Below are 144,179 nucleotides of genomic sequence, written 5' to 3' on the forward strand. Positions count from 1 at the left end.
TATATATATATATGGTAATATCAGGGCATGCGACAGAGCTATATCACCTAAGCCATGCTCTATCACTTTTTGCTCTATATCACGTGAGTGAGGCTAATACGTATAATACGTGAGGTGTAATAATAATGAATAACATTCTCTGCTGCCAAAATAAAATCAAAAGATATCTAGTATAACAATCGGCATTGTTGCATCTGAGAGTTATCATGATACGTAATAAGTAAGTTTGAATGACTTCCTTTCACTGGCTTGGGACTTACACCACAGCGTGTTCAGTGTAATCAGTTGATGTGTGGCTGGATTGAAGGGGCAGATTTAATTACACGCAGGGTTTACGTGTGGCCATGGCCAATTTTAATTAAGAAGCAATGTAGTTGTGACAAATGACACAATACAACACCCATGCAATCACACTAGTTGTCAATGTCGTCAAAATGGAGATAGGGGGCAAACTGAAGACAAGGCTGAGACCCATGGGTGCCAGACAAGCTTAAGTGGATTATGTTGCCTTGATATGTGTGTTCTTGCCGGACACGGGGTCTTAAACATTAATCTATAAAAAGTGTCTCCCATTTTGTCAACCACTACGTGGCGTCCAAGGCAAACAAGCAAAGAGGAACTGTAAAGACGTGTTTCTAGACTTGAAAGAGCTTATTAGTGGCGACAGTTCCAGAGCTCAGGAACGCTTCCACAAACAACGGACGAGAAAACTACGGTACACAAACATCTTATGTGTTCACACTCATACATCTCTGTCTCTGACACTGAGACGTATATTATATTTCTGTAAACAGGACAGCCAAGACTTTGTCAGTCTGTCATTAAATTCTGTTTAACAAATACTAAAAATAGAAGCTGATGTACACGATTTTTTTACTTTGAGCATTATTTCTATTACATTACAACAGTGATTGATTAATAATCTTCGCATCGTTGCTAGCATATACATTTTTACTTTAAAAACAGATGATGCCGCTTCGGACGTGGCCCCTGAGTGTCAGTACTGCATCCTCTTTATCAATGAAGTTTTAAAGAATACAGACAGTATTTAAAGCGGTTCAAAATAGATCCACTTATACCAGGATATCTCCCCATATTTGTTCATTTCTGTGTATGTATATCGTAAGTAATAATGGCTATATTATTGAAGTATGGCGTCACAATGTGTTAAATTGTATTAGATGAATATGATGATGCTGATGCATTGTACAAATTTAAAAAGATAATGCGAATGTGATTGCTATCCACAGTTGAAATTGAGAGGGCTGAAATCGTAAAGAAAATCAGCTGAAATCCTTGGTAGTATTTTCATCGTTTTGGTTCAATCAAAATAAATTGCATTGTCTTGTTCTTCTCCTCAAAGTATGCTAAAATAAAAAGTTGTGGCCTGACCAATGTGACGTAACGTGTACAATATGCGGTATTACTCTTGTTCAGTGAAATCAAGTCAGGGATGATAGAAATCAGTTGTCAGCAACATTACACTGTAACATCGGACATTGCACCATGACACACACGCTGTTGGCAATCTGAACACATAGCCAATTCAACACCATTTTGCGGGTAGGAAAATAAGCAGAATTGACATATACAGAGCAAAGTAAATACTTGAACATACATCGAAAGTTACAGATAATGAAACATATAAGAGGGATAATTTATACACATCACTTTAAGCTGGTTCTTCGGTTCAAACGTATTTCATTGAAAAGAGAACACAGTGTTTTCGGTCTAATTAAAGTTGGTAGCTTGAGTTTCCATGAACGTGAGTGAAATTGAAAAAGACACAAGAATGGAGACTGATTGAGGAGAAAATTTGTAAAATGTGAATTTTCCAGAGGATGCAATTTGTTTTCAAATTGAATAAAATATACAGCAGAGTGTTCATCTGTTCTGGCTCCAGTTTCTGCGATAGAAAGAAAAACATTGAGACTGAACTAACATTGAAATCGATGGATCAGTTAATTAAAAACATTACTACCGTCTGCAGAATTTATTACGTTGCCATAGCGTCTGATATAAGAAAGCCAAAACTCTTTACGATAATGTTTCTTTGAAAACTGAATGACTATCGTAAAATGTGATGCCCTGATGCCCTTTTCCACTTTATGACTGGTGCAAAAAAATGACATTTTTGCTTGCAAAGTTGTTATGTTGGATAGTTTTGATTAGCTTGGAGGCTGACCTTCAACGGCACCAGAAAAGTCAGAAAGATGCTTTCGACTGCGTGAACGACGCGTCAGAAATTGATCGATGTTTAACATCCCTTTACGATGGCTTAGGTCAAAATGATGTTACTTAGAAATTTCATAATACCAGGTAGAGGATTAAAATTTAAAAGTTACATAATTCACTTCGTTTTTTTTTCTCCGAGCCGAGACGACTTAATGTAGCTAGCCTAGAACCTTTCCAACTCTCGGCCGAAGATATCCCGGTGTATCGTACTTCGGAAAGGATCTAGACTAACTAAATGTGATTAATGCACATTGCTTGTCGCCTTGTAAAATTCATGACGCAATGATACAGTATTCATATTGCGAGCTAGGGTCAGCTAATCGTTGAACTACGTAACAATTTTTGAAGTAAGCTGGATTTTTGGTAATGGGTAAGTGGAATTTTAATTAAGATGACTCGTCGGTTTTGATGAAGCTTTTCCCGTCCGCTGCGTCCGAATACAAAATTTATACTCATGATCTAAAAACCTGGTCAAAACATGTGCGGATTGTTTTCGCAACAAAGGGCACTGCAATGACATTTGACACATCGGCACGTCAAACACTCTTTCTCCTGAAACGCAAAACGTGAACAAACTAAAACGAGGTGATGACCATTGACCTGTAATCTCCCATACCAGGCAGGTAAACTTCTCAACTGGTTAGCCATACACCTGATGCGAGTACAGGCGCCCTACTTCATGAATAACATCCGGGTGTCTCAGCCGGGGAGGAAATGGCAGTCGATGTGCTGTCAAAACACAATCTATCTGTCACCCCAAAAAAGGCACTCATGGCGCGAAATCTTGATACAATACCATCATAGTGCGCACACATTCAAATTTTGTGTCTTTGGTAAGTACTTCAACCGCGCAAAATATTGCGCGAGAGAAAATATAATTTCCCTCGTATTACGCATTTTTATCACCATCTTGCTAACGCTTGTCGCACACCGTTGTCACTGCAGTCTTAGTAATTTTACTTAAGGTAGCTCGCGCCTCGAAACAGAAAGACTCAAACTTTTGCCCAAACTTTCCTCAAAGAAACTTTAAACCAATTCATTTCGAAATCGAGAATGAAAATCCGGGGTCACCGTACAATATTTGTCACCAAAGAAATAAATTACCCAATATTTACCGACACCTGAAATTCAAAATGGCCGCCATCCCTGTGTGAACTCACAGAGACTGTAGCTAGCTCTATGGGGAAAATACAATTTTCGATTTTAGCGAAAATATGTGTATGTTGAAACTCTATTTCCAAGAGCTTCAAAATGAGCCCCCACAAGTGGTAGATCGAAAAGCCATCGTCAATGCATGAGAGAGTCCCAATATCTGTCCCCGAGGCGTATTCTGTCAGAGTTATTGCAGAAATCTAACACACGTCATTTCCCGATAGGCGCAATCTTCACAAATGTAATAATAAAAGAGCATTGCGATATGACAGATGGGCAAGCTAACCACGTTCCTATTACTTCATTTACGTGTTTCGTGCAGATTGCTGAATCGATAGTGTGCTCAGGTAAAGACAGTAATCGCGATAAACGTAATAAAAGGGATCAAAAATAAGCGCAATAATAAACTGGATACTGAGTTAATATATTTTCAATCAAACGTCTGAAACATACATACTCGTGAAGTTTTTTATCTCATTGCGTAATTAGATATACATGAAAATAAATTTCAACTTTTGAAACGCACATGAATTCAATTTATAAACAAATTAATTAAAAAACATATTCATTAATATTCTATTTAAAATCATCCAGACGGCATACAATGTCATTATACAGCTACACGTATCTATCCCGACTTGTTCTCACAATGTTTTAGCAGGATGGGATTTTTAGATAGGCAGTATGTAGTAGTGATTCTTGAGAGATGAAGGTGTTTCGCATGGTGAATCCACTAATTGTCTTTGCACAGAGATTGCATATCGACAGTTTGTTAACGCGTATTTTGAGACACCCCAGCTCATCAAGAATTACGGGTAAATCAAACGACTTTGTCATTACACTACGTTGTGTGTGTATATGAGAGAGAGAGAGAGAGAGAGAGAGAGAGAGAGAGAGAGAGAGAGAGAGAGAGAGAGAGAGAGAGAGCAGATACAACTGCAACTATATAATATATAGTATAGTTCACATACACTATGTAGTGCATGAGAACACTTGAAGGCTCACAGTAATGGCTTACAGCAAAGGCGTTGATCCACAGGTCAGCATGTCTTTACAAAATCGTGTCCCCAGATTTACAGACAAAATGAGAGACACGTCAGTAAAGCGTTTGAACAAAATTGACATAGTTACAAGCTGCCTCTACACAAAAACAGCGGTCAAGATTATTGAATAAAGGTTCCGTGTGTAGACCTGACTTCCCCAAACTGTTTGAAATTTCCTTCCTGGTGGTTAGATCCACTTTAAGTGCTCTCCGAATCAACGGGAGCTAGCGTCCATGACATCTCGCAGAGTCTTGCTTTACTATTAAGACTTGTGAGCAAGAAGAGTCGAGTAGATAATGGCATGTGTAACCTCCACAAATGTAATAATCTCCACAAATGTAATATCAACCACAATTGTAATAAAATCAACCACAAATGTAATAAAATAGTCAACCATAAATGTAACAACCCGCAACCACAAATGTAATAAACAAATTAACCATAAATGTAATAAAACTCAACCATAAATGTAATAAACTTGAACTTGCATATGTGATCATTTGTTTATCAATGCCCTGAGTAAATAATAACTTTAATAAGACTAGTGTAATGTTATTGCATACTTTCCTGAAACTAGGTTTCCTTTCCAAAACACAGAATAGAATACTTTGAGAACGCTATCAGAAAACGGCGAGGTACTGATCAAACGTTAGATAATGGAAGTGGAACAGCAGTTCTAGACACTGATAATTACATAATAAGGAAGCGTCAAAATAACTCGTCAACCAGTGATACCACACAAAGTTTATGACAGATGACTCAGAACAAATAGCAGAGAAATATAAAACCTTATAACAGAAACTTACGACACAAAACATGTTGACGAGAACATATATTTCAATCTAGTAAAAAACAATACGAACACTACCTTGAACACAGTAGAACAAAATTAGACATCCTGGCATCCCTAGTGAAGGAACAAACTTCAAGTGGGACAACATAGGAATACAGACAATCTATCGATTATTCCACATAATTTAGCCACTGAAGACGAATTTGAGGCAATTGATTAAGAAAGTACGGCAATTTTCGAAAAAAACGGCGTTAAAGGATCGTAGTGTTATACAGTCTTCCCCACTCTGGAGTAGAGACTGCACTGACATTCAGATTACAGCTGTGTCTCGCCATGACCAATCAGTTCTGTACACAAAACAGGGAAACGTAAAATACACTTTCAAATATGCAAAACACACTAAACGCAAACAATTAAGAAATGAATAATGTGTGGAGTTGCTTTCCTTATTACATAGATCAATATTTAAGGGCTAATTCCTCAATTGCAACGACAAAATAGATTTATTACATTTATGGTTGACAGTATTACATTTATGGGTGATTTTTTTATTACATTTATGGTTACCATTTATTACATTTGTGGTTGGTGTTTTTATTACATTTATGGTTGATTTTTGTTACATTTATGGGCGATATTACATTTATGGGTGCATTTTATTACAATTGTGGTTGATATTACATTTGTGGAGATTATTACATTTGTGGAGGTTACAGCGTGTGTAGTAGAACAGTTTTCGTGAACAAACGTTGCTGAATTTCGTTCTTAAAAAATTAATACGCGTATTAAAAGCATTGGAATTTTCGTGTGAACTATATTACTTTGCATTGCAGAAACGGCACGTACGAATTTGAAAATAAAAATCGGAAAGATATTTCGTCTGCATACCATTTAGTTTTACTATGCTTACAGGGTATATATATATATATATATATATATATATTATATATATATATATATATATATATAATATATATATATATATATATATATATATTATATATATATATATACTCCGAGTTCAGCCATTTTAGACCACCATCAGGCCATAATTAAATTCGATCACGGTAAAACTGTTTCTGTTCACGATAATATCGCGAGATTAAGGGAAGAAGTTCATACCGAGCGTGATTTTGAAGGTGCTGCGCATGCCCATAAAACGACAGTCACTTTATAGGCGTGTTGTTCGGACCACGTGACACCGACTTTCTGAACAATTATCATGAAAGTGGAGCACAAGCTCAAGTGTATTGCGAAAATGTGTTCTCTAAATAAAAAAACACAACCATATCACATACCACAGCTACTGAAAGACAGGTACGGTTACTGTGTGTGTTGACTTGCACTTTATAAAAGTCATTGATTAAAACTAGCATATGCTGTATGCCATATGTTTCTAACCTTGTAAGTTAATTGAAAACAAATATTTGACATTTAGCGATAGCCTGTACTATTTGGTGTCACTTCATTCGTATGAAATTCACCTTTGTTTAAAACGTAGGCAGTGGCAGAGGCAGAGAGAGACAGACAGACAGACAGCTAAAGACCAAGAGCGAAAGATAAGCAAAAGAAAATACAAACAAACAGAGACAGACAGACAGACAATTACGTAGAAAAGAGATCAACGTCACCGTGTTTGCTGGGCTGTAAAAATTAAACATCAAATTGTCAGTGAAGATACAGTGAAAATTGGTTCTTCGATTTACATGTCACATAGTATAGTTTTGCTTTTCAGTGAAGGGCGAACAGCGAGAAACCATGAACAAATCGACTGGTGTCGTTAAACTCTACAATGCGATGTGCGCGTTGTACTTGAGCCGTGGTCTAGGTTGTAGAAGATATGCTGCCGTCTAGACAGAATTTCGATTTTTCAACAATTACTGCGTCAGTGATATACTAATTAATAATCAGTTCAACATGTTATACCAGTGTAACACCCTCTAGGAGGAAGCATGACCTCACATTTCTGCACAAACGAAAATGAAAAAAGAGGAAAAATACTTCAGATCATTTGAAGGGCACCTTTGCTTGAGAAGGCTCACAACTCCCTCGAAGCGTCCTTGACATTTGGTGTATATAGGATATGCCATTGACACCACAAGTGTTTTGCATCCCACCAGCGCTATCCAATTAGAAAATAAAATTCTGACGCCGAGTCGAAGAATCGCGATAACCGAACGTGACATCTGAGGGGAAAAGTCAGCATAATTTGTCGAGCGATTTGTGACGAAATTGCCGACCGACTTCGTCGGCGGCATCTTTTGAGGAGAAATCTAACAAGCGTATTCTCAGAGCGGTTCACCTTGACAATGTTGAAAGGCCTGTATTAACTTTGAGCACAGCTATTGTTGCTCTGTACTTTTCAGATTGGCGAGTTGAATGCCGGATTATGATTTACGTTGACGTTTTAATGCGATAAAAAACCCCATGCTCTCGCATAAACCTGCCTGTTGTGAGTCTACATCCTTACTGGCATTGAACTGACAAATAAACCCCTCGTGAGAAATTCCATTGTCCTAGTTCCCTTCTAAAGAAGGTATTCAAGTCCTTTGGTCCCTTTGCATAAACCATTATTAGTCAGGGTAACGCCACTAATAGAAAGATTCACTTTAACGCTCAACAATGTCACGGCATCGCTTGGTGTATTAATCTTTCGTTTTGTCAACTAGCGTACATCTGAAAGGGACGGTGTTGCTCTGTTATCTATGCATTTCTGTAAGTCATTTTTGTTACATGAAGGATTAAATCTAATTATTTTTTAGAAGTATGATTAGCCCCTTGCTTTTCAGAGCTTGCACACGTTCTTGCAGTACTACCCCTACAGTTTGAAAGGCAGGCCCAAAGTGAATTTGGCCCGCCTCAGAAATCCAGCCAGCGGTATAATTCGAATATTTTATTCTCGCAAACTACACTCAATTTTCTATTGACGTGGCGTAGAATGCTCCCATTAAGGCAGGTTGATTTTAATTGGATCGATACTCCATACCACGGGCACATAGAAGACTACTACGACTGTAAACCTTATCACGCAACGTTCGGCTACGTCTACCGTAGTCACGTGACGTCGACTTCTGTCAAGTCTCAACGCGAACGAAGGGATCGCAAAAACACGGACAGTCAAGTGTGGTATAAGTGATGAACTTTTGACCAATATCAATTTGTAGCGTTGTACGCGTTAGGTGCCAAAACAAGAACATACACTTTTTGATTCTAGTCTTTTTAAATTGACACTTCATGGACTCAGACGAATCGACCTGGGAGGTACAATGACGCCTTACTCATGTCCGGTTGCTTGCTCGACGCTACGGGCGTGGGGGGCGCATGTATGCTCCCTTACAATGTATGTAACAAGACTGAGTTCATGAAAGATGATACAATTGACCAATTAAGGTACATGTAGCATGCTCCCCGAAACGGTTCCGAAGAATAAAAGTCTTGTAAAAAAAACTTTTCTCTTGACAAGGAAACGTTTTACAATTCTCGTTTAAAAGTCGAAATACAAAAAATGGGTCACCTTGTGAATTTAAGTACTGGGGAAATGACTTGAAATTTACCGATGTTCAAAATTCAAAATAGCCTCCATGACTATGTCATCAACTTTATGGAGAGAGAAAAATTGATTTCAAACGAATAAATTTCATTTAATCCACACGTTTCAGAACGGGTCACCACAGGCGGTACATGATCGAAGTGGTGTTAAAGTTTGAAAGTGTTAATGTAATGTTTCTGGGGCGTACTTTACCTTAACAACGAATTAACAATAAATTGGACACAAGGTCATGTTGATTGGAACTCATTTACCACGCTTCAGGGTCAAATAAAAACAGTGTGATACCATTAGCTGGTGTGTTGCATTTTATAATCAAAATACTTCATGGATACAATGCAGTGGCAGTTAATGTTTCTGCTCTTTGGCAGCAAGCCTGAGGTACCCTTAATTGACCAACTGGAAGCTCGCATATCGGGGACCCGAATCCAATTTTGGCAGTCATTTGATATCTGATGCTATCAGTGTAATAAATACGAGACGTCTTTCAGATGTAGCGTGCGTCCAGCAAGCTCAGTCCATGACTCCTCGTACAAAGCATTTTAACAACGTTGCAACTGCTAATAAATTTGTTCTGGGCGAGGTTCAGTTTATTCATCTAAATTTCAAAAATATTTGACAGTACCACAATGGCGTTTCCGGTTGGCTTATCTCCCATATCGTTCATTATAGAGATCACGTCGGCCACATGCCTGTCTGCGTCGAGATATTTTACCCCCTTTAGTTCCGCCATATGTGATCAGAAACGCACAGAAATTAATACCAAATCTTTGAAGATTTTTTTCCAGCGGCACATTGTTAAAAATAGCAACCCATATCGATCCACCCGGACAATCACGTTTTAAAAAGGGAGCGGAGTTAATCAAGTATGTAATTTCTTTTCAAAGTCGACGATTGGATATACTCCGACTGACGTAAAAGAAAATTGACTTCTTGGAAAAACCCAACAAATGTGTCCTTTCAGCGAGTTGAGCAATCACGTCACCGCCTTTGATTTAAAGCGTTGGCGAAAAACCAGACCTGTCGACATCGGTAATTCTTTGCTTTACGATAGCCCTGAAGCAACGGTAGTAGTGCACACAGTACCGTCAAGCGCGCTGTCGAATTCAGGTGTGACCTACAGGCGCCATTTGCGAAAACAAAAGGGTAATACCGAACAGCGTTCTAGTCTGATAGGCTGTTGACTTCCTTCGTCCCATTCTCGAAAAAGTCACAAAGGAACAAGACCACGGTAAAATCGATCTCCAATGTTCACATCCAGCTATTAAAAACAGTGCAAAGGGGAAATTAAAGTCTTTCTATCCGCGTTTTTTTTACTGATAATAATTCATCGTTGTTCTTACATATTGGAAAAGGACTAGATTATCGGCTGTATCGTATAATCACAGTCCCTCCTCACACGTAGAGGGACTGTGGTGTAATGCTAAAATAGACGACGCACTTAATTTGCTAAGAAATAAATGTGTCTTTCATATAACCCGACCGACCTTATTTTCATCCAGTCGGTTCTGTTCCCATTTCCTATCACTTTTTTTTCAAAAATAACACATAAATTTAACAAAGTTTACCGACCCGTATTCTTTGAATATGAGTTTTAAAATATTGCGACCAAAGCATATAACAGGCAATGCGCACAGAATACCCCCACATTTTTCACCCAGGTGTTTTGTATAAGATGAACGCACTCTCCTTCTTATACCTGTGGTTTTTCAATAAAGTCGTTAAGTCAAATTTTTACGTGTGTGTGAAACAGTCCCTTCCGCGATTACAAAGAAGTTTTTAAAAGTTTATCACCTGTTTTCAGTTTTAATTTCCCGGTGCTTTGAATAGTCAAGCTGTGAGTAAACACGATAAAGAAAGAAGGGAACACATTAAAAAGTTTTTTTTTCAGGATCTTTCAGAAGTGTCGTCAATTGTTCAACATATCCTGAAATGAATAGAAACCGACTGCCTGTCTGGTGAATTGTAACGATCGCCCCCACTCGATGATCATTCGAAATCGTTGCTGTTGTCACGATCGATTTTGCTGAAAATGTGTTGTGGCTTTTCACGGATTCCTCAAAGGGCGTTTTAATTGCAAATGACCAGTCAGGGATTCCAATCTCCAATCTAGTACTGTATTTTATATCCAGTTCGTGTGGACATGTCTGACTGGCCGCGAAAATTTATGTTTCTTGTTTGTTTGTATCGACTGGGATACATAGGTATTCGGAGGAAATTCAAAATTAAAAAAAGTGTCGCATTGGTGAGTTTAGCATATGCAATATGTGCGTGTTCGTTGAACATATTGCCGTATGCAAATTATCTTGATTCCACAGAAGACCCGCCTCGGATCCCGTGTAATCGCGAACGAGGTCAACGCCTTTATCACTCTAATTCACCAAAGCATGATATGAATGTCTGTGCGAAAATAAACCATGAGGATACGGCTGTAAGCGCACTGAGTCATGTCTCAGATATAGATTGGAGTTTCCTGTCTGCTCCACCAGACAGGAATGTTTTCATTGTTTTACGTTGATCTCAGTGACTGTTGATGAATGATTGAACCGCTTGCCGGAGCTTTTCCCCGAAACTCTACTGCTCGGAGTCAACGACTCCAAAAATCAGTCTGTCAAAAGGATGAAAATAATCACCTGGAGATGTACCGCTTGTTCATACGAGCATCCGTCGACCTTGTGTTTAATACAAGACATTCAAGACAAGTCAGACTTTATTAATGTCATAAATCAACGCTAAAAACAATTCTGGGGACATTTTCAATCTAAATGAAAGGTCTTAGGGTTAAAATCCCGATCGCTTTTTCTCCATCAAGAGCGCGCCTCTCGTGGGCGACAGATCTCAGAATTGCATCGGATGATACTGCAGAAGGTTGCTCCAATCTTCGTTGTAAATTTTCAGTGGACGGATTTGAATCACGGGGGATTTTTCCGAGTAAAGTCTCTCGTATCAAGTGGGAAAGTGCATAAAAATGAAAGCTGTATTTTATCTGTTTGTTTTATCCAGCTGTAGATCTACCCATATGACAGTATCAGTGTCGTCTGACTTGATCTGATTCGTCAGACGACAGTCCACAATATACCAACAAATAAGTAGAAGCAGTGCACTGTATAACACTGGGCCACATCGCCAAATAAATTGAATAGTTTATCATCTTGTTATTCGTTAGATTTCTATATAATCTTGCTCAGTGTTCGCTGAATGCCCCTTAGTGACCGAAATCGGTCGAAGATATCTTTCAAAATCGAAATATTAACTCCACATTTCAAAATAAGGTCATCGCAGCTACCATGCTATTATCCCAGAAAAAGATAGTTATAAAACGAGGACTTCTGCTGAAGAGATCTAGTGTATAAAAGGATGTGTCTTCGTGCTGTTTTCATGGTACGTGCATTGTCACGTTATATTCAAATTTCGAGAAAATCTGTTCATTGAAAGCAATAGTTACTGTTGCCCCCCCTATAAATTATGTTGTCACCTTGTCGTCCCTGCCTTCCCTGTGTTTGTGTTGTAGTGAGAAGATATACACATTTTAGTGAAAAGGGGTTTACTTTGAAAATAACTCCACAAATAATGTCACTGATTGAAAAACTGGAGAAACGTGGTCAACGAAGAGTTACTTTGTATACTTTAAGAATGATCAATTTCTTTAACAAGATTGAAACTAATTTGGGATAATTGGATAGTGAAGTAATGTCGGTTTAATCTGGAAATGTAAGCTCATCTGCTTTTCTTTTTAAGTTATACACTTGTTTATGGGTAATTTCAAATTGTAATATTGCACCATTCAGCTATAGGGCACCTAACTCTTTTGAGAAATTTGAAAGATATGATGATCTAATTATCCCAAATTAGTTCCAGTAGTGTTCTTTGTATCTGAAGATCAAAAATGGTCCATTTTAGTGTTTAGTCGTATTTTGCCACAAAATATCCTGGGGCGAGGAAGTAGGGGCGTACATTTGAACATGAAGGTTTAACAGAGAGAGAGAGAGAGAGAGAGAGAGAGAGAGAGAGAGAGAGAGAGAGAGAGAGAGAGAGAGAGAGAGAGAGAGAGATTGCATTGTGACATCTCCTAACACCATAAAGTGAAATACATTGCTTAATCCTTATAGGAGGTAAAATAACAAGCGCTAGGAAGAAATTGTTTAATTAGTATTTAACATGGATTTGCCTCGTCACAGCTCTAATCATTTTGCGCAGGATGTTGTGAAATGCCAAGATGATCAAAATTCACTTCCAGAGCTCCCTTACTGTGGAATTAAAAATAACCACACATGTAATCCTCAATGTGCAATAATACCATAGCTAAAAAGGAAATGAATGGAGCGCTGTGCCACAGACCGTGTAAATAATGAATTCCAGCATCGATTTATTACCCGGTCGACTTAATGTGCAATATTGGTCCGATAACATGGGATTTAGATAGAACATCTTCGGAGATTACTCGCTTAGATTCGGACTATCTAAGGTTTAGATGCGCACAAGAAAATGAGACACGGATAAAAATAGTCGGAAAGCGTGTCTGAAATTACGTTTCTATGTCAACTGTATAAGTGTGGTACGTATCAACTGCTGGCCTTTTAATATTGGACGAACTCTTGTATCTTCGGCTTGCTACGAAATCCGCGTTGACATATCACTCATACCTGTCAGCTTATGGTGACTCTACATAATATAATGAAGAACAACACAAGCTTACTTTTAAGATAGAATTCGCCTCGAGCACAGATATTTGGACTCCCAAACGTCTACAGTACAATTTTTGTCCGACACTTGTGAGGGCTAATTTTCATTATACCACTCTCGGCCACAAGACCCTTCTTTCTTGCCGTACATTCCATCGCAGTCCTATTGTTCCCATGCAAATTAGTAAACCGCCACGCTTTTATTCATATGTTAATAGTAAACCAAACACTTTTCTGAACAGGAATCATTAATATATCAAAAGAAGTGTTGGTTTTACTCATTTAAATGTGTACTAATCTGTATACGAATAAGAAATACATCAAAATTAGTTGCGTAGAAGCACACACAATAACATTTTAGTGCAAACACAAAAATCACATGTTTACAGTCATATTTTTTTAAAAAACACGCTCTCAACAAGTAAAAAATATCGCAGCATGTACATTAGTTATTATCTTCGAAACTACAGCTTCCACTTTGGACACACTACAATCGAACACGTGACTCACTTGCTCAATTATCTGTAGTAAGAGCAGAGTGTACATATTTTACTACTCTGCACTCCCGAGCAAATTGTAAGCTGAGTTCTGTTGCGATCCCAGGAATTCCATACTGCGACGCTCAGTATTTCTTGGTACAAGTGAATATCGTATCATTGCCAACTTTTCTACGCTGACTGGCTCGGCAAAACATGACAGTCCTTGTCCTTCTTAAGTTTTCAAATCTTCTTTCTGTATGGAGACAGTATCAGACTGACACTGTTAAATTGGGAAACATACCGGTCAACGTCACCGAGCAATGTTACATTCAGTTTCCGAAATGTCATGTCTGAGAAGTAAACCACGTCCCCCTTTAAGGCAGCTTCGACTCAGGTCACTGCGATAATTAACGCAACCAGGTGCGATCATCATATGCAGATATTTTCTTCTTAATATTTAAATAAGTATTGGTCGATGTTTTGCAATTTACTGTGATTAGTCAGTAGCATAAATTGACATTGCGATTGATAATTTTCATGTGCATAAGTTTACGATGGAGACATCGCACTTTTGGTCAGAAGCTTGAAATCATTAATTAGCGTACGGCCTCGTCAAGATTATGAGTTTCTGACCAAAAGTGTCAAAGGTCTCTATTGTAAAACCATTCCAACTCGTGCTATTTCCCATTCAAATTATGGAGAAAATAGAATTCAACTTTTCGGCTTATTTCTGTGAAAACCTGACAAATTTGATATTTTTTCAAAGAGTTAACGCAGGGATAGCGAGTATCGATATATAACTAATTTGTTTCTTGAGCGACAGATTTTGCATGGTGACCACTGACAAAGTTTCCTTTGGAAAAGTTTGGGCAAAAGTTTAAGTCTTTCAATGTCGAGGCACGGACTTCCTTAACGCGAGATGTCGCTAAAAGGACGTTATGCCGTCTGCCGATTTTAGATGCAGGTTTAACACATGTTCTCACTGGTACCGAAAGAAGGCCTCGGCTAAAATGTATGCAGGTCCCGTTCTTCATCAATATTTCAAAAGCATAGAAGCGAAAGGCAGGGTTCTTGAAAATTGCCCAGACAGGCGAAAGGAACAACACTTGAAGGAATGAGGTCTTCAGGCTTAAGAGTTACCTGTTAAGTAAGGGGCAATTCTATTTGGCAATGTCTAGATATTTCGAAAGATAAAGCAAGATGATGCATTTCCAAGTGACTTTTGTGAACTCTGCTGGTATAGCCTCCGTTACCAGACTCCGCAAGTATAATACGCTATGCTGAATTCCGTACTGTCAATTCATGCACTGCGGGTAAAGTTAGTGGTGTGTGCCACGGCATGACGGATTGCCTGGCCAGTGTGATCGCGCGTTGTGTAGTGGAAATATTTGCGAATATTATTTTTAAGTGAATCACGCCTGATCGGGTACGATTATGTTGCTCGTCTGACATCCAACCGCGTCTATAACTGATGTTGGCGATTCGACGATGACAATGGCGATAAAAATCTTGTTGTCATTTGATGATGATGATGATGATGATGATGATGATGATGATGATGATGATGATGATGATGATGATGGTGGTGGTGGTGGTGGTGGTGGTGATGATGATTGTAATAGTATAAAAATAATGTTCTTTTTCTCACGGAACGTATGTCATAGAGATGTTCTCTTGAATACAATTCAACTTTATTATTTTGCATTTATAGTAAACCAGTTTTGCTCTTGCCTCAATAGAAACGGTAAATTTAAGCCACTTACTGAAAGCGCTTCCGACCACTATCTGCTTCCTTTATTTCAATTGATCCTATCCACAAATACTGAAACATCTACCCGGTATGACTTAAATTTCAAATCCAAACACGGGACTTTGTCTGGCCGTGGTTCAAAAGCAACAAACCGATCCATTTGAATTACGACAAGGGCCACCGGGAAATCAGGCACGGCAATTGGGTTATCGTTCGGTGTATTTTCTGACAGCGGACACCAAGCATCCTTAACGATGTTCGCGCACGGTCGGTAAGACCTCATTGAAGAGTTTAACGCAAATAGATCGGAATGGACAACCTATAATCCTCAGTGAAAGCAGCTAGCTAGTATCTCTGTTCAAGGGGGGGGGGGGCGCTAGATTCGGCCTTCAGATGTCTCCAACAGAAGTCAACTGAGAGTAATCGTTCGCACGCCTTGCCAGCCGTTGAGTTGACTCGTGATGTGTGTTTCTGGGTCAAATTTGGCACTTTTATGCTCAGAACCTGCGTCTTGTGTCACATAAAAATGAAACGAGGGCGTTGAATGAGCTACTACTATGAATAGTTGCATACCTATACTATATTTAAATGCTGTAAATGATTTGTTTGCCTTGCTCATATTCTCATGGCGGCTCTGTTACTCACTTAGCGATCTGAGCATGTCACTTTTTAAACTCTGTGAGTCTTCCATTAAATCGCAGTCATTAGGCGTGTGATCTGTCAGCAATATATCGACCTTTCTTGACGTTTAGGGAATTAAGCGTTGATCAACACGAATCCTGCTCCGATTTTTCATCTTTCTGTGTTAGTCCTCGGCGACCTAGTTAAGCGTGACGTCATGGCGACACTCACTCTACATCGGACCTATACACATCAGAGAGTATTATCTTTTTACGGTTTGCATTTCACTATAAACCAGCGCCTTTTCATGTTAATAGTCGTCGACTGGTGTGACATATGGACAGACTGAATGAACCACTCGTTGTTACTTTGCCATTCTTAATGGGCATTAAATATTTTGATGCGTCCACTTTTGGCGCACCTGAAAGACACTGGTAGCCAATATTCACCTTGATAACAATCGAGCATTTTAAAGGGACCTTCCATGGCTTTGTGTGACAACTGGACCCTCTAGGATTATATCGATTCAAAAAAATAGTTTGGTATGCGCCCATTACTTTAATCTAATAACGGTAGGCTGAGGGTCCCTTGTTGTCACTTACTTTCTTGTTTCTCTTAATTGGCGCACTCATCAATATCTATTTTTTTATTTATTTGGTATGTATGTACGTGTCTGTGTGTTCATACGTATGTATGGCAAGGGTAGTACATGGAATGTTGCAATAGAAACGATTTCACACGCTAAACCTGAAGATGAAACGCGCATAGTCTACACTACACATTTTAGCATTGCCCCTCGATTCTTGATGTCTTCCTGCTTGACTAAAGAGGGTATTGTAGAGGATAAGCTAAGTAACTGACAAACATAGCATTTACCATTAAGAAGTTCTTATAGACTGTGTGGATGTGTTTCGTCAGTTAAAGCTGTGGTGAACGACCGGGTATTCTACCAACAACCCAACCTTCAGTTATCAATCGAACAAAAAAACAAACAAACAAACAAAGATGTATCGATCACCTTCACTTCTCAGTGCTTATGTATGTCATTTTCTGTATTAATTAAGAAACCCAAGCCGCCAAACTTTAATTGGGAATTCACAGCAAAGGGAGATAAGAATTGCATTTCCGAAGAATATAATTTTAATTGACTATACTCGTGTACCGTATTATATTTGAAATAGTACCCCTGCACAGGATATTTGACAAGTGTTTCCTCGCGGCAATTTGTCATTGCAGGTAGAGGACTGAGAAGTGAGAGTGATCGATACATCTTTGTACCATGACTATATGATATACATAACACTCCAGCAGCTGTCTGCTGGCACGTTTACATGTTATGCTTTCAATGTGTCGCCATAGTCAAATCACACTTACAGTTCCTTTTAAGCCAGTCCATAGTGTTGTTGTGGGTCCTTTTTCACTTTCTAACTTGTACAAGACCAAAGAAAAACGCGTAACTTGACCTCATAGTGCAAACTCGCATTTTTTTCAAAAAAGTTACCGTGCAATTTTAAGTACTCGCGAGGCCACATGCAAATTAGTCGTGACAGATGATAGAGGGGGCGCTTTTATCGTGTTTCCTGCTCTGTAGTCTCTAGACGTGTTTCATCCAGTAAAGCGTATTGCTCCCGGCAGAGGGATTGTGCATTGCGGTGGCCCTATGCAAATCTTCGCCCCAGGTTCGTTTACATCGCACAAAGCGAGATTATGGAAACTTACAACCAGAGCGCTTTCTCGTCATATTGATGTGTATTCATATTTCGATTGGCGGCAGCGCTCTGTGCGAGGCGATTGTGCTCGGGCGGAACTCGTCCGTGTGGTGATTTAGGGCGCGCGCTTGTGAAATAATATGAGTTATTGGTTATGTATTTATATCAGGTATATTATGATCTAGTGCAAATATCTTCCATCGATCGACCGCAATATGAAATCAGTTTTGAACAACTTCTCTCGTACTGCATTAACGGAAATGGGAATCTCAATCATACGGAACTGATAGTCACTTATTTTAGTAGCGTTATTGGTCATGACATTAATAACGGTCTGTCGGTCAAGCTATCAAGAAAAGAACGCTTTGCAATTACGTCAACCCTGCATCTTCGTCCCTGTGTTTGCGAGCAAGGCGCCCCGCATCAAACCATGATATGGTATCGATTTGACGCAAGGTGAAGTGTCACTCGTGATACGGAGATAGATTTCTGCCTCGGCGCGAGTTTCTATATATTTGTTTTAAATTAAAAGCCATCCAACCGTCATTGCTGTTCCATATGACGAAAAAACAAAGTAAGATTTTGTTGTTTGGGGTTATCTAGCGGACGGTTGAAATGATCAGGTCTTATTGAAACTCGTCGTAGCGTGAAACAATTCCTGTATTCTCAGCTGCCGTGATAGTCTGGTGCACTTGTTTGCGCGCCAAAAGAGAGGCCACTCAGAATAGTGCGTACCAAGATGGAATCACCGACGTGTCGATTGTTTAACATGTTTCGATACTAAATCAAACTAGTGTAAAAGGAACACGTCATCGGTTTGAGGTAGCAATTTCAAAAGTGCATTGTATCGACACACGGAAGACATAAGCCGAGTGCCTGGTCATTATTATGAACTATATTCAAACGTTTGACTAAAACACGTTACGGTGTAAAAGCACATGTTTTTATAGAAATTACATTAAAAGCTTTCTCCATCGCTACGTTGGTGTGTCCATATGTCTGTGGAACTTTCAGAGGGAGCCCAATGCAGTCACTTAGCTAATTCCAGTCGGTAGAAATCATCATGACATATATTGCTTTGGTTGCCATGGCGATAAATAGTCCGCGATACTGTCATTATATTAATAAATTGGGGTTTTATTAGACTCGGGTCCCAGAAAGACAAAACTCGAGCAAACCGGATCTTTCGTAAATCTCAGAATAGAGCGTGTTGACGTACTACAATTGAAGTCGGGGGAAAAGTTAAGCGAGTCCGAGAGAGAGAAATTATGATTTCTTATAGAATTCCTCAGAGTAAGAATTTTCCTGTGTTGTAATTTTTTTATATTTCTGTTTTTCTAAAACATTCAGTAACGTAAACCTTTTGTCCAAAGATTTATTCTATTAAATAAGTAATATTTGTCCGAAAATGAAAACATTTTGAGCATGAAAAATTTTGGAAAAGGTAATCGGCAGGGAAAGCGATTGCAAATTTACAAAGTCTATTTCAGATTTGTCGAAGCTTTTATCAAAAATAGAAGCCGACACCCGACAATTATCGGAACAAAAACACAATACGTCATACTTCGACTCTCGTTCATCCAACGGCATTAGTCATAAATAATGATGTCTTTACGTTTGGTATTTCGACCCGAAAGAAGGTGTAATGCTCATATCGCAATGTCAGATTAGCAAATTAGCATAATTGAAAAGGTTCAATGAGTAAAGGTCATTACTCATGATGTGATCATTTGATTTGTTTTGAACTTTGACCTGCCATGTAGCTGGCTATTACAACCTATTGTTACCGCCGCGCGCGTTGGCCCAACAGCCATTCGTACCATGACCGCGGTGGAGAGTCGCGCTGTTGAAGCTAGTGTATCGAGGCAGTTGTCCTGAAATTGGAATTTTCCATCGCCCTATAGCTTTTGATAAAATTAGCTTCAGATACGAACGAGATCATTTCTGTTTGAATGAAGTACCTTGGCCGAGTCTCACTTTAGGGTCATTGACCCGCGTAACCGTTGTGGCAGGATTGTTAAAGTTGCTCTGTGTTTTGAAATAAAACTACCGTTTTTGTAAACAAACTAAGAGAGGAGTAGCGTAACGGTTTTGACATGCGATCTTACATGCTACTATCATTCTTACATATTTGCTGCTGTCCTACTGTACTCTAATTCGTCTTCTTACAGGCGGTACATGATGTAATAGTACGTTCTAACTCTCGTGGAATGTGATACAATAACGCGGCTCTTGTTTTGATAACATTTCCATTTTCTGACACATTTACCCATCGTCAACAAATCAGCCGAGAATTTGGTAACACGAGCCACCTGAGCAGACGCCACCACCGCATGATAAAATGTTATGATGAGCGCGAAACAGAGACGATAATAACTAGAACATACGGGCAGGTAGACGGGTAGGCAGGTAGACAGGCAGACAGACCGACCAATTGATCGACCGACCGACCGACCGACAGTCAAACGGACGGACGGACTGACAGACAGATAGACAGAAATATATATATATATATATATATATATATATATATATATATATATATATATATATATATATATATATATATATATATATATATATGCAGACAAACTAGATAATAGATAGATAATAGATAGATAGATAGATAGTAGATAGATAGATAGGTAGATGGACAGATAGATGGATAGACAGATAGATGGATAGATGTGCCAGTCACTATATTCCTTAATTTAAAATAGCTTCCAAACGAATACAGGGAAACTAAATACGCATGCATTGACACGGCTAGAGGTAGTATGTCTAAAAATCTCTCTGTCAATATTTGAAAACATTACAACGTGACGTACTTAACCTTTCACAGCAGGTATCCGTGCTGTACTATATATCATATGTTCAAATCTGTTTATATCTATTTAAATTTGCACGGCCGCTGAAAATCTGCTCACAAACACCTTTTTGCACGAAGAGTTTTGTTGGCTGTTGTTTAACTGTCAGTCATCTTGTCTGTCTGTCTGTCTGTCTGTCTGTTTGTCTCTATATGTATCAATTTCCATGTGTCTGTCTGCCTTTCTTCAACCCAGTCTCTCTTAATGCACTTCTAATAAAATACAAACGCGAAAGCAATCTTGAAGGTGAGATGTCAAACACTCTAATTATCAAATGTTGTATTTGAAACGATTAAGAAATAGCACATGGCTGTCATTTACGATGTCTAACCGTATCCATCTGAAGAAAAAAACATGTCACGTGGCTCGATCGCCGATTCTAATAAGCTCCAGACATCTGCAACCGGGTTGCGATAAACTTAACATTACTATCAGAAATAGTGAGAAACAATATTATATTGTCTGTATTTAACAATTCCAAAAGTATGGTACAAATTTTGACGATTAATCAAGCACATACTTTGACACCTCAAGCGCCCATAAGCGCGAATATTGTTGTTAATTTTATATGTTATATTAAACTTGTTACATCCGCCTTTGACATAAGTAGTCCAATATCGTAAGACATCCATTGCCAATCTCATTATTCATTCTTACTTTGACAACGCTGTTTACACAGCTCTTCAAATTACATTTATTTTCTCAGGTCGCCGCTCGCATAAAAATTCCCTATCCCGCTTAAATTTACAGAAAATGCGCAACGAGTGAATACATTTGATGACATTATTAAATTGAAATCAGTTGTTGTCGGACTGTCCATAATGATTCTGTACCAGAGCGCTGTCCCTGTATATGTGCGTATGGGCCCTCTGACACACTAGCTTGGCTTTTTGTTTTGCGCAATATGTTTTACCAAACGTAGATAGGTAAATCCTATTTGTTGTTTCTCGTTCAGTGATACCTCAGTCTCTGACTAAATGCCCGACCTTAAACCCATCATTAATAGAGCTCGCAACGGATTTTTTTTCTGTCCGCACATGTGGCTCTGTCAGAAACTTACAGCCATGATGGTGGGATCTCGATAACACCGCAGAAATCCGCACACAATAACATGTCACAATCAAATCCTCATTTCCACCGAAAGTATAACGAGATAAAATATCTTGTGAAAGTTAATGAAGTGTCCACAACTTTAATGATTGCTTCCTTGTTGATCTGACTCACCAATATCCAATCCATAACAGCAATAGCCGGAGAACATATGTGTACCTAAAGGGTATGATATATAGACCCCTCAACTTACTGATCTTTTCTCTTTCTTTCAACTGCCGCAAAGCTGCTTCTTTCGGACACTCTCCTAAAGATAATGCAATTAGTTTATCCCGTATTATTTTTATCAAAGTTGACAAAGTATTATTCTTATACATTGGAAAAACAAATCCCGTTTTATTAGGCTACAGTAAAATCTCGATAATCGTAAGCGCCACTTCCACTGACTCGCATAATAGTAACCCAAGGGCTAATAGGCTATGTAAATGTAAATGGTTAGATTTCGTATATTGATTTATTTCTCAAAGGAGCTAAACTTCAATGGTCGTTTCCGACACGGGTTGAAGAATCAGTCACATTTCAAGTTCGTTTTAACAAAACATAAAATCTCTTTCCACTCCCTCCATCTGTCTCTCTTACTCTGTCTGTCTCTGTCTGTCTGTCTCTCTATCTCTGTCTCTCTGTATCTTTCTGTCTATGTCTCTGTTTCTGTCTCTGTGTCTCTGACTCTGTCTCAGTCTCGCTATCTCTGTCTGTCTGTCTGTCTGTCTCGGTCTGTCTGTGTGTCTCTGTCTGTGTGTGTCTGTCTTTGTCTCTCTCTGTGTCTCTCTGTCTGTCTCTGTCTTTCTGTCTGTCTGTTGTCTGTCTGTGTCTCTCTGTCTCTGTCTCTGTCTGTCTGTCTGTCTGTCTGTCTGTCTGTCTGTCTGTCTGTCTGTCTGTCTCTCTCTCTCTCTCTCTCTCTCTCTCTCTCTCTCTCTCTCTCTCTCTCTCTCTCTCTCTCTCTCTCTCTCTCTCTCTCTCTCTCTCTCTCTCCCTCTCTCTCTCTCTCTCTCGCTCTCTCTCTCTTATAGAATAACATCAACGCAGTCTTCATGCCTTCAATTGCCATTACACCTCCCAAGGCAGTATTTTATATGCTTTGCAATAACTTCGCCATAAATTTATTCCGCCCATTAGGTTATACATAGCAAACGAATTTAAGGTCGTACGAGATGCTAGCTTTAAGGCGGATGGATTGCCTTGGATTTCGAAGCAGCAAGATGGAAAGCCAACACTGGATCAAGTCCTAATAAAGAGCAAATAATTTGAAAGAAAATTCTGGAGCAATCTGATATGATCTCGTTACTTAATGGCTGTGCCACATGGCACTTGAAATAATTGTTTTGGCATATTATTAAATAAAGGCCTAGGACTCTCGCATATGATATATTGACCTTACACTGACAGCACTGAAATGCAAGTAAACAGTGCCTTCTTTAAGTTAATATCGCAACTCCAGCTCCACATTATAAACTGCTTAAAATTTCTGTACATTTATGAAATGTTAATCGTTTATGGCAAGATCATATCTATATGTATATCTTATTCTTTATCAGCTGTTTATGATTCAAATTTCAAATAATATACTTGCCATCGTTGTGTCGTATTCCCGCGTAACTTTCCTTGCATATATTACCAATATTTTTTCGGTGATTTTCATTTTGTGGTTTCGGCAGATCATACCTGGTATATATATCGTGGATCACTGCAACGGCCCGATATACACACTAGGAGCAATCAGTAAAATATCTTTTGATTTCAGTAACTTTGATTGCGTTTCGTATTATTTTCAGTTTTTGCGTCTGTTGTCAGTTTCTTATAGCAGAATTGAAAAAAACAACGATTGCTTCATTCAAAACGGCCGTTTATAAGAATGGCGCGTTTGGTAGTATATAACTCTCGGGTGTTATGTACCTATGCATAGTTGGCAACATGCCAACCGCGCGAGCATTTCGATGTCCGAAAAGTTGAATGGAATAAGTTGCCAACTGAAGAAAAACAAAACAGCCGCACAGAACACTCCCAGAGTTTCAACTGCACACGAATATATATTGGACATGTCTGTATTTTACAGCTGTTCTTCCAGTTATAACATTTTCGAAGTCAACGTTACGTGCCAAAGGTCAATCAGTGCTAATGTGGGCGACATGTTCGGTCAACATTGTACAGCCCTTGTAGTTCACACACCCGCTGCGTATAAATCAGTGGGAGCTATTCGACCGGGCGATTTGGTGGTCCTTAGTGCGCTTCAGGGAGACCCAGTTATGTTGTTTGTTCCGAAGAGGGAAATGCGAAAAATTTGTTTAAGCCACTGATACTCCCTGTAACTTAATCTAATAAAGATTAACAGTTAATGGATATTTAGTAACAGTTATTTGAATACATATACTTCTGTTACGAAAGCTTCAGTCCTACAACTGTTTGATTTCAAAGGAGAGTAATACGCCTCAAGGAAATATTGCGGAAATGTGACAGTTCCAGAACCCCATGATTTATCGGTAAATATATTACAGCGTCTGTTCCCAAGCAATGGAACTTTCGCCTGAAAGCAACGTGAACCAGATACGCTGCACGTCGGGCGTCGATGGTCACGTCCAACGGAGGCTGGGTGCATTATGGCTGGGCTTCGGGGCAAAAGATACCATTCGAGACTTTGTGGCTGTAGCATGGCGTCTGGGCCCATTTTGCGGTTAGGGTTAATACTTAAGTACAGATTTGAAAACATTTTAGTGAAATTTTAGTGGTTAATTTACGGAGTCATTTCGTCTTTATTATTTTCCTTCAATAGACACAATTTGTCTTGAGTCACAATTCGAGCGTCCGCTGACGTTTTTATGACATACCAATGCGAATCTATGCATTGCAGACGCCCGCATCCATTTTGAAAAGTTCGACTGAAGAAACATTTAAGCAACATAACGTAGAACATGGCAGATAGGTATTTTAAAACCAGACACTATTCCAGTTTTGTTACTACAATACACTCAATTACTGTGGAATATCTCGCCCTTATGAGAAAAAAGTATATCTTTAACGATCTCGGTTGTTACATGATACCAATACGTAGATGAATTATTTCCCATAAACCATAGTCCTTCAAAGCTTAGATACGAATTTAAGATGGTGCGCAGAAAGATTGACGACTTTTGCTCAAACTTTCCAATAATGAATTCAACTTTTAAAATCTCTTCTTTTTTCTCAGTCATGCATTCAAATCTGAGAATCATTATAAAAGTTTGGACTCGAGAAGCAAAGTCCCTGAAATTTACAGAATATTGAAAACCAAAATGGCCGCCATATGTGTGGGGAAGTAATAAATTTCCGATTTCCGCCAAATCGAAAGATGGCAAAAATGTCATTAACTTGGCAGTCTTCAAAGAATAACTCCGCACAAACAGCAAATCAGCATGATATTGTAAAATCGTCAGAGTCTGGAAACCTATCTATAGAACGCATGTTCCCGAGGAGCGTTCCACCTTTAATGGTCAACCTATAAACACACAACTCTTTAAAAAGCAAGCAAGTTAAATGTGAGAAACATATGTACCACGCATTCCGTTATATATGCCGCTTGACCGATTTTTACTGCAAAAAAAAGACTCGGACACATTGACCTCTGTGACAAAACGGCCATATATTACATCCCAGCTTCAGATCTTTCGAGTGGCACTGTTTGTAGCTACTCAGTGAGTCACGTGACCGTTGTAACTGCCTCGAGGAATTCTGCGAGACTTAACACGTTAGAGTACGGCGCATATCGGCGGGATTATTTTTAAGCCACCAGGGATGTTTCCTTCCTCGCCTGCCCTGGTCCTCGACAACTGGACCGGACACGTGGGCGCATTTTTATCGCTATTACCGTGAAAGAAAATAGAATTGACCTGCGGGGGCTCTAACCTCCTAAGTGCGGCGATACACAGAAGGAGAGTCGAAAGCTCACAAGCTAACGTTCGCGAAAAAAAATCTGGCAACATCATTAGAATAACGTTAGCACCTAAAGAATCTTTTTACTACGACGTGTTTCAGACGGCTTGCATTCTTAAGTAATATACGCACACTCCGGCGGACTGAATGTTATTCAACGCAGAAGGGTGGCATCGACCTTTGATGGACACCAGCGTCTGAGTACAAAATAAAACATTATTGTGGAATGCAGACGGGTTCCTTTGTCGGTCAGAGCAGGTTAGAAATCAACTGAAAAGTCACAGGCTGGCTAAATCATCGGCATTATTGAAGATATTTCTGGGCGTCGTATCGTTTAATATTATCAAGAAATGTCTAGACGTTCAACGTGATAGAATATGGAACAACATTTAGGCGCACACCAATATAAAAAAGAAACTTTTGTCACGACATTTTGTCTTACAATCTTAGAAAGTCGACATTTTTTCCGGCGTTTTGTAACGTTTTCAATCACAACTTGAACAAAATATAAACAGACATATTTCAGATAGACATGTATACGTCGATCGTGATCAGGAAAAAACAAATACATATATTATACAATTTATACACTCCGTGGGACTCTACCACAAAAAGCGTAAAATTGTTCATCATTTTGTTGTTTGTCAACTCTAAAATACAATATGGCGTAGAAAGCTTACCTAAGGATTAAAGTATGACGAGTTTGTGAAGTGTTTCAACAAGATGTGTGATCACGTGACGTATCGAGTACTGTTCAACAACAATGTGCAGAAGAAAAAAGTGCGTTGACTCATCGTAAAGATTCACACTAAAAAATGAGGCAACATAAAAGAAACGTGTAACTTATGCAAAGTAAAATCATGATTTAATATTCCGACTTTTAAGAAGTAGACGTTTAGAGATATCCAATTTCTGGAGATCCATTTAATACGTCGTTATCGGGTGATAAAGTTTTATAACGTTCTCTTCAATAAATGCAGTCCTGTAAACTTCTGAATTCATTTTGAATTTTCGACGCGTAACATTGCGCGCCCTGTGTCTTTCACTCGCAATACTAAAAATTGCACGCACTGGTAACAATGTGGAGAGCCAGGACGTGCGAGTGACTTTGCTATGGCTTTCCCTAAGATGGAACCGTAACTGCAGGCAGGATCCTGGGGCAGAATCCACGCCTTTGCTTCAAACACACAAAATGTAAAAACGAGCCATCACACGCCAATGTCACTACATGTATTACCATTAGACCAAATACCGTTGCAATAATGTCGAGACCTTCGAAAAAAATATGTTCGTCCACTCTGAAGCGACAGAGATGTACCCATACGACCCCCTGCACACGTTCTCTTCGCCCAGAATCAGAAATAAGGGCATATTTCAAGGGCGTCCCCTACGTGTAGGGGGTATCCAGCAGCGAGACACTCAAATACTTAACCAATATCAATCATAGTTTATCTTGGCCATTATGCACGCTATGAGGAACTGAAAACATGTGGTCCTACGATTATGCGAGGAAAATGATTAGATAATATTCGAATCATAGGAATGAAATGTTACAGTCGTTGATTGTTTGACCTCTGTGCGACTTGCACAGCTCCGGGTGCTGTGCTGAATTCGCTGTGACCGTCAAGAAGAGAGAGAGCATGCAGTAGAACAATCTTCCTTCTTGAAGAATCGTAAAAACTCGTGCCGGGGCATCGCTTTAGCAGAACCTCGGTTTCGCGTTTCACCAGCTCACGGATATCAACATCTGCAATCGCTTCATCGCTTCGCCTGGTCACTCTTTTGTTATTTTTCATACTGGGTGAGATCTATTTCCGATTCACATTTTCCGACTTTTATAATCTGTGGTTACAAGGCAATGTCGAACTGATGATGGGAATTGTAGGCCCCCTATCACCTTATTTTTATCATGAGAAACTTTTTGACATGCCTCAATGTCAATATACTGAAGGCAACACTTTTCAGGAACTTTGCGCAATAAATCCATACCCAGACGAAACCAGCATCCTCAGAAAATATATCATTCTATTCTAATCATTAGCATAACTTGGCCCACAACTCGTTGAAACAGAAGATGTCAATTGAAACTGGTCTTTAAGGTAGAACGCGCCTCAGGGATAGACGGATATTTAGACTCTAAACATTTTACAATTCTTTTCTGATATCACTTGTGGGGGTTCATTTTAAAGCTCTTGGAGTAAGAAAACTTTTCATCGACTTAGTTTTTCGAAATTCGAAAATTTTATGTTTTCTCCATACAGTTAACACTGGGATGGCGGCCATTTTGAATTTTAAATATCGGTAAATCTTGGGTTATTCTTTTCTCTAGTACCAAAATTTGCACGGTGACCCCCGATTTTTATTCTTTAATGTGAAAGACAATGGTTGAAAGATTTCTTCAGGAAAGTTTCAGCAAAAGTTTAACTCTTTCACTTTCGAGGCACATGCTAAATGCGAACGCATCTTCGGCATTTTGTGGGGTGCCGGGCGACGGAGATACTGCCAAATGGTTGAAGTCCTTGCCCGACCATACGTCACGATCGTAATGTAGGTCGGTGCCAAATGTTTCAAGAGCTACCCACGAGAGACTGATATCACCGCGATAATTCCACTACTTCAGTTCTATTTCACTGGTCGTAATGGAAAGCGAACTGAGAGGAAAACATATCGCAGCTACACCGCTTCGCATGAAATTCTACCCCAATTTCATTCAATAAAGTCTTGAACCAGCCAACGGAATAGCTATTAAAGCGCGATATCGCACTGCCCGCTGATTCGCGTGCCCTTTTCCCTTCCACTCAGCGTCAGAGAGCGGGCGATTGACAGAGTCATGCCAACTGCAGTCATATACACGATGCATATCTTCACGAGAGGCCGATAAAAAGTAAACATACGTCTCCCTTAAGTCAAGAAAGGAACTCTCTCTATGTCCATCTCCTTACGTAGTGTTGACTTTTTATTAAAGAGGTTTCCTCAAATCATAACAACAAAGTATCTTTGTCCAACGATAGCGTTATCAGCTTTCATAAACTTTCTCTCCTCGAGTGTTCCTGGCTGTGTTTTGATTTCCAATAAAAACAGAGGACATCCTCTCTTCGGCAAATTCTTAAATACCTCGGTATAAGTTTTTTGTAAACATCTAATATTATCTGTACATATGTATACAATTATACAGTATATCAATTACTGAATACAAGTAATTTATATTATATATCTACGTATATATATACGTATATATATCGTATCACAGCAATTTGTATTTTATGTATTGTATATCAATAACTACAAGTAATTTGTCCTATAACACAAAGTACGCATTTTTAAAGTATTATTTATAAGGCTATAACGCTCTGCTTTCAGCATCGAGCACTATAATTTCCCACAAGGACATCTCTTTACATACATACATATATATATATATATATATATATATATATATATATATATATATATATATATATATATATATATATATATATATATATATATATATATATATATATATATATATATATATATATGTATGTATGTTTGGGAGTGTTGCTAAGAATCCTTTCACTTCTGTCTGAAGATTGCAGGATACATGAAACTTAAGTAACAGATATTATTACTTTGTACTTGCAGTAATTTGTGTTATTATTTATAACGCTCTGCTTTCAGCATCGAGCACTGTAATTTCCCACAAGGACATCTGTATACTTCGATATCCATCCATCCATCCATCTATCTATCTATCTATCTATCTATCTATCTATCTATCTATCTATCTATCTATCTATCTATCTATCTATCTATCTATCTATCTATCTATCTATCTATCTATCTATCTATCTCTCTCTCTCTCTCTCTCTCTCTCTCTCTCTCTCTCTCTCTCTCTCTATATATATATATGAATCAAATCATTACAATATTTATTATCGGATTATACACTAATACACTGACACCGAGACAAATTGGAAATTTAACCACGGATTCCTGACATACTCTTCGTGTCGAGTAATTGTCCTCATATTGACTGCTAATGATAACAAACAACATCCTGCCGTGTTAACACCTGAGGGCCATTACTCCGTGTCAAATTTGTCACAATTAAGAGTAGATTGGGTGTCAGGAAAGACCATTATATCGTAAGCTAGGTACTCCCACTGATTTGTTGACGTTCGGAAAGAGAGGTGATTTTTATGGTCAGTTTTTCTTCGCCTTGTTCGAGGATGTCAAAGGTCAAGGCAGAGTCGTAAATTAAAATAGCTAATCAATAATTATCAATAAGTGGGTAGATGACAAACTGTGGTTCGTGAGGGAGAAGGTGACGTCATGTTTGAAGTAAATCCATGCTTTTCATTCTCTCTATATATTCAACAGATCTTCTCAGTTTGGTGATTAGCGAGGTTAAACGAAGACTCTAGATGTGGGTTGGCCGCCATGGCGGATTCTTCCGGAAAGGCGAGCTTCGGCAAGGTACGCAGAGACGCGACGTCGAACTGCAATCGCGGGTCGAGGAACCGGAGCGAATTCGGAAGCTCACGCTGCGCCAATAGGCAGGAAGAGCGAGTCAACATGGACCGGCCATTCCGGGACAGGGACCCGGACAGGCCAGCTAAGAGCCGGAGCATTTCCGACAAACTCGCGACGAGGGGGAGTTGCTCCCGGGGAATGGCCGAGAGGCCGCGCGTTGCCAAGGGCGACAGGGCCAACTCTCGCGGGATGATGATGGAAACCACGCACCTCACGACGGGAATAGGAGACCGAGTCAACTCCCGCGGAATTGTTGAGCCAGCATACGTGAGCAGGGCTATGGGCGATAGGACTAACTCAAAAAGTGCCATAGAAAAGAAGGGACTTGGAGAGAAGAACATGGTGAATGCCATGACCAAGCCAAACTCCATATCAGGAACTATTGTACAGATGAACGCCAACAGTTCATCGACAAAATCACTTGATTCGGAAACGGGTGAGTAACTTTTATTCAAGTTTTCTGAAGTGTAGTGTGATTTCATTTCCACGAGAAATATAGGCTGTTCATAGCGATGAAGGATTTAACATTTTCAGCTTTTGTTTTCGAAAGACGAAATACAAGGCTGTGCTGGTCACTGAATAGAGTCATAAGTAGATTACGAAAGTAAGCGAAATGGAAGCAAGGCAAGTTTATCGCCGGATGACTTTTGATAACCTCGAGTCTACCGAACTTTTGCTTCCAAATTGTTCGTTCTGTATTCACTTACTCGGCGTCCAGCGCTAGTCGTCATGGGGACTTGGTACGGAAACAAATTAAAACACGAACTTGTCAGGTTGTCAAGATCGCGCAGTATTGTACAAAATTTTTTGCCCACTGGCAAACCAGTGTGTCAGGCATAGCGTAAACATGCCCAAACGCTGGGAAAATTCCGAACCAAAGCTATGCGACCCACAGAAACCTGACGAGGTTAAGCCGAACGGATTACAATTCGAAGATTTCTATTTAAGTCAGTTTCTTGTCAATGTGTGAAGTGGTTAAACAACATTTTGTAGTGTCCACTTGCACAGATTTCATCGTCAAATCACCGCCGTGTGGGAGTGGGGGCATGCAGAAATTTGAAATTATAGCATTAACGAGACGATAAAGTTTTTTTTATTTATTCCAGCTTGAAATACCAGGCTCATGTTAAATTTTCCGTTACAGACGTCGCGTCCTTATAGTCTGAAGCTTATCTTTGAAAATTTGCCGTGTCCAGAGAAAATACCAAAAAATCTTAGCACAAAAGTGATAGATCCCTGACATTGAGTTGATAAGACGTCAAAATGTCCATCAATCAGAAGGCGAGCAGATATTGCGTCACAGGTCACATACTTGAAATCCACTTCACATGCTCTGCTCACGTCCTCAGAGAGGTTGCGATAAGAACTGCTTAAAACATTCTGGTATTTGAAATCCGTTTCATGGCTGCATTCTCGTCGCTTCCGAATCCTCGTTTCACTAATTCTTATCGCCAAATTTCAAACGAAAGATCCAGAGCATGAAGTTATAATTTTAGAACACGATAAATCTTCAAAGTCGTTACCTAAAACCTTCTTTAACTGCGCTCAGCGTGAAACGCTATCATTCTCAAGCGGATATAGTTTTTATTGACACTTTCCCGTCCATGATCGTCGATTCACTTCGTAAACGCGCGTCACTGATCCCACGACCCCTTTCTGCGCAGCGCTCAAATGAAATGACTGACAGCGCAGAGAAAGTCATGATGCGTACGGCAGTAGGTGTATAAATTCTGCCAGCGGTGTAGAATGTCATTGTCGCCTGTTTGCTGGGAAACACGAGAACAGTAACATCTTGCCCAGTCACAGTTAAAAAAGTAGAAGGATAGAACTGTAACTACCGTATTAATTTGACCATCTCCATGTTGCTGCGTCCTTTTGCATCGCTCTACTGAAAAGGGTTGCATCAGAACTTTGAGAATTGACTACAAACGACAGGGAAGCAAAACCACAGGCGCTTGGCACATTGCTGGGATAATAATCGTATTTAATATGTAGAATGTCTATATAGGACTTGATTATTCAATAAAAGAATCACCGTACGTGATATTAGTGTAGGCCTACAGGCCTACATGTTGACTGGGGCGAATGGCTATGGCTGCCTGGCTCGGGCCAGGCGAACGCACTGCATAATTATCAATGTGTAGAATGTCTACATGACTTGATTATTTAATAAAGAATAACGGTACGTGATATTACTGTACATGTCGGCTAGCTTAACCGAGCGGCTGTAGAGTTCTGCAGGGCTTGGGCCCGCCTTGGGTCCGTTGTCCACTGCTGCACAGACAGGATGGAAAGGTAAGAAAGCTTTTCTCCGCCCGATTTCATAAATCAGCGAAATTCACGAACTCTGAGCGTTTCCGGTGATAAAAAACTAGTCAATGGTCAGATGGTTGCATAAACAATCGATCGACTGGTCTCTTTTGCCTAAAATAATACCTTACCCTATGCTACTGGCGAGAAATCGTCCTGAAATCGGCTGGGCACACCAACCCAGCGCCGGCCATTTTGAATCAGCTGCATGCAATGACGTACTGCATACAACCCTTGGCAGATGACGTATTGTCTTTCAATATTGCTCTTCTCTCATTGGACGCGTACATTGCATGCAGCTGATTCAAAATGGCCGGCGCTGGGTTGGTGTGCCCAGCCGATTTCAGGACGATTTCTCGCCAGTAGCATAGGGTAAGGTATGATTTTAGGCAAAAGAGGCTAGTCGATCGATTGTTTATGCAACCATCTGACCGTTGACCAGTTTTTATCACCGGAAACGCTCAGAGTTCGTGAATTTCGCTGATTTATGAAATCGGGCGGTGAAAAGCTTTCTTACCTTTCCATCCTGTCTGTGCAGCGGTGGACAACGGGCCCAAGCCGGGCCCAAGCCCTGCAGAGCTCTACAGCCGCTCGGTTAAGCTAGCTCACATGTACAGTAATATCACGTACCGTTATTCTTTATTAAATAATCAAGTCATGTAGACATTCTACACATTGATGATTATGCAGTGCGTTCGCCGGGCCCGAGCCAGGCAGCCATAGCCATTCGCCCCAGTCAACATGTAGGCCTGTAGGCCTACACTAATATCACATCATTTTCTTTTATTGAATAATCAAGTCGTATATAGACATTCTATATATTAAATACGAGTATTATCCCAGCAATGTGCCAAGCGCCTGTGAGCAAAAATGGCGGGCTGTCGCATGAGCGAGAAATACCAAATATGGCGTCGTTGTGAAATGTGATTAGCCATTTGCGCTAAAACGTGACCCTTTTATCACACTTTGATAAAATTCGAAAAATAAGGCAATTCGTTGCTCATTTTCTTTAGTTAGCCGATCTCTCTGGGCAGGAAATATTGATGTTACGCTGTTTTCGTCCATACACAGTTGAGAAACTACTGCCTATAGTTCGTCTTACATCGTGATCACGAAAAGCTAAAATCATGTGCGGCCGATTTTCATTCCATCTTTCAACATAGTAGCGACATGCTTTATTTCCAGCGTGTATATGGCAGACATTTCTTATTCCAGATACAGTGGAAGTGCTACCACGTCTGTTCAACTCGCGATGACAGTTGTCTAACTCACATGTGTCCCAATTGTCTGGCGAGAAATGAACTATTATGACGTATATAAAACTCAAAATATCTTACGTATATATAGCAGCTTAATATCATCGTTACGGCGTTATTTATATTTTCCTGGTCGGTGATGTTGTTTAGCGGAACACATTTACAATTTACGATAGGCTTAACTTTTTATCGGAAATGTGGAGGCGTCATGTGTCAACCACCGTAGTTTCTTACGAATGAAATTATCTTTGCGGAACCGGGCGGGGGAGTGACTGACCAACTAACATAACGATCTAACTAAGTTACCAAGTAATTAAGTAATTCATAAGTAAGTAAGTAAGTAAGTAAGAAAGTAAGTAAGTAACTAACCAACTAACTATCTTACTAACTAGACAACTTACTAAGTAACTATAACCAAAAAACTGACTAACAAACTATTTAACTAACCAACTAACTAACTAACTAACTCTAACTAACTATCTAACTAGCTAACCAACCAACCAACCAACAAACCAACCAACCAACATACCAACCAACCAACAAACCAACCAACAACCAACCAACTAACCAACTAACTAACTAACTAACTAACTAACTAACTAACTAACTAACTAACTAACTAACTAACTAACTAACTAACTAACTAACTAACTAACTAACTAACTAACTAACTAACTAACTAACTAACTAACTAACTAACTAACTAACTAACTAACTAACTAACTAACTAACTAACTAACTAACTAACTACTAGATAGTTTGTAACCTGTGATACTAAAGTAAGGAGAAGAATAATTGCGAATATATCATCCCTACGGACGATGATGGAACTTGAATATCCCCAGCCCCTCTCAATCCTTGACAATGGTAAACATCAAAAGCAACTTTCAAACGACTGATTAGAGTTCCCCCGCTCTTTCGTATATATTGAAAAGTATTTAGAAACTTCTGCAAAGTATGAGGCAAAATTATTCGACAGCGGCAATGACCAATTATTTTTCGGTGGCAACTTTTAATTGTAAAAACAAAATAATAAGTATGGTGTTCTGGAAAAACAACAACAACAATTTTGCATCACAATTAGGGTAGCGTGCAATTTCAATACATAGAATGGGCCAGTAAACAACAAGACGAAAGGGATAGACAGATGAATAAGAGGGCAGTAATGAGGACCTGTAATGGTTAGAACTAAGGGATGGACCATTAGATCTTGGGAGGGGGGGTGGTCAAAAAAAGAAAAAAAAATTTTCAGAGCAGAAAGTTAGGAAAAAAAAATTTTCAAACTAGTTTGCAAAATAAAAAACAAATAAATAAGAAGACAAAGGTGTAAAAAAAAATCTGCAAAATTCTTTAAAATTTTGAATTTTTTTTTAGATTTTACCGACAGAAAGCAACTTTCTGTATTTTTAGTATATCCTCCCGGCACATTTTTAATTTTAATTTATACATTTAGAGTGACTGTATCACTTATACTGGAAGTTGTGATTATCTTATCTTTTCAGGACTTTTGTATTCTGATCACTTGAAAATTATGAAATTATAGAGCCTGTTTTCTACTTGTTTCTTGTGTACAAACCAAGCAGGTACACTAGGTAAAACATTGAAACTATGGTATGGTTGTCAAGACAGAAAGTTGTATTTGCCTTTTAAGATCAAGGTAAACAGATGCAGGCCACATCAGTTTCATTTTTTTCACAGCATTTTATTGCAATGATGAATGCAAGAATGGGTGAACAAGTAGAAACACGTCAATAATAATAAAACAACATATCAAGTCATTATGTATTATTTTGCTTTTAAAAAGGCATTTTCAATTCTTTTTCTCAAAAAACAGCCTCAAAAAACAACAGCTAAACGTTTTAACATTCAACAATACACTAGGTAGAATGCCATCTATCCAACAAATCCCAACACAAAAACACACAAAAGGGTTGAACTTTGAAAGTTTCTCGATAGCAAATACTGAATAAATCTGCATGAATAATCGTTTTTGTGTAGCAAATTTCAAAGAAATTGGACAAGCCCTTTCAGAGAATACAGATTTTTTGACCATGAATGGCATAAATTGCCCTAAAAAGACAAATATTGAAATTTCAACACATCTATACACATCCAATCAATTTGGACATGCTGCTACAGAGAAATAGATGTTTTGATAAAAAAAGGGCAACAATTGCTCTAAAAACACAAATATGCAAATTTAACTATATTATTTAGCTTATTTTAGCTTCTCAGCTTGTCAAAATCAATTGTAAATCATGAGATGCATGATGTTTGGTAGGGTGAATGTAGGCATTTCACCACGCAGTAGAAAGGGAAGCCAGGAAACCAAAATAGTCAATTTTCAAAACCATAGGAAGCTACTGAGGAGCAAGAAGACCATGTTTCAGAGGAAGATGTGTAATCCGAAAAAAATGCTCCCAAAGTGCCACCAAATAACACCATTTTTATCTCTATTTTTCTAAAGCTCCAACAGCAGGAGGGGGACACCCCCCCTCCTGACCTCCCCCCGTAAAAATACTCCCCAAGTGCCACCAAATAACATCATTTTAATCTCTATTTTTCAAAAGCTCCAACGGCAGGAGGGGGACTCCCCATCCTGACCACCCCCCGCAAAAATACTCCCCAAGTGCCACCAAATAACACCATTTTAATCTCTATTTTTCAAAAGCTCCAACGGCAGGAGGGGGACTCCCCCTCCTGACCACCCCCTGCAAAAATACTCCCCAAGTGCCACCAAATAACACCATTTTAATCTCTATTTTTCAAAAGCTCCAACAGCAGGAGGGGGACACCCCCTCCTGACCTCCCCCCCGCAAAAATACTCCCCAAGTGCCACCAAATAACACCTATTTTTCAAAAGCTCCAACAGCAGCAGGGGACACACCTCTCCTGACCTTTCCCCCCCCCCCGTGACCGCTTGCGTGGCGCTTGTGGTGCTTGGCACCACATCTTTGCCCTCTATATCTTCAGACAGCGACGAACTAAAAAAAAATTATAAATCTGAAAATTTGCTCTGAAAAAAAAAATTTGCACAGCTAATCTCAATTGGAAAAAAAAAATTTCAGAAATTTACAATAGTAAAAAAAAAATTTTCACAATTTCATTGTGACCACCCCCCCTCCCAAGGTCTAATGGTCCATCCCTAACAGACAAATGGTTAATATATAGCTATATGTGTCAACTACTGACGAGTACCGGACAGACAGTTTGACCACAAAGCCTGCAGATCAACTGGCGGGAAGAGACAGTTTTGACATTTCAAAGAATTATCACGTCTGTTGAACCAACACAATAATAATACACCATTTATGCCTGTTGAAGCAGATTATTGACCTCGCGTCTTGTAAGTTTCTGTAATAGAATGTGTTTAATACAGTGAAAAACGATACTCGCTGACTGTTTATTGGTTTATAAGTATTAACATGGAGATACCTCCATGGTATTATCAATGGATGCTTTCGAAGGTTTACACTGATTCAGTCTAAAACCCTATATAATAGGGTAGTTCAGGTGATCTACCAGAAAGTCAGGCCATAAAAGATTAATTGAGACTTGGAATATTTCTTCAATATAAGTCTGGGGGCGTATTGCAGTCGTTAAATCGTTTGTGTACATTATTTAGGGGAATATTTATTATATTCGTATACATTAAGAAGTGTGATCATCAATATATTTTGACCGGAGGTCTTGGAAGGTAGATTGATACGGACATTTTCAGTACCAATTTCAACATTAGTTTAATGTTTTTCCGGTCTGTGGGCAGGGAATTCCCGCCAATTGCCTTCATTTAGTTCAGTTCATTGCTTTGTGGACAGCTCGGGTCGTTGGCACGGGTTATACAGTGTCAAGTACTTTAAGCGTGCATTGCACTGCGTCATCAAGACTGACACGCACTGTTCAATAAACCATCCAGATTTGTAACAGCCCTCCTCATTCGCTGTCAAACTGTCGCGCAGGAATTAGTCGGCACATTTCAAGTCCTTTTCCTCATTTCAGCCTTGCGTCACTTGAGAGAAAACATTTTTAAAACAGATCTAAAAAGACAAATTTGCAATAACTATGCGTTGTTTGAGCATGCGCCATTTGTTGCATGCAATTTGCTCGATCGCGTGATGTGTTGTTTAATGGTAGAATGCACCTCGGGGACAGACATTCGGACTGAGAAATTTTTACAATACTTTTCTTGTCCACGCGCTTGTGGGAGTTAATGTTGAAGCTCATATAGTAGTTAATGTTTTCACTGGCGTATTTTTGTGAAAATCGAAAGAGTAGAGTTAACATAGAGATGGCGGCCATTTTGAATTTCAGGTGTCGGGCAATTCCGTCAGATATCGGAAAGTTATATAAAATCCTTTCAAAGGAGGACTTCATAGACTAATATTACTTCGCAGCTTGTAACTATAAGGACATGGAAAGTATCACTGCCACCATAAAATTTGCATACTACTTAAAAGTGAATATGTACGCGTTCACACGTATGCGAAGAGCATACTTGTTGGCGCTATTCCGTCTCGCTATGTATCTTGCTTTGACGATGAGCACTAGCAAATACTCATTTTATTGAAAGTGCTTCTATAATACACGCTTTTTGCATTCAATTAAATCAGTAGAAATTTATGTTTCACTATGTAAAATCATTCTGTAAATTGTGTGACCGAAAACATTTGTTCACTTCGGGCGGAGATTTCAGGTCAAAGTTCAGCTAACTTCCTAATTTGCATATGGATGATGGGTACGGGTCTCCATGACCTTATTTGAATGCGTATTGCACACAGTAGTATACGTTCACAATATTGTGCGATTAAAAACTCGATTGGTTACGGTAATAGGTGTATAACAATGCTGTGTGCAAATTTACAAATAAGGAGCCTTGCTCGCTGTCCAAAGATTACAGTTTCAACGCTTCAATGAAAACTCCCGAACGAAAGCTGAACTAGGCAAAAATACGCTTTTCGATCCCTCGCAACATCGGGTGATTGTCATTGTTTTCTTAACTGCCTAGTAACTTTATTTAACGATACACATGTTGACCTGAGCGGGCACGCCATGGCTACCCGGTGCTCGATTTTGTTCCGAAATTTGCCCCGTCACGCGTGCGAGTTGAGGTCGATTTCTCATGGCATTTGACAGCGGTGTTCATTCAGTCATTGCACGATTGGTCATTCGATGACTCATTAAAGGGCATGTCAATTGATTCATTCCACTCCAACCAATCCCCGTGCACAATCTCCCAGACTCTGATATTAATTGCAACAATCGTTCCAACACTCATTTTCACGCAAACCTGCAATCGCGTGATGCCCTCATCAGTCAACCATCACCAACGACCCAGCACCTCTTCAAATGTCGCGCACTGAATATTGCAGTCGTCTGCAAATTTTCTTGATTTTACACTATGCAACTATTCGATTTAATAAGGAGAATAACCTAACATAGGCAGTTCTGACTCAGATACATTTGTCCAATATCTTTTTCGTTCCATCGTGAATACTATAAGTGATCGTGAACTTCACACGTAATTGTCTTGATATTTTCACATCATCTTTGATTCGCCATATTATACTATTTGCCGCTTCTATTCTATTAACGCGCTGACTTCTCTTTTCAAAACGACATCGTCAGTGCTCGACATCCACACGTCCCAAGACAATGCGTAACTCACCTCTCCAGAATTTGAACCAGAGAAGTTAAAGTATCCATTGCGCATGCCCGGCACGGGAAACGCGCGGGCGAAGAACGACACGTCGATTTATTTATGAAATGACGGAAATGAAAGCGACAAGACGTAGTAGGAGTTCTCCAGTAATCTAATTAAATTTTCGCTCCTTTAAGATCCGCTCGGTTTTATGAGTTTCCAAATTAGGACACCATATCAGACTTGAAATTTTTGAAAGCTGTCTTAAAAGATGTTCGGTGGCACATATTAACAAAATGATTTTATTAATAAAAAACAGGTATTGTCTTCCATGATGCAAGCGTATTGCCGGTAAAATGTCAGTATGATTAGATGGAGATTGCGATCTGTTCGTGAGAAGCAGTTATAGTTCCGACGACACAAAGAGGTTTTAATAGATACATCGAGACGGCGATTGCAGTTCAAGTTCTGAATGTATTTTGCCGAGCGGCGCCGTGCGGCACCGTCGCGGCATGATATGAATATCATGATTCATTACAAGCCCTGTTATAACAAGAACAAAACAGACTTGTAATCAATTTGTATAGACAGGCAATTTGAGATGTTTGCGAACGCACACACACTCAATTTTACTTCCCTATTGCGATGTGCAAATAAAATCGGAGTGAACCGATCGTGACGTGTGATTGGCCACGCAATATTATGTACTGCCCTGAAAGTGTTTTCTGCTTGGTTCGTGTCGAAGTGAAACACAAAAAAATCGATGATAAGATGATAAAAGGATAAAAACATTAAAATGTCTGTGTTGTCAAACTGAAAAATTGCATTCGGAAATTCCAATTCAAAGTCCATGCGTGTTGAAATTAAAGTGAACGTAAATTGATGTAATCCTTTTCTATGTCAGAATTAGTCGTTTGCAACAAAGCGCTCTGTTTTTTACTCTCGATCAGTCATGAAATTTTATGAATACATAAAAATGAGTTGCGTAAATTGTCGGGAGACTGTGCACATTGCAAGCAAATCTAAAGAGCACTGCGCAGATTCACTTGTTGAGAGGAAGAGAGAGATGGGAGTCGTGGATAAGATCACGTGACCACTCTTGACAGCACAAGGCATTCACCGTGAAACTGGGTTTTTTTTTGGTCTCGCGGTTTGCCATAGTCAGTGCGTTATTTTACCGGGAGTCTGCTGGAGCGCGCGCGCGTTGGGGGATGAGGCCCACTGCCCAGCCACAATCTTGACTGACACCGAGTTTCTCTGGATATGTTGAGGGTTGCAGGTGTCACCTGGCGGTTCGCTGAGACGTCTGCGGAGAAACTGTACCTGGCGGCCACCGACAAAGGGGACAAGAAGGCCGTCCTGCACAGCCTGGAGAACGCCAACCCGGCTCGGTTCAACATCAACTGTATCGATGGAGAGGGGAGAACCGCTCTCGTTATCGCTATACAGAACGGCAACATAGGTAAGTAGCAACGCCGTTTTCCTCAAACTTTTGTAAAAAGATATACAAAGATGTAAAAAGATGTGTCCCGTCCTCTAATTTTGTTGAACAGACGGACCCCAATAACGGGTAACGTTAATAGTACCTGCATATATAAGGACAAGACGGTTGATCAGTGTGAATAACCTGATAAATGATTACTAGAGCATAAACACGAGCCAACATAATCGTAAAATTTTATGTTTCGTTTTATCTACCTCTGATATTACCACTTTCAATGGAAGGGAAATTTATTTTTAATAGCAGTAGAAATGCCAAAGCCCCAAATTCTAAAACATTTGGCCCGTAAAGGAAAATATAAGATGGACTGAGTGTTTTTAAGTGATTGTGTAAATAATGTGATGTTACAGATAGAGCAAACAGGAGCATTGATCGCCGCGATTAACTTTTCCCTATCAACTATGATCAGTGTAACGCATTGAGAATGATACTTAATCCGCCGTACGTTACTTAGTTAACACGTCAGCTCTATGACCTTGATGCTGCCTATACGCTCTATTTTCTTCGAAAAAAATCTCGTCTTTGCAAGCGTCCCCTCCATCCTACTCGCTTTTCCTATCTTGATAAACTGGCATAGCTCTTTTCTATCTTACATGGAGCAAGATGGGGAGCGTCGAAACTCGACATTAATCTGCACTCCTCAGTGCGTTGCTATTCCCCGTGTCTCCACCAAGCGGCATACGTGAAACCAGTTCGCTCAGCGTTGCGGTAAATGCGGTCTGTTTAAACTGCAAATATACCGCACATTGGACACACGGCAAAAGTAGGAATTAGCAGAAAACCGCAATTTAGAACAAATCCCCAAACTGCCGATATTTATATCTTCTGCCCGCAGCGGAATAACAAGCACAATCTACGACACGTCAGTTTAACATTGATGAAAATTTATGACACAATCTACTGTGATTTGACATTTTGTTTCGCCCCAGGTTGATTTTGCTAAAAGGTCGCCTTTTATATAAAAACAACGGATACTTACACTTTCAAATTTTCATATCATTCTTTGACCAACCGAGCTTATCTACTTGATAATAACCATTGGAGTCTATTTATGAATTATGTCTCTCGGCTTACTGTCTATCAGCCCCTTCCCCAATCTCTTTCCGTTAATCTCATCGGCTTTCTCTCTATTCACACACACATACATACACACATACATACATAGATACATACATAGATACATACATACATACATACATACATACATACATACATACATACATACATACATACATACATACATACATACATACATACATACATACATACATACATACAAATAATGTTTAAATATTTGCTGTGTAGTCATTCTGTTGATATGAAATTCTCCGGGGGTAGAGCACTATCGAGTTATTATAGCCCCGGACACTTTCACGGGTCTCTCTATGACTCTGGTGTGCTTTATTTGACATGTGCTCTCCATCTCGTATCATGACAGAGTAATTCCAGCAGGCAACGTCAATCTCGCAATGTCCCGTGGGTATTAATTTCTCTCGGATCCTGACCCTCCCTGTTTTTGGATATGATAAGTCTGCAGCGTTTTCATGATTGTCTCACCATTTAAATAGCTAACACTTCTGAGGCCCTGCTGTCATTCCCTGCTGTTTGTACAAATGTTCTCCTTTTCCCCTTAAGTCGAGAATTACAGCTAATGCAGTTAAGCGTGAACGTCAAATGTATACAACTAATTGGCCTGTGGTTTTCTAACATATAGTGTATTTTCGTGACATGTGGATTCCGGGACTGGAAATCCTTGAGCCTTAAAGCACGAAGAGGCGTTGGTGTTGAAATCATAATTCAAATATATTCTGCAGTGGGTGTTACTCCTAAATTAAAACCGCTAACAGGGGATCTCATAGCAGATGCCTCCCTCGATGTAGCAAAACTGTCGGATTGGTTAATGCATAGAACACTGTAGAAAGAGCTCATGCGAAAGAAGCTTTGATTTTTTTTTTATTCGCTGCGCACAGCCGACAAGACATCGACATACAGTCAACCGTAAATTTAGTAGTTTCTGATTTCTCAACGAGATTACGACCATCGTGGTTTAAAATCCATCAAACCGGATCAAAGTCACGCTAGGCTTCTCATTATAGAAAAAAGGATTGAATCCTGCAGCTGACTGCCTATACCTAAGATATTCGCCAAGGTCATTGTCAGATTACGAATATATTGCTATATTACAAGCCCACTGACCAGGCAGTGATGTAGCGAGTCTGTGGGGTCTTTCTGTCTTTTATTTTTTTGTATATGTGGGTTGTTTTTTGTGTGCTGCTTTTAATAACAACGTTGCTTTTCAAAACACCTTATATACAATTGCAAAGTGTGTTATTTTTGTAGTCGACAATTGGATTTTAATCCAGGCTCAATATATTCTGACGCGGTGCTTGTACCAATCAACAACAAGCATGTTAATAAACTCATGTTAAGAAGAGTGATAAAGCCCAATGGCCCGTCTGCCGTGCTTTCAAATATGAAGTGCATATATCTTTTGTTTCATTGGGTCATGTATGAAATCTTCACACCGCGAACTTTTGAATCAAAGAGACTGTAGTTTTCTTAACATCCAATATTGTTCATCTTTCGAGACTTTGTAATATAATCGCTAAAACAACTGCCACGAAAGTCAAGGCCATTGAACCAGTTTGAAGACACTGTACGCACGACGTATCGACTCTATTTGGAGAAATTTTTCTTTTGTGCGGACCAAATTTCACATCTGTCACTTACATTGTCACATGAAATTCACAACAAAATAATGTATTTTTCTTTGAAAAATAATTCATTTTCAATATTTTAATCTACTACCATATAATTGATAGGAAAAAGGGAATGATAGTAAATATTTGCGTTCTTGCGTATGCGTGTCATCAATTTAAATGAAATCAATGGGGAGAGAGACATTATTAAAACTGTAATATATTAGTTTTTGTCTTGTGTAACCAATTATCTCTTTTATATTGTGTAACTAAGCAATATGTTTTAGAATTTTTATGTATCTGCTGTTCATGTCATATGATATATATTTTAGCAGCGATGAATTATTGGCAACTGTCCTATCTTGATGTATTAGGAGTGGGATTTTCATCGAGGTAGAATTATTACGTCGCCAGGATGGTCTCTTATGACAGCATAAACAAATGTTGCTCCCTCAGTTTGTCGATACGCAGATGATCACACACTCCGAGTAAGGGATGCGTGTAGCTGTCACGTGACGTGACGTCACCAGCTTTGTTCGGATCATGAAAAAAAAAAGTGCAGCCGCCTTGGCGTCGTTATCTGACAAACCAACTCAGGTATCTGATTCGTTTGGGTTCCGGGCAGTGTGTAAATGTCACGCGCGGGTCCTGATAGAAAACTCGCCGACAATTGTACAGTGTCTAGGAGGCTGTTGAGGGTTGCCCCGTGCAACAAACGGATCAATTGCCGTAACCTGCCTCACCGGCTTTTCACGTACTTATCGGTTGCTCGAATTCCATCGGCAATAAAGGCGAGAGAAAAAACAAATCAAAGCTCAGAAAACCGTTCATTAACGTTTGACCTTCGCTCGCCTGGAAGCGGCGGCCACTTTGATCATTTAAAAAAAAGAAATCTATTCAAAATATGGTCAGTTTTGAAAAAAAAAGTCTTGACCCAAAAGCAAAGCTCTAAATAAATCCTGTAGTTCTTCGTTTTAATATTAAGATTGTTGAGAACTGCTTCAGTGTGTCTTGCAGATCTCTATATGCTGCTTGAAATTTGCCAACGGTGCTGGGATCGATGAAAGCGCGACATCTGTCCTGTAATGCGACCCCAATGTGTTTCCTTGTCTATATTTTGCATTTTTTTTATTGCGAGGATCACGCCGCGGGTTGCAGTGTACGCTGATGAGTTGCAATCGGGCAAAAACCGTACTCTCCAAAATGCCATTAACTGAAACCTGATGGGAGTCGACTTTTTAAAACAAAAATGCAATTCCATGAAATATATATTTCACCTTGCCTTATTTACGCAGCATGTAGTGGAATTCATACCTACAAAAGTACTCTCTACTCAAAAACAGAATAATGACAACTTGACGGTTGTTTTGTGGTGAATTTTGCTCTTGATTGCCTCTAAACCTCTCCCTCATTGATGAAAATTCCTGTGAAAGACCGCTGACATCTGCGCGACCGATTCGCAGAGGCGGATTGATCTATCGACACTCACCGCGGGTCGAATGCTAAAACGGAAAACTGACACTTTGAAATCAAAACACACACGTGATCCATTTTATTCGTTTGCACGGCTACGTTTCGAGTAGTAAACCGTTACCTTTGATGTACTTCAGGATGATTAATCGAAGGCCGTGTCAAGCATAGCTCCGCCATACCAAAAGCATCACAAATCTTGCCCTCTTTTCAGAGCCAGCCAGGGATACGAATGACAACGGAGAAATCCTCACTGTGCAAACATTATTAAAAGAAGGAAATGGCTTTAAACTCGATGGAGGAGAAGCGTCTCCATTTAATTCCGTTGTTTGGAGTCTTCGTTTAGTTGTGGTTATCGAAAACTACTGAGCTTACTTGTAATTCGGTTGCGATGGAAATTGTAACTTGATAATGACACATGTGATTTACTCACTTAGTGAGGACTAAAGCTAGACTTAGAATACAGTAGTATCGATACCCTCACTCTACGCATGTGCAGCTTGGGAAAACCCCTCTCTTCAATGAAATGTAGAGATTTTAATTCTTATAAGCTTTGCAATTTATTCCATATAATGCACAATGCGGGGCAGATGAATATTTCACATTGATGAAAAATCATTAGCATAAAAGTCCAATACCAAAACAATGCTCATTAATATGATTTGCATAATTAATACTAATCTGCCCCGTCTCTTGCACTAATAGATTTATTCAACACAAAGAAAACCGCAATTGTTATTCCTCTCCAGGAATTGATCAAGTTAGACACGCAGTGCTAGCATTTGTTATTTATGATAAGGTCTCTCTCCTTCCGTCTTGTTAGGTGGCGATTGATTCTCACGATTGTATCAGCGCTCTTAACTGTCACCTTGAAGTTGTTGATAACTCAGTAATGTCATGAATGCCTGCGCAACCGATTAGCTTGACTTTGTGTGGAGGAAAAATCGCTTTGTAAGGGTTGTGTGATACATGTACAACTCCCTCCAAAGTCATCTCAGACTCGATTCCGAGATCTGTGAAGACACAATCAAGAGATTGACAATGCATTGTGGGAATGCAAGTCAAAAGCTAAGGACCAAATGCCCGTTTTTTTTTGTGAAACTGAAGGTCTTTTCATAGTGAAAGGAACCTGGTAAATTTAGTTAAATGCTACTTCGCTTCAAGAACTGCTGTAAGTGAACTCGGCAACTAATGACGGCTTTCAACCGTACTTTGTAAAGCGGCAACAGAAGATTTTGTCGGGGACCCAATCAAGAGTCAAGCGCGGGGATAAATCGACGGGCGTGTCTGTGCGTCATGAACGGCTCATCAGGCCCAGATAACGCCGTAAAGGAGTTTTTTGTCTTCATTAGAAGCCATTCAACGTTGTCGTTGCTTCCGAAGAGAAAGCGCAACGGTTTTTAACAAACGAACACCGAAATACGAATCACGAACCAATTGGGGCGAGTGTTGACCCTCCTAAAAAGGCTTTTAACATCTTGCTATACGGACTTGACTTGTATATCGTCTCAGAAACACCAATCTTATTTCTTTCTAATAGAGTCGGCAGCTTGCAATCTCTAACTTCGTACGCTTTTAACTTTGGCAGGAATTGGTGTTTGAATGGATTGCGAATATATCATTATCCACAGCCGAGTAAATCTGTACCTGAAACATAACTCAATGTTAAAGCGCTTGTGTGCAATATGGACTTTTGTAAAACTGATAAAGTCCTCTATTTTATCGACGTGTTCCAATTCCTACACTCTGTAAAGACGTCATGAATTTCAGAACATGTGTTCAACGGTTTTATTTGACGCACTCAATACATGAAGTGCAGTCAGTCGACAAGTTCCTTCGATACCGTGAAAAAAGACAACCGAAAGAAAGGTCAATATAAAATGGGCCATTGAATTCGAAATTCACTGTTTATCTTTCAATTCGTAACGCTCTCTCGTCCGACTCATTTCTGTGACGTTTAACAACATGTTGAAAAGGCGATTTTAGCCGAGCCGATTAGCAGCTTTATATATTGCCACCGTGGAGATGATAACCCGTTACCACGGTAACGGTTAATATTATAAGTCGAAGGAATCAAAATCACAAAGAACGCGGTCTATTAACCCAACGTGTCCGACGGCTTTTTAAATGTTGAAAACTACTCTACGAAATAGAGTCATCGAACATCAACCGTATATCTGGGCGATTTAGCCCTTGAAGTCGGTAGCGGCGTTAGCGTACTACGTGACACACCAAATGTATGGAGCGTGAATTGTTACTTTAATTGAAGACAGCTTAAACCGAGCGACCCCTCGGGATTGGGCACCTAGGAGGATAATACAGGCAAAGAAAGCACGAGATTTCCCGTTACTTGGCGGCCCTTTTAACTCCGAAACTACTAATAAAAATAGACACACGGCAACGCTTTAAGACGTGCTCCAACAACATGCATTAACCACAATCCTCTATTGGATAACACAATCCCTGCAGACCCCGCAATGTAAAACTTACCCCCTTTTTATCAACTTTACGACTTTCATTTCAACTTCTTTTTTTCCATCGGATATTTTCAGTGATTTAAGGCGTTGCGGGGGAGTTTGTTTCTCTGCCATTCCCAGGTGATCACGGACTCTTTTGATGGGTTAATTTCAAATGTTCCATTGAAAGACTCTGCCAGTTGATTTCTGACGCACTCGCGGTATTGAGTTCGCAGCCCTTTTCATAGCCAACGTAACGAGCTCGAAGTAATGCAAGGTGCCCGTGTGCGTTTATCTTTGTATAGTTGGTTCAAAAGTGGAAGCTACAATACCTTTGAAATTGTGTAGTAATGAGCATAGTTAATTCACTTCTTGACCTTTGACATGGATGATTTGTCGTTATATAGCTTGTGCCCGGGGTGAGAGTTCACAAGATGTCAACCGTTCAGATACACGTCCTCAGTATCGAAGTATTTGTAGCGGTTTATTGGTAAGACAAGAAAGTTGCGGATGTTGCTGCTGACAATGGCTAGTTGCCAAGACAACGGCAGATTAGCTAAGATGATCCTGTTGATGAAAGTCTTGGTAACTTCATCGGTAGCAAGTGAGATATGGGTGATTAACTTGTGCCAATGGGATGCCTACTTCAGTCTGCGGATGTTAATAACGACCGTTTGCATTGTGTTCCATGACAGCGTTGAGTGTACTTTCCATGTATAATGATGATGATGATGATGATGATGATGATGATGATGATGATGCATTCCAGAGAATTTGCTTTATCCTTCTCCTCCTCCTCCTCCTCCTCCTCCTCATCATCATCATCATCATCAGCAGCATCATCATCATCATCATCATCATCATCATCATCATCATCATCTTCATGCATCACATCATGCATATATGACGGTAGTTAAAATGAAGGTGTCGACGAATATCAGTGTTCATGATTTTTACCAGACCATTGTTCATTAGGCAAGCTCTCTGTCCTCCGCAATCTATCGTGCTACCCGGGCATGATACTAACCAGTATGCCGGGTACCTCCTTGATTGGCATGTAGCTCAACATCCGTAGATCATTTGCGCTCATTGTAAGTTTAGAAAGTTAGGCAAATGTGACAATTACTTGGCAGAACAAACGCAGGACGATGCAAGACGTTTACAAGCAAGATTACTTTCTTGCCGTGTTTGCCTTGCAGTCTTACTCCCGTCATTCCGATGACGATATTAACCGTCAGGAGAAAATCAAACTAGGATCTTTCAGGAACGGTTATCCGAAGGGTAAGCTCTCATCTAAACTGTTACAATTACGATCCAAACTACGGAAGATCCTCGGAGAAATAATCAGTGGAGTACGGATAGTAAACTTTCTACTTACCTATCTACTAACATACAAACGTACATACACACAGATTGCGCATACATGCATACGATGTTACATACATTTTACATACATTTTACATACTACCTACCTACCTACCTACCTACCTACCTACCTACCTACATACATACATACATACATACATACATACGTACATACATGCACACTACATACTACATACATACATACATACATACATACATACATACATACATACTACATACATACATACATACATACATACATACATACATACATACATACATACATACATACATACATACATACATACATACATACATACATACATACATACATACATACATACATACATACACTACGCTACAACATTGATCTCATTATAGATGCATAACAATCGGCTTGTTGCATGGATCAATTGCAGAGGTATGTACATGCACGCCCATTCCAAGTCGGTAGGTGACACGGGATAATTGGTTTTAGATATCAGTCACGGCAAGTTATCGCTTCCAGAGGCGAGAAAAATGACAAATTCGTTTCGGGAAGGAATTAATGGCTACTGACTAACTCGATGATGCCAAGTGAACTGATTGAACACAGAGTAATTCAATCTCTGAGATGAACTGAGAACGAAATGCGAACTTCATCTCATCCTATCGTTTCCAGCGTCGCACGTGTGTGTACATCGATTCCATGTGAAGGCACCGGAATTTCCCGCCATCTAATCTCGCGACAAGAAACGTCTTTATTGCCTCAACTGAAATACGTCACCCCCGAGGTTGTAATCTCGCTCAGTCCCCAGGCGCGCTCGTGTATGCACGCGAAGGCATTTCCATCACTTTTACTCCGCTTTCACAGATATTAATGCCGGGTAAAATCTTTCGTTCGCCGACAGGGTAGGCAAATTTGCCCGACCTGGTTGTAAGGCATTCAATCTTCCCAACAAGACACAGAAAGCTGAGTTTGCCTACAGAATCCGTTGACTGCAAAAATAACCCAGCTGCAAGGTAGCACAATATCACAAGTTAATTCTGTTCGGGAGTCTCTCCTCCTCGTGTTTGGCTAGGCCATCGATTACTTCTCATCTCCGTAAGCTTTTCTTCAGTCGTATTGATCGTATTTTTCTTATATCTCGTGAATATCACTGGCGCGACACTGTTGGCGCAGTTCACAGAGGTCGTGGACTGGGAACTTTGTATTTGTATCTTTTAAACCGTTGGTCGATGCCTGAACCCTGAGGACGCAATTATTTTTTCGCCAATTCGACGACCGTTGATCGAGGGTTTATTAAACTTTACACTCGCCAGACTTCACGGTTTGTTACGTTGAAATTAGACATGAAAATATGGTAAAGGGCAAGGAAGTGATCCAATCTCGCTATGTCTCGACATTGTCTCAAGTTTATTCTATTTACCTTCAAGCCCTTTTCCTGAGAGTTTGATTTTTCCACTCGCTGTATGTATGTATGTATGTATGTATGTATGTATGTATGTATGTATGTATGTATGTATGTATGTATGTATGTATGTATGTATGTATGTATGTATGTATGTATGTATGTATGTATGTATGTATGTATGTATGTATGTATGTATGTATGTATGTATGTATGTATGTATGTATGTATGTATGTATGTATGTATGTATGTATGTAAAATGTATATTTTACATACATACATATATATATACACACTAGTAAACATCTTTATGTTTGTTTGACCTGAATGGTGAGTTGCTTTTCAAATTTCTTCAAAGAATCCAATTTATTTGTATGTGTGTATCAATAAAAGATCAATAAAAAATGGCGACGGCATGATTGACATTCATCACCCCGCTGAGGGTTATCGATTTTTAGTGTTTACCTTCTCCCGAATATAAGCAAAGTAAAGGAGTACGAAATAACTTTCCATTCACTTCTCGGTCGGTTGACATATGCCCTTTCGTCATGACAATCTAACCGTCAATTTTCGTCCAGACAATACACAGATCAAGGTTCTCTGCTAAAAGATTGTTTTATGCATTCATCTCGCGTTTCCTCTTTAACAGCGTGCTGACTTTTCAATCGTCATTGCGGGCACTTAAGTGTCGCAATGTACGCTTGTGACGGCCTTTCGTGTTGCAGTGAAATTCTCTAGCACCTTCGACAAAGAAAACACAAACAAGCAGAATCTCAGAAACGATTGATAAGGCAGCTTCACGATTTAAAACAATAATCGTTACAATGGTCATATGCACTATTTGTGTTCCAGGTTCTCTTATATCGAAGATCTCGCACATCTGGTTATAAGCAAATCACGCAGCTTTGAATCGAATAATCGATTAGTATTCTTGGCGTCGTGTCTACAATACTCGTATAATGAATTTTTGAAAGGCACTTCACTAAGTTATGAACTGGGTGTTTCTCATCAAATACAAATGTGGAATATAAAGCTTAGTTTCCTGGTCTGTCGACAAGATTTTTGTCGGACAGTTTTTTTTTGTACTGTAATCAAGATGATAAATTCTGAGGTGATTCATTTGACAACATTTCATGATGTCCAACGTATAAAAATACCAACCGTGTGTTTTCATACTATCTTTTCTAACCCATTAACTAGCGAAAAAATATAACCGATCGAACATGTGCATATTGCGAAAGTTTCAATAGTCTTGACATCACCGTAAGAGCGTACACTCTCTTGTGAACTAGTTGTATGCGCACAGCTTGGAAGAATGTGTCGGAAAATGCAAACGTAGTACTGTTTATTTACACATCTTAAATTGAATACCTGACTTTGACTGCCCTGGTTGCTATGTGGTTAAGTAAGAAGGTCAGCAATTATGAAGCCGGAAGGAAAGGTGTACTTGAACTTTGAAAGTCAACAACACACTCTCTGTATCAACTTTGCGCATAGAATGGTTTGCTTAACGCTTTTGCCCTAACATCTGCGCACTCACTACATCTCACCCTTCTGTGTCGCCAAGGAAACTTGGGGACCCTTCCGTAAATTCAATTTTTTTTTCTATGAGAAAATAACCCCTTCGTTGGAGGAGATAGAACACATTAATCTTGTCTCAAATAGACTTTTTTATGTATCACACTTATTTCAGCCGTCGTCTGTTTGCTTCATCGGTTGTAAATTTGGATTAATCATATACAGAGCGAAGATGTTCCCATTATTCAACCAAACATCCATTATCTTTCCACTGAGAGCCTTTTTGCGTATCTGATTGCCTTGTAGTTCAATGCCATCGTTATCTGTCAATTTTTATTTATGAATTCGAAAACGAAAATTAAATTTTGATTCGGGGGCGGAAATTACGCTGTTAGGATACGCGTCAGCGGAGGAGCCGCTCTCCGGAAGGCTGGCAGACAAAGCGACTGCAGATCCGATAGCGCTGGGTTTTTGTGCGATATATATCTTTATGAATGCAAACTTTAACCCAAGTCGCAGTGGCCTTCACTGACATTGTGATAATACCATTGTTCGTTTCAGTTATGTTTACAGTGTTTTTGTAGCACGCGGAATAGATTTGCTCGAATAGACGCGATAGCACACGGTGCATGCAGCATGGCCATTATGGATTCTCGGGCGATTGACTTTGTATAGGCATGCGTGTGTCCCCGGCTACCGATTCAGATTGTCATATCGGAGGGTATGTTAACGCGTAAAAGATACGTTTCATTCCTGCATGCGTCAATCGTGCGGACCACCATCGCAGTGTTCGTTGAGGCGATGAAAGAATAATGTTGGTCATTGTATTGGTTGGTATTAGAAGAAGTGATGTGCATTCTTCTTCGCTGAGGCATCTATTATAATCGTTGTTTGCTTCATATCTCATGATGTTTTCTTTAGGTAGAACGCGCCTTGGGGACAGATATTCGGACTCTCAAACTTTTACAATTCTTTTCTGATTTACCACTTGTGAGGGTTCATTTTAAAGCTCTTGGTATAAGAAATGTTTTCACCGTATTAGTTTTTTTCGAAAATTTCATTTTTCCATATAGATTCAATAAGGGATGGCGGCCATTTTGAATTTCAAATACATGTATCAGTAAATCTTAGGAACCTTGTCTCTCTAGTATCATATTTGCACGGCGATCCCTGATTTTTTCTTCTTGATTTGATAAGAGTATGGCTAAAACTCTGAGGAAAAGATTAAGTCTTTCACTTTCGAGGCGCATACTACAGTACCTTAAATATTATCCAGTGCATATTTAACACAGGTCACGGGGAGACAGTGTTCTCTCGTCATCTAATATCATGATATCATGTAATATCAGTTTTATGTGAATAAACAACGTACCCTGTGTCATCTTTCTGCGACTACAAAGAGTTTGGTGAAATAACAGCATCCATCAAAATAGAATTGAAATTACTGCCAGCATTTCGGCCCAACTAGACTGCCTGTCAAACCATTGCGCCTGAAGCGATAAGGTGGTATAGGGGAGTCTTACTGTTCCGGGCTTCGAAAAATCCCAAGAAACGCATCTCACATAAGTCCGAATTTATTTTCTACTTTCATTGAGTGATCACATATGACTCACGATAGGGGCTATATTCCCAAGCCAGCGTATCACCCTAATGCTCGCAAGCTGACACACGTCAACTCGCATGGAAAGTACAGAAGTGCATGAATACATCATGGTTACGAATGTGACTTTCCTTCTGTGGTCCCAGGCTGCCAAAGTCTGATCGAAACTCATTGTTCTCCGCAAAGCAGGTTATTAAGCAGAATATTTACTCTGTTTTGTTACATCATTTGAGACCTTGTTTCGGTGTAAAGGGGACAAAGGTCAATGATGGAGAAGAAGGGAGTAGGGAAATGGTAAAGGACAGAACAGTGATTGCGTGATGCAGTTTTCTGGTGTTTTCTTTGACTGACTGCTATGTATCATATCATGAGCTGCAGAGCTATTTCAGAACCGTAAATTATGTAAATTGAACAGTTTTTGTTCTTGTATTTCTCAAGGTATTTAAGATGCATATTTGGTACTAGCATATAGGCCTATACGATAAGAGCAAGCTTGACCTGTCACCGACATAACTGGAATGGAAAATTGATGTGTTTTTCGCCTCCCAGAAGCCTTTATCGCGCATCCATACAGTTGTTGCTCGTCTATCTCTGCTAAACGCTGTCAGACATTAATATCGATATGTAAACTCGTTACTGTGTAGTTTGATGAGAGCCTGGGAGTTGTGGCGTGTTAATCTGTTGATTCTGAAAAAAAAACTTTAAATAGTAAAAGTGCATTTGAAAACTCAGGGGTTGTACAATCACACGTCACACTGTATGGTGACGTTGAACGAAGATTTCCCCGACACTAACGAAATGAAAGTGTGTCAAAAAAGTGATCCACGTGAGAATGAATTAACACTTTTCGTTTCAAATATAAAAATATATATATATCTAAAATAGAGTAAGCACATAATTTTGCCTGGCCCTTTCGCAGTCACGAGGTTAATATTACTTGTTTTACGTAATTTCTTATTTGCTTGTGCGGTCACCGACATGAATTCATATTAATACAGTAAATCCAAATTTCGTACTCTCAAATTTATCTAGCTTGTCTTTTTCTCAGTGGCAATTAGATTAAAAATGAAAGCTTATATCTCAGGATAAGTGTCAATATTTTGTCACTTGATAGTTTCCACACAGATATTCATGAGAAATACATCGCGTATATTTGGAGGTAACAACAATAACATCACAAGTATTTCGGGGGATTATCTAAGAAGGCAAGACAGCTGATTGGAGAAGATGCTACTGAAAGATTCGCAAAAAATATATGCTAATGAACCTTTGACTACAAAAATTTTTTGTGTCAGACCGGATAAAATCTACCGACTATGCTTGGCATGTATACGAGCGAAAAGTCTTCATCAAATCCCTTTTCTCCGTGAATGAAATCGAGGTCAAGAAATATGCGAATGGCCTTCCGAATATCAAACTCCTAAGATCACATCGCCGAAAGTTGGTCCTGTGTGCAAGCCAGTTTTTGAATGAGTAGCTTAGTAAGTCGATATAATTGCAAAGTAGGATTGACTTACACATGGATCACGCTCAAATGGCAATTAGATATATCGACCAGGGCGGCGGTCTTCAAACGGTTCTCAGTAGTCCCGTGATTGATCGTCAACGGATGGAAATCAGAACATTTATTTCTCGGATTCTTGATTTCATTACGCTGTAATACCCTTCAATGTCTTCTTGTGGTAATGAACCTGGCGAAGACGATGACGTTTCAAGGCCCCCGCGAGGAAATGCGCTTTTCGATCGAGTTACATTACACCCTTGAACAGTTCCATAGCCTTAGGCTTTCAGCTATCCCAGGCTGACGGTCCCGGGAGAATACTTCGTCTTCGTTCTCAAACACCGATCAGCTTCTTACTCCCGTGATGTCTGCGTCTTACACGTTATTGAGACGTTGTCGGCGACCAGTAAAACCCCAAGCGGTTTTTTTTTCAGTGGACAGCATGTAAAAAGGTGGAGCCTATGTTAACTCGTTTTCATGCTCACATTATATACCAAACGCAACTCGCAACAAATGGATGAGTTCGGTTGAAGGCACAATAAATGTAACTCTTGGTGGCATTTTTATCGTCTTCACTCTAAAATCAAGTGATGTTACCTCTGTTTTTCTCAAATATATTAAAATATACAAGCTATTAGCATCTTAAACCATAAAGAAAGGCACAACATATCGCGTACATTGTCCATTGTTACTATTGGCATAGAGAAAGATAGACTGTCTATTTTACTCTGTGCTATTGGCAAATGGTCTAACAGGCATTCTAAACAGTCTAACAAACAGTGTTGAGTACAACTAAGTTTTCTTAATAACAACGACAAAGGACATTGCACTAATATGTATAACCTTGGTCAAAGGTCACCGAGGTCACGTGACATTTTGAAAAAAAAAATTGTATTGCTAATCAATCCTTATATGCCAAAAATCAGACCTCTAGCTCTTTTCGCTTGCCCAGAATTAGATATGTGCATAATTAATGAAGTAAAGCGTTAAATACTGACGTCGATTTGGTTACTGAGGGTAGAACAAGCAACTGTAGTTCATAGAACGAACACAAATAACGGAAAATAATTCATAATGTATGTCATGTTCATTTTTACCAATTGTACCAATAAATCAAGTTGGTGGATTGTTTTTAATCCCATGGACATTAACAATGCTGATGTGGTGTTTAAAGTAAGGCGGTACATCTATATTTTTCGCTCACAAGTTCAGTTTAGGCAGCACATGAGAAAAACACATTTGTATTATGTTTGAACACTTCTGGAGTGTGTCGCCAGGGATTAGTGCATCTTTGCTGAGTGTATGAGGGATTTACACGTCCATGTTTACAGCGGCTCTCTCACTTAGAAACTATCGAGAGCAATGTTTATCTCCATATATCATCTCTCGGTTCTAAATTTGTCGTCTGCTGCTTCAGATAGTGCTTTTTCTTTGCGTGCGTTTTCTTTAATTTAGCTGTTCTTATTTCTTATATGCGATGTAAAACACAACGACCAATTTACGCGGGGCGAATAAATCAAATTTACCGCCCCTTTAAAACGTCAATAAAATGAGTGAACGCAGCTCTAAACCAGGCATTGAAAGTCACTACTCGCTATTTTTGTGATTAAGATGAGGGTGCTGTTGTCGTTATTGTGTCCAACTCGTTGTCTTAACCATATATCAGACAGATCAGGCCAATAACGAAGGGTGCGTTTCTCGCGCTCGCGTGTGAGTGAACGAACGATTGTCGATTTACATTCGTCGTAAACCCGTTGTCATAGTGCATCTCTTTACAAATTCTTCATATTAACAGTATGGAAGGAAAGATATGAGTAAAAGTTAATTAAAACATCAGGGTCAATTTACAGAGCAAGTGTTGAAGTACAAAAAATGAAACTTCTTTGGGGTTGGTGTCCATTCTAGGGATGTCATTTGCATGTGTGTCTCTCGAAACTCGCGCATATCGCGTTGGAGTATATTTTAAACGCTAAATAAGCGTTCACCTGGTCGGTTAAAATGAGCATAAAGCCGTTGGAAAGGCTAAAAGTGGATTTTGAAATGCTAAACGCCGACGTTCAATTCAAGTAGTGACAGAGCTATCCGTTCAGTGAACAAGGTTTTGTATCGCCGGTGACACGCAGAGTTTCACTTCGAGAAGGTATTTATCAACAACGAGCTTGCCCGTTTGCCTGGCGTCTCGTCTTTTCATGGCATGGCCAATAAAACTTGTTAGGGCTGAGTCATTGAATTTCTACCCACACTCAGAAATACTCGTTTAATGGGGGAAGATTTGGGACAATAATCGATCGTGAGAAAAGGACGTTGTCTGCCCGTTGGACGCCTGCAAGTCTGCAGTCGCCACACACAGTTCAAATGCCACTTTTTTGTGCTAAGTAATGCCACTTAATAATCTTCAAGGTAATAATTCAATTACTCGTCTTACGAAACGAGCTCGTTTATACCGTGACGATTTGACGAACCGGGGCCCTTGTACAGAGCACGTGTGTACGTACATGGGAATTCAAATGTTACATTCATCAGCTGGGTCAAGGGTCATGCAAAATTGGGAAATCGATGATAACCGTCGACAATGTAGAAATCGACATACAGGAGACTTAGCGCACAGAGCTTATGCGCAATTACAGCTGTGTGTATCAAAGCAATTGATTTCTTATATCCACCGCGTGTAATAAACCAATTACTTAACGAGATCGTACCTTGCACATTTCAAATTCACTGAACATAAATCTTTCATTTAAGCCCGTTCATTTAAAAACGCTTCGAAATGTAAATTGAGGGTATTTCACAGTTGAAGTTTACACACTGTTAGTGGCATATTATTGCTACATTTTTGAAGTTTGTTGGCTCAGGTTAAAGAATCGAAAGTTGTCATCTATCGCCAAGGGGGAAGTATACACTGTACAGGTACTTGTGGAAATGTTGAAAAAAACTGACGTTTTCTGACGCAATCCTACGAACTATCGACATTTTTTAGAAGACGAATTTCACTTTGTTTTTTGGGGGTTTTTTTTGTCCACCGTGTGAAGATATCAGAACCACATACTTCCAATCATCATAGAGATGATATATTTATGTAAATAGACTTTCTGAGCTTCGAGCATCACAAAACAAGCGAGTCGTCGCTCGTGTATCGCTTTATCTCTATTAAAAGCGTTTATGAGAGGAGAAGACTTTCACAATTTGACAGCTTCCTAGATATATGTACATCTTGTGAATTTTCTGTTGATGTAGATCCGAGATTCTGTTGTTTTCTTCATTAAATGCTAATAGAATTTGTTATTTATCTAGATTGTGGTTGTGAACCGTCAAATTGTATGTCATTCTTTGTAATTATTTGTGCGATGGGTTTAGGCCCAGTATTGCATAAACCTAATTCAAAAATAGCGTCAATGATGACACTGTGCTCCTCCGTGCATTTAGCGGTAGGGATGCAAGGAGAGAGGTTTGGGGAATGTTGCTGAGAAAGATGCAAAGAAAGGGTTGAAATGTGAAACTGTAATAAAACCTATTGTTTTTTTAGCAGTGAGCGTCCAGCTTGGTAAACATGCCATCTTGTACATGAAGGCAAAAAACATAATTTTCACATGTCCACCAAACTTGGAATTCGCATAGATGTACATAGATCATCCAAATTGATTTATCTGCAAGATTTTGTATGTTCCTTGCTACAAAATTCTGACCCAATTGAATTATAACAGGAAAACATGCACGCATGATTGGACAGTGTGGACTGTGTATTGCATGCACTATATCTGCCGTGATGATGGATTGCCAGACGACCACACTGCATCAAAGAACTGTAGTTTAAAACGAAAATATAATTCTAAACAAGTCATTGACAATGACATAGTAATAGGAGTATTAGTCTTGATGGGGCAGGGAAATGTGGTCATTAAGAAGTATCACTGGATTGATATGTTGAGATCTATGGGCACATAGGTCTATGTCGTTGTTTCCAATTTGAAACACATGAGGCATGTCTAAGTTATGGTTCTAAATTGGGAAAAAAGATCAGACCTCTAGCAGTATTGGCCAGCCAAGAAATACATATGCGCATAATAAATGAGGTACAAGATGTGACATCTTAAAGGGGAAGTTCACCAAGGATGATTTTTACATATGTGGTAGCTCTGTGGTCATTTACCCCAGAAAAGCTATTTTCACCATTTATAACTCCCAGGATTTTTACAAAAAACGATAAAAATAGTACAGGAAGTTGCCCATGTAATTTGAATCATGGGAAAAACTCCAAACTTGGAGCTTGCATCATGTGATATGGAAGGGACATCTTCAGACGGGTATAGCCCCCACATTGTCCACTCACGGTAACACAGTAGTAAACAGCAACACAAAATCTTACAGTCGATAGTTTATTATAAGTGATTCGTCTTTTATACAAGGATACTCAGTGTAAACAAAATTTATGTAAATACGCACAGCATAGTTTGAGCATAGGTGAATGGATAATGCCATACCCATGGGAAAATGGTCCCTTCCATATCACATTATGCAAGCTCCAAGCTTGGCGCTTTTTCCCATGATTCAAATTTCATGGGCAACTTCCTGTACTATTTCTATCGTTTTTTGTAAAAAATCTTGCAAGTTATTAATGGCGAAAATAGCTTTTCCGGGGTAAGTGACCACAAAGCTAGCACATATGTAAAAATCATCCTTGGTGAACTTCCCCTTTAAGGTCTAATATCCTATCAAAATTGGAGGGTATAGAACTTGTGGTTACTGAGATATGCATATATATGTATAATCAAGGTCAAAGGTCATTGAGGTCACGTGACATTTTGAAAAAAAAAATGTATTGCTAATAAATCCCTATATGCCAAAAATCAGACCTCTACCTCTATTCGCTTGCCCAGAATTAGATATGTGCATAATAAATGAGGTCTCCCATCCTAATAAATATAAAGGACATAGCACTTGTGGTACTTATTTATTGACATAAACGTATATTTTAGGTAAAAAATCAAGTTCACATGACATTTTGTCAAAAAATTTCTATCTTATAGTTATCCCTATATACGAAAAATCAGACATCCAGCTCTATTGGCTTGCTCAGAATAAGACATGCACATAATTAATGAGGTACAGTATGTGGCGTCATAAGGTCTCCCATCATACCAGATATGAAGGGTGTGGCACTTGTGGTTACTGAGTTATGGACAAATATGTATATTTGAGGTCAAAGGTCATTGAGGTCACGTGACATTTTGTATAAAAAATTGTATTGCTAAGTTATCCCTATATACCAAAAATCAGACCTCTAGCTCTATTGGCTCGCTCAAAATTAGATATGTGCATAATTAATGAGGTAGAATATGTGGCGTCATCCCATCATACCATATATGAAGGGTGTAGCACTTGTGGTTACTGAGTTATGGACAAATACGTATATTTGAGGTCAACAGTCACCAAGGTCACGTGACATTTTGTCAAAATGTCTGAGATATCTGTTTGAAAGGATGGACGAACGGATGGACGAACGGACACAATGACCCGGACACCATGACTTAATCTATAAGGCCCCCTGGACTTCATCCGTGGGGACTAAAAACTGTGTCACTGCATCCTTTTTGCACTAGAATACGATGAGAAACTAAATTTTTATTTTTCTTGGCCTTATACATGGGCGTCTACGGAGAACTGACTTATACATGGGAGTCTATGGAGAACTGCCTTTACATGGGAGTCTATGGAGGACTGCCTTATACATGGGAGTCTATGGAGGTGTAAACTAAAAAGGCCTCCATGTCTAACACGGCCAAATTTGATCGCATTGTGAAACAAATCGACGTGCATCTGTATGGGGTAGGGTACTATCCTTGTGCAAAGTTTGAAAGAAATTGACCAGGGCATGTCTGCGTGAACGGACGGACGGACGTACGCACGCACGCACGGACTGACGGACATGACCCAATCTATAAGTCCCCCCCCCCCTCTGACTTCGTCCGTGGGGACTGACAAACTTTCTTCGTGTCATTGATAGCCTTGATTTTCTTTGGATATTGAATGGACACATTTATTAAAGACGTCACTTTAGCTTGTCATTGACAGTGAAATGATTTTTTGCAGAAACTTGATCGGTCCAGCCCAGTACACATGCTTACTCATAACAGCTGGACTGCGATGATGACAACATTGTTTTGTGATATTCCGATACAAAATTAAAATAATTTTATTAATATGTCGCATTGACTATAAAGTTGCAAATGTTTCCTTGGGTGTTGAAACATGTTAGCATAGTGTACGTGTTACAAATCAACACACCAAACAGCAATGTTCATGTAAGAACAACCTGCTTGATTTCCATGGACTTTCTGGTCCGCCCATCACACTGTTATGTCTGTTTCCCCTCTAGCTTCCGAAAATTCTTAGTAAATTTACAAATTCAGTCTCAAAAGTTTTGAGTAAATTTCAAAATTGATTGTATTAATTAAATCGTCAGTTATTAACAAATTCCTTTCGATGCCAATACAGCTCATCTCAGAACCGGACATACTTATATACACACAAGATTTGGCAAGACCCTGACAATTAAATAATCTTCAACAGCACTGATTTACATTTACAAATTATTCTATGTGAAGTAATTCTCCAATTGCAGATACTATGACAGAACTTAGAGTTAAGCACTGCCAAGATATGAGTATAGCACACTGAATTTTGAACCAGAGTTATGAAAATGACTGAACTGTGTCACAATAAGTTTCTTTTATTAATAAATCAATCGTTTCATTTTTTTCTAAGATTGTAGAGACCAAGGGTTAAGGATATTAGTAACTTTAAACCAGGAAAAAATACCAATAAGTGGAAAGGATCAAAAGAAATCAACTTATTTATTTATTTACATATTACAAAACCAGAAAGTAACACATAATTCTAATTTAAGTGATTTAAGGCTACTTTTACAAGCTTACTTGTCAATGTTTGATGATGGAAAAAACACAAAATATAACTAACTTAAATAATAATTATAAAAACCACGAATAAACCTCAAAAGCAACAAAATTCCAAGCATAACATTACACGATGGTTCAGAATGTTCATCTACAAAGTTCACTCAAAATGTACTTTGAAAACGATAGTATTTTGACAGCTGTTACCGCGGCTACTTACTATAAAAAGTCTGTTGAAAAAGAGCACTTAAATGCGTGTACGTAGCGTCCAACCAATTTATTGAAAATTGAAAATTGAAATCACCTTCAAAATGCAATTTTCATTTGAATGAAATAACAACCAATTTTTAATATTCGTTTTTCTGACAAAATTGTTATTTTACCGATTTTTTGGTACGGTTTTCGCGGCCAATCAATTCTCAAAAATATTAAAATGCATTTTAGCACAAAAAGCGTTATTTTAATGATTGAATATAATTTTATTTTCCATATTCATCTTAATTGAAAATACCAATTGACAGACCAATTTTAATAAAGCTTCTATTATTTGGTTATTAATGAAACATAACTCTGTTTCGCCTTGTTCATATTTTGAATCCGAAATGCAATTATCAGTGAAAACAAAATGAAATTTAATCTATTAATTCTATTTTATTTCTTAAATTTCAAAATCACGTGTTCTGGATTATTTTTAAGGAAAGTTGCTTGTTTTCATATTATAATTTGTATCCTAAAATGATGTTTTCATTTTCAACAAAACAAAAAAAATCATTACCAGTATCAAAATATTACCTAATCTTAAAATAAAAAAATAGTACTATTTTCAAGATTCGTAAAATTTATTACGGGACATTGTATGTATTTGATGAAAAACGAAATGAAGAGAAAGGAAACTCTTTGAAATAAAATCATGTCTTACCGATTTAAGAGAAATTTGCAATTTTACTTTGGTGCGTGCGAAAATTAGAAATTGAAAATTGAAAATTGTAAGTTTCAACCTTTTTCATTTTTTTGAAAATGGTCGAAAGACGACTCATTTGAATTGCTGTTCCCGGCCTCTACCGGCCAGTGGATGAGCAGCATCAATGCGTACGAGACTTCCAGTTTCCGCAACGCATACTTGTTCCCGCGCTCACTGCATGTGCTGCGGAAGACTGGCTACCGAAGACGATATAAAGGAAATTGAGGGCAACTCTAAACATTGGCCGTACGAGTATGGCGAGAGTGTCCGGCTTTGGCTACGCCGCCTCCCATGGCGTAGCCAAAGCCGAACACTCTTGCCATACTCGTAGGACTACTCCACACATCGGCTTTACCAAGATTGTTTAGTATTACGATGTGGTGAATAAAAGGATCATTGCATTTATTTTGTGTGTAATACATGGCGAGACACCGGTGAATCGGGGTAAGCCTAATTCACGTGCCACGCACGCGTCGCGAGCCAGAAGTAGGTGAATTTTCACTCCAACTTAATTCATTGATTCATTTTCATGAACAAATCACCATTCGGGCTTCAACGGCGCCTTCTAAATGCATGAACTGGGGACCAGCGAATGACCAGCGTGCATATGCAGAAAGGGACTCAAGAGAAATTATAGGGAGGGAGGCCAGTATTTTCAAAGTCACACTGCACGTAAATTTGTAACATTAATAATTGATCAATCAAAATTCCGTACATTGATTTTGAAGACCATATTGCAATATCTATGTCCTATGGTGTCTATCGAACTGTGACTGGTATGGGCGTAAGCCTATTGACAGGTATTAATAAAAACGTTGCAAACAGGTTTATTTTGTGGACAAGTCCACCATCCTGCCAACTTGTATCAATCAAAATGTTACCAAAACGCTGTATTTCGCACGCGTGCAAGTAAACCACAGTCCCACCACAACACATAGGCTGCGGGCAGGCCTAACATAAACGCGATAGGCATACTCGTGTCAGGCCAGGTCAACGTTTATTTTTCGAAACACCATACAGTCTTGGCCAGTCTTGGTGTCCTAATCACGGGCAAAAGACGACTCTCACTTTATACCTCCATGCGTAAACAAATGTACTTCCAGTTAACCACTGTGACGCTTACCAGAGACTCTGCATGTAGAGGTGTCGAAATTGGTCAAACTCAAAGACTCAAAGACTTTATTCTATCTAATCAATCTCAATCCCCGACTTATGTAAGTTTGGCGCAACAAAGGTAGTGTTGAGATGGGTATTGTGGTGTTGCCTGAATATACTACGGGCATGTATAAACTAACGCAATTCCTAGATTCCGTATACTCTTTTTAATTAGGCCCTCCCTCCCTACAATTTCTCACGAGTCCCTAGTCATGTAATCTGGGTTCCCGGTAAACCGGTTTGTTGATTGAGTGATTCGTCTTTAATAACGGTGTTTCGGAACCAAAAATGGGGTTCCTTCATCAGTCGCTCTCTTGTTTTGTATCCCCTCCGCTTGGTTGTGTGATGAAGTCATCTTCGTCCTCGAGGAGGAGAAGCCAGATTCGTTGTTGAGAGAGTTCCGAGAGTTAGCCACTCTATTGACTGACTATAGTGAGCGATCCGGTGTGTGGTGCGCGACCCAGCATCGACCGGAGTTTCTGGACGCTTATAAGGATTTTTGTTTAAGGGCATATTTTGAGCGTTGCTAGTGCTCGTTATGTTAACAGTATATGTTGTACTAATCATTGGTCATTGTTCGGCGTGTGGCGTCGCTTAATTTCATGTATTTCACAAAATCTGCGCACTGATCTCTCGCTTAATCCTGACAGATTATGATCAGGAAACAAGTCTTTCAAAGTACATGCTATCTCGCGGTGTGTTTTACCTTCAAAAACAACCATTTGCCGCATAAACTCTTCAGAGACTAAGGAAGACAACTCCATTTTAATTTACCGCAGTTCTTGCGTTGACGGAAGCCGAAAATCTCGCACGCATCGCTGCTCGCCCACTGGCCGGTAGAGGGCCAGGAACAGCAAAGAAATTGAAATAACATGTAAGTCGTTTTTCGACCATTTTCAAAAAAATGAAAATGGTTTAAACTTACCATTTTCAATTTTCAATTTTCGCAAGTAACAAAATGAACAGCGAATTCATTTTAAATTAGTCGTACATGATTTAGTATTAACAAGTTTCGATTCTCATCATTTTTGTTCTCCTTCAAATGTCAAAATTATCCTATATTTTATATTTTACAAAATCGGAAGAAATACCATTTTTGTTATGTTAAGATAGAATAAAGTTGAAGACTTGAAGTTATTTTTATGCTTTGTTGAGAATGGCAACATCATTTTTAAAAAATGAATTAAATTCAAAATATGAAACAAGGAACGTTCAATAAAAGTAAACCCGAACTTGTGTCTTCAAATCTTATGAATGAAACACGATTAATTGATTAAGGCTTAATTTGTGTTTACTGAAAATTGCTTTTCGGATTCAAAATATAAAGAAGGCGAAACAGAATTATGTTTCATTAATAATGAAATAGCAGAAGCTTTATTTAAAACGGGCCGCCAATCGTTTTTTTTTAACGAAGATAAAAATGAAAAATAATTTTCGATTTGAAACATTTCAAATGTTGCTTTCTATGCCAAAAGGCTGTTTAATATTTTTGGGAATTGATTGGCCGCGAAAACCGTACCAAAAAATCGGTAAAATAAAAATTTTGTCTGCAAAAACTAATATTAAAAATTGGTTGTTATTTCATTCAAATGAAAATGCATTTTGAAGGTGATTTCAATTTTCAATTTTCAATAAATTGGTTGGACGCTACGTACACGCATTTACTAAATATCGTTGTTTTTCAGGTCAACAAGTGATTGAATCAAAAACGTGTGTCATGAAACAGTAAAACAACAACTGATAAATAAGTAACTTTTCTCAAGAGTAACTTGAAACGCCTCGCCTGAAAGAAAATTTCATCCCGTTTCACAGAAACTGACTGTGTATTCGAGCGCCACAGCAATGAACGAACGGTCGGGGAATCCCCACGAAAATCGCTCACACTACGTACTCGTCCAAAACATTGATTATTCACTTTTTAGCTGCATGATTCACTTGCCAAAAATATTTTTATTTTGTAGATAAATAATTGAATTTCTCAGTTTTTTATTTCGTTTGTTAATGAAAAGTCATTTTAATGTTTTTAGATGCTTTAAAAATTTCAAAAACCCGCTACAAAGCCACTATTTGGCCAAAATTCAAACGAAAAACACGAAACCCAAGCTCGAATCATGGGCTATTTCTGTAAGAATACTCTCAGTCTCTACTCTCGCCGATGCACGATTTTTGCATCGAAAGTTTTCACTCATTTTCGTTGGTATGACTTTGAAACTCCAGGAGCGATTGAGAAGAAAGGGTTACCTTGAATTATTGAGGTTTTTGCTGATAATTTGCCAAATTAAATGAGAAAAAACACTACGAAAATTTCCACACGCTTACACACTGAGTGTTTCAGAGGCCTTCATGTTCGTGTGGTACAACATGTGATCATGGAGCCTCGGAGGTAGTAGGAGACTGAGGTTTCTTGCACGGTCGCGCCGATGAAATGGGAAGCTGAAATTTTCGCTCGTAATTTTGCAAACGAAATCGTAAATCCACTCAAAACTTGTATTTTTTTTTACATATTTGAAACCCATGAGGAACATAATTCATTCGCCCCTGCACAGTAAAAAGAGATCGAAACGACATGCATGTCAGACAAAGACCAAACGCACGCAAGATGTCCATCCACATCCACCAATCTCGTAATTTGCACTGACAGGACAAAAACAATTTGATCGAGCATGGACGTTCTAACGTAAATGCATCATTGTCTATCGCATTTTCATGTAAGCCAATACACTCACACGTACGCTCTAAGTTCAATTATATGTCAATCCAACACGATACTATTTTCGCTGATAGTGAGTGTGCAGCGTGAATGGTATGCTATAGTCGTTAGATAACACTGATCACGTGGTGTGACAAAATAGTTTTACGGAAGTGGTGATCACGTGGTGTGACAAAATAGTTTTACGGAAGTTGTTGACGGAAATGACGCCAACTTTGCCTCTCCCAACTCTATAAGCTACCTCAGTTACGTAACTTCGTCGCTAAAAATGGATAACTTGAGCTGACCACTTGACGTTCAAACTTTGGGCTGGTCACCCTCAATCTTGCTTTGACGAGACCCTCAAACCACGAATTCTTGTCAATCAGAGTGTGACTTTGAAATCACAAAAAACGCTCTAGGCTTTCTTCTGGATGTCTTTCTCGATAGGTATTGCTTTTTACGGCCTACTTTGAAGGGCTGTGTGTCGTGCCATACCTCATTAGTGGGACCAGCATCTTTTTTTCTTACCTGACCAACGATCTGACTTCGAAATGAAATTGCTTCGGTCATTTTTCATCCGATATTACAGGGGATGCTCCGAGGGCAATTGATGATGGTGCTCGCCCGATGATGTTGCCCGGCGATACCTTCTTATGTCGATTGCGATGCTTTCTGATGTTACACTTGATTGCATCGCTCCCAGGCCTCGTAGTGGGATTTCTATATCTCTGCGTTTTATGGCACCGAGCGACATTTTTATTGATTTTCGATGTGATTTGAGGTGAGATTGTACAGGAAAGAGCAAGGGATGGAACATTTCGATGAAGAGAGAAATTGGAAGCCTCTGCAGGTTATTTCATTTGTGATGATCCTGGTGACGGGCGCTTCATGTGGTACTGCAGCACAGATTTAGAATATTTAGAGTTGTAGTTCGGTTAGCTAGGCAGATTATGGCCTTCACTTTGCTTATCAGTTGTTATACTGGGAAAAAGTAGTACAACCGTAGTAAAAATTATCAAGGCAAACATACATAACCCAAACACGTTTACCGTAGGATTGAAACTTAATAATTGTCAAAGCGAGGCTTTGGTTTAGAGTGTGTAGGTGTACCAAATTGATCAATTGATCCCTTGTTTTAACCTCTATTCAGCAGTAAGGCTGCTTGACATTTTGGCGTCACTTTCATTTCATTTATGCCGACATAAATTGAGCCGGCAGGCGGTAGATACGTCGATGGAATATCAAAACAAGCAGGCAAATGTTTCACTGTCTCAAACAGACTTCACAACATAAACACAGGGACACTGAAGGGAAACTGGAACAAGCATACATAGCTTGCTATCAACCTACCTACCTGATTACCCGCCTCCCGGCCTATCTGCTTGCATGCGTACACACCTACCTACCTACCTACCTACCTACCTACCTACCTACCTACCTACCTACATACACACACACACATACATACCTACATACATACCTACCTACCTACTACCTACCTACCTACCTACCTACCTACCTACCTACACACATACATACATACATACATACATACATACATACATACATACATACATACATACATACATACATACATACATACATATGTATACATACATACATACATACATACATACATACATACATACATACATACATACATACATACATACATACATACATACATACATACATACATACACACATACATACGTACATACATACATACATACATACATACATACATACATACATACATACATACATACACACAGTAATAGCAGACAATCTATACTATGTTACGAAATGGTTGGTGAATGTTTATGAAACAATCGACATGCGTGTCGAAACACAAAACGTTGTCTCTTGGACCATTTCAATTCTCGTTACTCTTAATTTCACTGTAAACCTTTGAGCAACTGGGTTACTGTCCAAAGCTTCGCTGAGCTTTCAGCGAATCGAAATTGAAGATAATGTATTGTTTAATTCTGTTTGGTCGACATGAACGCTATATGCAAAATAAACACGGGGCCTCCGAACGAAAGGTAAAGTGCCTTTTTAGCGATGCGGTGTGAAATTTGCTCTACGCGATCGAAATCTATATTCGCGTATTCCAGCTTTCCTCCGATTGTACAACTGAAAGGCATACGTTAGAATAGCATGTTAATATTTCGAGATCTTATCTGGTAGATAGCGCGGGTTTAGTTAAGCTCACAGATGAGCTTTATTACAGGCAGGTAGAATAAGGATTAAAACCATTATCATGTCCATCGAGTGTATACCGGATTTTTTAAGCCCTGTACAAGAATACGCTTTCTATATAGAGCACCATTTCAACTATGTACGTGATCTGAACATACTGCTTGGAGGAACTGCGCTACGCAGAGTTAATAGCTGACAAAAGCAAAAACACGAACGCCCCGGCCATATTCAACTCTTATCAACAGCTGATCCGTCTCATCCGGGTTATTTCAACGCGCTGTAGGAATACACTCCCCGCATACTTGACCCACTTCGATACACACGATTGTCGAACTAGTCAGAAACGGACCTGCTGACCCCGACGTTCAAACCCCGTACGTTGGAAGCGTAAACATCTCCTGCCGTCCAAGGGAATACCACCTCCCGATAAAGTGTCGCAGAGGTCACCATCACTGTCAATCATACCGTTTGCCCCTACAGGGACATTTTTTCTCTCTATTTTAAGAAATTCAAGTTGCGCTAATGGGCGATATAAAAACCTACCTTTACAAAAACGATCACCAAGCCTCCGCTTTACCATTAAAAATAAGGGCCTTAGAAACATATACTTTAATATCCCTGTATAATTTCCGCTGCAGCGTAAATTGCCCTTTTATTATGATACATCTTTGCACTTCATTTCCAGTCAATGGTTTTTACAGTGTAGTTGAAACACCTTCTATGTGTTACTCTCAATACAGTACCTACTAACCAGCCGCAATTCACTTAAGTTTGTCGCATTGAATAAATTTTATTATGGAAGATCTAAGACCGCCGATTCACGCATAATGGGATCATAATTGGATACGTGTAACCATAATGACTAAAATATGAATATCGAATTCTGCTAAAAAAGAAAGAAAAAGTCTGGCATAACAATATGTCAAGGAATGGAATGGCGTATATTTGCGTCATTTCCGACATTTTTGTACTTATAGAAGATCTAAACCATAATTCAACTTACAGTGCTTTGACTATTATAGTTGTATTCTATATTTATCAGAAATTCTTCTCACTGTTTAAAATATCGCACGTTATGTGAGACCTGCCTTCGGCGACGTAAAGAAAGTGTATTACATAAGTTAGAACACTCTGTTTTTGTAACTGCTTGAAAGGTCGCTTTAAACATTCCCTCGATACGAAATATACTAATTTCCATATTAGTTGCTTACAGTGTCGTGTTATTATAGGGTTTCCTAGCGCTAAGTGGCTTGACTGCGTGAAGGACATAAGGAATGTTCGGATATAAACAGACAGAGAACTACCAGTGGCAATTTTTCAGGCAGAATCGTTGCCATTATCTTGAAAACATTGCCACGTGACGTAAGATATCTCGTGTGTTCCCCTTTCCCCTGTTTTATACTAGCCAAGTAGCTATTTCGATAAAGAAAATGTGTTAAAGAAGGGATATGTGATATTGATAGATGGATGATAGATAGATAAATAAATAGGTAGGTATATAGCTATATATTATATTGATGGATGAATAGATATATAGATATATCGATATGTAGATAGATAGATAGATAGATAGATAGATAGATAGATAGATAGATAGATAGATAGATAGATAGATAGATAGATAGATAGATAGATAGATAGATAGATAGATAGATAGATAGATAGATAGATAGATAGATAGATAGATAGATAGATAGATAGATAGATAGATAGGTAGATAGATAGATAGATAGATTGATGGATGAATGTATGGATGGATGTATGGATGGATAGATCGATGGATGGATGGATAGATAGATAGATAGATAGATAGATAGATAGATAGATAGACAGACAGACAGACAGACAGACAGACAGACAGACAGACAGATAGATAGATAGATAGATAGATAGATAGATAGATAGATAGATAGATAGATAGATAGATAGATAGATAGATAGATAGATAGATAGATAGATAGATTTGATTTTTGAGACCGCAATCGTTTCGCATATTACCGACCTTCCCTCACGTAAGCTACTTCAGCTCTTATGCGGAAACGTCTTTTAATCGTGTTGCCTGTTTGTGAAAATATAGCGTTGTAAGACCATGTAAATCAGATGAAATTAATTTAAGTTGTTTTACAATGTTACTCTGTTCTTTCCCGCCTCGATCGCGAAGGAAGGCTTTAACGACACCTGTTCCGAAAATACAGTAGCCTTTGACAACATTTTGACCAATTAGAACTAGGGATGTGCATGTGGCACACTGGCCAGTGAGAAATCAATGACAACATTGTATGTGTATGTGTATGCCTCCTCACAAATATTGATTTCATATTATTCCGCCGAAAACTGCAGACACAGTACCTGGCATAATTTAGGGGGTTCGTAACTTACATTTGTAATAATAGCAGATCTGCATGGCGAGAGAGAGAGAGAGAGAGAGAGAGAGAGAGAGAGAGAGAGAGAGAGAGAGAGAGAGGAGAGAGAGAGAGAGAGAGAGAGAGAGAGAGAGAGAACAAACGCGCCGTAATCAGGGTTTTTGCACTTGGCTTAAAGTGTAAGTTCTACCGCACTCACCGGACGCTCGCGCAGGGGGCGGCCACAGAATACACCTCAAGCCCTTGTCATCAGTCAAGTTTATTTTCCTTTCCTCGTTGACTTTAAGAATGAAAGTGTACCTGGCAGTGATATGGAATGTGAGAGCAAAAGGGACGTGAAAGCAAACGCTTTTGACTTTGACATCAATTACTGGAGGCGCCTGAAACTGATGCTAACGAGTCAGCAACGACTTGGCATGCGGTGAGAGACCTTTCGATTTCAAACTCATGTCATCCTGTATTATATTCCCTCTGTACGTGGTTTTTTCAGCTCAGCTCGACTGCAGGGCAAAAAACTGAGACGATATTATCCGGTATACTGCACTTAACATGCTAATCACGCAACGTCTTTCCCTGAGCGAGCAGTTTCTTTTCGTTTGCGAGTTCCGTCTCGTGTCTTTCAACGATTCCATTACCTCGGGGTCATTAGACTTTCCCGAACACAAAGCTTGAAGCTCTGTTCTTATCCAACAAGAACGAGCAAAGAGCAGGCATGTCGTCTGCTGCAGCTCGTCTATGGTTCCACTCGACTCTGCGGTTAATGAAAGTTGTGATATCATTACAGTGCAAAATTGTTGAGTAGCCGGGTTAATAGGCGTATAATTACCTCTCCTGGGGGGCCTTAATTGAGACGGTTTCCCTGAGGTACGGTGTTGTTTTATGTAAGGTCAACGAGAAGTAGTAGATCTGTTGTTGTTTTCCCTCGTACCACAGAGATAAACTTATATTGACTTATAATAATGAAGCCATAGAGTGATATAATTAAATAATCTAAGATCCAGTGGACTTTATTTCTTATGTTACCTTCTGATTTACGCATCGATTACGACCTAGCGTAGTAGTTATATACTAGAATGCGCTCAGAAAGTGAATGGCTTAGACTTTTGCCCAAACTTTTCTCAATGAAACTTTCGATCTCTCTCTTACCAAATCAAGAATAAAAACCAGGGATCAACACGCAAATTTTGGTACTGTAGAAACAAATTACCTGACATTTGCGGGTATTTGGAATTCAAAATGGCCGCCATCCCTGTGTTAACTCTATGCGGAAAAATAAAATTCTCGATTTTCGAGAAAATAAGACAATGAAAATGTTTCTTGCCCTAAGAGCTTTAAAATGAATCCCCACAAGTGGTATATCAGAAAAGTATTTAAAAAATGAGAGTATATATCTGTCCCCGAGACGTGGGTACGATGGCTCGTTCTTCACCTTGGTGAGTCAGCGCACGGATGAGGTAATTATCAATCCGGATAAAAATGCTCTCGAGAAGGAAATTTTTGATAGTCGTTATTCTGAGGTTAAACAGCAGGCAAGTAAACATAATTATGTTTGTATACACTGAAAAACCCATGAAAATCCTAAAATCCATAGTACGAGTCACGTGTTCATTCTTGTTCCAGCTATGTAAGATCATCAGGACCTAGGATTACATGTATTTCAAATCACTCAACGAACACTCCAGCGTCTCCTTCGAGATCGAGTGCCAATTTCACACACTTTGAAATTTATTGATATCAAGGACGGTTTGTCAACGTCAAGTGCATGCCTACCAGATGCAATGCTCATCGTCCGTTGACATTTTTAAAGCCAGTTTTATGATGCACTTAGAAGCGGAGTTTATAACAGTACTAGATGACACTTTCATTTCAAAGCTGCCGTTGTATCAATATCATGTAGTGCAAAGACATCACAGACGGTAGCGTTCAAACTTCGGGTTTTAAACTGATTTTTCATAAGCTTGAAAATGTTTACATACAGCAAATGTTATCTCTCAATTTGTTGAAATACTTTTCTTGTTTCTTGTCCTTGTCTTTCCATAGTTTGTGTTGAGAAATCCGATTGTGTATGTATGTATGTATGTATGTATGTATGTATGTATGTATGTATGTATACCTATTTATTTATTTATGTATATATGTATGCTAACATGCTTGCTCCGTCTTCAAAACATGGCTAAAAGTTTCGATTGCTGTCAACTTTACTCAATATACACTGCTCTATGTATGACTGTTTGCCGCATGTTCAGAAGTTTAGCGAGTAATCCAGCTTTATTTGGTTGATCCGTTCATCGGTTCTTGCCCTATGAAGGGTGGGCGTGTTCCCCCATGTACAGCGTTACCGCAGCTTTGTGTCACAGCTTATCTACTTGGTTGTCTTCTTTATCAAGCGATGTGTTTCTTTTTAAAGATTAAATGCTTATCCTCCTTCTAAATGAGATTAAGAGTGAACGGCCTATGAATGTATAAACAGGCGATACTCGGTTTGCATGCCAAGCATTGCGCCTCGCTTTCGTTAACAAGCGCCATGCCTTCAATTAGGCGAAATCGACTTTCTGTCAGTGTATCTCCGCTGTGCCCAGCCGTCTGCATACCAATATGTAATTTATAGCACTCTCAGCGAAAATGTCAACCTGCCTTCCTTTCTTAAAAAAAATTTTCAGAGGGACGCAATCCTCAGGAATTATTGATTGAACGGGTTTCACTCGTTGTCTTGATAGATTGGTTTGTGGCAAAGGTTTTCTAATTTCTGACTGCAAATAGCGAACAAATAATGGGTTATTTCGTCAGTTGGAATGTCTGACGTATCCCATAATTGAGAGCAAACCAGAAGCAATGCAGATTCAACACCGACTCTCCTATAACCGCATTTTCAGATATCTGGATTCTGTTTTATGTACATACCATTTTCTAACAAAAACAGATTACTCCTTGTACCTTGTCGTTAAGTGATAATTTTAGCATATACAGAGTGTGCACAAATATCAGAAAAAAAAATGTAACACACCGTCATGGTACGAAATTAAGCCATGGCAACGAGACGATCCCGAACGAGTGTTCTTGGCATGCAAATCAAAATGTCGACGCGCTAAACAATAGTTTAACCTCGTTCCCGACTAAAAACAGAAAGAATATACGGGTGACGTAATTCCCAATGCGATTGATTTGCCGATCGGAAAACCTTAGGAATCCCACAATAAAGGCAGGATATTGTAACGAAGACGAAAGCATTGGCATTTACGCCTTAGTTTATTTCTGATTCACATTCTCTGCGAATTCTTTTTGCGGCTAATTCCTACCATAAACCAGAATCCAATTTCACCTGTGTTCTACGATTGCAGGCGTATCACCAGTTTCGCCCTGATGGGCAGTATAACTTTTACGTCACCGCGTGTCTAGGATGCAAATGAGTGTTATAAATCAACTATAGCAAGGTCATGACCCATCTTTTTTTCCCGCGCAGAGTTCAACTAAGCCTCGGTTAGCGTTACAGGGCTGTCAGTCATACGTATCAGCCGTGACATCGATAACAAATAAAAGCCGCATGATGTACCCCTGATATCGCTTCGCACACGTAACCCCACTTCGAAGCCGGTGTTATTAGCCTAATCGATGTTTTCAAACGACATCCAAGTATCTCTTCTGTGCCGTGGATTCTAACTGGCGGTTTTTTTCTGTGGTAAATATGTTTGCGCGCCTAACACGCAATAAATCGATTCCCAGACACCGTGTCAAATTGCGACTAACTATGAATTGGCGTATTAACTATTAAAATCATTGGATTCGGCGCGGCGGCTGCTCGATACACACAATTTCACGCCTCGCCGCGTTGATGACACAGCTCCGTTCCCGAGGTATGATTCCAGTTTCACGTCCTGCAACAACATCTGACTAATGCTGAGTGCCTCGTGACGTGCACGGAATATCAATTATTCATCCGGGGTATCGTGTCTGAAAGTGTCCGCCCGCAACGTAGAAGGCACCGGAAAAAACCGGTATCATCACGAAGATATAAAAAATCAATCCACCATGCTGCAAGAAGACTGTTATCCTTCCTGAACGATTATGACAAATGGATCATGAGAAGAACCTGTTTGATACAGTGCTAAAACCGTCTTCAACCCGTACTTGTTATATCAGCCATACACGATCCACATTTTCTTTGTAATATTCGTGATGGATAAGCGGACGCTGACGTCATCAAGTTCTCATCCAGCCATGTGCACTCATACAAATACGTTGTCAATCATTTTTAAAGGGTAGCGTATTTGTATCTCATACTGATATCAGATATGGCAAGGATGCTGTCCTGTTACAAACATCCCAACCACCCTCTCAATACACGGACACAATATGAAATGTAGATTCACACACTGTCAGAGTGATCCAAATCTGACTTATTTGAAGAACAACGATCACAGATAGATAAGGCGAGACGTTGCTAGGCAGGGATTGCACTGTAGAAATATACCCAATGATATTTGGAATGACCATGAACCATCTTAGCATTCTATCATGCAGCGCATTGACAATAGAAGAAGAAGTACATTTCAGGTAGTTTACGCCTCGAAATTGAAAGACTGAAAATTTTGGTGAGACTTTCTTCAAGCCTTGAAAACTTTAAACATTAGCCTTTTGAAACCAGGAATAGAATCAAGGGTCATAATGCAAACTTTATACATATATATATATATATATATATATATATATATATATATATATATATATATATATATATATATATATATATATATATATATATATATATATTATTATATATATATATATATATATATATAATATATATATATATATATATATATATATATATATATATATTAATTTAGTTATCTATTTATTTAGTTAGTTATTTTTATATCCGCGGCCATGCAAGTAGCGTTCTGCTGCTAGGGTTAGTGAAACTAGTCGTTAAGTAGAAAGTGAATTATTACGAGACCCAAGACACTCGCCGTAAACTTCTGCCAACAGGAAATTACAAGCTACGAGCTAACTCTAAAAGCATGTAATTTAGAACAATAGCTCTCCAAACAATCGTTAAGTTTGTAAAGAAAACATTACAAATGGAAGAGTATCAGCTTTGATTTGGAGTTACCTTGAATAAAATCTAGCGATAAAAGTCAAGTGAGCTTTTCTGCGATGATTTCAAAATTTAATCTCCTGGCCCAGAAGATGTCATCCTCGCACTTAATTGTGTAAAAAAGCCAGGCGCCGATATGATTACTCGATGGTTAAGTGTTGAAACAGGACAAGTTAGCGTGATGTATTAAGAGACATGCGGGACTATCCTACCCATTATGATTGTTGTTTCACGATGCAAATGATTCCTAAGGCCATTATTTCAGAAACACTATTTTATGCTGCTATATTTGGAACGTCTTTTAAAGCTAGTCAGTGTCGCACATGTAAACTAGAGTCCACACTCACAAAAAAATCATGTTTCAAGTATGGTCGTAATTAAAATTCACGTTTACACACGCAATCGACAAGTTTCGTGAAGAAGTCCCATTAATTCTAAAGACGGTCGTAACAACCTCGCCGAATATCATTCGAGTCTGGTAACAAGACGGCTTTACCTCGTAAAACTGATCGGTATTCCGCGCATGCGAACAAGTGCTTTGTGACCTAGGGCGAAACGTATTTGCCGTCTGCATAATAGACGACGGGGTCGACGTGGGGTCAAAGCGAACCTGCCACTTTTATGAACGATTGTATATTTCAACAGTTCGCTTTAGAAATGAAAACACATGACTTCTCTGATTTGAGTTTTTGACCTGAATTTAAAGTCGCTCTGACCTGCGCTTGCAATACATATGCATGAGACTGTCAGATTATTCTCAAAGTGTTCTAACAAATTACCTAAGTTTATCGACACTTGAAATTCAAAATGGCCGCCATCCCTGTGATAACTCCATTTTCTATGTTCACAAAACTTAGATAATGAAAATTTTACTTACTGCAAGAGCTTCATGAGACCAGGAAAGTTTTTGAAAAATTTGAGCGTCCGAATGTCGGTCCCCGAGTCTGAGCTTTCTACCTTGAACTTGGCAACTATCACATGGCTATCCTTCGATGAAAGCAAAATAAAAGTGAAGGAATTATCCTTTTCGCACATTAATTCACATAGAGCGAAATATCGAGCCGTCGTTTCCCATAATTCAATGGAGTCTTTTCAAAGTGGATAAATACAGAGAAAACAAAATATATTGTTTCATACTTGTATGAATTCATCAAAGTGACCAAATAGTAATATGACAACTAACAGACCAATCATAAAATGTTCAAAATTAAAGAAGTAGCTTTATAAATGCTGTTACAATTCCGGGTAAAATTGTACCTTGCAGATTTAGAGCATTTCCACATCACTACCAAACCATTTATCATTAATGTGTTATCTTATAAAGATCGGTACCAACCGACAGAAATTAACATACGGAAAATTTAATACGGAGTTTAATTAGTATAAGGGACAAGATAAGAAAATCGTCGTTTGTGAAATCTCAGCAAGGATACTGCCATTGGTTTTTCATTCCACTCTCCCGTCATCGACCTACACCAACGTTGCTAAATTTGGCTGAATTAATAATGATATGTCATGTTTTTATCATCGTCATCACCTAAATGCATCATATTGAAAGAGTTGAGTTGCGTCGCAATGAGTTATTCTGCCATGTTGTACAAATCAGATCATCAGAGCACACGCAATAAATAAATAACTTTTTGCGACTCTGCGTAACCAACATTAAAGTTAAATCACGTGACCTTTCTGGTTTAACGTCATACACGCAGGCCGGTCGATTTGTTTTTTTTTTGTCGCCAAGTCGAAGAAATTATACACTTGTGCTAAAATACTGTGAATTTTTGAAACGAGGTTTTTGAACCCTGCAGGCCTGTGCCTTTCAGAACCAACTGCTCATAACACATACAATCCACTTCAGTGTAGTCTGCAACCTGATCAAACGAAACCAGACGTTATCTGCTGATGGCCAATCTGACATACAATTGAGGTTGTACTTCAGAGTGTCGGTGCGCGCCATTATTAAGATTGAATTCGCCACTCCAAGTTGTCAATGTTTCGCTCCGGGTGCTCATCACCTAACGCCGTGTTAGCATTTCAAATTTGTCTCTCTCTCTTTAGAAGGCGGGGAAATCAAGAGCACTGATTCACACAGATTGAGTAGACAAGATAATTTCAAACAGCCGGTTTCTAATTCCCGCTGTAGCGAAGTAGCGTAGAAATTTCAGCGTTGATAAAACGGCGTATACATGATTCTCTTATCGCCAGTGATATGGGTCTTTTGCTGAAAAGAAATATGTGTGCGTTTTGATCGCCTCCAGCACGTGGTCCGTAAGGCCACAAAGGCGTTTATCACCTGGAATAATTCTGTGAAGCAAATGGGGTGGAGAGCCTTATTACGAAGGAATTAAAACTTTTATATGATTTCCTATTATATCTGTTTGGAGTTCCTCTATCTCCTGGTTCCTGCGTCGACGATGAGTGGACGATCTTTAAGCATCGATCTCCTAATCTTTGTCTCACTCAATTACTTTCTTCGTAGTTATAGTGTAATGTGGTTTTTCACTGCATGAAAAACCCAATAATTCAGATAAATTCACATTAATGAGTTGCCTGTATTATAGTGTAATACACGTGAATTCACATGAATCCACATGAATACAGGCTTGCTGAATACAAAAAAATGGATTCTTGACTGTATTCATCTGTATATGCACTCTTCAGCTAAAATACAGGCAATAATCCATGTTAATACAGTAAGTATTATAGGGTTTTTATGCAGTGTATAGTGTAATGTGGTTTTTCCCTGTCGCGATAAATGTAGTTACTGGACAAAACCTTGATTTCAGCTTTCTTCCAGACGAGAAGATGGAGATATCAAATGGAATCGGCATTCATTTGAAAACTTACGCTCGGAGTTACCACCAAACGGATAGAGGCTTTGTGAAGCTTCAATTTTCAAGCGTTGCAATTAAGTCAAGTTCAACGTATCTCACCATGCATCGTCGAATCATATTTTGAATAAGTTGAGCACCTTTCCGAGTAACAATGTTGGTACTGAACTTTGGGATTTTCAGCTCTGTGCAAGCAAAACATAAAAGCAGTTTACCTGAGCTTCATGCTTTTGTCTTAGACAAAGCTGGGCAAAGTATATTCGTTGTCGGGGACGATTGTCAACATAGCGTCCATATATTTTTGTTTACATTTGAATTCCCTTGCTAACGATAACAATGCAGTCTTACACATGTACAGGCTGAGTTGACAAGCTGAATGCCGTGTATCTCAGCATACTGTGAAAAAGTTATGAAAAATTCATCAAAAATTACAGCTAGTGGCCCGGTACTATGTATACGACGAGATTTTGCCATATTCACGACATAAATGTATAATTCAAGAGCGAAAGCGTGTGCATATATGGAGTGAATAGGCCAAAATCTCGTCACGTGATGTACCTGCCGGGATGGTTTATTGCCTGTTATATCGCAACAGTATATTGAAATTCGGGCTTAAAACGTTGAAAGGGGATTTTCTCTGAGTCAGAACTTACGCTTTTTACAATTGTGCTATAGCGAAGATATAGCTATATTGGCACGTTTCGATCAATCAGGTCACTTTCTTTCCGCCACAAATGTACTCGTATAATTTAATTTGGCAAAAAAAAAAAAAAAATCTGTACTCTTATAGACCACTGTGTAACTATGAACTCTGTTTTTCTCAACATTTTCTCATCTTATCAAATTGGTACTTTTGAACAGGACACGTAAAGTTCATGAAAAATGGCTTGCTTAGAATATGAGAGCCTAAATGACTAAAAGCCGCTTCCACAATATTTCTGTTCGTGTCAGAATTAATCGAACATATGGAGGCTAGACCAACAGTAAGGAGAAAAACATCCTAAATGGACTTCTTAATGCACTTTACACATAAGTGAATGGCCAGGGTCACAATGCAGCTGATTAGCGGGTTTTTTACAGGCGTGATTTTCCAACCTATTAAATTGTTTTTAACTTCAATCTGCACTATATACAAGGACGAAGGTGATTGTTTCGTATCGCCCTAACGATTCTGGTGTGATTTGTCCGGCGGCCGCGCGCTGCAGATGTACTCACGCGAGAACGCAGTCCAGAAGAGAACCGTTACGGTAAAATCGGTTCAAAGCGTCGTCGATCACCAGTGGGCGAACTCCTATAACGCCCCGTGACATCAATGCGACCAGCGTGGAGTGTTTCCTTTCTGAGCTATCACGCACATCGAAAATCTAGCAGCACTGATTAGGTATTTTTTACGACACATAACTCGTTATCAGCACCCATTAGAGCAATTTATCCCCGTCCATGGAGAGCTGTCACTTGCATAAACGACGCAGCTCGCTAATTAACAGAGCTAGGCTCGCGGGACTCGAAGTAAAAATCCAATAAAACTTTGAGACAAGTGGGAAATAATCAAGATCAGAAGTAATTCTGCCGAATCCTATAGTTGCTAGGAAGTCTTTATTAAATGATGGTGAGTTATTACACGGCGGTGACGTTGGGCGATCTTTGCACGTTTAGGGGCAGTAATTGACTTGAACTGCTCCAGTCAATAGACTTGAATGAGTGAAACCCGAGCTTAGGTATACACTGCAAGTACATTTGTATGAACGCAGAGAATGCACGTTCTTGTTTGTTTGCTTTTATAAAGTTTGAGGGTCAAACAGAGTTGAGGTGGTTGAAAATAATGAGCACGACTACGACATGCAAGATCTAATATGTAAATGACTGTCGACCTTCCTCTATGCACTGGAGCACAATGTTCAATTTATTTGACCCTTATGAAAACATGGCCTTTGGTCATATATAATATATATATATATATATATATATATATATATATATATATATATATATATATATATATATATATATATATATATATATATATAAAGTATAACCAGTTTACATTCCCACCACAAATTTTTGTTTAACGTCTTTGAAACTTGTAAAATAGAAGGTTGCATACATTTAAGGGTAACAGTAATGACTTATTTACATCCGTTTGTATCGATGCTGGCACATCAGGAATTTCCGATGTCTGCACGAAGAAAATAATTCACTTCGTCGTTAAGAGAATCTATTACACGAGAGTGGCGAATGATTTTATCATATATATATATATATATATATATATATATATATATATATATATATATATATATATATATATATATATTATATATATATATATATATATATATGGACTGCAAACGTTTACAGTTCTCTACTTATATACCGCTTGCGGTAGTTCATTTTAAAGCTCTAGGTGTAAGAATACTTTTCCCCGGCTTAATTTTTCGAAATTCGATTTTTTTTCTCCATCATAGATTTAACACAGGGATGGCAGCCATTTTGATTTTTAAATATCGGTAAATCTTTAGTTATTTGTTTCCCTAGTTCTAAAATTTACACGGTGACCCCAAATTCTTAATTTATTTTTGAGTTTGAAGAGGATGGTTGAAAGATTCCCCAAGGAAAGTTTGAGCAAAAATTTAAGTCTTTCACTTTCGAGGCGTGAACTAACTTAATTCAAGTGCGATTCATCCCTCACTTAATATGTTGGTCGACTGACGAACATTTTAAATGAAATTTTCCCCACATCAATAATACACCTAAAAGGAGACCATTTGTTTTGATTTATCGTTGTAATTAAAAGAATTATGCCTTTTACAAATTGGTTGTTCGATCAGATTAGACACGCCGCAAGCGGTCAATCTTTATAGACGATAACCTCTGAAAAGAGTGCATGTAATGGCTATAAGGAATAGTTCTCGAACGCGTCGTTTGAGAGTTATCACGTGGATCTGTCAGCTTATCGCGGAGGAATTATCGCAGTACACCCCTCAGAAGGCTGGAACGCTGTAAAATTTACTCGACAATTAATGATGATTTACCAGAAATTGCAAAAGTTATCAGTAATCTCCACTTGGTGCGAGACTGCCAGCGGCCGTACAAGAACGTGGTCAAAGCAAGCGGCCTTACATAATACATTGTGTAGAATTTTTATACGGTCACATAGCGAAAAGGCAGTTTCAAATCACACGAGCATTTAACATGTGCAATAATATCCCAGACAACCACAGTTAACATGTAGGGCAGCGAGTTCTGCTGTTGAAGGTGTTGCACGGTGGCCGCCAGTCTGTGACAAGCGTGAAGTCAACGATAATTGTTACCGTTTTCTGAAAACTTTCACAAGTAAATCTCACAACCATCTGAACGAATAGCTGTAGTACGTCTGTTACAGTATAAAGTTGGTCTGTGTAAAGTTTTAGAAAGTGGCATTGTACAGGATTTTAATCAAATTTGAGTCGTTTACACTCTAATCATGTGCTTTACCACCGCAGTAAGATGTTACAAAACTATATAAAGATGGATAATATTCAAACTGATAAAACTTAGCGCTGGCCTTGCTGGATTTATGAGCCATAAACTAGCCCTCTACCCCTATAGCTATTATATCAGTATCGCTTGACCACAACTTTTGAACTTTCATAAAGTCTGCACGCCCTCGACAGTGGTTCATATGAAGTTAACATTTGCTAAGTCTCTGGATCTTTTCACGGGTCGTAAGGCGCACGTGCCGATTTCGGCGCTCATATAAGCGGATGCACGCTGGCCAGCACAGCTTTTGCGTTACTTCGACCTTCTATCAGGTTGGCAATTCAGGAATGCTTGACATCTGTCGCTGCCAGGGGAAGAACTAGTTGGTGGTTTTATTGGGCCGTGCCGGTGGATTGAAAGGGGAAGCACTGTTTTAAATTGTGCCACACGGTGATGTGTTGCACAAACGACATTCGCATCATTTCACTATTTATTGCAAGGGTAAACAGTACAATTGCCATAAACCAAAGTTATTGACTGAGTAGCTTCCTTTTTGCGCTTTTTTCTGAGACGTGTCCACCCCCACTAAAAAGTCGACATAATATTGACGGTAATGATATGGGTCCCTCTTGTCCATGTCACACATATGTGACTAATAAATTTCCATTATAGAGTTTAAATGAAACAAAACGAAGTAATAAACTCGAAATATTCGAGAAATCATGCCTCTCTCAGGATTTCTTTGTATAATAAAGTTGCATCTCATACCATTAAATATTTCTATAATAATCTATATATTACGCTGAGTTATATCACTGTCTCAGGATGTCACAATTGATATATATTAGTATCAATATTAGCGCCGCTCTGAAATAAAACAGCAATTATTATTTCAATAGCTGTGCAGTTATTGCTAAAAGAGCATAATTGACAGAATTGGGTGTAATGACGTGATTGGAAAATCGTGTACTTATTTCTATAGAAGTGTTGATTGGCTAAACGGAGTGACGTGAGCAGCCGATATGAATATTGGGTGGAAAATGAAATTCAAGGTAATTAATGGTCTTTTCAGCGAGTCGATTATTCCCTTAAAGTCCAGTCTCTCCTCAATGACACTTTAATTAGCCCTCATGAAATATCGAATTTCTTATATTAGGTTCTTTTGTTGGTCTTTTTGTTTGTTTTATCGGTTGCTCTGGGGAATCTGAAAAAAAAGGTACTGACGGCAAAAATTAGCAAAGCCTCTTCTAAGCGTGTCGCGCAGTCGTCGTTTTCATCCAAACCGTCGAATTACAGGACAGCGTCCCATCCACGTGAAATTGCTGTAGTTGTATTCGGTATTCGAATGTGTGTACACATAAATGCATCTTAGATTACGCGATTGTTGGTTTTAACTTCTGCAATTTTTGCACCATTTATGCTTTTCTCCTTGAATAAAAGTTTCCATTCATTTAAACCCAGTTATTCTAAGTTTTTGTATACCACACCACATTGTAGGGAGACATAATCTTCCATGTTACTTGAGCCTGCCTTTCTGATTGCACCTGACGAACTATTCGCATGTAACTTGGCAGCAGTCGTTCGTCTCTGTCCAAGCAGGAAATAATACCCTATAGTTTAAGAAGTATGCGCACAACCTATGATTAATGCCAGCCATGATTACACAAAAATGTCGTCCGTGGTTATAGTCCTCGAACTTTGGTTTTGTTGTTGATAATGATGGTGATAAAGTTGATGATGCTGAGGACGGAGAAGAGGATAATGATGATTGTGACAACGACGGTGATGATGATGATGATGATGATGGTGGTGGTGGTGGCTATAGTGGTTGTGATACTGCTGATGGGGATAATGGTAATGTTGTTGATGATAAGAGCGTTGATGATGGAGGTTGACGGTAATACTTGTTCTGACGACGTGATTGATGCGTTTTATTGTCCATATATTAAACTGTCTCGTTGATTGTAAATTGAATAGAATGTCATTTTAGATGGGAGTAATATGCAGTAGTTTTCACAAATTTAATTTCCACTAAGCTTCACTACGTGTTTTTTCGATGGTCTTCGTTGCAGTTAATATATGTCAAGGTTACGGCTGATTTGCTAGAACTTTGGAATGGAGAATGCCATTGGGGAACCAATGTTATATTGATAAACGCCGAGCAGACAAGAACCGTCGCATTGTCCATGGTCCGAATGAGTCCGCAAGATTTCACATGAGACGTTGAGTCGCATGGTGACGTGGGCGTTCAATTCAAATTGCCAATGACTCGTCGTCTGAGATTCTCTGAGAAATTGAGACTTTTAATGCCATGCGTTCTGAAGTGCCAAGGTCATGAAAACTCTCGCGTGACAGAAACCTCGCGTAGTATATAAATAGAGCGTGTACTTCCAATTACGGAGAATCTATACCTATAATTCTGGTTTGGTTTTTTTTGACGAGAAACAATCGATGGCTATTCAAAGAGAGCTGCTCAACGTCTATCGACTTTTTCAAATGTCGGGGGGATATATTTTAATTTACTAACCATGATAATGACCATGTTGTAATGGATTTAATGGCTTGTCTTTCAAAGCTAACACAAGAGAGAAATAAAAAACGGGAAAACGTCAAATCCACGTATTATTCAGGAATCACGTAGGAGGGAAATCGTGTTGCAATATGGATAGCAAGGCAAAAGCTTCTTTGTGCTCGGGTCAAGGTGAACTACATTACCGATTCGGGAAACATCACAGACGACAAACTCTCAGATATTGACCGTGTATACGAATCGCGTACACTGCTCTCTGTCTCTGTCTCTCTTTCTCTCTCTGCAATAAAAGGATTACGGAAGCATGCGCCTCAAAAGTGAAAGACTTAAAATATTTCCTCAAAACTTTCCTAAATGAATTATTTTAGCAATACTCTTACTAAATAAAGAATAAAAATTAAGGGTTACCGTGCAAATCTTGGTACTAGAAAGACGAGTTCCCTAACACTTACCCATATGTAAAATTCAAAATGGCCGCCACCCCTGTATTAACTCTGTGGCAAAAAATATAATTTTCAATTTTCGAAAAACTAACGCGGTGAAAATATTTCTTACTCCGTGAGCTTTAAAATGAACCCCGACAAGTGGTTGATCAGAAAAAAATTGAAAAAGTTTGGGAGTCCGAATATGTGTCCGCGAAGAGCGTTCTACCTTAATTCCGCTCTGCACTAAAAGTTTTTAACTTCATCCGACTTCCTACCACAGACAATAGCTTTAACTTTCCATAAAGCTTTAAGATTTTCTCTGTTTTGCTTAAACACTTGTTCTTTTTATCATTATACTGAAAAGTAGGTTTTAATGACAAAGTATATACTCTTCGACAGCTTACAAAGTATGGAATGTGCAACGTAATGGATAGCAAAAATAAAAGTAGTCTGCATTGACATCCAGATGTCAACAATAGTATTGATCGTTATGCCATACACACTGTGTTGACGAGCTGGCATGAAAGTGATTTTTTGAAGAGAAAGAAATCCTCGTTTTACCAATAGAATAAAAGAAAACGTGATGAAAGTACATCAGATTAATTCAGCATCTTATGAACTCTTCAAATCCTGCATATAGTAACAGATTGTTTAGTCATCTCATACTTATAATGGTAAACGATTAAATTGAATGTAATCTATGAAATGAAAAATGAATTAGGGGTGTAATCTATGCAATGCAACAAACAAGAGAAATCCGTCTGTTTTCCACCTGCTTACTGCTACCAGTCAAACGCAACTACCACCTCGAAAACGAAAGCGCCACATGGTGAATGATATAAACTAGAGGCACGTTCTAACAGGTGCAAGTTTTGGAATATACGACCAAAGATTACTGACAACTGAGGTACTGATACACATTTAAGACAAGCATTACCTTTAATCAATGTTACAAATACAACCTTCAAAGATTCAAACAGATTTGAAGGCTTACAGAACGTTATCACTATCCTACAGGTGGCTCTTAGGCGTAGAATATTAATGAAGATACATGTAGAATTGATGGCCCTGCTTTTTATGCAATAACCCCCCCCCCCCCCCCGGAGGTAATATCTGATGACGTCATCTCTTATTACTTGTATGACATACTTAAAGATTACACGATAAGTTAATTTCCTCCTCTTCAAGACGTACTATCACCATTTACTCAGCAAATATTTACACACACGCGCGAAAAATTCTGATGTATGAAAAATTATGAAAAATATAATTAAAGTGTATTTTCGAAATGCAAGAGTTGTAGAGATATGTTTGTCAACTTAAAATAATTGATCGGCGATTTTAAATGAAAAAAGCAAGGTACTTGGATTCGTCTGAGATCCTGCTTCATGCACTGTATTTGAACAACGGGCGAGAAACGGAGAAACTGAACACGGTTCAGCAAAGATGGGCAGTTTCCAACATTGCTTCCAATAAACGAAATGGTTTGAACAAATGGACTGAGGAGGGAGGCTGAGTGTTGGCGCTAACTAGTGATGTGGAACGTCGAAAACAGGAAAAGGCTTTCAGCAATTTAGCGGTACATTTTAGAAACAAAAAAAAAATTGGCGTTTTTACTGCATTTCTTCTCGCACACGACGTGCGGTTAACTCCTGGCTAATCATAGGCCTGAGAAGCCTGTAATGACATTTTTGACACGTCAATTTTAGGCCGGAATATGCCTATACCCCTCTTCATTCTTGAAATAGTGTAATTCGAGGGAAAAAGCTTTCAACAATCCGGCGGTATGTGCCAGAAACAATAATTGGCGTGTTTTACGTTTTAATTTTTGCATGCATGCGACGCCGATAACATCCCTGAAACTCGTATTCCCATAATGTAATCCTTTTGTAGGCTGTGATGGAAGAAGTGCATACGAGCGCAAGCCGGCCTTTCAGAGACGCATAATGGGTTTCACTCATGCGCCATCCAGACATTTTATCGCTTTGAAAGATCATTGAACGTGCACAGAGACTTTCATTTCGACAGACTGTTTGAAAATTGAAAAAAAAAATTAAATTCAATGCAGGAAAATAACGAAGGTAGATATTTTTAACACACAAGAGTTAACAGACTCCGGCGAACAAATATTAAGGCTCCCAATGGAATCCGTTTAATGTAGGAACTCGTTTTACCAACAAGCAAATTTCTGTCTGCAACAAACCAATTTTGTGCGGTTCAGCTTGGATGAAATTTTAGTAGTCTTTCCGTCAATTTATGGCGAACAGACATACTTTCTCGTACATTTGACGACGTCACATTTTCTAGGTCACTTTCTACACGTACTGTACCCTTGAAAGAAATACACAGAGCACACTCGTGTATTACTTGCAGGCATAGACTCACGGTGTTGACATTTTTCGACATGGAGGTGAAAATCCCTCAGTAAGCCTTCTGTATTGATTAGATTATGTAACGTATAAACGCCATATTAACGATCAACAATGGGCTTTCCAGATGAACGCTGTTGCGTTGCTCGCTTTTTTGGTTATATACGTTTTACCCGTGAGAAATGTTTTGCCAGCGCGCTGATCGAATAAACGCCTGACAAATACAGTTGAAATGCGCAGTTGTTGATCAAAATTAAGTTTGCATTAATCCCTTCACGAGTCTGATTATCAGCGGAAATAAATTCAAAATAATTTGATTTTGTGATTTCAAAGTGCGGTTTTCATTCGATATAGAGGTTGTGCCATTGATTTGTCGCCTTGCAAATTAGACATGGCGCTCCCATTTTTGAATGCTCGGTAATTGACACATTTTAAGGTAATGTTTCAATTCTCTTTACATTTTTTCCCTTCCTTGCCTACAGATATTGTGAAACTTTTACTCGACCACGATATAGAGCTGGGCGACGCCTTACTTCGTGCCGTCGATGTCCAGCTGACGTCTGCTGTTTTGCTGATATGCGAAAACATAAAGAAGAGGAATATTCCGGTAAGTCTCGTACTTTCAGGATGCAACCTTTTTCGAAGTGGCGCGAGATTTTCCGAGACCGTTGTGACTTTTGCGTCTTGCATTTTCTGGAGTTTCGAACAATTTAAAAGAGAGACATGTTGTAATAAAACTGCACCGATACCCGTGACTGCCGTTCACAGTTTTAATTGTCGAAGATAGACGACAATCCTTTTGTTTTTGTTTATTTTACAAAAATCTCGCGAGATCTCGTTTTGAGTTGAAAGTAGTCTATCGAGAATGGAAATCTCATCTATGTATCGATGTTGAACTGTTAGTTCCAACACATTATTTTACAACGCCACCATTCTGTGATATCCCTGTCTCAGAATAAGCGTGTCGCGCAAGACGTATTTCAACAAGTTCACATACACCGCTCTTTGAACTACATGTATAGCTGCCTTGTAGGACCATTAAAAGGATTGGGGTCACTTTAAGTCAGGAAGGGAAATGATTAATCTAGTCTCAGCTAATCCCTCACCATTTCATATTGCAGATTGACAGTGAATCTATCATTACATACACGAGTGAAAAAGTGAAAATCTGCATATGCTGAAAGGTGCAAGTCTGACAAATTACAATTTGTTATATGAAAACGGGGACACGGTAAACTTTCGACAGCCATATATTGTATTAATTTCCGAAAGGGAAATCTTGGAACCTTCTACCACAATACGCACTCTATTCCCCGTTTAGCAGGAAGTAAGCTGTGGCTGTCAGTTTTCATTAACTTAAGGTGTCCATTACAACCTCGACCTAATCTTGACATGGATCCTCTAAGTTATAAAGATTTCACTACTTCTTCCTTCAGGCTTCGCTATGATTAACGGTTGCCGATATTTTATGTGTCAACATATTCCATAAATCGACGATTTCAAAGCATTCTTCCTTTCAGTTCATGAAGTCTAACGATTTAAAGATTTATCATGTGAACGACTGAGCCTTACTGTTACTTGTTTCCGGTTAACAAGATCTCAAACTTGCAAAACAAATATAATTTTCTGTCCTAGAGGAACAAAGGTTATGGTAAGCTTGACTTCTAAATCAAATAAAGCCTAAGGTCCTATAGCCTTTCGAAATTCACCTCGACAGTGAAAGACTTAAACTTTTTTTCAAATGAAAATTTCAGCCATTCTATTACTAAATCAAGAATAAAAATCGGGGGTCACCATGCAAATGTTGGTACTAGAGAAACAAATAATCCAAGATTTACCGATATTTAAAATTCAAAATGGCCGCCATCCCTGTGTTAACTCAATGGAGAAAAAATAAAATTTTCAATTTTCGAAAAACTAAGCAAATGAGAAGTTTCCTTACACCAAGAGTTTTAAAATGAACCCCCACAAGTGGTAGATCAGAAAAGAATTGTAAAAGTTTGAGAGTCCGAATATCTGTCCCCGAGGCGCGTCCTGCGTTAAACAGTCCACCTTTGCTACAAAATGTTGGCATTTACACAAGGGGCTTCTGTAAATTGTCCCAGTTATACCTGATACTAGTTGGAATTTACAGCAGACTATGCTAGTCATCTTATCATCACACTCGATTTACCTGTCTTTCCGAACCTTAAAGTAATCAACGTTATTTCTTCCTAAGATTGCACTGAAAGTCTTTAAAGGAGAGACCTATGTAAGTAGAACTATTCTTGGAGAAGCAAAATGACCAATCAATCTTAACGCTAATTAAATCCATGCACTGAGGGGGATAATTCCAAAAACAACTGTCTACTTTCTAAGACATGTATGAGGCTGCACATTATAAAAGATTCTAACGGCGAACAAGAATGAATTCGGTTTAAGTGCATGCATGCGAGCATGAATTGTGTCACTGCAAGTAAAATGTAACAACATTTCTGCATAGATGTGTTTCATACAGCCTATTTCATCATTTAATACACCCGAAGGAGTGAAAGGCAATTTCAGCTAAGAGATCGCCACATGGCCGGCTGTACAATTTGCAGTTGACATTTTAAAAGGGCAAGAGTTTAAAAGCCGTGCTGCCACCGCACGGGCCTCTCGCTGTATATTGTGATATCCCATCTACTAACACCAATATTCCTCTTGAAGAAACGAAAACAGACGATTCACACGTAACGCAGTTTGACTGTGCTTGAATATTTCCTCAATTCTGCAGACTAGTACAGAGCCTTCTCATTTTAGAACATTAAATCGAAAGTAACCAAAGAGAACAGCTAGTTTCTATAATTGTACACACTTTCAGCAGGTGTAGGCTGATGAAAAGGTATGGTATATTTCTTAGTCTAGACAGATGACGTCAGATGCCTGAAATAGGTTCAAAGAAAGTAACTACTGTTCATATTATAACTAACAGACTGCTGCAAGACAAGTGCCAGACGGAAAGGTATCAACTCCTTTGAAAACAACATATCACATCTCATATCATTTTGGTCGGTTCCTTGAAATCCATATATATTAGCTCCTGTCTTTTATGGGCAAGACTGGAAGATATTGTGTCCTCGTCGTACAATTTTACAAATAAACATTATCCTAGGGGGTCCAGTTTCACATAGCTATAGGAGGGCCCCCTTAGAAACACTCCATTGTTTTCATGATGATTTTTTGGACCCACTCTTGTTCAGGTGTGTCGTTTTGTGTCTCGTGTCATCATTGATGTAAATTTCAAGGTTAATGATCCTACATGACCTCAATACTGGTATCAAATTTTGAGATCGTTTGTAACATTAAAAGTTCATAATTTCTCTTGGCGGACTATTCATTGCAACATAGAGTCGAACTGTTTATTGGATATTCTTTTCCGTCTCAGTCTTCCATCAAACTAGTGGACATTCTGTAACAAAGTTTCAGGATTACAAGGTCACATAGGGTCAGAACATGACCCACTGTAAGACGCCGCTTTTAATCATCCGGTGCACTTGAACCAGACTTTTGTAAATGTGGGTCAATTGCGTTTAACCTTATAACGTGTGACATGCATTTCAAAAGTCCTTGATTTGAATAATGGCATAAAGTTCTATTTACGCCGTAGGTGTCCTCTATAAAAAGGATGATATATTCAAAGTGTACGTGTTTATGTGAGAGATGGATGTACCAGCCTATAATTATCTGTGGTGGCAAAGGGCGACACATGCGGAGGACAAATTCAGTATATATTTTCTTGCGTTACACTGATACAGACATGGCGCTGTTTTTGCCACTGATTGCGTACATTCATAAATATCTTAGGAACTATTTGGGATTTTCACCTGTTCTCTAAATTGCGTCCATACAGTCAGGAAAACTCCAACAAATGATAGAAAATCCGAGGAATAAGTTCCACTCTTGCCGCCCTTAACAGCCCCCCCCCCTTCTGCATTGGCCTTTTCAATACAATATTCATAGAACTTATTCGCAATTTGGAAAAACAAAGGAAATCATTTATATCCAGATTTATATTCGAAGCTCACCGGAATGTGGAACATTTGATGTCAGGTATCTTCACGATCGTCATTCGGACGGCAAGTTCACTTAATGCGTTTGGCTGATCGAAATGTACTCCAAAATGTGGACCAGCTGAAAAATCACTAAATCGATGTTTCATGTAGCTCAGTTACTATAGGTCACAGTTGACTATGCGAAGGATAATTGCGAGGCATCGACAAGCTATGGTTTTCCTTTGTTTTGTCGAACAGACAGTGAAAAGTACACCGCATTGAAATTTTGACCGAAGCGAAAAGCCAAGCTAAATATCAGCGACCATCTATCTGAAGAAAAACTGAAATTTTATCGCAGCCCATCTTGTACTTTTCGTAACTGTGGTAACAGGTAACAATAGTAACGGTCGCAGAAAGTGATATTTACAGTGAGAGATCAGATTCTTTCAACACGGTGTAATCGTATACCATGTTGACGCAGTTAAAAGAACACGTGTCGATTGAGTTCATCATGTCGTTCACGGAACTTGGATTTCGCAAATATTTGGACATTAGTTCATCGTCCGAGTAAAACGATATCAATCCAAATATCGTTATTTCTCATCTAAGGTGCGGCCTGTCGTTGTTCGGGAGTGTCGATGAAAAGCTCATCTGTTGTCGTCTGCTACTCCTACATTTAAATCAAACAGTACTAGAAAAGTTGGTTTTAATAAACTACTTAACCAAGTAATGTGCGTATATATAATTCATCAGTCAAATTGATACAACCACCCACGGTCCGGACCGTGAACCACCCGACGAGTGTAGACAGCATTTGCTGACTATACGAAACAAATTTGTGGTGGGAATGTAAACTGGTTTATACTGGTATGTGTATGTGATATATATATATATATATATATATATATATATATATATATATATATATATATATATATATATATATATATACATACACACACACACATATATATACACAAACATATATATATATATATATATATATATATATATATATATATATATATATATATATATATATATATATATATATATATATATATATATATATATATATAAAGTGTGTTCCAAAGTTCATAACAGCCACGGGTAAAGATCTCTTTCCCTGTAGCAAGTATATGAAATACAATTCTCCCTTCAATTAGAAAAATCGTTCGACCTTGCCGTCTGTTGAGGTAGAACGCACCTCGGGGACAGATATTCGGACTCTCAAACTTTTACAATTCTCTTCTGATACACCACTTATGGGGGCCCATTTTAAAGTTCTTGGAGTAAGAAATATTTTCACCATTCTAGTATGTCGAAAATCGAAAATTTTATTTTTCCCCATAGAGTTAACACAGGGATGGGGCCAGTTTGAATTTCAAATATCGGCGCAGTAATTTGTCTATCTTGTACAAAACTTTGAGCGGTGACCCCTGTTTTGTATTCTTGACTTGGTAAGAGTATCGCTGAAAATTTTATTTAGGAAAGTTTGAGCAAAAGTTTAAGTGTATATCTTTCGATGCGCACACTACCTTAAAGTGAAATTGCGTGATTATTTTATGATATGAAATTCACAAATGAAGGTGCAAATTTAGATTAATTATTTCCCCTGTTAATAAAGACGTTATCCCTTCTAGTCTTGTACTGACTCGCTTACGGCATTTCTCTATTTCCACACAATGTACTTTTGAGCTCTTAGGGCTCTGCTTGATATTACAATTTGATTTATAACTCAGATTACCCTCTTTAAGTAGAGTCAAATCATATATATATATATATATTATATATATATATATATATATATATATATATATAATATATATATATATATAGATACCCTCTTTAAATAGAGTAAAATTATATATATATATATATATATATATATATATATATATATATATATATATATGATTTTGACTGAAAAAGGCTTAGTAAGAAGTCAAAATAATAGTATGTCGTTTGAAAGCAAAATCAAAATGGCCTTTCACTATTGATAGCTATATGGTACACGATAGATTGCGAAAAGGTCGTCGGCTTTACATTGAAACTCTTGCCTGAATAACTACACACGAGGTACATGTCTACATAGCTTTCTATCTTTAACTACTATTAATCAGCAAAAATGTAGACGGCCTTAACAAACGAAAAAAACAAGGTGGTTTATTTTGCTAGACAGTCACGTATTGAAAAAAAGTAGCGAGTCAGGCGAACGAGTAACATACAGCAATTACAAAATCAATTTTGCTCCTCGTGGGTTGAACATTACTATAATTTCTCGTTACTGAACCGTTTCGAATTGTTAAGAAAAAGGAATGTCCCTATTTTCCGCAACTCGGCGCGAGATAATCAATGTTGCAGGCCCTTCCCGAGCCAGGATCGTTCAAGACTTGATTGAAAGCTCCGAGTATCGTTGGAATTCCGCGACATCGTGTTTTGCGTGGTTCGCAATGTGTCCACCGAGATTTATGGGTGATCAGTGCGTGGCTGGGACCCACGTGCTATGCAGAAAATGTCCCGGCCATTGAAATAAACGACGCTCACTGCCAATGAAGAAGTTGATTGTCTTTTTGCGCAATACTAGGAACTTCTGTGTCAATCTTCCAGTCTCGTTTCTGCTAATAACGTACTCTTACCTTTAAGTGAGCCATAAAACCCAAAACATATATCTTGTGTTATGAGCTTGCAGCGAAAGAAATCAAAACTTACAGACGTCGACGCATAGTCTAGATGTGTAAAGCAGGGCGGGACACGAAACTCATAAAGACATTCAGAGTGTCTAAAAAACAAATAACGTCAATGTATGCATCACATAGCATTCTGACCGGAAAGAATGTGAAACTGACATCACCTATTATGTATCTTATCTGGAATTTCGGTCTTGTCCTTGTCGTATTTCAAAATCAACGACCCCGCGTACTTTTATCCAGAAAGCCACGGTTTCAACGATGGAAGGAAATTGGTTACTCAATAATAATCGTGACGGATTGACTTCCACGGCACGGCGAAGACAGTAAATCCTCGGGCTAAGGTGATTAATCTTCGGCGCTTGCGTATTTTTTAGAGAGAAATATTTGCGTATTGGGTTCCTAATGAAGAGCATCGAGAACTCCTGGTGATTGTTTGAGAGGGGGAATTAAAATAAAAGTCTGACTGTCTGGCAATCTGGCGGTCCAAAGACCTACATTTTGCTCTTTAAGTTGAATTTTAACAATCTCAATCTCTATCACCGTGGCGATTTAGAAACTTTTTGAATGTATACATAGTGATATCGTTTTTCAACGAATTCTGCTCCAGTTTTGGTGAAGCTTGACAAAGGACAGATACCGTTTAGATCTAAATTCCGTATTCGTAACGACAAAAATTAATCAAAATTATCGTTTTAGTGAGAATGGTATCGAAGTAAGAAACTTGAATTACGTTGACCTCGAAATCAGTATGATCACTCAATCTTAAAAAGTAGTCTAAAGGAGTTTTGCTCAACTAGCTAAATATTTTCAAAATACTCTTATTTCTTACAATGTTCCAAAAAGGGATACTATATACCCGCAAAGCCATTTTGTATTTATCATGGTATTAATCAGCGCATGGTACATTCGATCATGCTGTAAAAACTTGTACCGGTAAATTAATTTGTTAACAATACCAAGGTCACACCTGAAAGGGCGACCTTGACGGTGAACGCCTCAAGGAGCTTGTGTATTTCATTGCGTCATACATCCACTGACATATGCCTTCCTTTAAGAATTTGAAACAAGGATTTCTCGGGCACGTACTAAAGTAGATAAATTCCATTTTCGATGAGTTTTTTTTTCATAATCCCCGCGGACACAATAAGCCCTACACCGGGACATCGACGTCGTTAGGGCCTTCGCCTTTATTGTTTTTGGCAGATAACATCAATTATGTAAGGTTTTTATTACCGCTAGTTCGAACGAGATTTCTAGGCCACGACGGCGAAACCAAAATGAATATCCGGTATTCAGCGTACCAAACCTCAAAGAGCTGTAACTCCAGACGTCTTCCTCGGTGGCTATTTTTCTTTGTTTCATCGCTCAATGGTATTCTTCCGCTGTCGGGAGACCTCTAACGATCCAAAATATTTCTGTCGCATATAGTGTGTCTAGCTATCCGTTCCACTTGATCGGCACAGAACGACGTCAAGCCAAGTGATTCTGTGCCGGGGCGGGAGAAACCGAAACGAACGCGAGGCCAATTTGTCTTGTGACCGCATCCACCTGTCACTAGATTTTTGTCCGAACACACAAATTAAATGGAACTTTTGTCAGTCAGCGGCACGCTTTGGACATTTATTGGCCGCCAGGTACATCTCGAAATCTTCAGATTTATCACGTCCGAAGCCCGGCATGGCAGGAAAACGACGGTAACAAACGAAAATGCCCTAAATAGAAAGAAAAACACATCTGGATGGTACCCTCGAGGCCACAAGTGTTTCTTTTAATACTGTTGTAGAATTTTGCTTTTCTCACGCTGCTTTAACAATCGATGTACATTTTTCCTAACTGACAGTCAGACAATCATGCACGTTCTCTTATTTTTTACATCCAAGGCTCGGCTGTACTGTCGCGCCCTCAACGGTGATTTGCATCCCGATATCACGCCGATCATCTTGGCGGCGCACCACAACAACTACGACATCGTCAAGATCCTCCTTGACCATGGAGCCCGGATCGAGGATCCCGAGTTCTACAGCTTTCAGACGGAGGAGTTCACTTTACAGCACTCACTCGGGACGATTAACGTGTACAAGGCCCTGGCCAGCCAAGCGTACATCTCCCTGACGAGCGAGGACCCGATCGGCACAGCTTTCGAACTCAGCCATAAACTTCGGGCGCTCAGCTCGCGGGATTACGAGTTCCGCTACCAGTACGGCGAGCTAGCCGCCCAGTGTGAACTGTTTGCCGCCGACCTGCTGGGTCACGTGAGAGACTCCGAGGAACAGGGGACCATACTGAACCACGACCCAGAGGAATGGGCCAGGGCGGATGACATGTATGACCTTGAACCCTACAAGGTCAAAGTTGCAATCCGATTCAAACAAAAGAAGGTGAGTAATTTTTTCGCAATCAACTTTCAACTCTAACATTTACTACCTGAAATTTCTGATGGATATGAACGGTACCAAGCCTGTTCTCTGTTTCTGAACCGCACAATGTTTTAAAGATTTGGCGTAGCATTACCCCGCCCTGAATTTAATCTTCCGCCATCGATATAATAATACCTTTCTTTTTTGTATACATCAGTACACGGACTTTCTGCAAAATTGTGCGGAGAATAAATTTTGTCTTGCATTCTTGACTTTTGCGCAGATTATGAAAGTGGGCCCGGTAGCAAGTAGTTGACAAATTTTATTGATCGGATGTGTCCATTTCAGGGTCACAACTACAGCGCTATTCCTACTCCTAGATCTACCACTGATTATAATCCTGAAACATACGCCCAAATGTTAATGACAATTGACAAGTCTATCCGACTTTAGCCTCTGTCCGTGCCTCGACTGTGAACGTCATCGAGATTATTTTCATTATTCTTTTCACACCAATTTTTTTTTTGTCAGTAGCTTTGCGTATTCTGTATGAAAAGAAACAAGTAAATGATGTTCGGGTATTGACAGCATATGAATATGGCCACGACTCATTAGAGTACAAAACAAAATTGATCTATTGTCGAGCAAATTAAAACTGATCAAACATCTTTTATTTGTAGTTTGTTGCTCATCCACACTGCCAACAACGCCTCATCGCAATATGGTACCATGGACTCCGCGGCTGGCGGGACTTGAGCCGCAGTACGGCCTGCTGTTTCACCCTGCTGATCGGCGCCTGCTTCCCCGTGCTCTCGCTGTGCTACATCTTGGCGCCAACCGGGAGATTCGCCCGTTTTCTCAGGATTCCCTACGTCAAGTTTATTTGCCACACTGCCTCGTCGCTGTTTTTTCTAGTGCTTCTCGGACTGCAAGCCGTGGACTTGAACCTCTTCCCGGACGATGACAAAAATGATGACGTGGTCGACGAAAGGACGATCCACGACACGAGGAATGAAATGCCGGGTTTCACAGAGTGGCTCATTCTAATATGGGTCATAGGTGAGGATATCTTAGATATGATCTCCTCTTGGGTAATTTTTATCCTGCGTTAGCTTTGTATTAACAATATATATAATTGCTGTGATCAGTTTCTGTGAACATCATGTCGGGTGACACTCCCCCCATGTCGCATATCCTCTTTGAAAGGAGTTCGCCTTGTAACCGCTTCCGCATCACCGTTATCATTTGAAATACTCGTCAAATCCGGCAACATCGCTCGCTTTGCTTTACGTTCTCATCTGCACATAATTTTACTCTTTCCCACTCCTTGGTCACACAATCTATAGACTACGTTACCAAGTAATTAGTGTTTGTAACCGCATGGTCTAACGACTCTGAGGTAAACATGTGACAATCTATAAATGCACAGGGAAAAAAACAAAGTACACAGAGTGGAAATGACTTTTGAGGGCGCCATGCACGTGGCAGGCAGCTGCTAAGTTACTAATGCGTGAGTGGTGTTCGTCTTTTGATTACCAATAGGGTACACATGGGCAGAATGCCGTGAAGTGTGGAACAAGGGAACACGATATCTGGACGAGAACATACGATGGAAGTTGTTTGAGTACGTCACTTTGGCATTGTATTGGTCATGGATTGCTCTCCGTGTCACCGTTCTTCTTAGGGTAAGGCCAATGATGTTTTTACTGTGTAGAAATATAAAGATCAAGATAGGAATTAGGATCTGAAAAGATCGCGCTATTTTAGCCAATTTCTACCGGTGCCTTTCTTCGCAGATTACAGTGTTGTCTGTGTCATCAGTAGTAAAACAATATCGATGCGAGACCAGCATTTTGTTGTTTTGTTGTTGTTGTTGTTGAAGAAGTGTGTGTAGTTGCTTTTGTTTTATCAAACAATCTACGCCATTCCTAGGAATTCCCAAGTTTACATTGCCGTAGCATCCAGAGTGGAAGATGGAGTAGAATTCATGGAAATGGTTTTTTTCATAATGCGTAATTATATTTTTTCCAACATTACATCTTAGCCATCGGAGAGTACAATGGCGGATATTTACATCAACACGACGACCGTTGGTAGCTTGGAGACCTTCAGTGATGACTCGGATTACATAAACATCGATTCGAGCGGCGACGAGCGGAACTTCAGCACGCCCCTGCCGGACACAACGTCAGGCACAGTCGTCGACGAAATCCAGCAATTGAACGTTCGACTCGAATCTATCCTGCAATACCAACAACAGCTAAGCGACAACATCACCGAAAGCTTTCATTCGGCCATAGGTCAACTGAGCTCCGCCCTTCAAAACATTAAAACGGCAATCGACGACTCGTCCGCGGCTAGGACTTACTACCCGTCCTCGCGGTCTCGGGGGCAGTCCTCTTCCTGCGGTAGCCAGGTGGTCTCCACCGACTCCGCCCGTAACAAATGGGATGCATTTGATCCGGTCCTGGTGTCCGAAGGCCTCTTTGCCATTGCCAAGGTGTTCAGCTTTCTGCGAGTTATCCGCATTACTGTCGTCAGCCTGCATGTAGGACCCATGCAGATATCACTGGGCAGGATGATGTTTGACATTGTCAAGTTCATGATGATATTTTGTCTCGTCTGGTTTGCTTTTTCCGTGGGCCTGAATCAATTATACTGGTACTACTCGAGAGAAATAAAATTGTGGTGCAAAAAGAACAACGTCTTGAATTGCAAGCAACCATTCGGCACGTAAGTATTGCGTCATACGGTAGAGTGCGCCCTCGGGGACAGATACTCTGACTCTCAAAATTTTGCAATTCTTTTCTAATCTACCTCCTGTGAGGGCTCACTTTGAAGCTGTAGTAGTAAATAAACTGCAAATCGAACTGAATATTTAATTTTTTTCCTATAGAGTTAACAAAGGGATGGTGGCCATTTTGAATTTCAACTATCGGTAAATTGAAGGAAATTTGTTTCCGTAGTTGCACATTTGCACGGTGACAACGTTAACCTTCCTTAATCTTGGTTATGAAAGCAAATGTTTGGAAGCTTCCTTAAAGAAAGTTTGAGCATTCACTTTTCGATGAGGTGCATATAACGTAAAGATGTAGGGAGATCATACATAGCAGATTAACTCAACAGTCAACATACTCAGCGGCTTTACAACACCGTTGTTCGTATGTGACTATCTTTAAAGGGCCAATATCTATTTTTTTTTCACGACTTTTGTTATGTATATCAACTGCTGTTTCTTTTTCTACCCCCAAAAGCATGTTATTTCCATTTTGTTATCAACGAACCCAAGAAAACCGTCAAAATTTACGAACCACGTGGTTCAGCTCGACCAATTAAAATGGGACGGACAGGGCATGGTAATATAATAGGTGTTATGACATGCTTTGGGGAGAACAAGAACTTGCAATTGACATTCAAAATTTTAAAGAACGTACAGAATAAAAATCATGAAAAGTTACAGCAGTTTGCCATGTAACGATGATATAATTTTCGAACTGAGTTGTCCATCCTCTTCGACGTAACATAGGAACATGTGTTTATTGGGATGCACGGTGTTCCTTTTTGTTGGTGATTGCGGCGGAATGAAGGCGTTGAAATCAATGGAACAGACAATGAACAAGTGTATACATCCATCAAGCATGCAACAATTGATGAAACCACCGCGTCACAATAAACCAAATACGTATATAAGAAATGACGACAAAGCATAGTCGTCACAAAGGACAATCAATATGAGTGACGTCGTATGCTTTACATCCGGGGGATATGGTTTCAAGTTGACGGCTCTCTATATTTCTATATCGACAGCATAAGCTAAATCTGATTTCCGTGTCTTCTTCTCAGGATACCGGACACGCTTAACACTCTCTTCTGGGCGCTGTTCGGAGTTTCAGAGTTGGCGAGCTTGGACATTATGGACGCCAACCACTGGTTTACCGAGACCGTTGGAGGGTTACTCTATGCTGCGTACCACGTCATTGCTTTGGTGGTACTACTCAATGTACTGATCGCCATGATGAGCAATACGTTTACACATGTTGAGGTAAGCGTACGTGCCCATACCATGATGGTGGATATACTATAACTGTGGTCTGAATGCTCACATTTTGTCGTTTGGAGTTTAGGGATTACAGCGACAAATTATTGCAAGTTCAAGTGCAATTCTGTCGTCCGAGACTATGCTTGTCCGCTCATCTTCAATGGTGTATTCAAATTATAACGCTTCCTGTTAGGGTTATGACGTAATGATTTTAGAAATCCCATAAGAGCAAACCTTTTTAAACTGGGGGCAAATTGTCAAATATGACAGTTGTAATCTACAGCACTTTGTGCTGTAGTTTCTTCTTTAAAGTCGTACACGTATTGGCAAGCAGGATTTTAATTTTATCAACTAAATCCATTGACTTTGTCTAAGTCTCTCCCAATAAGATATATATACATGTATGTTAATGTACAACCTCCCGGACCATAATGGACGAAAGTAAAATTTTGCATTCTACAATATTTTAATGTGGGCTTCGCCTCTAGGCTCTAACATTACCCTATGCAAAATTTCATTTCGTCCATTATGGGCCGGGAGGGGTACATTATTGTTATTTATAGTTTTGGCAATTCATGTGTTTTTGTAGATGTAGAAACAATCTTCAGTGGGATAAAGGGATACATCCTGAGCAACAATCGGGGATGACGTCACAAAATTCACTAGTGTCGACAAGGCTGTAATGTGATTGGCAATAATGTGGACAAGTTTTGATTAAAGAGAATAAGACATAAAAGTGATGTAAGAATATCTCGTTAAGGAAGCAAGAATGAATGAATATGTATGTCAACATGAGAAGCGCACTTCATTCAAAGTGTGTATGAAACTCCATGAAATATGCCATCTATGTAGAGATGAATAAACATGATCATGTCATGGATTTGTCATTATAGGAAGATGCTGATATGCAATGGAAATACTCAAGATCTAAGCTCTGGATGAGCTACTTCGAAGAGGGCGCCACACTACCGCCTCCCTTCAACTTCCTGCCAACATGGAAATCAACATGGCGGCTATTTCTACATATAAAACGCAAATGCATGAAAGAGAACGACGTCCGAAAAGAGGTAAGGATTACTCCTTGGGCCTGGTAAATCATTCAATTACCTTGAATGATACATGTTTATTGCACCTGTTTTGATGCCTTATTGTAAGGCGCTTGACTGTCCCAGAAAAATTAAAACACAAAATGTATACACGTTGGCGCCCTACCTTCTAATTCTACATTACCTCAATATCAGACTAATATAGGAAGTTAATTAAGTTTTATGTACCCCGTCGAAATGATTTGAAATAAAAGTTAATTCGACCGAAATAATAACATATGCCCGTCGTTGTATCATATTTAAGAGCCAATTTTCAGTCAGTATTATATTTTCACAAATGACGCTTTTTATTTTTGTCTTTGTAGAGAAAAGAAACTGTTTTGCACAAGAAGGATGCAGAATATAAGGTACGAAGCTTTATCCCTCTCATTGTCTCTGTCACCTTGTATGTATGTATGTATGTATGTATGTATGTATGTATGTATGTATGTATGTATGTATGTATGTATGTATGTATGTATGTATGTATGTATGTATGTACGGACAGATCGATACAGACAGACAGACAGACAGCTAGACAGACAGACAGACAGCTAGATAGACAGACAGACAGATAGATAGATAGATAGATAGATAGATAGATAGATAGATAGATAGATAGATAGATAGATAGATAGAACAGTACACAACTCAAACTTTATTTGATTTCATCATGACATTTTTCCTTGACATTAAATTGCAACAGGAGGTAGTACAGCAGCTGGTCAGAAGGTATATATTCGACAAACGTCGTGGTAGTGACGACGACGACGCTACTGCCGGACCTGATCCCTGGATACTACAGCTTAAACAAGATATGTCCGGACTCAAATACGACATGTTCGATGCGCTCGGACAGATGGAAAATAAAATGCAAAACGTCGAAGATAAAGTGGAGACGATACAACAAACTGTGACGGAGCAACCTCTGCAACTTCCACCCAGACGACCGTCGAGTCAGGACAACTTAGAATGTCCTCCGTATCCAGATTCGAACAACAGTACAATGGCGGATATACACTCTCACACCCTGTCACAGTCCACGCCCTCGCTCGACATGGACACCGACTTCGCGTCTTACCTCGGCCTACCGGATGACCAGCGCCCTCTGTTGCCGCTGAAAAGGTGGGGCTACATCAGATACATCGATGACATTAGCATGAGGAGTCGGCTCAGCTCGACCGGTTCTCATCTATCGTACACGTTGGCGCCCTCCCTCGACAGACATTACAATCCAGTAACATAGTGCCCAACTGTGGAAAAACTGCTCTTCGTTACAGTACTTTCACCATATCTGATATTAAAAATGCAAAACTTTTGAACATATAAAACCAAAGAATAATGTTGACCTCTCAAAACAGAAACTTCATACCAACATTATGTGTGTTTTTCTCGTCTTTGTTTCAATGGAGTTGCTTTTATGAACAAACGATACAGGACTACCTGTTCCGTTTACTGACCTCGGAAGCGAAGCAACCTCTCTGTGTGACTCCCATAATCACCGGCGCACAACCACCCGCAATGCAGTCATCGATGTGTGTGCCCTGTAAAAAACAAAAGTAAAATCTCAGCATTTAGGTGAATTGAGCCAAATTTTAATGCTGACGAGAACAACTGTCCAAACGAAAGTGTAGGGCAGATACCGAACACCGAGCACGACAGTTACAATTTTTACTCTTTTGCCAATGAATGTTTCAACGCTTGCCAATTGCGAAGCTCTTCGTGTGCACCATTTCTCACTAGCATTTTGTGATCGCAAGAAATCACGTGGCAGAAGGATTTTTTCCCGGGAGAACTCACGCATATCAAGGATCACAAATATCGTTATGGTACACACGGTATGATTTCAAGTTGCCCGACGCATTGTTTCCACAAGACAGCAAAATCAAGTGTATCTCCCTTTTGGCTTTCGGCCCAGTCTGCATACATCCACCATACTTTAATGGAAGTCAACACATGAATTTCAAATATTTGTGCTTGACAAGAAGACAGAAATTCTGGAGCATTTTGCTTACAGATACTCCAAAGTACGCCAATGCACTCATCTACACACAGCATGGTAATATTTTGTTCTTTATTATTAAATGCGGGTACTATTAATTGTTTTTTTGTTTGTTTCAGTGATATATATATGTTTAAGATTTCAAAAAGATTTATTCAAAAGATGTAGAATGTAGGTTTTCTCGAGTGAATGATGACGCGGAAGGATTTCATATTGTTGTCAGTGATGAAGATAAAAGAGACATCGGACTGTAGCATGAAAAGTAAATCTTAAAAGCTAACGTGTAATTGATTTACTTTAAGATATTATATTTCTAAGTTCCTCCAAGAAAATCAGGTAATGTAAAACTTTAATAATGAAAAACTAAAAATCGAAGTTGCAGTGTCAGAAATTTTTTTAGCATCATGCAACATTTACCTTTTCATTAGCAGGAATTCTTATTTTATGGAATTGCTATTTGAACTAAATGATTATTATAAGCGAATTTTAGTAAAATTTTCTTGCAGCCCTGAGTGTTATACCTTAAGTCCGATAATTGAGTAGAATGTTCACTAATGCGCGTGCGTTGATAATGGTTAACTATGACAATGGACGTGACTTAAATTGGAAGTCCTTTGACGCCGGCCCATTGGTCGCAGCATCAACAAAACCTGGTATGATCATTCTTGTGAGCAGTGCAGATTCCTGCCCGATTTGTAGTATTTAGGTTTTGCTGTAAGAGCTGTGTTCACCCCAGTTTTCACAAGAATGAGATATTGTTGTGTGATATTCGAATGTGAACTCCATAACTCGGCGGGAAACTCGCGCATTTGGCAATATCTCGTCCCGCCCAGATCCGTACGTCTCCGTTGATATGGCATAAGATTGTTGTTCTGCGCACCAACTGAAACTAATGTATAGAGTTGGTGCGATGGGGACGTATACTGCAACAAATATGTTTAAAACGCCTATCGGATATTGGAATGGACACGCCGATATTGAGTCTTATTTAGAGAAACTTTCTTTTTGATCTAGATTTTCAGTGTCACAGCAAGTTTTTAATTATTAATAGTAGCGCCACTATTGCTAGTTGTGAGTTTACGCTCGATTTTGAATTTTGTACACACTATTCGATGTGGCATTTGCAATAATTTTCTCGTTAGTGTCGCCTGTTGTCTTCAAAAAGCGTCCTGAACGCAAATACCAAATCGAAATGGACAGCCGAGCTTTTGCCACTACTTTACAAGCCTAAGACGATATCTAACGTTGGATGCCGTTGTTCAGCTCAACGCATAAATTACCTGGTACCATGATCGTGGCTCATCCTTATGTAAGTTACTGTTGCCCATAGTTCGTACTGTTACCGTAACACACTTGCCCTCTGACGCAAGCATGCCGATTGACATGCGAAATCTTTACCTTTTTGTGCAAATTTAGCAAATGTATTTTGGGCGGGGTAATTTTTGTCTTACAAATTGTCTTCGTTAAATATCAGATCATATTCAACCAGACACGATTGACATTTCTTTCTTGGATGATAATGACAGCCTGCCATCGGAAACGATTTTCTAAATCACAAAATTATCGAAACTCAAAGAAAAAAAGGTAGGTTTGTGCATACTTGGCAATTACACAGAAAGATATGCATCTCTGATATTTTGGACATTTTGCTGTCGTCGGACGATTTCGTTCTCACAGAGTTTAGTTTTTGTTAGTTGCTTATTAAAATCAAGAACAACAGATTTGATCTTGAACTTGGTTACTGTCGTTACGTATACAATGTACAGTATTTCTCCTTGCCTATATGATTAATTACCTATGAAGCTTTTCAATTAAAATAAAGAAACAATGAAAGACCTTTCTGTACCTTTTCAGGCTAATCTGCAATTGTCAATTACTATGTAGAATAAAGTTTCTAAATCTCGTCTAAATGCTTCTGTGTTATTATTATTATTATTATTATTATTATTATTATTATTATTGTACTTGGGCCTCAGCCCAAGTACATTTGTTTTCATTCCGTGGGGAAAAACTCTGTAAGGTATAACCATTTCTGGCTGAGACCAGGGAGGGCAAAATGTCTTGGCTTCATCTTTCTTTGCATAATAAATGGCGTAATGATGTTAACTGAATGGAAGTGCTGCTCTCAGCCAGTCTTGAATAAGTGAGATGTGAATGTTAATGCTTCTCTATCTGAGTTTTTGCCACAAAATCTTCTGAATATAATCAAAATGTGCATCGAAATGCAACAATTAATTCATCCTCCGTTTCCTAGGCGAGGGCACGACCCTTGCTACACCCACTGGACGAGCCAAAGTGGGAGGGGTAATTTCAGTTTGGTCGAACAAGAGGGCTCGAGACCAGAATTTAACATTTAAACTTGAAACATGTTTAATCGCTGACAAGATGTGGACTAGTGTTAATCAAAGTAAAAGTGTAAAAAGGATACGTTTTATATCCCGGACACAATGAAAAACATTACGACTGGAAACTGTACCCCCAGTTGAGAATAGTAATGCCCACAGCGATGGAGAACACTTATCCTTGAGCTGAGAAAACCAGACCATCATTTCGAAATAGAGCTGCAGATTCGAGAAGCTCGTTCAAAATAGCTAGGTGCACCCCAAAAGGGGTGGTTTCGAATTTTGAGGGCAAATTTCGCCTCCTTCATATAGAAATCGTACGTTTGTTTTTCCAGGAGAACACACCATTTGACACAAAATTTGCATGTAAAGGGGTCGCCAGTAAGCACGTGGTCAAATCTGGCATAAGAAACAATATGAAATGTTGGGTAAAGCCAGTCCAAAATAAACTGATTTGAACTTTTGTGTTTTGTAATTTATACCACTGCAGTAACATTACCTTTTTTTGACAACATCACACAATGTAATACGTTTTGAAACTGAATACTCCGACGTATTCTGTGTCTCCTTTGCTAAAAAATACGGTATGCCGATTACCATGTAAGGAGATGATGACGTCAAGACAGATTTGTAGTGCGTTTGGTCCTGGATGGTGCATGAAGTTTTGTCAAGGTAGCTTGTGTATTTATTTCCTAAATGGGAGAGATTAGGGTCGATCTAAACGAAGGCCGAAGAATGTTATGATACTCTAAGCGAGCTGAACTCTAACGCGAATGGTTGGATAATTTGGAGGATGTCTAGAATGATCTCGTCTCATTAAGATTATTTGGCGGTCAGTATTGAATTTCAACTGCGTCACAAGTTTGCGAAATGAGTATTCCGTCGAACGGTCAACGAACGATATTTTAGAAATCTGGAGACATGGCACATCGCATTTTTATTTAGTATTTTATATTTTACAAAAGATTTAAGAAGCAATGATTTTGTCGAAAATTCTGAAAAAAATATAGGAAGATTTGATCGCGAACACATTTTCACTTGGGGTCAACTAGCCCTGCGTACGATGCTGTGTGTTCCGCTACAGCTAATCGCCCCGCACACCACAGCCCTGCAAAGACCCGTACGTATACTATATAGGGTCGGTGACTTCAAATCCATTTTGGGACTTGACGTAAAAAGCCAAATTACTGCCGAAATTCAGCGTTCTTGGGCCCAAGTCGTATCCCAGCCTACCTCAGCTACTCGATCGCTTCCAAAAATGACAGTCTTTTTTTCACTTCTCGTAAATAACCGTCGATGTCGGCAACTCTCTCGCTAGCCCTGCGTACGATGCTGTAGCTGTAGCACATAGCATCGTACGCAGGGCTAGGGGTCAACATGGGGTCGCAGCCATGCTGCCTCAAAACTTATTTCTGTCTGCACTCAAAACTCAAAAATGTCGGATATGAACCTGAAAAATCGATGCAATTTTGTCAAACTTCGGCGAAATTTCAGCCTATAGACAAAATTTCATCTAGGTAAGGTAAATTTACTGAAATTTGATCGACAAATAATCCTGAGCTTGAACGTGATAGCTCGCCTTCTCCGGGAAGTCAGGTATCCAGCTGCCAATACACAGTTGTCCATATGGCCAGGTTTATGAGATTGTTTCAAGCGACGGCGGTAGACCGTACGGGGCTCTGGATATGAACCTACCGCCGCTGTAGCTGTAATAACTGTTGCGTTGTTTTTAGTGCCCACGGCCGAAGTCCTGGGGGAGTTATAGATTTGGTCATGTCAGTCCGTCCGTCCGTCCGTTCACGCAGATATCTCAGACATGCCCTGGTCAATTTCTTTCAAACTTTGCACAAGAATAGTACCCAACCTCATACAGATGCACGTCGATTTGTTTCACAATGCGATCGAATTTTGCCGTGTTAGAAGACTTTTTAGTTTACACCTCCATAGACTCCCATGTATAAGGCAGTTCTCCATAGACTCTCCCATGTATAAGGCCAAGAAAAATAAAAATTTAGTTTCTCATCGTATTCATATTGCCTGAAGGATGCAGTGACACAGTTTTTTGTCCCCACGGATAAAGTCCAGGGGGCTTATAGATTGGGTCATATCCGTCCATGAGTCCATCAGTGAGTCCATCGGTTCACGTAGATATCTCAGACATTGTGACAAAATATCATGTGACCTTGGTGACCTTTGACCTCAAATATACATTATTGTCCATAACTCAGTAACCACAAGTGCTAAACCTCCATAGTTAGTATGATGGGACACCTAATATGACGCCACATATTGTACCTCATTAATTATGCGCATATCTTATTTTGAGCGATCCAATAGAGCTAGAGGTCTAATTTTTGGTATATAGGAATAACTTAGCAATACAATTATTATGACAAAATGTGACGTGACCTCAATGACCTTGACCTCAAATATATATATTTGTCCACAACTCAGTAACCACAAGTGCTACATCCTTCATATTTGGTATGATAAGACACCTTATGACACCACATATTGTACCTCATTAATTATGCACATATCTAATTTTGAGCGAGCCAATAGAGCTAGAGGTCTGATTTTTGGTATATAGGAATAACTTAGCAATACAATTATTTTGACAAAATGTCACGTGACCTCAATGACCTTTGACTTCAAATATATATATTTGTCCACAACTGAGTAACCACAAGTACTACACCCTTCATATTTGGTATGATGGGAACCTTATGACACCACATATTGTACCTCATTAATATGCGCATATCTAATTCTGAGCAAGCCAATAGCGCTGGATGTCCGATTTTTGGTATATAGGGATAACTATAGGGTAGAAATCTAAATATGCCCATCTAAATACTAGACATCTACCATCGAGAACAAAAGAAATTTGCTGTTATTTGAATATTTAAGGAGTTTAAGCAATTTCCACTATAAATAAAGAACCCCTGCCTCAAACTCCACAAAAGTTGCTGGACATATTTTGCCGTTGTCATGCCATTGCTTCGTTTAATAACCAGTTAATCAAATGCCTAATTGACAGGAGGAAATTCAAGACCATATTTGAATAGTAGTATATATTGTCCTCAAAATTACTCTATCACGGCCCAAGTACTCATTGCCTTCAGCAATACTGCCTTGTTATTATTATTATTATTATATATTGGTGTGAATTGTGCTATTCAGACCAAAATTGCTGTAAAATGACCATTTCTCAGTAATGTCATCTAGATTGTAAAAATTTGCGCTATTAGCCCCCTGGTTGTTACCATGGTAACGTGACACAAAAAATGGACATAATCTTTATTCTTCATAACCCTACAGCATTTTTCAATTGTGTTTAAAATACTTCTATAATACTTCTACAGCTCCCTTTGAATATTTACCATATCGACACCCTACATAACGATGGATATATCTTCTTTTTGGGGCCAAAAACCATCGGCATTATAAAATGTTAATTGCGATATAACTTGAGGTCATTCTGATTCAGTTTCTGAAGTAATTCTGATCATTACACTTCACAAATTGCCAACATTTTGTATGACCAGCACAAACTACCAAACACGGTCATCATGGGCAGTTATTACAAGTTAAAAATCATATCTTGTTTGAAAAGGTCTTCAGCCTTGTTTTTTTGTTGACACCATGAAAAGAATCTTCATAATGTTAATATTCTTATGGCAGATAGACATCTTTATCATAAGATGGTAGATTAAATTCTTTATATAAGCTTGGAGGCGATAATTGAGAACAACGACTGTCTAACCATTGAAAAGGAACTACTCCAAGAAAAGGTAAGAAAATGCCCATGGTATGTTTAATTTCTCATAAATAAGAGAACATACCCTTACGAAAATTTTAACTGCGAAACAGCATCAAAGTATTAAGAAGGAATTAAAATAGAAATTTTCATCTCTGTATGAGCCAAATGTGAAAATAAATTGGTAATAGTGATTTTGAAAAAAAAACTTCGAGACTTATTACGAGCCGTATTTGTTCAATCCTTCCAAGAAAATATAACCTACATTGTGTTCGTTTACAATAAATGGATTGAAAAGGGCTGTCCAGCACACCAGTAATTCGTGTTAACAAACGTGTGGAAAGAATTCCATAGGCCCCCTCCACGGCCTTCCTTATTTTCTTAGGTAGGAACTCAAGTATGATAACCCTAAAACTAAGCCTTACTATAAATCCAAACCCCTCCAAAAGTTGTATTTGATGTGCTTCTTCCAAGAAAACTCGGCGATTAAAGTGATTTCCAGGTATGAGGGGGCCTTCAAGGCAGTCTTGCCGAAAGGGCCTCGAAATTGGAAGACCTAAACTTTTGCCCTATCCTTCTTCAAGTTAACTGTCAACCATTCTATTTCAAAATCAAGAATTGAAAACGAGGGTCAGCGTGCAAATTTCGAACCACACAAACAAATAACCTGTCACGTTCAGCTACACCTAAAATTCAAAATGGTCGCCTTCGCTATGTTAACTCTAGTTAGGGGGGGATTTATATTTACTTGAATAGATTCAAAATGACCCAAATCGATAGATCGATCAAGAATTATAAAAGTTTGAGAGTCTGAATATATGTCCCCGAGGCGCGTTCTTCCTTAAAGGGAGTACGATATCGCAACATCGCTAAAGCCCGCCCCCATGATGTGAGATCGGTGAACGCAGATAACTAACAATACAAACTCGCTTGTTCAACTCTAGAAATAATGTTGAGGTTTCTACTGGTCAAAGAATTGTACATATTGTATTGTATTGTATTGTATTGTATTGTATTGTATTATACTGTATTGTATTGTATTGTATTGTGTTGTATTGTATTGTATTGTATTGTATTGTATTGTATTGTATTGTATTGTATTGTATTGTATTGTATTGTATTGTATTGTATTGTATTGTATTGTATTGTATTGTATTGTATTGTATTGTATTGTATTGTATTGTATTGTACTGTATTGTATTGTATTGTACTGTATTGTATTGTATTGTATGAATTGTATTGTATTGTATTGTGTTGTATTGTATTGTATTGTTATGTTATGTTATGTATGTATGTATGTATGTATGTATGTATGTATGTATGTATGTATGTATGTATGTATGTATGTATGTATGTATGTATGTTTGTATGTATGTATGTATGTATGTATGTATGTATGTATGTATGTATGTATGTATGTATGTATGTATGTATGTATGTATGTATGTATGTATGTATGTATGTATGTATGTATGTATGTATTTATGTGTGTATGTATGTACGTGTATGTATTTGTATGAGTGAATATATAATTATGTATGTATGTATGTATGTGTATATATATGTATAAGTTAATATATATATATATATATATATATATATATGATAAAGATGGTAAATATAGTGACAATATAGTGACTTGGTAAATACAGTGACTTCATGTAAGAATATAGTCACTGCATAAATATTAGAATATACATCTTGGTCTTGTGTCCTTAGAACGAGCAATCATCGCTTCATAAAATTTCAAATTGTAATTTTTCATATCTGGATATTCCTGTTTGATGAAACCAAGCGTGATGACCCCGGATGTGTGAAAGCGCCGATGAATTGTGATGGATGTTGCTGGTGATAATTAGTGTAGCGCTCCATGGCCCTGAGCAATTAATATCGACGGCGTCTGGGGAGTGTAACCAGCTGCAAACAGCAAACTATAAATCTACTAAAATTTAAAAACAGACTTCCGATACAATACGCTCTTACGACAGAGTCCCATGTGCGCGGTTCCCTTATTTATCCAGTCATCTGTATAGCATTTACATGTGGATCATAAAGATGATCTTTTAGTCCGAAACTGATTAAGTTTAACTTTTGAAGAAAAAAAAATGGTATAATTGGTCAGGACAGGGCATGATCGGGGTGAATTGGTTCAATGATCTAATCGATTTTTCATAGTTGATGAAGTACCGGATTTATAAGAAGATGACAACTTTTCTATAAAATGTGAAATATTGCTAAATCAATGATTTGTGCTTAAATTAAAACGATTAATAGGAAAACGTGTACCGACGTCGAGATAATGAAAGTGTCAACAGGGATGTAAATATGGCAGTTATTATTAATACCCATTCGGACCGCACCAGTAATAGGCCGTGTTAATACGTTGATCGATGGGCGTTAGACTCCAAGTGAAAAATATTCGTCATTACGTCCAGACACAACTTGTGTCGTGCTGTTATGACTATCACACTGAACCCTTTTTGGCAGTAAGCCTAAAAACAGGCATTAAAATTCCAAAGCAAATTACATTTTAATTGCGCAGTTTATGAAGAAGAAATATTTCAACAATGTTAATTTAATACAATTTTGGCTCCTCAAAATTACATCGCCTCTTACATCGTTTGTTTGCCTTACAAATACTCACTGTCTACTCGCGTTACGTATCTCTTTTTACTAATAAATTTTGCAACATATCCCTCGTACTAGTCTTGCAGTAAACAGAAATACCATTATATGTACGAGGGGGCTTGCTGTAACTCTCGCACATTATCTAGGGACTACCAGAAACCATTTCCTTTTCCTAATTCCGAGAGTAAATCACAATTCTCTTATCTCGTAATTTCAACAAACAATATGAAGTGCAGTGAACTTTAATGAGACGATCTGCTCTATTCGTGTGAAAGGGACAATATATGCCGAAATAAATTTTGTCATCTATGGAAGTATTATTCCATTAATTAAGAAATGTGTCATTTCAAGCTAAAATATTGTCCGTGGGGGAATTATGCTCAATTCGAGTTGAGGAGGTTACGATCAGAATTGACGAGTATGCTTGACACTGAAGAGATGCGTACAATGTTTGCACTTTGGTGTAATGCTCAGAGTGGTGACGTCACAGTGAAGAGTAAAGATACCTGGCAATAGGGACTAAAAGTTCCTACTGCTTACCCATAAAAGGTTACTTTTCGATATATGATATCTGGTATATCAATATATGATATATATGAATATGTATAAATATAAATAAATAAATAAATAATATATATATATATATATATATATATATAATATACAGATGTCCTCGTGGGAAATTATAGTGCTCGGTGCTAAGCAGAGCGTTATAAATAATACCACAAATTACTTCAAGTACAAAGTAATAATATCTGTTACTTAAGTTTCATGCATCTTGCAATCGTCAGACAGCAAATATATCCTGCATTCTTCTGTCTGAGGATTGCAGGATGCAAGAAACTTAAGTAACAGATATATATATATATATAATATATATATATATATAGTTACATATATATGTAATATATATAATATATATATATATATATATATATATATATATATATATATATATATATATATATATATATATATATATATATATATATATATATATATATATATATATATATAATCCCCCCGTATCCGAACGAGTGTGGCTGCGTCGACGAATCACGAGTCCGCGAATCAAGCGGAAATAGGAAACACTATGGATTTTTAATACAAGGTACTTATTTGGTACATACTATAACATCAATGTGAGTGAAATTTCATTCATAAAATTGTTGGACGTATGAAATTTTTCAAAATTACCAAGTATCATGTTTTACGAATTATCAATTGTATGTTTAATATTTTACGAATAAAATGAGCTTGTTTTAAATATGATGAAGAACAGTGTTCGGCTCCAACTCAATCGGTAAGACTACGAGCAACGAGTCGTCTGAGCTCAGACGCGAGACGACGGAAGTTCAACAACACGGTACAATACAACGTGATGCACAATATGCATAGACAAAGCAATAGCTTGCACCTTTAAATGCACTGATAACCTCGTGATCTCGTCGCTCTTGAAAAATAAAATAGCGTTTCTTCTGACGAGTCTCAAGTCCGGAGTATCGTCATTGATGTCAGAAATGATGAACGCCCTTCGCTTCCTCGGCTTGACGGGGCTCGACTCGTTGACTGCTGCGGCAGCATTGATAGTGATGTTGAACTTGAAACCCGTCAATATTGCTTCAGAAAACATTCTTACTGCTGCAGGGATGATAGGTACGTGTATTGGGTTATCGGCTATGTTTTTTTATGTTGTTTGATGGACATCGACAGGGGCTCTTTTGACGAGGTAGACAACACATAATGCCGGTAACATAGCGTATTAAAATGTCAGTGGTGTAGAAATCAAATGTTTCAATTGCAAATTAACGACGAAGAAACACAAATTCATAATAATTCTAGTATCGACGGTATTTTGTATTTAACACATGTATTTTAATACTCCATATTTCCTTATTCTTCATTACCCTTCCACGTTTGCATTTCAGGTATTTGAAAATAAGTTCTGAACAGCTGATTTTTTGTTTACGTTTTAAAAGTAGTCCGGGTCCCATATCCACCACATGTGGAATATGGATTCATCGTAGTCATATACCTATAGTGTGACGTCATACTATAGGGATAACTCGGTCTATGTATGTGATAAATATATATATATACATAAGATGTCCTTTTGGGAAGTTGCAGGGGAGAAATTATCTGTTACTTAAGTTTGATCCATCTGGCAAGCCTCAGACTAATTTTTCTTAGACATAGACCATTTTAATTTCTAGTATCCTACAGTTGGACTTCATACGTTCAAAAACGTGCGGTACCTGTCATCATTCATCCAAGTACAATCGATGATCTTCTGAATTAGTTTTTGACTTTACAGCTTTACTGGATTTCTAAAGCTCGTAACAATTCACCTTGTCATTATGGACGACATAAATTATTGGTAACGGCTCGCATTTACATTCTGAAGTTTACTGTACTTCTCAATACTGAATTGGAGAATGATTAGTATCTCACAAGACACCTGCTACCACAAACACAGGAGGGTAATTCTGTCAAACCTTTATGCTGAATGGCAAATACTTTTTTCAGACATATAAATAAGCCTATAAACTATCTCATGGCATGCAAAATAACAGTGTATGTAAAATGTAACATCAACGGTACGTTTCTCGAAGGAATATTAACTTCTTGTATTCTCTCCATATTTTTTAAAAGATACAAATTGTGAGCGAAGTCGGCAACGAAATGTTTTTAGTTAATGATGATCAGTTATTTAGTTTTACTCTAATGACTTAAGCACCGACAATCTATCTGTGCGCCTCTCTTAAATCTACTTACACAGATAGATGAAGGTACCAGTGCATATTTTTGTCCTACCACCCTTTAATCTATTTATCTGTCCATTATCTCAAGTCTGATCGAGCAAATTTCCGTAGGTTATATTGCATCCGATGCCATCCAAAATATACACGGCATATGGCGGATACGTACACTCAAAAAATTCACGCAGTCAATGCGAAATTCATCCGTTTCAATGCCTGCCGAAGCGTTAAATTTAGGTTACATTTATCAGATGTCGAGCTCCTAGAAAAATGGGAGGACCATTGTCCCAGTAACAAGCGGATAAAGGCTAGAGTTTGCACAGAAGAAAGCTGGCTGCCGCGAGTAAGTGGGCAGTGCTCTCACTAGACCTCGCAATATTTCTGTTATGATAGCCACCTCACGACTGGATTACGTATTCGTTTCCACAAAAAGCAGGATATCACAGTAAGATAATTTAGGCTGTATAATTCAGACTCTGATGCGTTAACTAAGCGCTGTGTGAGTCAACAACGTATGGAAACTCACGCCGTCTTCATCCAACCGACTAAAAATACGCGATCGGTGTGTAAGGCTACCTCTTTGTTGACAGCACACCTCAATATATGTTTGAGTCTTGAAGGCTAACAAATATTTCTTCTGATCTAACACAACTTGAACCCAAACGAAAGCAAACGAACATCAAACTCGAAGAGAATATGTGAGGATGAATATTAAGTAGGACAGTCTGACATTAGTTTACTAGAGATGAACAGAAATTATAGCCGTCAAATGGTAAAATAATTACAATCAAGAAATCTCAAGGCTCATAGTAGTTATTAACGATACGATCGGAACTCAAGGATATTTTATGATTATTATTTTATGGGATTACGGTTATTGCACCAGACCGACTGGTTAATAATGCGTACGAGCGTCTTCAAATCATCCGAAGATCTAATAGGCTAGCAATTAAAATGAAATCAATTGGGTTTGAAAGGATGAACAGGACCTCGTTCGTAATCTATCAAGCATCGGTCGTTTCCCAGTGACGGAATATTGGTGACTTTGTCGCTAAAAACTCTCCCGGACAAATAATGTGTATTAATTTCAGCTGTGGATATCGTGTCTGCCTCCGTAGCCTGACCCAAATAAAACGTACCACTACTTACTCGCATTACGTTGAATGCATGCCGTCACGATCGCTAATATTCATTCTTTGAAGCTTTTTAACAGATGACTCACTTCTCGTAAATAATTAATTCCTTCTCATATCATTATTCTACCTCCTGCTGAATAAATATCCCGACTTTGTCCTCGGAAATGACTCGCTACACAGGCAAACTCGCATTTAACTAATATGTTTGCATTGTAAATGCAATTTAGTCTACATTATGTCTCATGCTTAAATCATTAGCGGCGTGTTCCAATTGTGATGACGAGAGCAAATAGAGCAACATTTCCTGTGTAGCTCGATGTTTCGCAAACAAACAGGTGCTACATCGAAACTCTACTTTTGCTGTCGTTTCATAAACATTCAAGGTCAAGACTGGGGTTTTGCTCTGACGACTGATTGTGCGTGCCGCATTCATAAAGATGGTTATAAGCTAATGTTGTGCGAAAATAAGGGATACCGAAAAATCCTCTGCTTTTGAAAGACAACAACCCAATTTCACGGCCTAAGAACGTCCTAACAGCGGGAGGTTCTCCATAACGACATTCACTGTCATTGTCAGGATCGCACAAAAAAGTGCCCTGGTTTCGTATGGTCAAACAGGGTTCACGCTTGATAACCCCAATATTACATGTCTATTGAACGTGACAACCTTCTGATATGGCTGTCGGGAAGACAAAATGATGGCATCCATATATTTCTGTTACTTCAGATTGTGCACTTGTTTGTGTTTAGTTGTAAATATTTGACTGTGACTACATTTTCAGACTACGATTCGAAATGTAATTGACTTGCTACACTAATAATTCCTAAACAGTGCTTGGCATGGTTACATAATTTTAGCAGCAGGACCCTTGTGATTTGAAGATGCTTTAGCGAAACAGAATACAAATGATTGTGATCCGAATCCGAGAAGAAATCTGATTCAGCGAGACTTAGCACGGACTATGAAAAATCTGATTGACATGGTGCACGGCGCCTTTAACCCTCCGTGAACAATAATTTATGCATTAAGAGAAAGATTGTTATAGTTGGAATCTAGTCTAAAGAAGACATGCCAATAATCTTCCATTATCGCTTACAAAACTGTTGAGTCGATGTAAAATTTCACTTGGATTCTTTTTATAATGTTACAACTTTTTGGTCCTCGTAGGGAGTGAACTTGTATTCAGAATTTCAATGACGTGGTGCTAATACATACACACTCCACTTTCACCCGCCTTTAATGTATAAATTCCGAAGTCACTCGCTACGGAAGAGCATGTATTGCATATATCTAATTGTTCATTAACTTCTCTATTGCAAACTTTTTGATTCAGTTACTCGGGGATACCACTTCTACGATCGAAAATATTCATCGCAGATGTCATCCATGGACTGGTGAACAGATGTGATATGTCTGCTCGATAAATGATGTAACATCTGTCATCACTCATTTACTTTAGAAGTTCGTATGTATTTTTTATGGATTGAGCTTGGCCTTTTGTCTACTGTGTGTTATTGTTTCGTATCTTATGAGGGCAATAATGGGGAAGACTGCTAATTATATGATTCGGTTTTCTGTGCTATGAGAAATGAACATCATATCTTCATTAACAATGTAGCAAATCTGACACGTCTGAACTCGCAATTCGAAATGTTACGCAAAAATTAGTTTCTGGTAAACTTTATATATACATATATGCATATATATATATATATATATATATGTATATATATATATATATATATATATATATATATATATATATATATATATATATATATATCCAGACGTATTCAATTATTGTCTGGGCGATATCAACTCATTTAAGGGCAAAGATAGCGTGAAAAGCAGCGCCTTTTTCGACAACCATAAGTGTCGCTTTGAAGAGCAAAACCTAGAGGTCATCGAAGCGGAACTATTTTAAATATGTCTTGCACGCTCGACGTATCGACATTTTGTTCTGATCGATCGTTTATTCAAATATTTACGATTTTGAAAACACACACATACTACAGCTTGCAGTTTTTATTCCACAGCACAGCTAGTGACTTGGAACCTTGCATCGATAAAGTCGCCAGGAGACCATTTTCACGGCTGGTTTGTTCTGATTTGATCCACTTTAAGATCACAGTCCCCTATTCGACAATAAACATGAATTAGTGTTTCAATCATGGCCATGACCCCTAGGTGAGTAAATGCCTTTTTAAAATAAATGAGCATATAGCAGTACCATACAGTTGTTCTCTTTTGAATCAGTCCCAACTCCTTATCGATTGTGTTTTCAAAGTGACGACACCACAAACAGTAAAAGGTCATACAATTCTAATGTAGAGCAAAAGCTGAAATTAAAAGTGCTGTCGACAAGTTGAAGTATTCTTTTATTATTTATTGATTTTGCATTTCACCACATCCTCTTTACGAACTAGATATTTCAGTTTGTCACTAATGACAAGACAATATGCATGACCCATGCACCTGGTCGGATGCCATTCTCTCTGTCTATGTCTCTGTCACTCTGTCTGTCTGTCTGTCTGTCTGTCTGTCTGTTTATCTATCTGTCTGTCTGTCATATTCATTGTACTCAGCACATTTTATATTTTGGCTTCCCTCAATCCTCGCATACCGTATTCATTATTTCTATCGACAACTTTCATATGCCCAGATGATGTAAAACGCAAAATTTTCTTCAATTACCATTGATATTGGGTCGATTTATTTATATATTATATGATTTGACGAAGTGTTTATTTATCTGTAATGTATTCATTTTTGACTGTTGGTCCAGGATAAGATACGTCAGACAGGTCATATGCGACAGGCACACGATGAACACCTTTTCATTGACAATTCATGACAATAAATTACTCCCTAGCTAATTTTGTCCACGAGAATATCTTTCAGCGTTGTTTTCATTAGAATTCTATATGGCACAAAAACTAAGCTAACACAACTTTCAATTGAAATAGTCGTTTTCTTTCGGGTGAATGAATGGTAAGAACTTTATATTGAGTATCAAGCGGTATCCTATAACTATCATAGCTTGATTCGGTCAATTAAACATAAAGTTAGGGCTATGATACCTTTGAATTATTCAAAGAAACCTTTTTTACTGATTACTTTCTGTCCTAAAGCTTACTTCTCTTAGACAGCTGTAAATCTACTTCCTCGGAATAACATTACATGTACTCCTACTAAGACCCGTTATCTGCCTTATTTTCCGTGGGCGCGCACATCTGTGCATTTTCCATCACATTGTGTCAAAACGAGGTGTAGGCCTACAGTTGGGTCAAGCATCGTTCAAATATACCGTTTGGGAAAAACACCGAATGTGGCGTAATTGATTATGAAGGTAATTTTCTGTATTAACTGATCGAGAGCAATCTCCATCGTTAATCTGATTAACCCTTTGCACCCTGACCCCCTGGTACTCTATGACGTCATTGGACATTTATGTCCGAGCCAGGTTCAAAGGGTTAACGTCACACTCGACGAATAATGTCGTTTTACCGACAAAGGAACATGCATGATAACACATATTGTCAAAAAATCCATTGCTTACGGTGGAATGCGCCTCGAGGACAGATATTCGGACTCTGATGATTTTCGCAATTCCTTTCTGATCTACCACTTGTGGGGACTCGTTTTAAAGCTCTGGATGTAAGACAAATTTTCACCATCTTAGCTTTTCGAAAATCGAAAATTTCATTTTTCTCCATAGAGTTCACCAAGAATGGCCGCCATTTTGAATTTCAAATATCGGTAAATCTTTGATAATTTGTTTCTTTTGTTCCAAAATTTGCACGGTGACCCCCGATTTTTATTCTTGATTTTGAAAGAGAAAAATTCCTAGAGGAAAGTTTGAGCAAAAGTTGAAGTATTTCACTTTCGAAGCATACTACCTTAAGGTATATAGAATGCGCATCGGGCACAGATATTCGGACTCTCAAATTTTACGATGCAAATTCTGATCTACCACTTGTGTAGGCTAATTTTAAACCTCTTTTCATCATCGTGACGAAAATTGAAAGTGTATTTTTTCCCATAAAGATAGCACAAAATGACAGCCATTTTGAATTTCAAATATCGGTAAATTTTAGATTATTTGTTCCTCTGGTAAAACAATTTGCACCGTGACCCAACATCTTTATTCTTGATTTGGAAAGGGGTGGTTTTAAAGTTTCCTTATGGAAAGCTTGAGCAAAATTTAAGGCTTTCAACTTCGAGGCAAGAACTTTCTCTCTCATCTGTGCAGCGCATGCGTGATGATTTCCTCGCCTTGCTTATAGTTCTGACTGCGTGAAGGGTTGGACACTTCCACTTAGTAAGTACGCGCCATTTCTTGACTTGTAACATTCCGCGTACAGGTCTTGTAAGGCAGTAGACCCGTACATATGGCAAATTTCAGATGGTGTCTCGTCCGTCATCGATTTCCCACGAGCTGATAAATGTCGGCGGTAACTGCGTTGAACCAGCGGACCAGGTCATTTGCATAGTCCATTAATAAGGATAAGAAAGTAATAACAACGAATTAGTGCACTATCGTCAAATGGGAATATTGGGTTTTGATGAGTAATGAATTCATTTTCATTCGACGCGGAAAAGCAGCCCCGGGAGGAACAAGACCGGTCTCTGCCGCTGGCTAATAGTTTTGCTGCCTACATGTTGTGTGTGTCTAGCGAGCCCTCGGTCTGGTAAACCCTACACTTTCGTCTTTGACGGTGTGACTGCCCTCTCGTCTTCTTGGTGGCAGAGTAGCGGAAGAGGGATATTCCTGCGCGGTAGACGTGCCAAATGAGCCGTGCGTCTCTCAACCCCTTCGTGTCAGTTTGCAAGCTTAAAGCGGCAGTCCGCAGCTTAAATATGTACTCAAAGTCAAAGCACGCCAAGGTGGAAAAGTTGTTTCTCTCGGCCGCCGAGAGGGGAGACAAAAAGGCCATTCAGTTTGCTCTTGAAAATGGACGAGGATTCGACGTCAACTGCAAGAATGTCGAAGGTTTCACTGCGTTAGTGTTAGCAATACGGAATGGACACATAGGTAAGTTCTGTTGTTTGTACAACTTGTTGTAGTGCACTCTATTCGTAGGCTTATTGATCAAATCACACATGAGACATTTTCGGAGGGTTCTCAGTGAAGTGTCTACGCAAACAATGAACAAAAATTTACAACGACGAGAAAACTGGACGAAGGGATTGGTATATGTATTTGTATAAACTATTGTTTCAAATTTTCTGTGACATTTGTTTAAATCGTTGAATAATAGATTATATTTATTCACTCTGCTTTCAAAAAGGGTATATTTTTTCTTCGCACTTTCATGAAATCTTGGCACCAATGACATTTCCCGGAAGCTTAGCATAACAACACCCTTTATAACGACGGCTTTAACGATGTCTAGACTAGACCACGACAAAATGAAATTGCTTCACACATCAAGAACTCTTACATCATCTAGTAGTCGCCCACTGCAAATTTGTTCCGCTACATTCTAATGAGGAACCGCGTGAAATTCATCATTTCTGCGGCAATTAGCATGAACGGATGATCGCGTCTGGTAATACCGGTCCTTGAAATAATGTCTTGCGTGCCAACGATTGTCACCAGCAGACAGTTTCAATCATTCGGGCCCGGCCCAAATAATTTCGCGTGTTTTTTTTATAAAGTTTTAAATGGCACGAACAAGAATAGTCCAGACCAGAGTTTGAAAACTTGTCGCGTGAAACAGAAGAAAAGATGGCGTGATAATGGTAGCAAAACATAACACGTCATTATTTATTTTGGTGATCATTATTATACTAATCTTTCATTTTCATGTATATTAAGTATACGTTATTAAGGTTTCCGAGCGACAAATTTCCCAAAGGTAAAAATTTTATCAACCATAATATAAAACATAGATAAAAAAACATAAGCGTCGTGGTGGACTTTCGTATTTTCACTTTGAAGCAAAATAAGTAATAATTGCAAGATATCTTTGCAGGATAATTGTATCCTCGTTCCGAGACTAATGATAACAATAATTGCATGAAAGAATTCAAAGAGCATTTAGATAAAATAATTATGAATTTATTGCTATGATAGAGCAAACGAGAAAAATGTAACTCTAATTTCCTAGTTATTCTGTCAGTATGATGGCATTGATCACGTATTCGGAGCTCGATGCTAAAGTATGCAGTTTATTGCACATGCGCAATTAGGTGGAGTTTCACGGAGCGGGAACTTATTACCAAATGCAATACTATGACGTCAAAACCAGAGTTCACAGGCTGCCAGTGCATAAATTGATTAATTTTGGATATAGCTGTCCCTAGAATCTGCAAACCTCTAACTTGCATGAGACGCTACTTAAATTCAGTCACGTAAGAAACCCTGCATGGTATACGACGCTGTCTGGTCTATGCTTGAGGTAAAAGAAAAATAATCACTTTGCCAGCTATTTGTTGTGTCGGGATTTTTCTCAGGAGGAGAGATAGCAGGTTGGAGAAGACCATGATTAAGTTTGTCATAGGTCTGAAATATTTGCACAATAGCATGCTTATGTTCCTTTCACGACAAAAGAGTTTTTTGTGTCGTGTGTCAGTGCGGACAAAATCTACCGACCATGCTTGGCATGAACGATGCTTTATGAATTGGGATGATTAAGTTGAACATGTTACCGACACAGAGATACCGTGTGATGGAAGTGAGTAATTTCGATACCTTGATTAATCCATTAATTTTAGATCAATGACTGACAGCCACGGCTCTGTTGGAATACTGAGTCGGGACTACTCATTCCTGGCATGTCCGTGTCTTTTGTTGGCGTGAGTATGGCTCGACGTTCATGGCGTTCCATCATAGACCCAGGGGTTTATGGTTCCATCAAGACAACCCTATTAGACAGTTTCAATGTGTTGTCCCTCCGTGCACTAGTCAACGTATTATATGAAGGATATTGTTGGGGGTACAGACCGAGTTTCAAATTACTGACTAAGAAAACCATTCGAATTTCAATACATTAGCAGGGCAGTTGCAGTAACTTCCCACATTTTTGTTTTGCTGTGTTCCATTCACTGTGTGTGCAAAATCAAATGGCGTCATCTTGAGCTTCTTAACCATACAATGTAATTCCAAACTTCCAGTTTACTAACACGGCTTGTGAGTATGTATTTTAATGCCTGATCCTATGACTTTGAAGGACATGTTTACTGCCTAATTACTGATGTTACTTTAGCCCTCGCGGAAATAAGTACCCTACGCCCTCAACAGTGCGAAGGACAACAGGTCCATCTTTCCAACATATTGTTTACAAAATGGCGTCGACGCTAAAACCTGCTCTTCACAAAACAGTGGCCATAAACGTGCTCGTATGTAACAAGCCATCCATTTCTGTTTGTTTACTTCATTACTCAGAGTTTAAAAATTACACTTTCTCTTAAAATCGACGTGTTGGTAGAATTATTTTCGTCTGTTTCGTCTGTCCCTTTGGGACTGTTATTCAGACTCTCTAACGTTTAACCCTTTCACCCCCAGTTCCCTGTATACAGGTCCAACTTTACCATAGAAAACAATGGATTTGGGACAAACCATGGTGGTGAAAGGGTTAAAATACTGTGGCCTGCCTGGACCACTTGTTGGGGCTCATTTTGACGCTCATTGAGTAACTAAAGGTTCACTGGCTTATTTACATGAAAGTGAAGAATTAAATTCTTCAGAAGTAAACACAGGGTTAGCGGTCATTATGAATTTCAAGTGTTCTTATCCATCGGGTAATTTGTTTCTGTAGTACTACATAACTGCTCGGCGACCCCTGTTGCTTATTCCTGATTGCGAAAGGGAATGGTTTAAAATTTCCTTACTGCAAATTTGCGCAAAAGTCGTCGTCTTTTACATTTCGAAGCGCGTACTTCTTTAATCGTTTTTCTTCCGCCGGCCAAAAAATTACCGCTTGTCCTTGGCTTTGTGAATGAACATCCTACATCGCCTATATACCCGGCCAAGTTAAGCATAGCAAGTCATTCCGAACATAAACATAACACAAGGTCATCGTGATGTCAAGTTCGTTCCTTGGAAATGATGAAATATTAATGTTTGTTAAAGATGTTAGCAAATTCGATTCTCTTTATGCCGTCAATGTAGCAGAATCTACAGATATTAATACATTCTTAGTCCAATGAAAAGCAGGCAAGAGTATAATCAATCTAGCCGTACAAGCCAAGACAGTAATCAATATTTAAATAAGTTTTACTGTAAAAAGTTCTCTCTTGTGGGCAACTGTAATGCCAGACTTCATTTTATGCTGAAAACAAACGCCATGGTTGAGTTGTAAAAAGGGAAACACAAAACTGCGAAATTATACAGTTTCTCTTCCGTGGCGGCTAGGTGATTCGCATGGCAAACGTCATGTCAGTAAATCCAGTCGTCTTTCTTTGCCAAAAGCTCACTATTGTTTTAGACATTCGGTAAAGTCGACTCGGTTTGCTACGTTAGCGATCAATTCAGATGATGTTCTGTACATGTCCTTATAGAATGCCTCACTGTAACGGTTACAATCGATTTCAAAGATCTGCAGAAGCAGATAGACCTCATAATTGCGATGTTCCAGGCTATTACTATTGACATACCTATATAAAGATACATAGATACATAGACTCATACATACATACGTACGTACAGACATAGATAGATACATAGATAGATACATAGATACATAGATACATAGGCACATAGATAGATAGATAGATAGATAGATAGATAGATAGATAGATAGATAGATACTAGATAGATAGATAGATAGATAGATAGATACATAGATAGATACATAGATACATAGATACATAGATACATACATACTACTCAAATTAACATATTAGCATTTCAATTTATGTTATATAATGTTTTTGTACAGTTGGTATGTAGGTACATGTATATACATATGATCATCTCATGCAATCATGTTTTGTCAACTTTGTATAAAAGGCGCCGGCTGTTTCAGTTTAATAGTGATAAAGCATTCAAGTGCCGCAAACATGACGTGATCACATCACTTGTAATCTTGTTTCTTGATATTTTTACACGAACAAGTAATGAATGAGCCCACGAAGGGCGTGAAATTCCATCACCTCCGAGTAGATAATGGGGCGATATCGTGTTACTTCATTGGGCGTCAAATGACATAAACGCAACAGTGCAACTTGTTTCAGGTAGTTTATTCTGAGCACTGGCACGCCGGTGAAATCAATCACATGGCAAGCAGTTTCGTAGGTCAATATGTCAGTGTCATTTGTACCAATCTAACAGCTGAAGGCTGATTGTATCACTTAGCTCCCATAGTCGTAAATATTTCTGTTGGTTTTTGCACTAATGTGGCATCGGGGCATTTCCGAGCACCCATAAGGGACTTTGCTAGCTACAGGTTACAACTTCCATCTGTACTTTTACAATATACGATTAGCTCAAGGGGGTGGGGGATCGGGGGTGGGAGTCGGTTTCTGATGTTATTATTGATATTGCTATTGGCCTGAAAAGTCTTAAGTTACCCGAGTCATTTTATTTACTAAATGAGGATCAGTTAAATATTCGACATGCTTATCAATATTGAAACTGAAAATTTGCTTAACGATGTGTTTACTGCATTACGGCGATAGATCAGTCATACGATGTCAACTTCATCACTCCTTTTTGCTCATTGCGCAATGAATAGCATTATAGCTTTTTCCATATTTGCACAAAATGGCGTAGACGATTTGCTCAAGTGTATGGGAGAAAATTGTGAATCAGTGACGTAACGTTCTGTGGGATCGGAACTCGCAACCTTCGGTACCCACTCACGGGAAAAATGTCGGCTAAGCCTTTCAAACCCGATAAAAGCACACAGCTTACGACCGGAGGTTCTACGAGGTGAAAACGTTATCCTGCAAATCTCACTAGAATAAAAATCATGAATACAACTAAGTCACAATTAATCTACAACAAATACTACGTCATTCGATTTAAGGGCTAGTTTTTGCCACACTAGAATTTCGTTTACCCCTATCCAGTCCCATAAAATAAAATAAAATAAAATAATATTTATATCTATACCTTCCCGATAAATAAAATATGTTTAATTTGATGGAGAAATCGCATTTAAGATCAAAAGAGGTTATCAGCTTGTTGTCCATAGTCAGAGTTTGTGATCAAATTACTGGAGCTATAATATGTACTATTTAGGACTACGTTTCAAACAAAATTGTTTTTCCATTGCCCTAAATAAGTCACAATTAATCTACAATAAAGGATAATTATTTAAATTAGTAGTTTCTGAAAAACCAATGTGCAATAAACGTGCAGATGTTTAGAGAAAATATTTTATCGTCAGCACATTCAAGGTAAACGAGATAATTGTCTGCGTGAAATTATGATTTTATAAAAAGAGGGGTGGAATGAAGTCTCAGTCCATGGCGAAAACACTGCAAAGCATTTTCGACGGTGATATAAAGTCTGTATAGTGGACAACAACTAGCCCAACGCAGCGAGATTTAACAAACGGTTGTGTACAGACGTGTAGATATTTCCTTAACACAAAGAGTGTCTGTCTGATATAACGAACCACCCAGATCCACCTTTAACTCCGATACTACAAATCACGTGACAACTAACAAACGATCCATACATCACAGTTAAGAGTGAAGGTCCATGCCCTACAGTACTTTTACGGGGGAATCTCCTGCCTTGATATTTGCCTCCAGCGAGCGGTGATATTGAAAAATGATTGCTCACCAGACTTCTGGCATGCCCTCGGCGCTAAACAGTCACGCATAACGAGAGGGCCGATGATGCCATTAAGTGACTGCCTTCATGATTCTTGTATGGATCCCGTCCCTCCCCTCTCAATGGAACAGCTTCTTTCAAAATTTGATTTCATGACGCATTGTACTGTTCTTGTTCTTGTGATTTTGACAGACGGAAACGAATCGCGATATAAAGCATCCCATCGCAGACACGCTACAGAGGAATTGAGTTTTGCATGCGTCACAGTTTCAATAATGGCCAGCCCGTTTAATTTCCAGAACCCGTAAAGTTCCCTATATCATAGTTTAGGGTATGGTACTGTATGATGAGTTAGTATAGCCTGAATACAACTGCTTTGGCAACGATCTCAATTACTCGCTAGCCTCGGGAGCTAATACCCTTGTATTGATGGTAGCCTCGTCGATGACAATATATCTATCACCATTGCATCCCCTGGGTTGGCCAAATATATTGATATTAACTCCCTGTCGTCTATTGATAATAAAAAATAGCCGTGCCATTTATCAAGGTACACAGCCTTCATAGTCAAATGTATGCCACTGTCTGTTTTATTACGTGGAGGAGAAAGTGTTGTGTGGTCGCGAAAAAAGCCTTGTATTGTACGGAATGCACGTTATGACTTGTTGCTAGTATCTGCGTTGGTGTTAATTTTTATGTCCGCTCATCGCGTAATATGTAGTCGATATCATGGGTTTGTTGAGGGTAAAATTCTGGCGCGAATAATAGAAAAGAGAGTCCGACAAAATATATCGCTGGTAGATAAGCACCGAAGTTTTAGTAGCAATATTGCATTGACTATGTCATTGCTTTTGTTGGAACGTTTATGCCACCAGCAGCTGAACGTAGAATCCAATGCATCTTGCTGTAAATCTGATGAAGAGAGCGCTCCAAACATTAACATCCGCTGGTTCTTTCCAGTTTCAACGTTTTACAAAGGAGAAGCGAACAGTGAAGACTTGGTTGGTGATTTTGGCGGCCGGGATTCGATTCGAAAGCTTAGGTTCATCACGTGACAGCTAACTTCCTTCAAATCGTTCCCTAAAATATCGCTCGCCGTTTATAAAAACCCAAATTCGTGAGTCGAATTAAAAGATTGTAATAATTAATTTGTCACATGTAAAACACGTTTATGAACTTAGTAATTCTTGAAACTGATGTTCGCTTAAATAGACAGACAGATAGATAGATAGATAGATAGATAGATAGATAGATAGATAGATAGATAGATAGATAGATAGATAGATAGATAGATAGATAGATAGATAGATTGATTGATTGATTGATAGATAGATAGACGGGCAGGCAGACAGGCAGACGGACAGAGAGATAGATAGATAGATAGATAGATAGATAGATAGATAGATAGATAGATAGATAGATAGATAGATTGATACATACATACATACATACATACATACATACATACATACATACATACATACATACATACATACATACATACATACATACATACATACAACATACATACATACATACATACATACATACATACATACATACATACATACATACATACATACATACATACATACATACATACATACATACATACATACATACATACATACAACTGTACAGGTGTATTCAAATTTTATTGGCTTGCAAGGTGTCGAAAATGAACGGTTTTTATGTTTATAACGGACGCTTTCCCTATATTGTAATCTAATTCGGCAAAAATCGTCACTGAATTGAATTGGCATTAACAAGGCTATTGTCAACGGATTTGATTTGATTAAAGAAATGGTTGACAGTAATGAAGTCTATATCCCTTGAATAAACCGCGGAAGTCAAACACTTGGGACTCGTCACTGTCGATTAGGGCTGGAAATGCATATGGAGCTGGCCACACAGAAAGACAAATTCGTCTACCTTTCGTGGCATTTGAACACAACCCTGCTTTACCTCAAATATGGGTGCTTGCATACAAACGTGCACGTGCTATTAATGTTTCCGCGGCTGACTAAAATGAACTGAGATAGCGTACTTTCAAAGATGTACGGGAAAATAAGCTAATTTTCATAGTCGAATAAAAGTCGAATAACGATAATCATAAAATACTCGGCTCATCGAAGCAAAATGTCGTCAACTTTAAATTTGCTCAAACTTTCCTGACGATAAATGGTAAACAATGCTCTCCCGTTCGCTATTAAGTCTATAAATCAAGGCCAGCGAGATAATTTTCTTGAGAAAAAAAAATTACGCAAAATCTACTGACTCTTAAAATTAAAACTGCCCGCTTCACCCAATGTTAACTCGGACGAAAAAGCTGGAATTCCGATTTTTATGGAAACATGTGAAAAGAACATTCACTCCATTGGCTTTAAAGTGAGTCCAGAGAAAGAGCAGACGAGGAAAACACTGGTTGAGTCAAATATCTATATGCAGGGCTCATTCTACGGCAAGTTAAAACATTACGAACGTCTTGAGAAGCTTGGAATTAATACTGGCGGTTGACCGCAGCTCTCTCACAGGGCTGCCTCTAATTGATCAATTGCAACATCTTTTTGTGTTTCAGTTTTCGACCACTCTGTCACGTCTGAGTTTGAATTAGCACCGTAAACATCAACCTGTTTGATATTCTCCTTCAATGAATGTGAATGGTTACAAATAGCCAATAAATTTTCTCAGAACGTGAAATATTTATCTATTGGACTAAGTCGTCGATAAAATGTAAATGGTTTTATTGCTCTGTAGAATGAAGTCTAGTATCATTCCCGTACACTCGGTTAAGAATGACCTTCTCTCTAGTACACGAAGTTCTGGTTCCATTTAGATGTTGGATACGGTTACGTCTAATAAGCAAACTGTTTCATTAACATTCTCCAAGATTTTATGAACATTTCTTTGCAAAGCTGATACACGATGAAGGAGTTGAGTATGAAAATGCTGTAACTGAGAGTACATCGTTGGTATTCTGTTCGCAGTTTTGCCTCTTAGCATTGTTATCTTGGGTCCTAAAGAATAACATGTTTGCTAATAACCTTTTGCACGGTGTGATTTGATTGACTGATCGATTGGTTCCATCGATAAGTTGTTTGAACGCAGCTTTGTATTATATTCAGGAAACATTTTACAATTCCAAACGGCATAATGTCTGTATGTTTAGTCCTCATATTGTCCAAGTAGCAGCAGAAAACAACGTAAGCGTCGCTTATGTATCGTTGTAAACATCTTTTTAAAAAGGTAAAGAGCGTGACTTCCCCTCTGAGAAGATTACCTGCTGTATTTTTTTTTACAATTGTGCTGTTTGAAATATAAGAACCTTCCCTTATTCTTACTTGCTATGAGTAAAATCATTATGCCATTAACTTCCTATGAATCATGGGATATGGACCCATCCTATTTTGTTTGTGATTGACTGTACTATATGAATACTTAACTTTGTGAAAATGGCGCGATTTGGGGGTGATATATTACCTGAAGAATGTCCCGTACAAAGTGTCCTTGATTTGCATGCATAGAATTGTGAATTCTGAAAACGTCTTCTGCTTTACATTTATTGTAGCCTTGAAGTTATTATCAGATACAGCTGAAGTTGTAATTTATTTCAACATAATACTAATGTAGAATTATTGCATCAAGTTCATTGCACTCAGGGTCAGTGTAATATGGTATGAAAATTAATGAAGCCCCCACGTGAACATTTATGTTTGCCTGACTTCGCATTGCACCATCTGCCAGCATGTAAAATATTGATGCCTAGTTAAACTCAAGTACCATGCAATGCCCACAATAGTACTTATACATGTATTCTATCTATCTATCTATCTATCTATCTATCTATCTATCTATCTATCTATCTATCTATCTATCTATCTATCTATCTATCTATCTATCTATCACTATTTTCTCTCTCATACACATATTATATACACACACACACACACACACACACACACACACACACACACACACACACACACAACACACACACACACATATATATATATATATATATATATATATATATATATATATATATATATACACACACATATATATATATATATATGCATACAGGGATACATACTTATTGCACATAGAAGATTATTATTCAACTGTTTGAACGTACGGGATCTTCAAGCAAAGCTAGCAAACCGTAAATAGGTTTTACGATCCCTTAAAATTAAATTATCTTTCCTTCCCTCAATTCGCCTCGCTTTGACAGAGATAACGATGTGTCAACCTTTGTATATTGACTTTATTGGATTCATACAAGTAAAATATGAGATCGTGACTTGTCTTCGATTGAACATTGCCTCTCCTCCGTGGGTCAAGTCAATGAGTGACATCCGTGGTGTTTGGTTTTTGCAGACGACGTTTTTGTGATAACATTCATGATAATCTATGAGCTGATGATCAATATCTATTTTATGGCCAACGTTCATCTGGAAGTTCATTAGTTTTGAAAGCTCCGTGTCAGGCTAATTTATGTCAGTGGGGATTTTTCTAGGTTTAATTTAATGTGGTTTATTACTCTTGCAAACTAAGGTAACAGCATACGATTGTACATATATTAGTTTCTTTCATCTTCAGCGTAGCTTCTCCTAGATAATTTTGTGTGTATTTTAACCCCTGGCAGCCATGTTTCAAATTAGTGTCGCACAGTCCGCTTGACAATTGGCAAAATATCGACTTAACAACTTACGAAAAAATTATATGAATGCAGTCGTAAAAGTGCTTTGTAATTGTGCCAGTTTGATCACAATCAATTCAAGCATGTCTGGAATGTGATTGCTACAGACATTAAAAAAACAGCAACGAATTGCGGCTGGGAGGCCACATCAAAAGGAACCGCAAGACAAATGGACGTGTAGTTATACCCATATGGCACGGTTCAGAGTTGGTATGTACTAGGAACGACTCTGGGCACTGGCACTGTCGGATGCGAACAAGTCTAGGCCGTACAACGTCAGCCGAAGATCAATTGAAAAGAGCTAAATAATCAAAAAAATCAAGCGTTAGATCTAAACGGCTTAGAAACAACACTTGAAGCAGCGTTTGACGCCATCTCAACGTTCTCTTACGTCACTGGTTGTTGCTTATCTTGTCATACTTGCTTACATACAATACAGTTGCTTATGAATATTTCGTACTAAATGATGTCATCTTAATTGATATTTTGATCCTTTTAGGATGATTTTGGAACAAATTGCAAAATGGCTTAAAATTGTAACAATCAATGATGTCTCATGCATTCAGAACGCGGTGTGTAAGAAGCTACTTTTCACATCTTTTCAGTTAAATAAGATAAGAAAGAGTGAGGCAGCTTCAACGTTTACTCCGAGGCACCACCCCATTGATTATTCGTCTTACTTGCGAGCGTACAGTTCTCTCGATCCTATGATGATATATTCTTGAAAGTTAAATACAATGCTTACACGCCAATGCATATTTATCAGTTCAAAGTCATACACAGTATCGTTATTTGATATTGAGAAAAGCACAGCCATAAAGAACATACTTTCCAGCAGCAAGCATTTTACAAGCCCTGTCCAAGAATTGTGTTAAAATGTTTACGCTGTTTTAAAGTCCCCTCCCTTATCAATCAAATGCTTTTAGTGACATCGCCAAGGTCAATACAATCGATGACTTCATCCACATGTGTACTCAGTCTTTAAGTGCATTGCCCATGGCCTTCGCCTTTTATCTCTCCATGGAACAGAGCGATGCTGTACCCTGCAGTACCTGTGACGGTAGATGACGTTTAGTTTTATTGATTTCGCAATTACAGTCAAGCAAAATGTTGACGTATACGTGATAGTCGAGACTGAGCGAACGCTTTTTTGATAACATCACCCGAACGATAATGCGAATGTAACTTTGTCAATTATCAATCGTGTTTCAATCTAAAGCATATTGACTATTGCCTTTTTTATTCAATTTTGTCATTTTGTATAAAATTGACCTGAAACATGGAACACACTGCTACACTGCTTAAATGTCAGCCTTGTTGGGACCAATACTGTGCATGCGCACAATGAGTCTTTCTATGGCTGAACTGAATACAGTGTCACGTTACTCCTCTTTCGTTTGTTGTCGTATGTTTTCTAGGCAGGGCCATTATGACTTCTAACTACTTTCTGCTGGTATGCTACTTTCCATTTAAATATAGCTATAGGTATAAATTGCCCGTATGTGATACTTATGCCAAAATCTATATTTGGAAATTTGTTTGAAAACAAATAAAATGCTAATCAGCAAACAAAAACAACGAACGACTGCAAAAGTCACGAAACTCAAAATATAGCTCTTCATAATTGAACATTGCTCTCGCCTTTCTGCCCAATCTAACATTTTATGACACTCATATGATGAGAATCATTGTCTTGAAATGCAACATTGTTGAAACCATGATATAACCTTACACTTTAAATATATATGTAACATCTTATATCTGGTGTTGTTTTGCTAAGAATCTGAGAGCACGCTGACGACGTACAAGAGGAATATAAGGACCTATTCTTAAGATTCGCTGTGATGCTTTTTCTATTATAATATTTTTCTCTGCAAAATACTTATGGATAGTTTGACTTGTCGTGTTGTTCTTTTTAAAATATTAATCAAATCGCCTAGGTCGCCTCTTCAGCTCACCTGCCATCCGTATATCACAGGATATATATATCCCTTGAGTGTTTTCCAATATTATATCAATAAATTTTCATCTCAGGCGACTTTTTAGAAGACACTGGCGAAATACAGTAAATTATTCCGATGACAAAGCCTCATCCCAGAGCGATAACTTCATAATAAACCTTCGGAAATAGTCAATTTGATGGATAAGCCTGCTAATTTCGCAAAATTAAGGAATTTTCTCAGGCATGCCGAACGTGGAACATTACTACGATCACGGGTGCGTTTTCCGGGAACAGCTGTGAGGGAAATAAACAAACGTTAATAGGAAGCGAAAGGGAATCGTGCTTGGGTCTCTTCGACTTTTGTAATTTGTACACGTCTGAACTCAAATAGCGGCTTCTTTATAAATAATTATGTTCACTTCACAGATATGCTAATAAAATTTGTGTTTCTGTGTTGATGAAAGATTATAGAAATTTTGAACATTTAATGATATAAGTCTTCCGTCTCTGCCCTCCGTCGCAACCTCCATTTGCAGTTCTCATTCTATCCCCTTCGGTCAATGTATAATAACTGTTTTTTTCTTGCCATATTTAAGATATTTTAGACTGCTCTCATTCAGTAATATTCATTGGTGCTCTTGCTGTTGGCGCTTAAGTCATAAAGGTATTGTGAAACGTGTAGTGCATTTGTTAACATTTACGAGCAATATTTCATGCATCAATTCTCAACAATGTCAGTTCATGGCTGCCTTGTAACTTTATGTAATCTATGCCTTTCTTCTTGACTTCAACATTTTCTGCATCACTCGCTTACAAGATTTTAATCACATGGATGCGTTGATCATACCGTTTTTGACACATCGGCATTTGATACACGAGTGAACGTCTTGTGGGCCTGTTAAGGTATTTCTTCCATGCTGTAATTATTGTAAGCCAGAAAACAAATCTTTCATCGTTAGAAAAATAAATATATATCATAAGTATGCCCTTTATCACCTCGATGTGCTTGTGATCTTTTTTATATACAGCCGACAGTGAAATATATGTAATACTTTTGAATGTCGCAATTCGCTCCTGACTCCGGAGTGCCTCGTAAATAACGCGAAACACAATAAAAAACTGCTCTTTGGTCGATGGATATGAAAAAGGTATAGTTACTTCTGTGTTAAGTAATGTCTAAGTACGATATTCCTTCAGGAAAATTTGGTTACGACAGTAACATTTATTTCCACTATGCTCATAAAACTGAAATACTTTTAACTTTGTCGTTATTTTTGCATCCCTTAAAAAGCAATTATACAGATATGAACTGCAGTCGTTAAACTTTCGCAAAAAGTGCTAATCATTAAAAGCATGGTGAGGCTACGGCCTACAGTGTTCATTTTTCCAATCCGTAAAATTCTTAGTGTAAAGAAACCATCACGAGATCTATTAATGTCATAATTCTGTGGACTTATATATGCAGATATACCGTTCTTGGTTTCTTTGTTCGAGGAGGTGATATTATCCTATTATCATATAGCTATGGGCTCGCACAGCTAGTGACTTAACAACATCGTCATTAGATTTAAAATATCCCAAATCATATAATCTACAATTCAGAATCCGGAGAATATAGCTTTGCTCGGGCAAGCCATACGTCAAAAACGAATGTTTCTTCAGCTGGGAGCTCGGGCGTGTTCCGAATGTACTATATAGCGAATGTAACACGGTTGTTTTCACGTCTCGACCAATCAGATCTTAGTATTGGTATTTAATTTGCGCCATCAATATACTGATATGATATAAAGCGCATGTAAGTGCATATTGTTGACACAGTTTCAACAATGTCCAACTTAATCATATTCTAACAATTGAATCGAGTTGTTTCTTGAGTTGTTTTGTTCCTGAAACTGATAGCCCTATTAGCAGCAACTTTTGATGTCTTTACTTCAAATAATATTCTTCTTTTCGTAAATAACGAATTGCTTAGTATGTTCAATATATCTTCGCTATACAACATATTTGTAAGGTAAAATATTACTGATATTGAACGAATTCTAATCCAGATTTGAAATTTCCTTTTTTCAACAACAACAACATCATCATCAACAACAACAGCGACGACAATGACAACAAAATCAACGACGGGCGACGACGACGACGACAACAACAACAACAACAACAACAACAACAACAACAACAACAACAACACAGCATATTGTACACAAGCAATTGTGTTTAAAGGTTATCAGTATTAATTTCACTGAAACATACTTGAGGGCGAAGAAGAAAAAATATGTGAATATTTTCTAGGACAAAAACCGAGAGAATTAAATGTTCCTGCTATTGCTGGCTGTAGGTCCTATTAGACTTGCTGCAAGATACTGATATTAGTTGTACTCGATACCTGACCACAACTTATATCTGTTGCAGTTTCCTGAGTTGTAAATCACTGAATGTCAAGTCGATCTCAAGATTCACTATCTCTTAAAACTTTCAATTCATGTCTTGTAAAGGTTATAATGCATTTTGTCACTTTTCTCAGACATCATTCGACTGCTGGTGGACTATGGCGTGGAGCTGGAAGACTCTTTACTCTACGCGGTGGACAGTCAATTCACAGCCGGTGTACAACTCCTCTGCGATCACATAAGGAAGTACAATTTGACTGTAAGTATACATCCATAAGGTCGGCTTATGACGCATGACTGAAAGGCACCTGCTGACCACTTCGGCTTAGATTTTGTACATATTTATCTCAAATCTCCCAAGCAGGATGGACAACTTCCTCGATGACCCATCCAATAACAAAGTTTTGTCTGGGTTTTTCCAACTGGCGCAACAATGAAATCGGTCAGGTCTTGAGGACCATGCAAAACGTAAAAATATTACCACATTCCTTACAATTATAAATATAAACTGAAGATAGACAAGAACAGTAGAAAGAAAATGTTAAGAATGAATGTTTTTCCAAACTTATGTTTTACGGTAGTATGCACCTCGAAAGTTAAAGACATTACACTTTTGCTCAAACTTTCCCGAATGAAACTTTCAACAATTCTCTTACAGAAATCAATAATAAAATTCAGGGGTCACCTTGCAAAGTTTGGAACTAGAGAAATAGATTACCTGAAATTTATAGCGGCATAATTTTAACATGGTTACTCTAAATGAGTCCTTTGTTAGAGGTACTATGTCGAATCCTGCGTTTTCCTGCATATTCCTGGATTAAACTGACCCTGCACGATCCTATGGGCAGTCTACTCCCTATGAAGTATTCCTTTTCGAAAAAAAGAAATTACAAACCATATAATGGTATCAAATAATTTCAAAATCAAATCTCCAATAAGGAACATTAATAGACCAGCAGCTTTGAAAGGATGTTGTCTACGTGATTTACCTGGTAATATCGATTGATTTTAAGTGCATGAGGTGCTGCAGTGCATACGACCTTCGTCAAGGTGAAAAAAAAATCCTGTACACAAGACTGACAACCGCCTACTTTCTCTTGATTCAATTTGTCACGTGGTGTTTGCCAGAAGACTGATACAAAGTTATATAACATCATAGGGCATTTCCCTACATTTGTAACGCAGAACAAACCTAATACTACACTTTCCTGCGCACATAAATAAGTACCATTCCCTTCACAGTCGGGCCTAGTGATTGATGGTTTTATGAGAATCGAGATATCACACATCCATGATTTAATTTTGATGCCAGTAATGAGATTTGCGACCCCCTTTGGCACATGATAATTAACATTTTGCGCCCTTGGATACAAAACATTTGATTACTAGTTCATCATTAATTTCCGTCAATTAACTTTGTATTAGAGAGTGTTTTATTAGAGACATACTTTATGGCATTTGGAAGTTTCACTTTTTTGACGTATTTTGTGACTCCTGTGAATAATGCATGTTGGGTACATTAATGCGGACACTTAAACGTTTACAAAACTTTTTTGATATGCTGCTTTTGGAGACAGCGAGTGTTCGAGGTTACGGACGTTCTAACTTCCATCGTCTGTTTTTTGTTGAAGTAGAAAATTTTGTCATCACCAAGTATTGCGTTAAAACGGCGGACAGCGACCATCTTAAAATTAAAACAAATATCGGTAAATCTCAGGTAATTTTATTTCTCCAGTCCAACAAACGCTTAAAAGGTGACCCAGGATTTGTATTCTTGATTTTGAAAGGAAACAGTTTAAAGATTCTTCGAAGAAAGTTAAGCAAAGCTTTAAGAATATATTTCGAGACGAGGGTCACCTTGGACATGACGATGGCATATAATTGTGAAAATTTGGTCAGTGTTTTATACGGTCTAGAAGTGTGATATTTATATTTAGCCAGTTCGACACATCTTCAAGTCAGACGCCGCCGATTACTGATTGTCCTTACTGGGCCCCCAAACAGCGTTCTGTTAATTGGCAATATCTTTATCTTATAATGAATTGCCGTTCCGTTTATTACCTTGTTACACAATTGCAGCACAAATAATGGTTGAATCGTAGCTATAATTAGTCTTTGTGGCGTTAGCTAATGCGCTGCAAGACTATTAGAAAAACTATGCTTTCCGTCACGGTTGCCGCAAGGATTTTTTTTACTTGTGAAACTATTGAGTTTTCAGCGCTACGCAAGTTTACGCCGACCCCATTTGCATAGTAGCAGAGAAAGACTTGATATTTTGTGACGTAGCACCATTTTCAAATATATATCAGCCACTTGCATTGTTAGACGACTGTTGAAATTTCAAATTTTTCCAATATGTTTTTGATCTAACACTTGTAGTATAGGGCTCATTTAGAGTTTTTGGAGTAAGAACAATTGTTATCCTTTTGGGTTTTCGAAAATCAAAAATTTTAGTTTTTCCCTTCGAGTCCGCACGGAGATGGCGGCCATTTTGAATTGCAAAAGAATCGGCAAAAGTCAGGTAGTTTGTTTCTCTTGTACCAAACTTTGCACGGTGACTTCAATTTTTCATTCTTTATTTTGCAAGAGTATGGCTGAAAGTTTCATCGAGGAAAAAAGCAAAGTTTAAATCTTCACTTTCAAGGCGAATACTATACCTTTAAGGAACAATGCTGGTTTTTAACCCATGCGTGTAAGTCATAATCTAGCCCCTGCCCTCAGAGGCGTACTTTTTGTCACTATGTGGTTTTCATATTTAATAGGCGTAGTAGTTGTTCAGTGTCAGTAAAAGTGAAATACCATAGTTGTATGCCAGCATGACACAGTTGACTATCATTTTCACTATTCCGTGGGCATCTGCTAATTGACTAATCTGTTGACATCATCAGCGGATTAAAAATATTAAGTCAATACCTGGGAAACCAGTGACTCGCGTCTGACTCACTTCGAGTGAGTGATGTTACTAATCCATTGATGGTGACTATGATGTCAGATTAGGTCAATTCGCCACTGCTTATGAGCGAGAGTGCATACCATGAATTAGAAACTAGACACTGACAAGAGATGAGCGTAACACACATAACTTAAAGTATACACAATGCAGAAATAGTTTCGTGGATAAAACCGTGAAAAACCGCAAAAATGACCTTTATTGTTAATCAATTTAATCACAGATGAATAAGTAAGTAAGTAAGTAAGTAAGTAAGTAAGTAAGTAAGTAAGTAAGTAAGTAAGTAAGTAAGTAAGTAAGTAAGTAAGTAAATAAATAAATAACAATATTTCATAGCGAGAAACTTTAATGGATTCAAATTAATGGTATTTTTCCTTTGTAGGAACATTTGTATTGTCGATCACTCAATGGCGATCTCCACCCTGACATTACACCGGTTATCCTAGCGGCGCATCACAATAACTATGACATCATCAAAATTCTTCTTGATCAAGGCGTTACTATCGAGGACCCCGACTATTACTGTTTCCACACGGAGGATTTCACCCTGCAGAAATCGATCGGGATGATCAACGTCTACCGGGCCCTGGCCAGCCAGGCGTTCATCTCGCTGACCAGCGAGGACCCCATCAACACCGCCTTCGAGCTGAGCTTCCGCCTGCAACAGCTGAGCAAGAGCGACTACGAGTTCCGCTACACGTACGAGGAGCTGGCCAATCAGTGCGAGCAGTTCGCCGCCGACCTACTCGGCCACATCCGGGACTCCATGGAGCAGGAAGTCGTGCTCAATCACGATCCCGAGGAGTGGGCGATGCTCGGTGACAAGTACGTCGGACAGCCTAGCAAAGTCAAAAAGGCAATCAATTGCAAACAGGAAAAGGTAATTTCATAAAATTAATCATTGACTAATTTTCAAGAATATCATATTTACACAATACATTGATAGTGGATGGCAAAATCATAAAAAAGAGAAAATCATCGCCCAGAGAAAATTAAATGTCATTTGAATAAATCCAACTTTGACCAGTGATAACACCAGATCCAACAGATTGCAACGAATGTGTCTAATTCAGATAAAGCCATAACATTACGTGAAAGTCAGCGACGTCGTGTTAAAAATTGGCCAGTTAAACAAGCGTTTTTTCTTATACAAGACGCTTTGCCTGCCCTAAATGCCGTTTCATAACAGGACACGTCGAAACCCCTAGTAGGTATACTGTATTTCCTGAAAGAGAAAGTACAGTGAAAACACAACTTATTTCTGTGTAGTGTTTTCACTCGACCAAAATACTGTGACGTGCTTGGTAAGGCACCGTACTGCGCGTGTCTCCTGACGATATCGGCTGACATATCACGCCATCAGCGTTCCACGCAATAAATGGATAAGCTCTAACCTAATTGAGATCCAGTTTGTCTATCTTATCAATTTTTTTCACATCAGCCTTGGCGATAAATCATTTATTGTCTGAACTTGTTTTCACCCTGCTCTGAGATACGACTTTGTCATCTTATGTAGGTCAAGCCACAATCCAACACTGCCTTCCTTCGGGCCTTATTTCCTCAGTTAGCAATTATTATATATTGCAAACCTCCGACTGAAATATCGAGAGACAAGTCAGAAGTTCCAAAGCTGTATGTCACTGACGCTGATACCCTTTCAGATGCAGGTGCCCCCTCCCCTTAACAGCATTTTCACATAATTCATAATTTTCCTACGGTATTAGCTGTTTTAAGTGTGGGATCATTATTCATCGCTGAGTTGACAAAATGATTGAAGACTGCCGTCCGCCCAATCAGAATAACTTTCTCACACCTTAACATCTATGCCCAAGAAACTGAAAACGGAAATATTTTTCTTTTAATTCAACATAGCTTTAGCCTTTAGCATGACTTTCAGATATTTACGTACTGTATTAGGAATAAATAAATAAATAAATAAATAAATAAATAAATAAATAAATAAATAAATAAATAAATAAATATTGGCTTGCCTAATGTTAATAAGAAAAGATCCGGAAGGAATCTATGAACCATCGACCGATGTCATCGGCTTTCAAAGTGGGATTATGACAGATAGGTCATTTGATCTGAGCACTGTTATGCGATATATCGTCAAAGTGTTTTTTTTCGGGTATTTTGCTCCTCGAAAGTTAAATACTTTACCCTTTGCTCAAACTTTCCTGAAGCAAACACTAAAAAAAATCCCTTTTGAATTAACAATAAAAATCGAGGAGGTCACTGCGCAAATGTTGATACAAGAGAAACAAAATGGCCGCCATCTCTGTGGTATCTCTATGGAGGAAAATGAAATTCAAGATTTTTACAAAAGTACTCCATAAGCTTCAAAATGAGCCCCCACAAGTGATGGGCTAAAGCCGAAAGAATGTTGTAAAACTTTTGGAGTCCGAGTATCTGTCCCTGAGGCGCATTCTAACTTAACAGTTGTAGTCGTTTCCTTGCAATGGGAGATTGCACCGTAGGTTTACGTCTCTTGATCCAATTGCAAATTCTTGGCTGCGTAGCGACAGCTAACTAAGCCGTTCATCGAAATCTGGTGCAAGCAAAATTCTAACCTTCTTTTTTGCATTCAAAGCTATATTCTTTAGTTGTTTACTTCATCAGAGATTTTCTCCTCATTATTCCGAATGAGACCCCCGTTACACCACAAATGTATAAATTATTTTTCGCATGCATCTGGTTTTTCAGGATCGATGCCATCCGTACATTATAAAGTGAGGAGTAGTATCAATAAGTAACTGAAAAGAATAGCTTCTCTTGATAATTTTTACAAACAAAAATAGCAGTCATTATCAACAAAATAAAAAAGTAGGGCAGCATACACAGGAAACACGCAACTTGCAACGAAAGTGCAAAATTACACATAGGTAATCTGCAGAAACGAGTAATGTGGTGCAGAGTCTTGTGAAGGGATTGAGCACATCCGACTGTACGAATGACATCCACCATAGGTCAGTCTTAACCACCTGTCCGAGCAACTCAACAGAATAATTTATTTTCTTACAGTTTGTCGCTCATCCGCATTGCCAGCAGCACTTGATTGAACGGTGGTATCAGGGACTTCCTGGCTGGCGTAAGGAGAGCAGCTGGAAGCGCTCCATCCTGACCATAGTGATGGGTATCTGCTTCCCGCTCCTTAACTTCTTCTACATCGTGTCCCCTCACTCTAGGATATCCAAACTCCTGACGATCCCCTACGTCAAGTTCGTCTGCTACACCGCGTCGAACCTGGCCTTCCTTGTGTTCCTGGTGCTTCAGGCCATGGAGTTCGGCCGGGCTGATGATCATAATGAGGTGATGGCCGACTCGACCAAGTCGTGTCGCTCTGGCGACCCGAACTCAATTCTTAACGTGTCGTTCTCGGAATGGTTTGTCGTAATCTGGATTTTCGGTAAGATATAACTGCGTTGAAAAACCAATCAGGGTACTTTCTCCCCCCCCCCCCCATCTTGATGAACTTGTCCCCACTATTTTTTTGTCTTTCCACTTATCAGTTTTGAACTTTTAACACATTAAGCTTGTCATGATCATTTGACATCTAACTTTTCTGGCAAAGATTTAAGAAATGTGCTTAAATGTCGTTTTCAAATCAATGGCGGATCGCCATCGAAATCATACAAATTCCTATTGAGTTCATATTCTGTTTGCAATACCGTCATACAATACTATGTCGCAGCTCCAACATACAAATTTGAATACAAGAATTCCTACAATTACCTCGAGTGAATAAATACGTTACTGTGTGACATTGATTTTTACATTTACAAGATTATTCCGCAATGTTCTACTTCAACCCTCCTTTTTATCAAACCCGCTTTGTAAATGACTTAACGTTTAGGCTCTTCCCATCATCTATTCACGAGGGCAATTTCTCTCGCAATTTATCTACTTTCAAAGTAAATGTTAACACCATTCACATTTACCTTAATTGACTGACTTATTACTTTTATTGAGTACTATTCAATAGACGAAAATTTTCCATTAGTCTCACGATTTAGAAGTAAATTCCTCGGAAATGTGTCGTCGTCTGCGTTTTTCTCAAGGGACATTTTGGCGCGACAGTGCTTATAAAGCAGAAGACAAGAAGTGGTACAGGCTTAAAAGACTATCCATACATGTAGATATCATAAACAGGCCAGCTGAATTACATACATACATACATACATACATACATACATACATACATACATACATACATACATACATACATACATACATACATACATACATACATACATACATACATACATACATACATACATACATACATACATACATACATACATGCATACATACATACATACATACATACATACATACATACATACATACATACATACATACATACATAAATGCACAAATGCATAAATGCATAAATGCATTCAGACAGGTAGACAGACAGACAGACAGACAGACAGACAGACAGACAGACAGACAGACAGACAGACTGACTGACAGACAGACTGACTGACTGACTGACTGACCGACCGATTGAATAGCAGTAAGGCTGGCTTACTGACTGACTGGA

General features: G+C 38.7%; 2 protein-coding genes across 2 annotated transcripts in view; both read left to right on the forward strand.

Annotated features, from left to right (window-relative positions):
• Positions 1 to 30,253: 30,253 nt before the first annotated feature.
• LOC139133153 (short transient receptor potential channel 4-like) lies at positions 30,254 to 106,198 on the forward strand. The gene is made up of 11 exons (XM_070699579.1): positions 30,254 to 30,842; positions 40,890 to 41,072; positions 88,588 to 88,712; positions 96,692 to 97,189; positions 97,849 to 98,227; positions 98,711 to 98,853; positions 99,213 to 99,901; positions 101,012 to 101,210; positions 102,101 to 102,274; positions 102,619 to 102,660; positions 102,999 to 106,198. Exons 1-11 carry the CDS (start codon positions 30,314 to 30,316, stop codon positions 103,536 to 103,538), a joined length of 3,501 nt encoding a protein of 1,166 aa, XP_070555680.1. The 5' UTR covers positions 30,254 to 30,313; the 3' UTR covers positions 103,539 to 106,198.
• Positions 106,199 to 121,264: 15,066 nt separating this feature from the next.
• Positions 121,265 to 144,179, forward strand: part of LOC139133154 (short transient receptor potential channel 4-like) — a 51,493-nt gene continuing 28,578 nt past the window's right edge. The window contains exons 1-4 of the mRNA XM_070699581.1: positions 121,265 to 121,955; positions 136,818 to 136,942; positions 140,016 to 140,513; positions 142,658 to 143,042. Coding sequence (XP_070555682.1) covers positions 121,712 to 121,955; positions 136,818 to 136,942; positions 140,016 to 140,513; positions 142,658 to 143,042 — 1,252 coding nt within the window. The 5' untranslated portion in view covers positions 121,265 to 121,711. The remainder of the gene's footprint in view (positions 121,956 to 136,817; positions 136,943 to 140,015; positions 140,514 to 142,657; positions 143,043 to 144,179) is intronic.

This window comes from Ptychodera flava, chromosome 5 (genome assembly GCF_041260155.1).
Source record: "Ptychodera flava strain L36383 chromosome 5, AS_Pfla_20210202, whole genome shotgun sequence".
NCBI lineage: Eukaryota > Metazoa > Hemichordata > Enteropneusta > Ptychoderidae > Ptychodera > Ptychodera flava.

Coding starts and splice junctions, on each gene's coding strand:
- LOC139133153 (XM_070699579.1), top strand. CDS start 30,314: ATGGCGGATTCTTCCGGAAAGGCGAGCTTCGGCAAGGTACGCAGAGAC. Junction 41,073..88,587: donor TATACAGAACGGCAACATAG/GTAAGTAGCAAC, acceptor CCTTGCCTACAG/ATATTGTGAAACTTTTACTC. Junction 102,661..102,998: donor AGAAGGATGCAGAATATAAG/GTACGAAGCTTT, acceptor AAATTGCAACAG/GAGGTAGTACAGCAGCTGGT.